This window comes from Dasypus novemcinctus, chromosome 13, assembly GCF_030445035.2.
Source record: "Dasypus novemcinctus isolate mDasNov1 chromosome 13, mDasNov1.1.hap2, whole genome shotgun sequence".
Lineage (NCBI taxonomy): Eukaryota > Metazoa > Chordata > Mammalia > Cingulata > Dasypodidae > Dasypus > Dasypus novemcinctus.
Genome location: NC_080685.1, coordinates 20,933,398 through 21,058,161, shown reverse-complemented (window position 1 = coordinate 21,058,161; position 124,764 = coordinate 20,933,398). Strand labels below are relative to the sequence as shown.

At 41.5% G+C, this 124,764-nt stretch overlaps 3 protein-coding genes and 1 non-coding gene across 5 annotated transcripts; all 4 read left to right on the top strand.

Moving 5' to 3' along the window:
• Nucleotides 1-11,100: 11,100 nt before the first annotated feature.
• On the top strand, nt 11,101-28,654 carry PRKAB2 (protein kinase AMP-activated non-catalytic subunit beta 2). Of its 2 annotated transcripts, XR_001119269.4 has the most exons (9): nt 11,133-11,375; nt 11,628-11,808; nt 15,344-15,510; nt 16,265-16,358; nt 16,605-16,725; nt 20,662-20,795; nt 21,383-21,451; nt 23,923-25,536; nt 26,025-28,654. XR_001119269.4 is itself a non-coding variant. In XM_004468955.4 (8 exons), exons 2-8 carry the CDS (start codon nt 11,653-11,655, stop codon nt 23,998-24,000), a joined length of 819 nt encoding a protein of 272 aa, XP_004469012.1. In that variant the 5' UTR covers nt 11,101-11,375; nt 11,628-11,652; the 3' UTR covers nt 24,001-28,654. The 2 variants fall into 2 exon arrangements, 1 of the variants encoding a protein (XP_004469012.1); XM_004468955.4 differs by having other exon boundaries at nt 11,101-11,375; nt 23,923-28,654.
• Nucleotides 28,655-36,541: 7,887 nt separating this feature from the next.
• Nucleotides 36,542-113,882, top strand: LOC101436652 (NBPF family member NBPF11-like). The gene is made up of 20 exons (XM_071207282.1): nt 36,542-36,559; nt 36,834-37,286; nt 38,041-38,189; nt 42,196-42,342; nt 43,232-43,446; nt 47,217-47,408; nt 50,384-50,432; nt 97,610-97,821; nt 99,755-99,857; nt 100,652-100,866; nt 101,909-101,957; nt 102,740-102,915; nt 104,775-104,895; nt 105,657-105,832; nt 107,596-107,647; nt 108,393-108,571; nt 110,902-110,953; nt 111,707-111,882; nt 112,468-112,519; nt 113,498-113,882. Exons 1-20 carry the CDS (start codon nt 36,542-36,544, stop codon nt 113,880-113,882), a joined length of 3,171 nt encoding a protein of 1,056 aa, XP_071063383.1.
• TRNAQ-CUG (transfer RNA glutamine (anticodon CUG)) lies at nt 37,853-37,924 on the top strand. Its single transcript has one exon. It is a non-coding gene; the product is annotated as a tRNA-Gln (tRNA).
• Nucleotides 113,883-114,755: 873 nt separating the features above from the next.
• Nucleotides 114,756-117,714, top strand: LOC111765803 (NBPF family member NBPF6-like protein). Its single transcript, XM_071207281.1, has 5 exons — nt 114,756-114,864; nt 115,424-115,632; nt 116,668-116,719; nt 117,230-117,411; nt 117,671-117,714. Exons 1-5 carry the CDS (start codon nt 114,779-114,781, stop codon nt 117,712-117,714), a joined length of 573 nt encoding a protein of 190 aa, XP_071063382.1. The 5' UTR covers nt 114,756-114,778.
• The last annotated feature ends 7,050 nt before the right edge of the window (nt 117,715-124,764 follow it).

The following is a 124,764-nucleotide window of genomic DNA, read 5'->3' as shown; positions in this document are numbered from 1 at the left end:
TAGATTTATCATTACTTGTATGCATTTGTATATTAGTATCTGTAAGAAGTGGAGTTACAGACCAAAAAAGACAATGCAATACTATTGGCAGTTATAATTACTCAAATGGTTACTTTTATCAAAGGTCTTTATTTCTTTATCCTACTTTAATCCACTGTTCAGTGTCCTTTCCTTTCAGACTGAACTCTTTTTAGTATTGATTGTAGGGCAGGTCAAGTGGTAATGAACCTCATTTGCTTTTGTCTATTTGGGACTCTCAATTTCACCCTCATTATTGAAGGAAAGTCTCACCAGATATAAAATTCTTGGTTGGAAATTGTTAACTCTCAGCATTCTTCAACCCACTGCCTTCTTGTCTCCATGGTTTCTGATGAGAAATCAGCACTTAATCTAACGGAGACTCCCTTTTACATAATACATTTTCTCTTGCAACTTTCAGAATTCACTTCTTGTCCTTTGCATTCAACAGTTTGACCACCATATGTTGGGTGTATTTCTCTTCAAATTTATCTTGGTAGCTTCTTTTTTTTTTTTTTTTAAGATTTATTTATTTATTTATTTCTCTCCCCCTCCCCCCTCCCCCCTCCCCCCCCCCCCCCACCGCCTCAGTTCTCTGTTCTCTGTGTCTATTTGCTGCATCTTCTTTGTCCGCTTCTGTTGTTGTCAGCAGCACGGGAATTTGTGTTTCTTTTTTTTGTTGTTGTGTCAGCTCTCTGTGTGTGCGGCACCATTCCTGGGCAGGCTGCACTTTCTTTCGTCCTGGGCAGCTCTCCTTACAAGGTGCACTCCTTGCACGTGGGGCTCCCCTATGCTGGGACATCCCTGCGTGGCAGGGCACCCCTTGCACACATCAGCACTGCGCATGCGCCATCTCCACACGGGTCAAGGAGGCCTGGGGTTTGAACCACGGACCTCCCATGTGGTAGACAGACGCCCTAACCACTGGGCCAAGTCCGCCGCCCTTGGTAGCTTCTTGGCTGTGCATATTCACATCTTTTGCCAAGCTGGGAAGTTTTCTCATTATTTCTTTGAACATTCCTTATATTTTATATTCATATAATATCTCATATTATTTACAGAGATCTCCTTTTGGTTTTGTTTCCCTAGAGAACCCTGACATTAGTGTATTAACACTTCCCATGCCAACAGCGAAAACTTGACTCTTATCATATGCCAACCATTTACTTACTTACTCAATTCCAGTATAAATGTACAGTATAGTGATTTTAGAATTGTTAAGATTTAACCCCATGAAAAACAAAATTGTACCAACAACTATGCTTAAATATAGTTCCTTTAGTCTTTAGTCTTACAATCTCTACTCATTTCCAAAGTTAATTTAGGTCAACACCTTTCTTTCCCCACCACCTTCAGTGAGGTTGTTTCATACAATGTAATACAGTTATATTCTTTTGTCACAGTTTGCTTTCCATCCTGAGATTCCCTGATCTTCTAATTTATTTTTTAATTTTACATTTGTAAAGGTTCACTCCTTATGCTGTTGGAACTTTTAAAGAGTACTAGTCGGGAAGCGGACTTGGCCCAGTTGATAGGGCGCCCGCCTACCACATGGGAGGTCCGCGGTTCAAATCCCGGGCCTCCTTGACCCGTGTGCAGCTGGTCCACACGCTGTGCTAATGTGCGCGAGGAGTGCCCTGCCACGCAGGGGTGTCCCCCGCGTAGGGGAGCCCCACGCGCAAGGAGTGCGCCCCATAAGGAGAGCCGCCCAGAGAGACAGACAGTGCAGCCAGCCCAGGAATGGCGCCGCACACACGGAGAGCTGACACAGCAAGCTGAGGCAACAAAGAGAGACACAGATTCCCGTGCCGCTGACAACAACAGAAGCGCACAAAAAGAACAACACGCAGCAAATGGACACAGAGAACAGACAACTGGGCGGGGGGGCGGGGAGGGGAGCAGAGAGAAGGGGAGAGAAATAAAAATAAATCTTTAAAAAAAAAAAGAGTAATAGTTATTTTGTAGAATGTCCCTCTATTTGGGTTTATCTGATGTTTTCTTATAATTAGAATGCAGTTATATATTTTTGGCAGGAATATCACAGAGGAGATACTACGTCCTTCTCAGGGCATCATATCAAGGGGTTTGTGATGTCTATATGCTGTATTACTGTTCATGTTCATGTTGTTTACTTGGATCAGGTGGTGTTTGTGCATTTATTCACCATAGAGTTACTATTTTTTTTCTTTGTAATTAACAAGTATCTTGGGGAAGATATTTTGAGACTATGCAAATGTTTCACTTCAAAATTTTGCCCACTACTTTTAGCACACATTAGTGGATCTTGTCTATAACATTTATAACTAGAATGTTTGCCTAATTATAATTTTCAATTTCCTTCTTTTACTCTGTACATATTATTTGGCATTCCTCTGTTAAATAACTGTCATTTTGTCCCATTCAATTTATTCAATTATTTATTTGAATTAATATGGATTCATGATATTTACTTTTTCTATGGATTATAATCTAGTATTATCATTGTTTATTTTATTGCTCAAATTGTTTCAACTTTGGCTATTAGGAGTTCCTTCAGTGTGGTTCCTGTGTCCTTCTCATAAGCCCACACTATTTTTTTTTCTTGTTCTTTTTTTTGTTTCAGCACTTCCTTACTTTCTGGTACCATAAAATGGTCCAGTTTCATTCTGTGTTTTCCCTTCCCTAGCTATGGAATCACCACTTCTCCAAGAAGCCCTGGTTTCTTTTATTATAAAATGGTGTTTAGAAACTAAGATCTGCATGCTAAGTGTGCTCCTTGCTCCTAGGGTTTCATTGCCTCTAGACCGTCTCAGTAGACAAAACTAGGTAATTTGCACTTTTATCTACCACACATACATTCACATCTATATTTCTGCATTTACCTCTATGTATATAAATTAAAGATGATGAGTTCAAAATAATACCTCTGATTCCAGTCTAATACTACAGGGTCCATTTTAGCATTCCCCCTTTCCTTATTTGTAACTTTTTCCCCCAACAGTGAGAAACCTGATTTTCATTATCTACAACATATTTATTTATTTATTTGATTATAGTATACAGAATTGCTAATCCATACTCCTGTAAGAACCAAATTTACTAACTAAGTCATAGTATTTGTATTTCTTTTGTCTGTAGCCTTACATATTTAGTCAAAATACTATTTTTCCAGAGTTACTTCAATTATTTCTTTTCTTTCCCATCCCCTTCAGGGTAATTCTGTTATTCATTTGTAATAGGTTCATTTGTTACTGTTGGTATTCTACTTTGGATTCCTCTACATCCTGGTTTGTTTAATTGTTAATTTTAATGGGAGACATTATGGTTCTAAGCCTCACAGCTATGCAAAAAGGCATCCTCAAAGAAGTCTCACTCTGTGTGACAGGCTACCCCTTTCCTTTTCCTCTCTGCTTTCTATCCCGTCCTCACACATGTTCTTTTTTATCACTCAGGTTTTCCTTTTAAATTCATCCTAACTTCCCTAAATTCTTTTTATTTGATATTTACAAAAGAACTTTAATATCTGACAGTGGTTTGGTAACCGACTAATGTTTTAAATCCATCTACAGAATACCCGCACAGTAACAAACTGGCCAGTGCTTGAGTGACCAAATAACTAGACATCATATCCTAGTCAATTTGCCACATGAAATTAACCATCACACCCATATTTAAAGTTCTACAGCAAGAACTCAGGAAAAAATTATGCCTACTGCAAGAATTCAGGAAAAAACATCATTTTATTTAAATAAATAATATTTTAAATTATGAAGATAATTTTGCCTGCCATTCCATTCAATAAGCATGAGTCTTGCAAGAGAGTTGTGAATTAACTGTTCCCTTGATTGGTCTCAGTTCCTGTACTGCTCTCCTACATTAAGTACTTTGACATATTTGAATGTGGTTCTGGAGTTTAATGATATGGAGTTTTCACACAACAAGGACCTAAAAACATGGGAGTAGATGTAGCTCAGTGGTTGCATGCCTGCTTCCCATGTATGAGGTCCCGGGTTCAATCCCTGGTGCCTCCTAAAAATAAAAAATAAAAATAAAAGCATTAAAAAAGGACCTAAAAACAAATCAAATATATATATACTAGTGCTCAACCAAAGAAATAGCCATCTTTTGCAATGCTAGAGAAAAACCTGGCTGTTTTAAGTTATTAAGAGATAAACTGTCAATCTTTAATGTACTTTTCTAAGAGATTTTTCAAGACTAATTTTGATGTGCACATAATTTCATCCCCACTATAGCTAAATATCTTTTCTCAATTATACAGATTTTTCCATAACTATTTCCTCAGAATGCTTTCTGATACCATTGTATTAAGTTTGCTGTACTCTAGAAGACTCTTTATCATTGAGAAAAAGAGGGTTATTTTACAATTTTCTGTGAAAGGTTTTCTTTTCTATTGTTTTTTTCCCATTTAGAATTATCATAATTTTTACTACTCTCTTTTACATTTTTTACTTCCTTCCCTTTCATTCCTACTCTGTGTTTATTTTTAATATTGTCTTTTCCATGGTTTTAAAAACGGATAACTTGGTTATTTTCTATTCAAAGGACCAGGGAACTGACTAAGTTTCCTACTGTTGCATAGCAAATTACCAGAAATGCATATTTATTATCTCATGGTTTCTATGGGTATGAAGTCTGGGGCATACCTTATCTGGGTCCTCTAATCAGGGTCTCATAAGGCTGCAATCAAGGTGTCAACTGGACTATTCTCATCTGGAAGCTTGGCTGGGTGTATCAGTCAGGGTTCTCTAGAGAAAAGGAATCAATGGGAAATATTTGTAAATAGTATAAGATTTTATAAAATTCTCTCACACAGGGATGCACAAGTCCAAATTCCACAGACAGGCTGCAAACCAGGGGCTCCGATGAAAGACTTATGACAGTCCTTGATGAGTTCCCAGTAGACACTGGCTGTCCAAAGACGAGCTGGGACATTCTCTCTCAATGCTGAAATCATTTCCCCTTTTAAGGCGTTAAACTGATGGATAAAATGTCACTCATGCTCTTTGGTTGATTGTAAATGTAGCCAGCCATCTATGCAATCAACTCATTGGTGATTAAGTCCATAAATGTCCTTGTATTACAATTAGCCCAGTGCCCACTTGACCAAACAACTGGGCACAATAACTGGCTGAGTTGACACAATAACCTAACTATCACACTGGGGAAGATTCTGCTTTCAGGCACTTGCAGGTTGTTGGTAGGATTCATTTCCTTGTGGCCTTATGTCTGAGGGTCCCTGAGTTTTGCTGGCTATCAGCTGGAGGCCACCCTCAGGTTCTAGAGATTGTCTGTGGTTATTAGAGGCCACCTGCGGTTCCTTGCATGTAGAACATATTATCCAACATGGATGGTTATTTCATCCAAGCCAGGAAGGGAGTTCAACCATAGTCTGCTAAGAAGGAGTCTTATGTAATGGAACATCATAAGTCTTACATCATGGAAGAGATGTCCCATCACATTTGCTATATCCTATTGGTTAGAAGCAAGTCACAGTTCCAGCCTGTATTCAAGAGGAGGGGATTACACAAAAGTGTAAATCCCAGGAGGCTAGATCATTGGGGGTTACCTTAGGATCTGTCCACCACAGGAACCATGAAAAGTACCATGTGGTCAAAGCTTGAGTTTTGTTTGCAGGATCTCAAATAAAAAGCCTGGTTTGACCCTATGCAATACTGACAAGCTCCACATAAACATATTAGTAAATCTTTTCTCTAACTTCCCTCAACACCTCTGGAATGATAGCAATTATCAAGTAGATAAAAAGTCACTTGGATTATTTGTACCCATTTTTTCATCCTAGAATCAACTGGGGAATTTGGTTAAAAAAAAAAGTGCCACTGATTGGCAGCCACATCCACAAAGACTGATGAATTTGGCTGCATCGCTCTATAACCAAATGGATAATGACGGCTCAAGTGGGACATTCAGGGCTCAGCAATGACGCCAGAGGTACTCTGCAGCGTCACCTGAAGGACATAATAGGGTCTAGTAAATGCAGTGGTGCATCTGGTCAATGTGCTGATACCAAGCATCTGCAGTACTTCAAGTAGGCCGCCATAAGTCTTGGTTGCATAGGCAGTGTGAGGGCAGAAGGGATATTCCCAGCAGCAGTGGTAGCTCTACATGGAGGATAGAACAGTTTTGAGAGGGAAATGTCAGGGGTGGGGTTGGGGTACAGCAGAGGGTGTGGTGTAAGTGGCAGCAGTGCTTAGTGGAAGTGGGAAAGATTGGCAGACTTGCTTGTGAGCATGAGATTGCTCTCAGAATAACTCAAGGGGGCTCAAAAGGTGACTAGGATTCTGCAGCTAAAAACAGAGCAGAGAAACTGAGCTTCTGCTGTCATTGTGATCCCACTCTAAACCCAGGGCAGGTATGCCCTAGGGGAATTTGATTTCGTTCAGGGTGTGTCCTTGAGTCATTAAGAAAAGATACAATTACGTTCACTGCGCTGAGTTAAAGAAGACAGAAAGGTAAATTGTATGTTAATGATTTCAAATCTTTTAAAGTTAAAATTTGAAAGTTACAGACCAAAATTTCAACCTCCTGTGTGGTAGATCATGTAGATGGCTGCAACAATATTTCTCCCCCTACATGGTCCTTGGCGGAGTGACCTCGCCATTCTCCAATCAAGAGCTGAAGTCTATTTCCCCTCCCTTTGAATGTGTGCAGATCCTGTCACTACATTGACCGATAGAATGTGGTGGAAGTGATGCTTCTAAGCTTTTTGTACTCTGAGGTAAGCCAGCCACCATGGAAGAAGTCCGACTACCCTGAACCACCATGCTGTGGGAAAAACCAAGCTAGACATGTGGAGAAACCACAGGCAGAGACAGATGCCCAGTCAGCCCCTAGCTGTGCCAGCCATCTCATCCAAGGCACCTGACATGTGAGCAAAGAAATCATCTAGGGCATTCAAGGGTCAATAGATACCACCCCAAGCAGAGATAAACCATCCCTACGGAGCCCTGTACAAATTGCAGAACTGTGAACAAATAAATTAAATGCTTACTGCTATGCAAGTCAGGTTTGTGGGGCTAAGGAACAGATAACTGAAAGACTCTGCTACACGGACAATTATCCATATGCCGAAGGATTCATTCATATAATAAGCATGCATTGATCTGTTAAATTCTTAATATGTTATTTACACAGGATACAAAGAATAAGAACCAGTCTGTAGCTTCAAGGCCCTCACAAATCAGAGGAGAGGGATGGGGAAAGAGGTATGTGAACAAGTGATTCCAACAAAATGTGATAAGAACCAGAATAAAAATATATAGAATGTGTCATGGAAACACAAGAGAAGAAAGTGCCAATGTTGCCAGGCTGGAGTGGGGGTGCGAGGAAGCTATCATAGTGGTGCTATTTTAAATCTCAAAATATTAATAGTGCATGACTATTGTCTTCCAGGAGTCTACTTAATTCAGGTAGGGCTTATGTTTCATATTTATATATTATCTAGGCCTTGTAGGGATACAAACATAGCTACAAATGAGTTTACACTTTGGTGGTACAGAAGGACACAAATATATACAAATACAAGGATAGGAAAGAATGGAGATGAGTCATTGAAATGGATCAATAAAATATGAAATGTTTGAGTCAGGACTTAGTGGTTACTGATATCATTATCTCGTTTTACAGATGAGAACATTTACAATTTGAAAGACAAAGACACTTGTCTAAAGTCCAACAATTTACAGTTGACAGCTATTTGCTTCAAATCAATATTCATGGAGAAATCATTGAATGTGAGTTAATATACTAATTGAGACACAAATGTTAATTAATATTCTAATTGAGATACAAATTTTCCAATAATATTAGTCTATTTTGGAGAAGGACATTCTTTGTGATGCTCAGTCACGAACATCACCAGAGATCATAAGGGTTTGGGTAGCAATGGTTTCCTTAGAGATTTCCAGATGGAGAGTTCCTCCAGCGCAGGGGGTGTTTAACATAGTCCCAACAAGTCTAGGCCCTCAAAGAAGGTTTGTTAAAGTAAATGGATGAAATATTTAACCTGAGCCTCAGGTGTAAAATGGGAACATCATCTGTTCTGACAACTCTCAAGAGGTCTTGAGGATAACGTGATATAATTTATGTATTAGTCCCTAGGAATCTGAAAGACAGAATTAGGGTGGTATGAGGAGAAAATTCTGACCCTGTGAATTGAGTTCCTCTTCCTTTGGCTGGACATTATATATGGCCTTCACTACCACTTGTTAGCTTGTATAAAAACTATAAAAATAAAATTAATGGTATTCATTTTTTTAAAATAGTTTATGCAATGGTTGACCAGTTTCTTTTGTGTATAAACTTCTATTTTTCCTCTTGTTAGAGCTGATTTTGATAACAGTATTAGGTTGAACAGATTTTCTTTATTTTATTGTGGTATAATTTTCATACAGTAATATTCACCTTACAGTTCTGTAAGTTTTGACAAACACATATACCATGACAACCAAGATACAGAACTGTTCAGTAACATGTTTCCACCCTCCCCCCCTCCCCCCGCCCCAATTTTTTTTCCCCCCTCATCCTGCTTTGTAGTCAACCACTTCCCCCACCCACAACTTCAGGCCACCATTGATTTGTTTTCTGACCTATAGTTTTGCCTTTTCCAGAATGTCATATAAATGGACTCTGGCTTCTTTTGGTAGGCATAATGTATTTGAGATTCATCTATGTTCCTGTTTTGGAGTAGTATTCCACTGAATGGCTAGATCACATTTTATTTATTGATTCACCAGGGGAAGGATATTTGTGCTGTTTCCAGTTTGGGGTAATTATGAATAAAACTGTGTTTATGTGAACCTGTTTTTATTTCACATGGGTATAAATACCTAGGAGTGGAATTAGTAGGTTGTACGGTAAGCGTATGTTTAATTTTTAACTTTTTCTAAAAAAGCAAATTGCTTTTTGAAATGAAAACCACCAAGATCAGATGTTATACCCATTTTTTTTAATCAAAAAATGGGGTATGGAGACTAGAGAGGTGATGGGATGTAAAAGTAAAGCCTCTAGATGCCTAGTCTAACTTGCCACTAGTTCTGTAAAATCAGTATACTCTTCCCCCAGCCCTACATCCTCGCCTCTCAGAGGAAGTAAGGTACCTTTAGCAGTACACATAGAAGCTTACTGTGCTATGAGGACCTACCATGCTTTCTGTTATTTTTTTTTATCAGGCTGAATGCCTGATCTGAGGAGACAAGTGGCAATGCCATTTTAGAGATAGCAGTAACAGGAGGACCCCCACCAATTATTTGCCTATTAACTCTTTCTTTTCCCTTCCTTTGGAACAAAAGATGGTGCATTTGGGGTAATAACAATAAAACTAAAAGGAGAGATTATACTGGTATGGTTAAAGAGATCCTGATTCTTTACCTGTTCATCACTGAGTCTAATAAATAATTTGGGGCTAGGGAGAAGCACTTAATCCTCCCTTCAGTGCCACATTTTTTTGTTCTATGTCTAAAATATGCAATATTCAAAGTTGACTTTTATTATTAACTGCTGACTGGCTTATAAATGCTATTATAGAGCAGAAAAGAGCTGTGGATAATCCCCCACGATCGATAATCCAAAAATCATTTCCACTTTGGCTTTGAAATACAGTAGACTCATTTACAAAAACAGTTTACTTTGCTTCTTAATTAAGTTTTCCACAGGCTAATATAATCCTTGATTTGCTTCTCCTAAACTCATGGGACTATTGCAAGGAAATACATACCAGCAACATATTATTTAGCATGGAGAAATCACCAGGACTTAGAAAACTAAATCTTACACAAGTCAAAGTTTAAGGTATTATTCTTTCAAGGGACTTGCTTCAGAGTCCTACTGGAAAGGATGAAAGGAAGTAGGGGGAGGAGTAGCGTTAACCACATAGGAGGTACTCAGGCAAGAATTAGGAGGGATGAGCAAGAAGTTGCAGCAAAATGGTACCTTCCTTCTGCAAACTGTCTTTGGTTAAGAGTCAGAGAAAGGCTGAGTTTAGGAGCATACCAAAGAACAGGAGAGAAGAAAATTTGTTAGAGTAAAGTGGATTTCCAACTTAATATAAAAATGGACTTCTCCACAAATAGAGCTGCTCACACAGAACAGGTGGCTTTAGTGTGACTAGGGGTTTCCCATCATTGGCTTAAATTAGAAACGTAGTGACGATTTGCAGAATGTACATTTCATTCTGCAAATCTTTATTAAAAGTTTCCTCTCTACAAGATACTGTGCAGAATATGAAGAAGAATCTGAACGGAATCTGTTCTGCCAGCTGTTAAATCTTAAATGCACACACACATATCCTGGTGATGTTAATAAAATGCAGATTCCGATTCTGAAGGTCTGGGGATGGGGACTTAGTCTGCAGGTCTACCAAGATCTCAGGTGATTCCAATGATACCGATGTGTGGAACACATGTGAGTGCGAAGGTTCTAGCAGGAAATGAGGCATGCATATAATTATAACACAAAGTAGTAATTAGTAAATACGGCGTAGGTCCCGTTAATTATCATCAAAAAGCTAGGACGGTCCCTCTCCTTTAATGCTGGTGTTTCTTCTGATTTTTGTTGTTGCTGTTCCTTACATTTTATTTCTTCTGAGGTTTCTTAGAAACATGCTGTTTCTTAGCTTAGAACAGCCTTTCCCTTCCTCTCCTTAGATGAACATTTTACTTATTTTTCAAGATCTATTCCCTAATCACTCCTGGGGCCGCTCTTTCCTTGTCGCTCCCTACAGCACTTAGCTTAGCCCTCGAGCAATAGCCAATACTCCCTTCAGCCTAGATTCGGAAGTCCATTTTGTTATTCCCTAGAGGCTTCGACCTCCCCTGGGTCGCCTACCGCAAAGACGCGGCCCAGAAAATGTTTTGGCGAAACTGAGACTGGTTAAGAAGGACGGGAAGAAGGTAGTCCGGCCCCTCCCGGTACTGAGGCCGGCGGGGCGGCCGCCCCCTGTCACTCGGCGACCGACCTCACAGCCGCGCAGGCCCGCGGGTCCAACTCACTAACTCGGGCGCAGAATCTCGCCGCGGGAGGCGGTCCTGCCTCGCGCGCCGCCGACCGCAGAGCCGGTGGCGGGACGCCCCCGCCTGGCGCCGGCGGCTGCGCGCAGAGGCCCACCATCGAGGCGGCGGCGGCGGCTAGAGAGGCGCAGTGGGCCCGGGGCGCCGCCGCATCGCCGCCGCAGGGAACGCGCGCGGGGCGGGCCGAGCGCTGAGGGCCTTGTAGCCTTTTCTGGAGGAAACCCGGATCGCTCGCCTGAGGCGCGGCCTCAATTTCCATAACTTTACGGGGGCCTCATCTGCAGAGCAGCCATCGCACCCGTGGCCGGGGGAGGAGGGAGCGCATCGCGGGAGGTGCTTGGGGGGTCTGGGCGGTGAACACGGGGTTGCGGGGGCGTTCCCCGAAAGCGGGTTTTCCTAAAGAGGAGGCGGTGAGGAGATCTGGGGATTTCGAGGCGCTCCAGGAGCCAGGAAGGGAGAGGGCCTAGGCGCGGCTTCCCCGGGGCGGGGATCCCCTGCCCGGGTCTCGGGGCGCAGGGGCGGGGCCACGGGGGCTCCTGACGCGGCCGCTGGGCGTCTCCCACCCCGTGTGGTTCCCCGCGGCAGGTGGCCCCCGACTCGAGTTGCAAGCATGGGAAACACCACCAGCGACCGGGTGTCCGGGGAGCGCCACGGCACCAAAGCTGCGCGCGGCGAGGGTGCCGGCGGCCATGCCCCGGGCAAGGAGCACAAGATCATGGTGGGGAGCACGGACGACCCCAACGTCTTCAGCCTGCCCGACTCCAAGGTAAGACCCTCACGTCCCCAATTGGTGGTGTTGCTGCAGTGGGCTTGGTTTCCGGGTTCCTCCTTTTCTTGGTTCTTGTCACACCGATCTGGATTACAGTTTTCTGAATTAAAGGAATTTTCCGGTGACGGTGGTGTTGGATGGTAATTCCTTTTGCGGTGCTGCTTCAAAATAGCATAAGGAGACGGAGTTCTTATTTTCCTGGTTTTTTGACATATCTTCCCATTTTTAGGTTGGGGGTTAAGACACCCCCACAGAATCCTTGGTTCTTCTAACTCTTCTAGAGTATTGCTGAATTATAGATTGTAAGCCCTGGTGGAAAACTTTAGAGGGTGGGTTGCCAGAGCTGCTGATCAAAGGTGGCGGTTTCTCATTTATGTCCTGAGGTGGGTAAATGAATTTCTTTATCCTGAAAAGTTCTGTGTATCAATATTTTTGTCTTTCTAGTATCTCTGCCTTTCTCCTTTTTCCCCTTTGACATGGCTCTGAGCAGCATCAACTTGCTTATTTGAATACTTTATCCTAGTCTTAGACACCAATAAAGGACATCTTTGGTGACTGTCCGGTTTTCATCCTTTGTCCTATATGGTGGCTGAGGCCGTGCTTCTTCCACATCCAAACCAGAATTTTAGATTTTCTCAAGCTAAAAATGTTGCCATGACTGAGAAAATAACTCACAGTTTCCTTGAAGACAGTGTGCTCAATTCCAAGGAAAGTAGTGGCAACCTACAGAAAAGATAGAGCTGACAGCAGTGTGGTTACCATCCTAATGTTCTATTCATTTTCGAGTTTTTGACATTAAATATATTTAATTCATCCAGATAGGCCAACTGGGATGTAAGAGTAAAATGAAGGGGTTGAGGAGATTGGGATGTGTTAGATGATTCTTAATCACCTCATGACTTCCCACCAAACTGGGGTTTCAGAGGATAAATTAGAGAGTTACTTGCCACATTGACAGCACCTGAAATTGGGATTCTTTGGTTTGTATATTTTCTTGGATCCCAATTGAGAAAGTAATTAGAGAGAAAGAAGCATTTCTTGGGGTTTCTTTTCCATTCCTTTCTTCTTTCTCCTCAGGATTTCTTCATTTGGGCTGTCTATGTAACCATTTGTTTTACATCTTCAAAGCTTTCTGAAGCTTTCATCTGCCTTATTATGTTTTTAAGCTTTCCTACACAGATGACACAAGATTTAAGTATTTGTCAAACTGTGACTGCAGTAATCTTGTCCTCAAAAGAAACCAGGCTTGCTCTATTTGAATTAGGGTCAGTTTTGGATCTTTCTCTCACCTCAGTCTTGCCCTTTGTGACATAACAGAATTGTTTTAAGTAATTCCAAAGGTCTCTTCAAAATCTAAAATTTTATAGTTCTGAATCTGTCTCTCTTCCCTCAATGTTTTACTTAAACACCTTCAATTCTAGGTCTAATTGTTTTGCTGCTTCTCCTAGTGGATCTACTATTTTAACTTGGATAAATACAGTTTTCTACTAATTGGCTATACTCATGCCTACCACATAAATGTCATTTCATACATGAAAAGGCTTTTTTCCAAAGCTAGGCTTATTAATAGTTTATGCTTTCAAATTTTAAATAATAGGTCATAAAAGTAACTCATAAATAGGGTGTTAGTGGGTCTTACAATGTTTTAAATGTCAGCCTTCCTTAGTATTAACAGACTAGTTCAATGTTGTTTGCTCCCTCCCCCAGACCCCCCCCCCCCAACCCTCATTTTCTGCTCATCTTTAGGAGGCACTCAAAACTGAACCTGGGATCTCCCATGTGGGAGGCAGGCACCCAACTACTTGAGCCACATGCCCTCCCCTTGATGGTTCTTAATCCTATTTGCGTCTTTAAATTTTAAAGCATTTAATGGAAATTTTGAATTGTTTACAAAGCAGGGAGACACTATGATGAACCCCTATAAATCTGTCATCCAATTTAAACAATTACCAAATAACATATACCATCTATACCCTGATCCACTCTCCCTCTACTAATTATTTTAAAGCAAATTTGAGATATAATTTCAAATATTATTTTATCTGTAAATATTTGGGTATATATCTCTAAAGATGAGGTTTTTCCTTTTGCTTATTTTAATATAATTGCCACTGTTGTTTTTTGGGGAACTTTAAAAAAATAGCTCTCCAGACCCTTTATCTAAATCAGAATCTGAGGGTTATAATTAGGCATGTGTAAAAATACCCCTATTTTTGATCCTGCCAGTCAGGCAAGAGTCCATTGCTTTAAGAATATGTAGATCAAGGTTTTCTTGTAAGCTAATTCCTTATATAATCTGAAGGTCTCTTCAATTCTCTTCATTTGCTTTCTTTATGTTGCTGCTGTTGTCTCAGGGTGTTATTTTGAGGACTATCAAGAGACAGTATGGAAGGTAAACTACTGCAACCATTTTGGAAAGAAGGCTCAAATGAATAAGTTAGTCCTTTATATTTGACTCACATTATTATATTTGGTAATCTTTTAACTTAAAATTGTGCAGTCTTATTTACCTATTTACCAAAGTCATTTAAGTCAGTCTAAAGCAGGGATTAGCAAACTTTTTCTGTAAAGATCCAGAGAGTAAATATTTTAGACTTTACAGATCATAAGATCTTTGTCACACCTACTCAGTTGTGTCACTGGAGGGCAAATGCAGCTGTAGACAATATGTAAACGAAGGAGCATTGCTATGCCCCAGTAAAACTTCATTTAAAACATCAGGCACATTGGCTATTGTTTGCCAACTCCTGACCTAAAGGATGGTAGTGAATAGAAGCTAAGGAGTTAATTTTTTTCAGAATCCTGCAAACCTCATTTGATGCTGGAACTGCTCTTGTTAAAAAGCTATATTTTTAATATGTTACTCCTTGAGGCTACAGAAATTTCATCCCTACTTCTGAAATAATTAGAATAACCCTGGCATAGGTGAGCAAATAAAATTTCATAACCACTTCTCAAATTTTAAGAAATCTGTCATCTGGTTTTTAAATTTTTAATGTCCTTTCTTCTTATAACTTAGTAGCTAAAGTGGAATTTATAAATTACTTATGAATTTCAGCATCTCCAGTACAATTGAGAAATGAGAGCCATTCATATTTGTCTGTGAAAATACATGGCTGATTTAATTATTTTTTTATAGAACCATACTTTGTTTTCATATTCCTTCTCTTAAGCATTCGAAGCACATCAGAATTGCCTCCTTATGACTTAAATTGGTAATAAACTTTATTTATTTATGTATTTATTTATAAATAAAAGACATTGTAAGGTACTGAAAGGGTGAGTAATTTATGGAGACTCAGAACCTAGGCTATAATTTGGGCTGTCCTTGGGCATAAGGCATTTGACCACTTTTGTTCCCAGATGAGTTCTTCTTCTGTAGTTTGTTTAAAACCTAATTTAGTTGCTAATTTCAGGGCTTACTGATCCTTAGCCAAAGCCTAGCACCCCTCTCTGACTAGAGAGGACAGTGAACTTTTAAGAATCCTTGGGTCACAAATTTATTCTGGGGATGGCCTAATTCTTCTTACAGCTCCCAGGGGACAAAGAGTTTGTATCATGGCAGCAGGATTTGGAGGACTCTGTAAAGCCCACGCAGCAGGCCCAGCCCACTGTTATCCGCTGGTCTGAAGGAGGCAAGGAGGTCTTCATCTCTGGGTCCTTCAACAATTGGAGCACTAAGATTCCACTGATTAAGAGGTGAGGGGAGGCACCTTGGGAGAGTCTGCCAGGCCCAGGATTATAGACATGATTTACTTTCTCATGAGAGAGACCTCCTCTCCAACTTCTGGGGACCCTCTTTTCTGTGACCTCTTTATATTTGCAGCACTTTTTTTTTCTTTTTAACCTTTTAGTAGGTCAGAAATGTTTTAGCACTTAGAATATCATTGCCTCGGAGGGAATTTTACTTTTTGTGGGTGAATTCTTTAGGATCATGTTTTTGTACCTTGTGGAAAGTCTTCCTGTGCTTGCAAATATCTCTTGTGACTGGCTGGGTTCAGTTGCTCTGATTTCTGCACTAAAGGAAAACACATTGGGACGTTGTAGGTAATAATGCGGGCACTTGTAGAGCAATAATGAATTACTTGTGATCAGAATGGCCCTTTGTGTGTAGGTAAAATGCCAGAAAAGGGTCACCAAAATGTGGAAAGTGTATTTACACATGTGAGGGTTCTGTTTTATTGAAGCAAAATAGTTGTATGATTTTGGGGTATCAACATCTTTATGACTCTTTTTTCCAGATATTAGTTAAGAACTAAAATTGATCAGAGGGGCTGGCAAATACACATTATAGGTTGTAAAGAAAAGAAAAACAATATTATAAGCTATCTTTTACTCCAGGAGGTGCAAGAGCTTAGAAATGTGGGCAATCAGTGGTATAGAGTGATTTTCACATGGTTTTTACATTGTTTTCTAATAGGAACTTTCCTGTTTAACTCTGTTTTCTCTGTAGCCATAATGACTTTGTTGCCATCCTGGACCTCCCTGAGGGAGAGCACCAGTATAAGTTCTTCGTGGATGGACAGTGGGTTCATGATCCATCAGAGGTAAGGCCTGCACTCCAAGGGTAACTATTGACTTAGTCTCATTTTAGCTATTAATCCCTTTGATGCCAAACACCTTTGTTGTCAGGACTGATGGACAGCAGCTCCCCTACGTGGAGGATTTCTCTCTTGATAAGATATGGAGATGCTGAGTATGATCATTTTTTATTTTTAGCAAAAGAGGAGGGTTGGATGGAAGACATGGGTTTTCCAAGGGGGTTCCTTAATTTTTTCTCTTCATTGTTTCAGCCTGTGGTTACCAGTCAGCTTGGCACGATTAACAATTTAATACATGTCAAGAAGTCTGATTTTGAGGTGTTTGATGCTTTAAAGCTAGATTCTATGGAAAGCTCAGAGACATCTTGTCGAGGTAATTTTGTAGTATTTGCTCTTTCTTGTTGTTCCTGTTGTAATGCATGTTCCTTCCCAAGAGTGTTTTCACCCCTATTTTCTCCTCAAGAGTGTTCTGAATCCTGTATTTATGTTTCTCTTGTAACCATTTAGGTCCCCTTTTCTGAGACAAAAAATATCTCAACCTAGTGTATTTTATTTCAAACTTTTTAGCCAGGACCTACAGTGAGGTGCTTATTCTGCATTGCAAACCAATATACACATACACACACACAAACACAATTGTAGTACAGGTCTCACTTTATAATGTTTGCCCTTATTACTTATGATGCACTCTATTTTCTGATTTATTCTTTCTTTTATAATCTACCGATAGGCCATGGCCTATAGTGTAAAAAGTTATTTCTAGTAATAGTTCAAGTTTTTCATTGACCTAGTAGAGGACACGTGTATCTGGTGTGCCTTGCTCAGTTGCCTCAGCTTAGTTCTGCCAGTTTGAGAACTCAGCTGGCAGTTCTACAATTTTTAAGGCCCTAAATACTATGCATTTACAGTAATGGCAGTCTTAGGGAAGAAAAGGGTAAAAAAAAACCCACACACACACACAAAAACACATGCAACCTTTTTTATGCTTGTGAAATTAACTGAACTTTTGTAATTTTGTGCCAGAATGATTTATTAACCACAATTACAGTTACCATATTGTTGCTTTACATTGAAAACTATGTCTAAAGGATTGTGCTCTAAATTCCATGTAGGTACACGTTTCCTTATGGGTTTAAAGCCTGTCTCTGCTACTCACTAGCTTTGCCATCATGGACAAGTCCCTCAACCTTTTTGGTTCTTAGTTCCTTAATTGTAAAATATGGGACTTAGACTCAGTGATTCTCAGCTGAGGAGACATAATACCTTAATGGGTCGTATGAGAATCTCCGAGCAGAAGGATAGCTTATGCAATTCCAAAAAGAATAAGCAAAAGATCATAATTTTCTATTTAGGAAAATTTTTAGAATACTTATTTTTTAATATAAACTCAGAAAGTAAAGCTGGGCAATCTTCCTGACTGGTGGGGCAGTGAATGAAATGGTTTAAAAATACTGAATTAAATGATGAGATGACTTGTGACCTAGGAATTGCTGGGTCATATGGTACTTCTGTGTTTAACTTTGTGAGGAAACACCAAACTATTTTATCGCAGAGGCTGCACCATTTACGTTCTCACCAAGAATGAGCAAGGGTTCCTTTTTCTCTGAATTCTTCCAATGCTTATTATTTTCCATTGTTTTTAGTAATAGCCATCCTGTTGGGTGTAAAGTGATATCTCATTGTGGTTTTGATTTGCATTTCTCTAATGATGTTGAGCATATTTTCATGTACTTTTTGGCCATTTGTATCTGTGTTGGAGAAATGTCTATTCAAGTCTTTTGCTCAATTTTTAATTGGGCTGTTTGTCTTTTTGTTAAGTTTTATATATTTTTAAGGTATTATTTAATATTACAGTGGTATTACTATTTTTTTCATTTGCTTCCTATATACATAACTGAAATCTGGGTTCTTATACTTTATTGGTTATTAAAATCTTATTTCATTAGAGACTTATAAAAACAAAAATTTTTTTTTAATTTTTTTATTCATTTTTAAAAAATATTACATTAAAAAAATAGGAGGTCCCATTCAACCCCACCGCCCCCACCTCACCACTCCCCCCACAGCAACACTCTCTCCCATTATCATGACACATCCATTGCATTTGGTTAGTTTATCTCTGGTCATCACTGCACCTCATGGTCAATGGTCCACATCATGGCCCATACTCTCCCACGTTCCATCCAGTGGGCCCTGGGAGGATCTACAATGTCCGGTAATTGTCCCTGAAGCACCACCCAGGACAACTCCAAGTCCCAAAAATGCCTCCGCATCTCATCTCTTCCTCCCATTCCCTGCACCCAGCAGCCCCATGGCCACTTTTCCCACACCAATGCCACATTTTCTCTGTGGACCTTGGCTTGGTTGTGTCCATTGCACATCTATGTCAAGAGGATGCTTAGATTCTACATGGATACTGGATGCAATCCTGCTTTCAGTTGTAGGCACTCTAGGCTCCATGGTGTGGTGGTTGACATTCTTCAACTCCATGTTAGCTGAGTGGGGTAAGTCCAATAAATCAGAGTGTAGGAGTTGAAGTCTGTTGAGGCTCAGGGCCTGGCTATCATATTGTCAGTCCAGAGATTCAAATCCCCTAAATATATCTTAAACCCCAGCACCAACTACAATTCCAGTAAAGTAGCATGAAAGTCTTGTGAAAAGAGATCCCATCTGTGTCCAGCTCCATCATGCAGAAACACCAGCTCCAAAGAAGGGCCAACTGACATGGCAGTGAACCCCATCTGCCATGACCATAGAACCTGTGGTTCTCTGTAGCCCTCAGAAGAACCAATACCTGGGGTTGTATCTACTTTATCTGTCTCTGAGGCTCTGCTCAGGTGTGCATAAGGGCAATCCTTCTGACAACCTCCAGACTCTTTTTTAAAGACTCATAGCCATATAAACTCATTTCTCCTTTCCATTTCCCCCTTACATTAGGTCAAACAGCATTTTAAACTCCTGTTATTATATAAAAACAAAATTTTTAAAACATAAAGTATATCATCATAATACAGTTGTCTTCATTTTTATTTATTTCCTTCTTGTCTTGTTTGCATACATTTTTCCTTTTCGTATATGTATATGTATAATTCATATACCATAAAATATACCCTTTTAAAGTGTACAATTCAGTGGTTTTTAGAGTATTCACAAGATTGTGCAATCATCACCGCTATCTATAATAATTCCAGATAATTTTCATCACCCCAAAAAGAAATTTTGCACCTATTTTCAGACACTCCTCATTCCTTGCCTATCCCCTTCCTCACCCCTGGAAACTACTAATCCATTTTCTGTCTCTATGGATTTCTGACTCTTCAGATTTGCCTATTCTGGACTTTTCACATAAATGGAATCATACAATATGTAATCTTTTATAACTGGCTTCTTTCATTTAGCATAAAGTTTTCAAGGTTCGTGTGTTACACCATTTATCAGTACTCCATTGCTTTTTATGGCTGAATAATATTTCATTGTATAGATAATAGCACATTTTGTTTATCCATTCATTAGTTGATGAACATTTGGGTTGTTTCCACTTTTTGGCCTTTATGAATAGTGCTGCTGTGAACATTTGTTTACAAGTTTTTTGTGAACATGTGTTTTTAGTTCTTTTCAGCATATCTCTAGAAGTGGAATTGCGGGGTCTCTTTCCTTTTGAGGAACTGCTATACTGTTTTCCACAGCAGCTGCATCATTTTATATTCCCAACAGCAATGGATGAGGATTCCAATTTCTCTACATCCTTGTCAGCACTTGTTATTGTCTCTGATTATGGCCATCCTAATGGGTTGAAGTGGTATCTTTCTGTGGTTTTGATTTGTATTTTGATTTGCATTTGCCTAGTGACTACTACATACTTTTTGTCTTCATTGTCACAGTGAAGTAACCCTGTTGCCTGCTGCTTGAGTGGAAAAAAGAAATTTAACCTTTTCATATTGTCTGACAGTTTACAAGGCATCCATCTTCATATATGAAATAGGGCAGAGATTATTATTTTCTTTGTATGGATGAAGAAGCTGACCATAATAAAGTAATTTGTACAAGGTCATAGAACTGATAAATGAATTACCTCTTTCCTGAGGCATTTACAACCCTCATCTTTTTTCTATCCTCTGCATCTTATTGCTGTGTTTAGGAACCTCTTGGTTTATGTCCAGGATGATTCATACCTTTCCTCTGGCTGCCTTGTAGACCTAGCAGGTCACAGCTTATGACCATTATTCTACTCAGTATTTAATACTAGCCTTTTCTATGCATTTTTACTAATTTTCTTGTGTTCCCTCATATTTGGATAAATATCTTGCAGACCTTTCCAGTTCACCGCCAGGGCCTTATGGCCAAGAAATGTATGTTTTTCGATCAGAGGAGCGATTCAAGTCCCCACCTATCCTTCCTCCTCACCTTCTCCAGGTTATTCTTAATAAGGACACTAATATTTCTGTGAGTATCCTGCTAATATTGCTGTGGCATCTGGGGATACCAAGAACAGTTCAGTAATCCTAGAGGTTGGGAGCAAACGTGCGCTCAGAATATAAACCATATATCCGTAAATACCATTTCAGGTTCCTTTTCCCAATAATGAGATGTGACTTCTTCAGGTACTGATATCAAAACTCAGATTATCAGTAAAATAAGGGCCAGAACTCTGGATTGCTAGAACCAATTTCTGGGGCTTCTGTTCCAACAGAGTATAAGATGTACTTGTCAATTGGGAGTGTATAAAAGTATACATTTTCCTCAGTTGCATGGAATTTACATTTCTATTCAATCTAGTTGATTTTTTGCCTCCTGAAGTCTTCTATTTGTGTTTTGGGCAAGATTTTTGTTCTAACCCTTTTAATAAAGATTAATAGATGCCATCTGCCTTGGACTCAAAATTTTCCTATTTTTCTGTAATGAGAATGTATTATTGATATAAAAGGAAATTTAGAGTTTTTGAGAAATCCCAAAGAGCCCTGAGGAAGAGTAAGTTGTTTGATGTAATTCTGTCACTTAATCCCATCTAGTTATGTTTTTTCCTCCCTTAGTGTGACCCAGCCTTGCTCCCTGAGCCTAACCATGTTATGCTGAACCACCTCTATGCATTGTCCATTAAGGTACGTGGTGGGCCTGGCTCTTCACAGAGCTTCATGAAATGGGGGTAAGGGTAACAGATGTTCTCCAGTGGTTCTTGCTCTTCTACTTTGCTGAAGGTGGCAATAATGGTCAAATGATGGAAAAACTTCCTTTTTTTAACTAGTGAGTGAGTATATCTCTTTCTTTTTCTTCTCTTTTCTTTCCTTTTTTCCCTTTCTTTCTTTCATTTGTCTATCTTAGTATCTACATCTGTATCTGTGTCTGTGTTCTGGCTAGCTAAGTTTCCCTATAATTGAATAATTTTTTGAGTTCATGGCAGTAGGATTTCATTCTTGAAGGTAAGAGGCTGAGGGGCAGATTGATCATGTCATATTTATAGAAAAAGCAAGTTTGGCTTCCAGTTCAAACAATGCTTGTGTGTGATATTAATTAAGGCTTTTTTTTTAAGGTGGACATGAGCTATTTTCAGGTGCCTCAGACAGATTTACCTAGTGCTTGCATCTCTCCTGTCCACTATATAAAGGTGAAATGTGACCACATTTGCCTTGTCCTCATCAACTCTAGAGTCCTCTACTTGTCCACTGCTGCACTAGAGTCTGGGTTAAAAATATCCATGCCGTCCTGTCTTGTCATGTCTTTGTGGTTTGGCTATTGGAATAAAGTTATATAGCTCTTTGATTACTAGACCCAGCTGATCATCATCAGAATCATATGAGGAATTTTGTACTTGGTACATTCAGAGGCTCCTCCAACTCCAAAAATTCTGAATAGATGTTTTGTATGGGGCCCAGTAATCTTTTTTTTTTCAACTGCTTATATTTCTGTGTGGTCAAAAATCACTGATACAGCTGACTTTACAGATTATGTGGTGCTTGTAATATATATTATCGAATTTAGTTTTTGTAATAACCTTGTGAGGTAAATATTATTATAGATATAACCTCTGTTTTATAGATAAAGAACCTAAGGTTTGGGGAATGTCAAATTGCCCGTAAGAACTAGAGGCAGGACCTCCTATCCTAATCCTATTTTCTTTTTTTTTTTTAAGATTTATTTTTTATTTATTTCTGTCAACCCCCGTCTGCTCTCTGTGTCCATTCGCTGTGTGTTCTATGACCGCTTCTATCCTTACAAGCGGCACCAGGAATCTGTGTTTCTTTTTGTTGCATCATCTTGTTGTGTCAGCTCTCTTGTGTATGTGGCCCCATTCTTGGGCAGGCTGCACTTTCTTTCACGCTGGTCGACTCTCCTTATGGGGAGCACTCCTTGTCCGTGGGGCTCCCCTATGCGGGGGACCCCCCTGCATGGCAGGGCACTCCTTGAGCACATCAGCACTGTGCATGGGCCAGCTCCACATGGGTCAAGGAGGCCTGGGGTTTGAACTGTGGACCTCCATGTGGTAGGTGGAGGCCCTATCCATTGGGCCAAGTCCACCTCCCCATTTTCTTTCCTATATATTATTGTGACACATCTTTCCAAGTAGGTCTTTCTCTCACCCGCTCCTTGTTTCTAGCAAAACCTTTCAGGAGTGAATTTCCCACCTGCCTTGGCTTCTGTCATATTTAGGCTGTGATCAACATACTCTGATCACAAGATAATAACCTGAGAATCATTCACTGAGGATAATATTATCTGGGTAGAACTTAGAGGATGGATTGGTGTCTAATAGAGATTTGCTTAAGTTCGTTGGGACCTGATGAATTTTTGCCTCTGATAACTGCTCTTTGGTTGTTGATTGAGGCCCACATTATTATTCTCATATGGTGCACTAATGGCCTTGGGATACAGCCTAGGAAATGGTACCTCTTACTCTCTCCATACTCATTCCGACCTAGGCAAGGGTCTTGATCATTGTGGTTCAGCTTGGAATTGAACCGTTGGATTGGGTGACTTTCTAAGGAAAATTTTGGAGTCTTTTTTTTCGCCCCAGGGAAATATTGGGCTTTCTGAGTCCCTTGAGAACACTTGTTGAGTTCATCCGAGGTATTAAATGGTAATTAGATCTGTTTCGGTGCTTGGAAATGGTTTTTCAAAAGGATAACTTCCCTGTGCTATTTTTCTCATTGCATTTAAGACTTCCTTTTACATTTAAGAGTTCCTTCTAGCAATAAATGCCAGGATATTTCTTTCTTTACTAGTTTTATAATATTAGAGTTTAAGTGGGGAAGAAAATGAGATAAAAGACTAATAGATTCTCAGTGCTTATTAGATGTCAGGTAATGTGCTGGATGTTCTTTTGTAATTGTCACCTATCTCAATGGTGGTATTGTCTTTTGTACTAATGAGAAAAATACTTATTACCCAAGGCCACATATAAAGTAACAATAGGAGTCAGGATTGTAATTCAAGCTGATTCAACTCCAAAACCAACCTTTCTCTTGTATCAAGCTTCTTCTGCTGAAAGTGAGTGATTGTGAAGGAATGATGTCTGGGAAGATGTGGCTAATTCTTGAACTAAGTAATTACCTGCATATATTTCTTTCCCTTGCAGGACAGTGTCATGGTCCTTAGTGCAACTCATCGCTACAAGAAAAAGTATGTCACTACTCTGCTGTACAAGCCCATCTGATGTGATACCTGGCTGCTGCCCACGATTTAGGAGAAGCATCTCCTTTGTCTTTTTGGACTGAACCAGTCTTATCTGAGACTGCAAGGCTGATTTGCTTTGAGGCTAATGTGTGTGTTTCAGAGCCTCTGAATAGGATGCTCTGCTTTTGCAGTTGATTGCAGATGAGAGCTTTATGAGTTCATGGAATTTACTTTATGAATATATGCATATGTGAAAGTAAGGTTATTGGAAAGCTCCAAGTTCCAGATAGATGTATTCTCTGACTATGGGTACTCACCAAGATCTGTTTGAGGGAGCTACAGGAAGAACCATATAGTTTGGAAGCTATTTTCCTAAAAATGAATGAACAGCAAACTCTCAGGATCCTTTTTGGGTGGAGACTATCTTTGCTAGCTTGGGGCTCTAAGGAATGGATTCATGCCAGACAGCTGCCATGCTCATGGCTGCCTCATTTCAGGGGTAGCTTTTCTTGCATGGGTTCTCTGTAGTCCCAGAGTATGTGGCACAATCTGTTTTTTAAATGCTACTGGATGCCCCACAAAAAATGCTTTTTTCTCTCATTTCACATTCTTGCTTTGATAGCCTCCTTCAGACCTCGTACCTCTGACCCTTTCTAACACAAAACTCATTGGATAGGTGACCCCTTTGAAAGCTCCTCAGAGACTAGGGCTACCAGAAGGTTTCTTTTTTTAGCCCAGGACAGGTCCAGGCCAATTTATTACTGCTTGTTTTAATTTCTACTGAAGAAATCCGTCTCTGTATTACAGGAAAGGCAGAATGCAGAGGTTTGGCTTTCGTGTTTTAGTTTAGTGCCACAGCTGACTTGCTTGGCACCTTCCTGTTGGTTTTCCCACCTGGCCCGGCCCCACTTCCATCTTTTCTTTCGCAGAGCAGACAGTTGTGAAGTAAGGTGGAATGGAACCAGGGAAAACTTTCATACCTTTCATCCCTGGAAGATTTTTATGTGCCTACATTTTCTTTGATTAAAAAAAAAAAGGATGCCTTTTCATTGGTCTTAACAGACGATATAGGAAAATTTCAGGCTCTTGATAAACAGTCCTTAACGCTTTCTTCTCGAGTCTAGCCTGCTGCAATCTACTTGAGTATGGCAGACCCTGTGCATATCAGTATACCAGGGACAAGTTCATTCAGTTCATTTGGTATACTTACAGGGTTCCATCAACTTAAAGATTCAGTATGCCAAAAAGCAAGAAAGTAACCCTTGTGTTCCTAACCATGAAAAGTATAGCTCTTTGCACTAAGCTTTAACAGTATCATTTTGTTTTTCTGTCTCCTCTTTTTAAAAGTTTTGATGATGAAGTGGGGTCCATGATTTCCATTTGTGGACTGAGAGGTAGCTATTCAGTCCACTCCTGGGGTTCACATATAAAACATTTTTCCAAGTATATGTGACTCTTCCATTTTACAGATAAATGCAAGTCAAACATTCAACTCTGAACGAGACCACACTGTTTATGATTGAGAGACTCCCTGACTGCTAAGATGAGCCCAGTCACACTGAAAGGGCAGCCACAGGTCAGTTTAGCTACCTCCTTTCTTTCCCATGCAAAGCTGGCAACACACTTGCCTTTGGGTGGTAGATAGACCTCTTATATTCCACAGGTGAGTCAGTAGGGTGTTGAGGTGGTTGTTTCCCTGGGAATGCAAATTTCTAAGTGCTTTGGTAGGTAATTGCTGAGAGTGAATACTGCTTTAGCCTCCCAAGGCTTTCTTCTGCAGCAAAAAGCTTTTGTGGAGAAATGTTTATGGCCCGAACCATGTTTTAAACAGTGTACCATTTTAAAATTCCAGCTCAAATCCTATTATAACCAACACTCAGGATCTACATGGTCTTCACTAATACTAGAATTTTTTTTTTGTCCAATACCCATTAAATAAGTAGGCCATTTATGAGGATTGAAAACCTTAGTTGTTATATAGAGGATTTTGTTGTACTAATTTCTTGACAAATGCATTGAAATGTAATTGACTGTATTCATGTATTAAAATTTTACTCCATACAGGTGTATCAGTAGAGTGGGGCAGGAAAAGAGATCCTTCAATTTCTGTCAGGCCAGAGGCTTCTGTGAACTGGCTCTGGCTACAGTGACAGTAGGTTTTGGTGCTGGTGACCTTCATATCCTTCTAATCTGGAAATGTGCAGAGTGTGTCAGTTTCCCAAGTTCCTGAGGTAATCGCTCAACCAGTTGTGAAATGAGAGCCTACCAGCTGGTACAGAAGGGGATGGGCAAGATGAATGGGTGATAATTCATTCAGCACTGTCCCTTCTCTATACTGTTACTACATCTCACAGTCCTGAGAACCTCTTGCCACACTCCTGGTCTCTGTTCTCAGAAACTTCACTCATTCTTTAATATGGCTTGTTAAAGGGAGAGTTGGGATTTTTCCTTGCAAAAGAGAGTGTAATAGATTTTGAAAATGAGTAAAAAGCAGTAATTTTTAAATTTTAACCTTTTTTTTTAACCTATAGGAGAGTCAGAGTTGGCAAAGTAAGAAAATAGCCCTTCAAGAGGGCTGACCCTGAAAGGACTATAGCTTGGTTTTGGGGTTGTGGGAAAAAGAAAGAAAAGTGACTGAGCTGGGGAGTGATATTAGGAAAATAAAGTAAATCAGAACTGAAAATATCCTTTTATTTTTTATTTTTTAAATTAAATCAGACATAACATGGTGGTGCCCTTCAGGTATAATTGTTCAGAACATCTTCCCTTTGTCTCTTATTCCTACTTGCTACCCTTTCCTCAACATTCTGCTTTAAATTCATTTATCCAGTGGACTTTACTAGGGTCTCAAGTCAAACATTACCTGAAACAAAATGCTCATTGTCTTTCTGGTACAAAGAACTTCCAGATCTTGCTTGGTTTTTAGTTTGCTTTAAGCTTAGAGTTAAACGGAACTTAACTTCTGTAGGTAGAAACCCTCAGGGGCATTCCTACAGGCTCAGTAGTGTTGACATTTTTAAGTATGTGCTTATGTGGAAGAGAAACCCTGTAAAAGATGAATCCAAGAGAAGTTTCCTGGCAGATCCTACAAACCCAGGTCCACTTCCCTCCAATTATTTCTAATCTCTTGTAGCTCTAATAGATCTGAAATAAAACCTTTGGCAAGTGTTAGTACTCCCTGTATATTGCTAAGATGAAATTAAGTTTGGAAAGAATGGTGTCTCCAGATTAGGTTTATTTACTCTTGTGTATAAATGAAGGATATGTACTGATGACAGACTTTCTTACTTTTAATTGGGGAAATAGGGCTTTTAAATTTTTGACCTCAACTAAAAATGATATGCAATAGTGTATTTTTGTGTGTATTTGAAATATATTCTATTCTCAGAGATTTCTAAATCTACACGTTCCAGTAATTTGGGGCATGGGCTTAAACGTTAATATGCAGGGAACATATGTGGCTTGAGCAGTTGAGTGCCCACCTCCTACATTGGGAGGTCACAGGTTCAGTTTCCGGTGCCTCCCGAAAAAAACAGAAACAAACAACAAGCAAAACAAATGATAAAACCAACTCAGGGAAGCTGATGTGGCTCAGTGGTTGAATGCCGGCTTCCCACATAGGAGGTCCTGGGTTCAATCCCCGGCCCCCAGTACTGTAAAAAAACAAAACAAAGCAAAAAAGCTAATTTGCAATTTGTTCCTACATTATTCTGACTTATCCTTAAAGCCACATTCTTGCTGTCTTCTAGCTACTGCTAACTCTAGTTACCCACAGGATGGAGGACCTGGGAAGTTGAGAGGTTAAGGTCTTTGAAAACTCTGGGTCTAGGTATCTGTCTCTCTTTAGGTGCCTATCACAGTTGGAGATGGAAGGGCTTTGATTTCTACAGTAAGTCCAAAGTTTGGGAGTCTATTTTAATTATAAGAAAAAAGAGACAGAAGGAAGGAAGGAAAAAAACTCAAGAAAAACTTATACAACCCAATTCTTAGCAATGGATTCACCTTAGGATTCTTATTGGGCTTTGTCTTGATTTGATTTTCTCAGTTGTAATTTGAAGTAAATAGGCTTCAGTAAAAAAATAAGATTTTACTAGCTCCTGCATTAGTTAGTACTTTGTGTGTAGCACAGTGCTTTGCAGTGATTGGTGTGAAATACCCCCCAGTGGATTATATAATGTCAGAAAAGTTAAGTGGTCAAAGAATACTTACGCTAAGTATTACACTAGGTGTTGATCATCTTCTTTCAGGTCCCATCGACAGGACACTTACTCTGCCCACCTTGTGGTTTTAGGACAGCCAAAGCTCACTGATGTTGATTAGTCCTAATCTCTGCACTGGGCCCTGTGTGTAAGACTTGCTTGAATTTTGGTAAATTGAATGATGTTTGTTCTTGTTACACTTAAACATTTTAATTGAATGCAGCTCTGTATTTGTCATAGAGAGGGTACAAGACTGTTATCTCAAGGGAAGTAAATATGTGAGAGTCCTTTAAATGGTGCTTTTTGTAACCTTAATGCTGAGGTACAGAGCTGCTTTGCAAAATTTCACAGGGGTGGCATATAAGTGTGGATTTTGAAGTCTTTCTCAAAATTTAATTTGTCACTCAACTGATAATATCTGAAAATTGTATGATGTAACACATACAGAAATGTAGTTTTTTTTTCCATAAAACTAATAAAAGTATTAAATAGAAATAATATTTGAGTTGTTCATTTATTACTGATTATCAAAATCTGTCCTGGTACTCTCAGGGCCTAAAGAATGTAGTTTCCAGACACATTTGAATAAAGGGTGAAGTTACAGGTGTAGGGAACACAAGTGATTTCATCCCTCTGTCTGACACTTTTTTCTTTTCTTTTCTTTTCTTATTTTTTTTTTTTTTGGTTCCAGGTTATGTGAATATTAAAGGAATGCAAACCTGTCACTGGTTTGATTTTCAGCATTTTCTGTGAACTGCTTTCACACTTAGCTATCATTCTATGCTGGCTCAGCAGAGATCCTAGACCAGAGGTTCTCTTGCCTGGTTGCACTTTAATATTATCCATGGAGATTCTTTTAAAATACTGATGCTGTCTCTACTACCTAAACCCCAATTAAATAAAAATCTCTAGTATGGGGTCAAGGCATTTGTATCTTTTTTCATATTCCCTAGATGATTCTAATACATCCAGGGTTGAGGAGCACTCTCCTGGACGATTCCTACTTCTAATCATTTTCCTTCTCTGTCAGTCTCTTCCACCATTTTCTAAGGATTAAATACTTCATTCTGACAGCAAATAATCTCTTCCATTGGCCTTATTCAGGGTCATAATTATAACTTTCCATCACTTTATTCCACAGGGTTTTTATATAGCTGACCTCTGGACTTACTTTTCCTAAAACACAGCCAGGGTCCCCTATATTTGCTTCTCTGAAAATTCAGTTAAGTTGAATGTCCTTAAGGGAGAGAAGAGAATGGCAATATGGGAGCAAATAGAAAGTAAGGAGAATAGGGGGAGCTGATGAAGAGAGGGATAGAGAGGTAAAGTGGAAGGATTGATGAAAAAACCTGTGATAGTGAGGGATCAAAACATCCTTACTCTCCAACAAATGGTGATGGGAGACCTGGATAACCATATGCGAAAGAATGAAAGAGAACCCCTGTCTCACACCATATACAAAAATTAACTCAAAATGGATCAAAAACCTAAATATAAGAACCAGGATTTTAAAACTCCTAGAAGAAAATGCAGCAAAGCATCTTCAGGATGTGGTAGGCAATGGTTTTTTAGACTACACCCAAAGCACAGGCAATGAGAGAAAAAATAGATAAATGAGACCTCATCAAAATTAAAAACTGCAACAAAGGATTTTTATCAAAAAAATAAAAGGACAGCCCACTCAATGGGAGAAAATATTTGGAAACCACTTATCCAATATGGGTTTAATTATCCAGAATATATTAAAGAAATCCTAAAACAATAAAAAGACATCCCAATTTAAAAATGGGAAAAAACACTTCAAATAGACATTTCTCCAAAGAGAAGGTACGAATGGCTAAAAAGCACATGAAAAGATGCTCAACATCACTAGCTATTAGGGATATGCAAATTTAAAAGCCGCAATGAGATAATATTTCTTAATGAGAATGGCCACTATCAAAAAACAAAACTACAACTGTTGGAGAGGATGTGGAGAAATTCATTGCTGGTGGGAATGTAATATTGTGCAAGCGCTGTGGAAGACAATTTGACAGTTCCTCAGGAAACTGAGTATAGAATTACCATATGATCTGGCAATCCCACTGTGGCAGTTTGAGATTTATGAATTCCAAAAACAGATTATGTTTGTAAACTGGTGTGTTCCTTGAGGTGTGATATCCTTTGATTGTATTCAACTGAGATAGCTTTGATTAAATGATGTTAAGATTAGGGCTTTGATTCAACTATGTCATTAGGGCGACTTGGTTTGAGCCTCCACATGCTTTGTGGGTTATATAAATAGACAATCAAGGAGACACACAGAAGACGATAAGCAAGAAAAGAGAGGAATCTCTACAGACACAAAGAGGATCCTGTGACCCTGGAGAGAGATGAGCCACTTGTCTAATAGTTTGCAGTTGAAGAGACCAGAGCCCTGAGCAGCTAAAAAGGCCCAGAAAGAAATGAGCCCTCCAGCTTACAGCTGAGATCAGAAGAAGCAGGGCCCATGGAGCCTTAAGAGAGAGAGGAAGGCTGCACCCTTGCAGACATCACCTACCATCCATCTAGCTCCAACATGTGCCAACAGATTTTGGTGAGGAAGTACTTCTTATGGTACCTTGAGTTGTACTCTTTAGGGCCTTGTAACTCTAAGCTTTTACCCCAAATAAATACCTTTTATAAAAGCCAACTGATTTCTGGTACTTTGCATCAGCACCCCTTTGGCTCACTAATACAGAATTTGGTACCGGAGAGTGGGATGGTGCTTTTGCAATTACCAAAATGCTGGAATGTTTTTATAAATGGGTAAGGGGTATTTTTTGGAGGAACTGTGAGATGCTTGATAGAAAAAGCATAGATTGCTTTGAAGAGACTGTTGGTTGGAATATGGATGCTAAAGAGACTTTTATTGAAGCTTAGAAGGAAATGATGAAACTATTATTGGAAACTGGAAGAAAAGTGATCCATGTTTTAAAGTCAAAGAGAACTTAGCAAGATTAACTCAATGTTATATGGAAGGCAGAATTTGAAAATGACAAGATTGGACATTTAGCTAAAGAACTTTCCAAAGTAATCTTGGAGAATGCAGCCTGGCTTCTGCTTGCAGGTAATAGCAAGATGTTAGAGGAAAGAGATAAGCAGATAACTGAATTGTTGGGCCCAAAGAAACCAGAAACTGATTCCAGAAGTTCCAGTCTTCTGGAAGCAAGCCCCCATACAATAGTGCCGCATTTGAGGAATTAGCTAAACTTGGAACTTGTACGTCAGGATTGAAAATGCAGTTACCTAGAAAAGGCTTGTGAAAAGTTTTGCTGTCTGATGGCTTGGACCCCTGCTTCCCGCATGCTAAACCAACAAGCTTTTTGAGAGAGCTGTATAAAGAAAACTGCTGTAAAAGGGACATGGAGGGGAGATATGGAAGGGAAAACAGCATTAAGAAGAAAACCATGGAAGCTGAGGTCTGGAATTAAGACATCTCTTTGGGTCAACCCACCCATGTGTAAAGAGAAGGTGAGTTTTCCCTGGCAATTGAAGAGAGGGGATGTTCCAGCCCACTGTTCAGGGAGAGTTTTGCCACCCCAGGCTATGGAAAGGATGGAGCACATTCCCCAAGGGTTGGGGAGAGTGAGGTTGGCACCCCATAGTTCTGAAAGGAGTGGGCCAGTCCCCATAGATTAGGGAAGGCCAGGTGGCCAACTCATTGCTCTGAGACAGTTGGGCCTGTATGTCAGAGATTACAGAGAATGTTGCCTCCAACATTCTAGCCTCCACCTCACTATACTAAAGGGGTTGAGACTCTACCTCAAAGACTGGGTAAAGTGTGGCCATCACCTCAACATTCTTGGAGGGTAAGTTCTGGAGCTCAGTCACCAGCCAGAAGCTTGAGGATGGTGGAACCAAGAAAATGGCCACTGGGCAAGTCTGTGGAAAGGGTGGGCCCCCATGAGGCCCCAAGGATGAGAAGAACCCATCATCTGGAAAATGTCTCTCAGACTTTAAAACCTGATAGAATTTGCCCTCCAGGTTTTCAGAATTGTAGGGGACCCATGACTTACATTTCCCTCCTGAATTCTCTGTATGGTAGTGCAATTGTTTATCCTTTGTCCCTTTGTATATTGGAAGTAGATAAATTGTTTTGTAAGTTTCAGAGGTCTATAGCCAGATGGGACATTTATTTAAACTGATTGTGATATGATTTTGTGCTTAGCATTGCTAACTGAAAGGATTTAAGGTTTTTTGAATATCGTAATGTCTTTTTGGAATTCAGAGGGTGGAGTGTGGCAGTTTAAGATTATTTATGAATTTCAAAAAGAGAGAGCATGTTTGTACACTGGTCTCTTCCCCTGGGTGTGATACCCTTTGATTGCATTCAACTGAGATGCCTTTGATTAAATTATGTTAAGATTAGGGCTTTGATTCGACCACATCATTAGGGTGACTCAGTTTGATTAATTGAATAATACACTCACTACTAGGTATATACCCAGAAGAACTGAAATAGGGACTAAAACAGATATTGCACGCCAATGTTCACGGTGGCATTATTCACAATAACCAGAAGATGGAAGTAACCCAAGTGACCATCAACTGATGAATGGATAAACAATGTATATACATACAATGGAATATTATTCTGTCTCTGTAAAAGGAATGAAGTCCTGATGCCTTCGACAACATGGATAAACCTTGAGGACATTATATTGAGTGAAATAAGCCAGACACAAAAGGATCAAACAGTGTATGAGTTCACTGTTAGGAACTAATTATAACAAACTCATGGAAAGAGAGTCTAGAATATAGGTTGCCAGAAAATAGATTGGGGTTAGGGAATGGGAAATTGATGCCTAAGCTTGTGCAGATTTTCTGTTTAGGTTGGTGGTAGTGATAGTAGTACATTATTGTAAGTACAGTCAATTGCACTGAACTGTACGAGTGAAAGTGGTTACAGTGGGAAACTATAGTATGCATATGTTACTAGAATAAAAATTGAAGGATAAAATATAGGACTATATAATGTAGTGAACGCTTTTGTACATGAAAAACTATAGTTAATAGTACAAGAGCGTTCTTTCATGAATTTTAACAAATGTATTACACTAATACAAGGTGTTAATAGGGTAGTACATGGGAAAAATACATCTAGTGTAAACTATGAATGATAGTTAATACTATTTTAATAATCTTTCATCAATTGTAACAAATGTAACTACTGTTAAAAATAGTATAATTATAAAAAAGTGCTATCAATTGTAACAAATGTTTCACACCAATGCAAGGTGGTGGTGGGGTGGGGTATGGGAATCCTATATTTTATGCATGTTTCTTCTTTAAACCCACACCTTTAATAGAAAAAGAATTGTTAAAAATGTTCTTAAAAATGACAGTTATCCTCGAACCTCATTAGCAGGTCCAGAGACTGCCTGCAGACTAGAGGTAGGGATGGTAGATGTGAAATGAGCTCAGGTTCTTAAACATCATGTATTCCTGGTCATTAAACCTAAATAGTACCAGAGCTCCATCAAGGCCCAAACTTGCATTTGCATGTGCTTTCTAAAGCACTTTTCCCCAACCCATGTGGGTTGGGGTCTTTTGTTGACCCCTATCAGTGTCACCCACAACCACAATTACTGATGATGCAGGAGATACAGGAACATCCTATGAATCTCCCTTCCTACCCTTCTTGCTGCTATGGTCACTGTTCATTGAGCAACCTGCAGCAGCTCTGGAACCACCTCCCCTTCCCTATCCCACTTCCTGGCTCCAGGGCACTTTTGAAGATGAACTGCTTCATGATCTACCAGTTTGCATTCTTTTTTTTTTTAAAGATTTACTTTTTTATTTATTTCTCTCCCCTTCCCCCCGAAGTTATCTGCTCTGTTTCCATTCGCTGTGTGTTCTTCTGTGACCGCTTCTAATCACACCAGGAATCTGTGTTTCTTTTTGTTGTGTCATCTTGCTGTGTCAGCTCTGCATGTGTGCGGCGCCATTCCTGGGCAGGCTGCACTTTCTTTCACGCTGGGCGGCTCTCCTTACAGGGCGCACTCCTTGCGCGTGGGGCTCCCCTTTGCGGGGGACACCCGTGGCACGGCACTCCTTGCGTGCATCAGCACTGCGCATGGGCCACCTCCACATGGGTCAGAGGCCCGAAGTTTGAACCGCTGACCTCCCATGTGGTAGACGGATACCCTATCCATTGGACCAAGTCCGCTTTCCTACCAGTTTGCATCTTCAAATAGTTGTGCTCTGAAGGAGACACATGTCTGAGAGTTTTCCCTTTTCACTGACTTCCCGTCAGAGGAAGGTTCTCTTGTCAGAGGTTAGAAGGCTTAAGTTCTGTATGTTGTATTTTTTTTTGTTGTTTTCTTTCACTTAGTATAATTTTTAAAATTATTGTAATTTTTAATTAAAGTAGAGTGATAGAAAAATCATGTAAAAAATATAGTATTCCCATATATACCTCTATTACTGACACTTGTGCATTGTGGTACCTTTGTTACAGTTGGTGAAAGAATATGAAAATATTACTGTTAACTGTAGTCTATAGTTTACATTGGGTGTATTTTTCCCATATACCACCTATCAGTAACACCTTGTAATAGTATTGTTCATTTGTTATAATTCATTAAAGAACATTCTTAACATTTTTTCTATTAACCACAGTCTATCATCCACAATATGGTTCACTGTGTTATATAGTTTCTTGTTTTGTGTTCTAACTTTCCTTCTAGTAACATACAAGACCCCAAACCTCCCCTTTCAACCACATTCACAAACATTCAGCACCGTTAATTACACTCACAGGAATGTGCTACCATCATTGCTATCCACTTCCAAACATTCACAATCAACCTAAATAGAAGTTCTGCACAAATTTAGCATCAGCTTCCCATTCTCTAACCCTATTCTTTCCCCTGGATAGCCTGTATTCTAGATTCGAGCTCTGTGGTTTGCTTATTATAATTAGTTCATAATTGCATCCTAGAACAAAACTCAAGAATATCTATAGGAATATAAAAATATCCAGCAGCCAACAAAGTAAATAATCACAATGCTTGATATCCAATTAAAAATTACCAGGAGGCTTCCACTTCTGGCCAAGATGGAGTAACAAGGACTGGATTTACCCTTCCACCAAAAATAACTAAAAATCTAACAAAATATATGAAACAATGCTTTTCAGACTATGAGACAGTGATCCTTGAAACATAGGAAACAAACAAGGTGAGCCCTAACCTTAAAAGAATTTCCAAGTTATAGCTAAAAATCCAAGTTTTCAGCCTGGTGAACCGCCTGAGTGAGGACATGGAGTTGAGAGTTTGGAGAGAAAGACACTGCTAGAATGTACAGGGAAGAGTACCAAAGAGAAGAGAGCTGCACAGAGATAAAGCTGAAGAAATCTGCAAAGGGTCCTGCCTGAGTATTCAGCAGAGTATTTATCAATGGAAAAAGGAAAGCCTCTGAGGTTGAGGGAAGAAGCACTAGAAAGAATTCATAGGAACAGTACCCAGAGCTCACCTAGGGTCAGGAATAGTGGCTGTTCACACCAACCTTCTAACCCTCATAATTCACAAGACATTTTGTAGAGTACTGAGAGATGGGGAATAATTAGCCCAAGACTAAACACTTGTAGGTAGTGGGCATAATAATAACTCCCCCAGGTGGACTTGGCCCAGTGGTTAGGGCGTCCATCTACCACATGGGAGATGCACAGTTCAAACCCTGGGCCTCCTTGACCCGTCTGGAGCTGGCTGATGCGTGCAAGGAGTGCCCTGACACGCAGGGGTGTCCCCGGTGTAGAGGAGCCCCACGCGCAAGGAGTGTGCCCCGTAAGGAGAGCTGCCCAGTGGGAAAGAAAGTGCAGCCTGCCCAAGAATGGTGCCGCCCACACGGAGAGCTGACGCAACAAAAAGAAACACATTTCCCTGCCGCTGACAACAATAGAAGCACACAGCAAATAGACACAGAGAACAGACAACTGGAGTGAGGGTGGGGGTATAAATAAATAAATCTTAAAAAAAAAAAACTCCCCCAAAGATGTCTATGTTTTAATTCCCAGAACCTATGAATATGCTTCCACACTGGCATCAGACATATGAATCACATTTCTTTTGTTTTATTCCTTTTATTTATTTTTTCTTTAAGCACAAGGAACACATGGATATATTCTCTTTTTAAATCGTATGATAAAACTAGAGAGAGAGAAACTTCTCCCTACACTCTTTCCTAAGGGTAACTATTGTTCACAGTATATAAACCACAGCTGTGACTCACTTGTAATTCTCCACTGAATTTAACTAAGCTACCTCAGTCAAGGGACAAAAACCTTATGCCACTTTTCTCTCCTATAGGAGTCTAAGACCCCATCCTCTCTTTGAGAGTTAGGAGGGTCCAGAAGATGAGATGTTGGGCTGTGCACAGGTGAGAGTGGGAATGCTTGGGCTGCGTCTCTGAGACACTGCAAGTTCAAAGGCCTCCAGTCTGGCTGCCACCGGATGGGGGTTCCTTGATCCTTCAGCCTTTCTTCTGCCTTAATGATCCCCAGACCCACATTTGGGGTGCTGTCCACAATCTGAATAATAAACACCAGACAGTTGCTCTCACAGCCCCTGTTTGTAGCTATGATAGAGGAGCACAGGCCCTTTTTCTTCATGTGTCTATTTCAGTCGGGGTTTGGCTGAACTTTCAATTTCAGGGTCCCAAGTATCGCCCAGCTTTCTTTAGGTGGTCCCTCTGCACCAGCAGCTTCGAGGGCGGTGCGGGTCACCGCGCGCGGTACAGTGGTGGGCCACAAGAGGGCGATGGAGGGGGCGCCCGTCGCCTTTCTCCAGTCGTTATTGGGCCCGCAGAGCAGAACTGCGCTGGGTGGTACAACTTTGCCGGCTTCGGCGGGACAGGGGAGAGCCGTGCCCTTGAACTCTTCGGTTGCCCCAGCTCCCGGGCCGACCTGGGCCGGCCGCAGTCCGCGCTGCCTGGCCACGAGGACTGGCTGTGGAAGCTCAGCGACTCCGCGTGCACCTCGCGCTGTCTCTCCAGCAAAGATGCCCAAAGAGCCCCCATGAGAGAGGCAGCAGTGCTTCTTTCGTTGGCGGAAGACGTACCCCCCTCGTCTTCCTCTCAGGCTGTGGCTGCCCTTGCCAGTGTTTCGGTATAGCCTCTTCTGGGCCAGGGAAAGCAGGGGCCGGGAGAAGGGAGGAGGAATGGGAGCGAAGGCGGTGCAGGAAGCGGGAGGGACGGGGAGGCGGGGGGGGGGGGGGGACGCGGAGAAGGGAGGGGATCAGGACTAGGAGGGGAGGAAGCCCAGGAAAGCCAGGAAGGGCCAAGTCCTCTTCTGACGATCTTGGGGGAATGGGAGGAGGAAAATTATAAAGAAAAGCAAAACAACATTTTTTTCTTTTTTTTTTTGGGGGGGGGGAGGGCGGGCAGGGAACTCTTGTAAACTGAGGCAGAGCAGAAAGTTTTGTTGGCACGCTGAAAATTTCTTCCCTGTCCCTGAGCCCCACATGGATTTCATCCCATTCCCTGAGACACAAGCCTGAAAACACCGGCATAGACAAAGTCAGCCAGGAGTGACTCCCCCATCACAGATGAACCCCACGCGGGCTCTGTCTGACCCGGAAAGGAAGTGCCCTGGGTGGCAAGTCCTTGGGAACGGAACCGGTTGGGAAACGCCTCACTCACCTCCAAAGCGTCAGGGAAGCAACTCTCGCGGGAGGTTCCATGGTGTAATGGTGAGCACTCTGGACTCTGAATCCAGCGATCCGAGTTCGAGTCTCGGTGGGACCTTTCCCTTTATCTCAATGAAACAACTTTTACTGTGGCCGCCCGGAGCGTCATTCCCCAAAACCAAACGCGAACCTGAAAGAATTAGTGTGTCCCAGGTGTTTCCCCCTCTGCTTCAGCCTGCTGCTCCAGGTTTCGGGAAGAGGAAAGTTTCCGGCCGGGAAAGTAACCCGATCGCAACCCTAAGCTCCCGGGAGCTCGAGCTGCTGGAGGTCTCAGCGCGGCTCCCGCTCCCCGCGGCGTTTTGCGCCTCTCGCCCTTCTCCCCAGTCGTTTCCATCCTGCTACTCAGAGGCCCAGAAACCGGCTTTCCAGGGCGAATTTCTAGTCTGCAGGAAAAATGGGGACCCTTAGGGGTGATCGAGACTGGGGCGCCCCGTCCGGGCGAGCCCTCCTGAGTGCAGCAGCTCTGCCCTTGCTGCCGAGGAGCCCAGCGACCCTGCAAGTCCCTCGGCGACTCCAACCTCGGAGCTCAGGGGCAAAAGGAAGTGGCTGCGTCCACCTAATCCTAGAGACGAGGTTTATTTCACCCGGACATCTTGGAATAATTGCAACATTGCTCTGTGTTTGTTTTTTTGGACAGAAAATGATAAATGTGAGAAGCTTCTCAACTTCCTGATTTTCCTTTTTAGGGGTGCGGCCCTTAATGTTCTGGTCGTGGGTTCCAGTACTAACTGGGCATATTTCATCTTATTTGCATGAGAGGGATTCTCTCCAAGCAGAGGATTCCTGAGCCTCTGGCTCTCTGGGTCTCTGTTGATGACAACTAGATACTGTTGTCTCAAATTCTGAAATTTGGATCCAAAGTGAAGGATCGGGCCCTGGGAATCCCAGCGTCTCTGGTGGGTGAGGGTAAAGGTTCCTCACCTCCAGTCACCCTGGCGGGTGGGCTCTTCCCGAGTCCCTCCTGCTCTGCTCCAAGGAGAGGTTGCGTGACCATATGGAATCTCTTCTGCTTAGTGGAATTTGGCAGTGTTTGAAAGGCCTTTCAGCTAGTTAAAAGGTTCACCAAATCTCTCCTAGACTTTCAGGTTTGAGAACTTTCTGCGGTTACTAAGGACTGTAAAATACAACTGTTTTTCAGGAATCACTTTGGAGGGAACCTGGAGAAAGTAGCAAAGGGAAGAAGGGGAGAAACAGGAATTACCAAAGAGGAGAGAGGAGAAGGGGGTGGGAGGACCAGGAACCAAGTTACCAGAGGGGCATTTTCAAGCGCGGCTTGGAGATCTCAGTTCCTCACTCTGGAGGGTTCCCCCACCTGGTTTGAAAGCCTTATTGACTCCTTGGGAACTGGACTCTAGCTGCTTGTCTAGTATTTGTTTTGAAAAGTTTCCTTTCCTTGTTGGAGGGTGGGGGTTGTAAATAGTTTGCAAGGGAATGGGAGCCAAGTAGGGATCTTATTCAGTTCTGAGAAAACTGGCAGGTGTCCCCCAAGCATGTGCTCACCATCTCTGCCCTTGCAGACTGACAGCCTGCAAAGCCTGGAGAGATCCAGGGCACCCAAGGCCATGAAGTTCCCCAGGGACTGGTTCTAGCTGGAGATGCTGTCACTGAGCAGACTGAACTTCCATGGCAAAGACCTTGGAGGTCTGGCTAGGAGACTAAGTAAGGCGACCAGTCAGGGATGACCAGCAGTCTTCTCTACAGCACCACAGACATTCCTTTTTCATACCCCATCAGGTCTACCTCCTCTCCTTTTAATGGAACTGCAAGTTTGTAAATAAGTTTCAGTCTCCTTATCAGCCACTCTTCTCTAGCTGCCAATCCCCAGGGAAGCCTCACTCCCTATCAAGACCTGTGCTTGAGACTTCACTCTGTCTCACGAAGATGCTGCTTCCTTTCCTCTCCCACAAGAGCTCAAGCCCAGCACTACTGATGACCAGGACAGTCCCTTATCTGTTGTATGGGTTGGCAGTCCCCCACAGGTGTGTGTGGCCCCAGCTCATGATCCCAAGTGTATGCAAGGTTCGCATCTCTCAAAACCCCTTTTCCCTCACCCCAAATCCCACATCTACTTCATGTACCACAGAACTGTGGTAAATCCGCAGAACTGAACTGGTTTTCTTCCTGGTCTCCTTGCTGGATAGGCACCCCGGCATTTTTCTTCTTCTCCTTCTTCCTCCTTCCTTTCCCCTCCTCCTCTTCTTCTTTTTTAAACTATCCCTTATTAGAGAAGGACTTATGGTCCAGTTCATGGAGGTGCCCCACTCTTGGTCAAGGAGAGGGCACCTGACCCACGCTGGGCCAGTCAGGGCCAGCACTTCCCTGGAATAGGAAAATAAATGGGGAGAGGTGACCAGTGGTTAATAAACCTCAAATTTATTCACTTGGGAGAAAGTCCTTGAAGACATAGGTCTTTTATTCCTTCTTTTTATATCCTATGTGGCTGACTTGTGAATAGAGTTTAGTTATAATAAAATAAGTGAACCCATCAAACTTTGATACACACAGATGGAAGAAAGAAATTCAGCAGCTTTGGAGAATGAGAATAATCCAAAGAAGGACCATGCAATAGTGGCTCAAAGGATATGAGCGTATGGTAGGAAATGCTCAAATGCTCAAAGGGGCTAAGAATAAGGACAGTCTCCAAAAAGGGTTCTCAAACTTGTGGGGAAATTGAAGACTGCCCATGTTTCATCCCACCTGTCAAGAACAGCCCTATCTGCCCCATGAGCACTGGAAGAGTCCCTTTACTCAGCTGAGAACTTGCTTACCTGGTCAAGGAAATGCAGAGGAGGGACTGAGTGCTGGTTTATACTGCTGGGAAACACCAATTTCTAGAGGAGATGGTGATCCTTCTATGGAGGCCCATTGGCAAAGCACTGGTCTTGTTACCCTGGGGAAATGTCACACTAGGACACCATGCCTGCCTTGAAGGAGTATAAAGAGAAGACTGCTCCTCACTGAACTTCCTGTGCATCTCTGCCTGGTGAGAAGGAAGTCCTGCTCCTGAAGGCAGTGTCTCCTTCCACTTAAGTCCAAGGAAGCCATTTTCCACTCTGTGTGGTGTGGTTGAGTGTGAATCTGGGAGAATCAGATTACTTCCTGCCTGCCTCTCCCTGAGCTGGGGAGCCTCCATGCCTCAGAGCAGCCAGGAGCTCTGGGTGGGCCTTCAGCATCTGAGCTAGGACACATGGGCAAGCTGAGAGCTAGGCTAAGTGGAGGAGACACCAAGCCCAGGAAAGCCCAGGTCACGGTGTCGGGGAAAGCCACTTCCCTCCCCAAAGTCATCCTTCACATTTGGAAACCCGTTGGTCTGAAGGGATAATGAGAATAAGGGGACATGCACAACAGAATGAATCGATGGCATCTTGTCAACTCTGAACCTGAATAGGCTTCATTTTCCTACAATTATTTTTGTATAAACCAATAGAGGGGTTTGCTTTATTGAAAATGCCTGAAAATCAGGAAAGTAAAAGTTAAAGTATGTTACTAAGTGGAACGCTTTGAGGAATGGATAAACTGAGTTTTACTGCTGTCCTTTTTTCATAGTCATAATATAAATGTTGGGGGAAAAATGCAGTTGAAGAAGAAACATATCTCCCGTGAACTGTGTGGGAAGGTAACAGTGCAGTGAAGAGTATAGAGCCTGGGGCTAGAGTTCCTGGGTTCAAATCCAAGTTGCTTGTCTTCTGTGTCCCTTAGTTCCCCAGTTGTTAAAATGGTCCTACAGTAGTACCTACCTCACTGAGTTGTTTTAACAAATAGATTAGTTAAATTCTGTAAAGTTCTTACGGCATTGCCGGGCATGGTATATAACATTTTATTATTTCTTTCTTTTACTTTTAATTTAAAGCAAATGTAATAGTGTTTGTTCCCATTTATTTCATGTACTTATGGGCTTTGAGCCTTATAGTTTACACAATTGTTTCTAGATAATCTATATTATCTGTGTAATATTTGAAATTCTTGAAACTCCCAGTAGAAGGAAACTGACAGTCTTTGGGGGCCTTCCCAGTCTGTTGTAATTCTCTGCTTTAGCTCTCTGCTTCTTGCTCTACCTAGTAGAGCAATAAGCAGAGCCTTGGTAAAGGGGCTCAGGATTTGTCGTCAGACTGAGATGTGAATTTGGCTTAATTCATTGCAGTTGAAATATCTTTTTCAAGTTACTTTACCTGTCTAGGGGCTAGGTTTTCTTTTCTCATCTCTAAAACGGAGAGGAATGAAATGCCATGTAGTGGGAGATTGAGGAATAAAGATATGGAAATCTCAGCGTCGAGCTTTGCACTTGCGTTATTTTTGGCCTGGGAATGGACCCTGCCTCCTCCCTTGAAGGCAGCATGTCCAGCTTCCAAGGAGGCAGTCCTATCTTTTCTCAGAGGCTGAAGAATATAAAGACATTCTGGAATCCGTGCTGGGGGAGAAGCTGCAGTTTGAGGAGGGGGAGCTGGCAGAGAAGCCTGGACCTGCTGCGAGGCTCAGGTAAGGAGGGAAGGTGGATAAAGCTCTGCCAAGGGGCAGCCAGCTGGGAGAAATGATAGCAAATTTGGGCTAGAGGAAGAGCAAAAATATACAAGCCATGTACAGGTTGAACAGATATCTATCAAACATTTAAAGAACAACCCTATGGTAAATTATGGACTACATTTGTTATGCAGAGCCTCCTTTCTTCTTACTTCTCACTGACCATGGCTTGTCTTCCTTTCATTGAAAGCAATGTTTTCTTCCAGACCCTTTTGTCTTTTCATTTTTTCAACTCACACCAGCTTTACCTCTCCCACAGGTCTGGCCCTATGCCCCCTCTCTGAGTAGCACACTCTGGGTAACATAAGGAAATGGGCATGCACTGAGGAGAGGGCACCTGAGGGGGCATACTTATGAAGCAGAGTCGGAACCCACCTGGTTTTGTTTTCAGAAGAGTAAAGCAGGGGAGGAATATCATGGAATCTTTCAGGAGTTGTCTCTGATAAGGAGAAGGCCTTTTTTTTTTTTTAATTTTTTAATTCTCTTTGCAACAGGCAGGTCACCAGACTTGAGACAGAATTTTGGGGGAAAGCATTTGGGGATATTCCCAGAGAAGTCTTTGTCAAATCCTTTAAACCAGTCATTCAGGGGAGCAGATTTAGCTCAAATGGTTGAGCACCTGCTTCCCATGTATGAGATCCCAGGTTCAATCCCCACCACCTTCTGAAACAAACAAACAAAAAACCCAACTCTCATTGAGGAGTGCGTGTAGCTCAGTGGTTGTGCACCTGCTTCCCATGTACAAGGTCCTGGGTTTAATCCCCAGTACCTCCTAAAAAACAAAACAAAACAAAAAACAGTCATCGCCTCTTTGCATTCTTAAACTTTCTCTTGTATCCCATTTTAGGAAATACATTTCCCCAATTCATAATCAATTGCAAGAGCTAATCCAGATAAGGCTGAAACTGCAAGTAGGGAGAGATGTCTCTTACATGCTCCATCAGCTCTTCAGAGACCTACTCAGCCACAATGAATCTGACAACTGCCAATGGCCGAGTTTTCAAGAGAAACTGGATCAAGGATGTAAACTGGCAGACTGTCTTTATCACAAGCTCCAGTCAGGTAAGTTGGCCAAAGGCCCCGAGGACACAGAGCTGCTCCAATTCCCAGGGTCAAAAGAGAGCCACATCTCCCCACCTCTGTAAAGGACATCTGTATCTGCTGTCTGCCTTAGCAGTAGACATTTGTGGCCATGAAGTGATCAGGATTGCCTGCGTAGGAGCATAGACAAGAAACCCTCTGGGTTAGAATTCACAGTGTTATATATGTCTCCTTCATCCCTGATAGAACATGGCCTTTGGGAAGAAGGAAGCACCGATTGAGTTTTAATGGACCAAAATAAGGATGTGAAAGGAGGTAGCTTGTGAGATTAAATGAACCCTGGAGTAAATATCGAGGTTTCCCCATCCTCTCTAACTGTGCACCAGGGGTGAATATATCCTCATAGATTTGGGTTTCTGCAACTGTAATATGGATCAGATAGTATGTTACTCACTTATGGTAGCATAAAAAATGTCATATTCATGAATTCACTTCAAAAAAGAATAAAGACTCTCTATTCGGGGTTAATTTAGGTATTTGATGTAGTAGCAACTGATGATTTAACTGGAACACTTTCAATAGAGAATTTCCCATGTTAACACAGTAGAAGCAAATTTGTAAGTTTCCATGAAGGCCCCAATGTGTAGAGGGAAATGGGTCAGGACTGTTTTTCCATATCTTAAAGAAAGGAATGGGTCTATGTTAGAGCCCTGGTGGGTCATAAAGCTACTGTGTTTGGCAACCAGCTTTATGGCAGGATGGAAGATAGAGCTGGAAAAGTTCAAAAGAATGATGGACAAATAATATCCTTAACATTTTGCTAAATTTGAGGCAGAGCATGCCATGACAATGATCTGGATTGGGGATATTTTACCTGATGGATTAGAAAACCAAATCAGTCCATTTTCTAGAAATACAAAATATGGGACCTTTTAGTAAAATGCTTTTAGTGTGTCTTGAACTCACCCACAAAGAAGTCTTTCCATAACCAGTTGAGCCACTGTGTTTGTAACAAGTGAAATTTGAACTACTCAGTGTATGACTGGGCAATTTTTCATTTGTTTGCAGAAAATCATGAGGTTGGGGAGGGTGAAGAAGAACTACTACTGGCTTCCAGGTAACAATGAATGATCAGGGGAGGGTAATTAGCAGGAAAAACACAGACAGTGTCCCAGAAAGAAGAGACAAAGAAGTCGAAAGTAGTCCCAAATTCTGGTGCTGTTTGAACTGATTTCATTCTCTTAACCCATGATGAAGTAATTGTCTTAAGTAAGGTTGTCTCTTCTCTTCATGGTCCTGGAGATGAACTTACAAGCCTCAGGGATTTTCCATATTCACAGAAACCACCTGCTCTCTCCTGTGTAGTTAAAACTAGGATGCAATGTATGTCTGCCTACAGTACTATTTGCCTAATATTTGGGCAGATTTTTTATAGTAAAGAATGTAACTAGAGAAACTATATCACATATGTGAAAAACCTTCGAGAAAGAGACTTAGGAGGCATTGGTTTGAAAAAATCTACAGGGCTTTAGGGACAAATATTCCTTAGGCCTCCTTGTGTGCTGTGCCTCATGAGTCTAGCATACATAGATGGAATACTGGGACGATGAGTTCAGTTGTTCCCTCTCTTCTGCCCCCACAGCAATCAACCCCAGTTTTAGGGGAATTATTTTCTTTTTTCTCTTTGGGGATTTGGCCGTTTTCCTTCTGTGACCATCCCTTAATCTGCCTCAGGGCCAGTGGGGATGCTGTGTTTTGCAGCCCTTCTTGGTTTAATTGACTCTTAGTCATACTCCAGCAGGATTTTTAGGGATCAGCAAGGAGAGGACGGAATGAATGAAACTGAATGGGACACACACAATGAACCCTATTTGAGTCATGTCCATTGCCATGAATTTCATGATGGCCAGCAGGCTCCCAGCAGCACACCTTTGTGTCTGATGAGCAGGAAGTCTGTTCTTCTCTGAGTGCAGCCAGTGAGCATTCCCATTGTAGAGAACAAATTGCCAAATGGTCTCCCAGGTAGCTGCCATATTCCCTGTGCTCACCACTTTTGTCTAGGATGAGTCATATCATCTTTTACAGCAGGTTCTTTATTTCCATCTTTGTTTGAATCAGGCTCTAGAAATGAGTTTTAAGCAGAGGCATCAGGTGAGTCAGGTAGCTTTGCAGCCTTCCTGCTTCTCCAGCCACTACTCTCTCACCCTTGCACTGTCTGGTAAATGCAGGCTGTTGAAATTAATGAATGCCAGAGAGAGGGATTTGAGAGTTTCATGGCAAATTCTCTGCTACCATTACACCATGTAAACAGTAGCATGTATCTAACCATGTTCTTTAAGACAGGACCTTTTGTCTCTTTTTCAGTTTTCTTACAAATTTCTCTGGGCAGCATCTTTGGTCCTCCAAGGAGACTGATAGTCTTATCTTTATGTCTGGAGATGTTTTTGTGTGTACTTGGCTCTGAACTCCAGTCTTTATTTACCCAGTTGGCCAATCCTGGCTAAGCAGCTGTCTGAGTTCTAGAATATAAACACCACTATAATTGTCCATTGGTGGTTTTCCCTGAAGGTGGAGCCAGAGCCCTGGCATCCCACCACCTCCATGAATGGGAAGGACAGAGCATTCCTATATGTGCATTTGTAGACTGCACCCATCATTCTAGTCTCAGTAAATATTCTCCTCTAAACCAAGAAACACCATGTATCTGCTGGTACAGAGGTTGAGCCTGGCAACAACTCCTCTAAAAATCAGGTGGGAAAGTGGTCCATCATCTCTGGGAATAAGACAATTTAACTGCTTCACAGGCCTAAGGCCAACTATGTTGCCAAGATGACCTAACACCTAAGGATAGGACTGTGTGCCTGATGGTTCCAGAAATCATGCCCAACACTTCTCCTGAGACACATCCTGAAGCCTGCCATAGTATACCTTTCTGAATATACCATTTTTTTCCCAGAGGATATTTATATTGCTTTGCTTACATTGACCCCTAGTTTTGTATGTGAGAAGTGGGAACTGAGTAATGTATCTGGCCCTGTCTGAATTTCTTTGCAGAAAATCAAAAGAAGCATCAGGATGTGGAGAGAAGAAAGCCAGTTGATCTTGATATAAGTCTAAAAACATGTGAGTTATTAATGTAACGGTACCATCTTGAGAGCTTCCATGCAGGGAAAAACAAAAACTGCAACTTATACCTAATTTTGCCATTTAGCCAACCACAAAGTAGTCCTCTAAGAATTTTGTTATTTTTCTTAGCAGTTCTTCTACTGGTTTCCACTTCCTACTTTTACAGGTTATTAGGTGAAGTTACATAGAGATGGTCCTACCTAATGTGAACTATACAGTCTCAGGGACTTCTTGTATTCACAGAGATTGTATATTGTCTCCTGTGCAGTTAAAATCAGGATGGGATGCAATATCTCACTTCTGCATTATTGACCTTGGCTCTTGGCAGGCATTTCATAGCAATGGTTATGACTGGACCAAAACAGCTCATATCGTGTGGCAATAATGAGAGGAGAAGCCCTAGAGGCCAAAAGATCTCTGCTAGTTGACAATGTCACTGAGCTTGTATTAACAGGACCAGTATATATATAAAAATTCAAGAAAATTCTTAAACAGGTCACCCAATATTTACAAGACTTCTGCATGGTGGTCTTCTTGGAGAAATACACACGGAAGTATCTACTGCAGCCCTTATGACTTATCATTATCTCATCTTAGGAAATACCATTTCCTAATTTAAATTTCCCTATTATCCCACCTTAGGAAATACCATTTCCTAATTTAAGATCAAGCACGAGAGCTGACCCAATTGCGAAAGAAGTTACGGGAAGGGAGATGGGTCTCTGACCTACTGAATCAGCACCTCAAGGACCTCCTCACTCACAAGGATTCTGACAGCCATCAGATACAGTGTCTTCCAGAGCAACTGGCTGAGGGACACAGGCTGGCAGAGCACCTTCACAGTAAGCTCAGCACAGGTTAAGTTGGCACCAGCCCTGCGTCCAGTGAGCTGCTCCAAGTCCTCAGACTACAGCAGATTCACCCCTCCACCCCTCCACACATGACTTTGACACCTGCTCTCCTATGTTCCGGTGCTCATTTGGGGCCTCAGCAGGATCAGGACTACCTGGGTGTGAGCACAGATGCAAAGCCCTCTGGGATTGAAAGTGTTTCCTTCATCCCCCATGGAATGTGGGCTATAGGGCAGAAGGCAGTATCCATTCAGGGTCAATGAGCAGAAATAAGGATGTGACAAGAGGTAGCTTGTTAGCATGACTAGAGCCCTGTAGCTAATAGCAAAGATTTCCAGCCACTAGCCTGAGCACTGTATTTACTAACTGTGGGTGATTGATTGATTTATCCTTCCTGGATTTGTGCTTCCTCATCATATGTTGCCTGGTTGCTACCAGCTGTCCTGCATAGAAAAAGAGATAAAATTCATGAATGCACACAAAAAAAGGATAAAAACCGAAAAACCCTTTTTCTTCTGGATTGGTTTAGGGATGTAAGGTGGATGAACCTGCTTTGGGGGATATTGGTTTGCTCTGGACATACTCTTAGAGAGCAATTATCCTGATATATGGCAGATGCAACTTGCAGTTTCCTGAGAAATCCCTGGAAATATGGAGGAAAGTGAGACTGGAGCATTACTCTTCTCCTGAGAGACAAGAGTAGATCATTGTGAAGTCATGATGGGACATAGAGACCTTGTGTCTGGATTAGGATAGATTTGGAGAAGTCCAGAGGTGGCTGGGAAAGTGCCCAGTTATGTGGGGAACAAAAGATGTTTATAACTTCTTGCCCAATTTCCAGCACAGTATATCATGCTTTGTGATCAAAAGAGCAGTATCTCTGACTTATGTATCAGAAAACCATGAGGGTCATCTCTTTGAAGTCAAATATATGAGACTGGACTGCACACTTCTCTCCATATGCTCAATTCATACACAGATAATTTGTCTTCATGCCCACTGAGGCTCTATGTTTCTAATGGGTGAAGTGAGAACTATTAAAGTCTGACTAGACATTTCTGTGTTTGTTAGTAGAAAATCATGAGTATAAGAAGTATGAAGACATACAAGGACTACCTGTTCCCAGGTAATAATGACAAGGGCTGGTATCATAGAGGTAAAATATGGGGAAGGTCCCTGAAAGAAAAAAAGCAAGCTTTTCTTTGAGGTCAAAGATTCCAGATGGAAGGATGAACAACTCTACTGGTTGTACTATTCTCATTCACTCATGATGTTGATCTTAGCCTCTGACACTTTTCTCTTTGTGGTACATGTAGGAGCAGTGTGGCCTAAGGTGAACTAACTAGTCTAAGGGATTATTTGCACTCTCAGAAACCACTTGTTCTCTCCTGTGGGGTTAAAAGTCATTGTGTGATGCATTCTCTCTTAATGGTTTGCCTTAGATTATGGAATATATGTCAAAGAAGGAAAAATAACTAGACAAAAAATTCTCATTATGTGACAATATCAAGAGAGAGATCTAGAAGGCAAAAGATAGCTAGGAGTATACAACACTGCAGGAGCATATATTCACAGGATGGGTGCAGAAAAATATGTACAGGTCAGCAAACACAGGCAATAATTCTGCTTGTAGGGCTGGTGGGCATATATTCATAGAAATCTCTGTGAAAGCCCATCAACACTCCTTCATGCTTAAATTTTCTCTCCATTCCACCTCAGGGGATATGATTTTCTAATTCAAGATCAGGCAAGAGAGTTGAGACAGTTATGGCAGAAAGTCCAGGAAGGGAGGCAGGCATTGTTGCTACTCAATGAGCACTTCAAACACCTGCTCACTCACAATGACAAATACCAGACACAGAGCTTCCTGGAGCAACTGGCTAAGGGGTGTATGATGGCAGAGTGCCTTGCCTGTGAACTTGGCAAGGTAATTTGGTCCCAGGCCTTGCTTGCATGGATCTGTTCCAAGTTTCCAGGCACACAAGAAATTCCATACCTTACCATCTCCAAAGGAAACTTTTTTATATATAAATTCTGCTTTTAAGTTCCATTTTGGGCCACAACAGGATCAGGTCTGCCTGGGTGCAAACCAATGAGAAATACACTGGTCACAAGATTAAAAGTGTTTCCTTCTTTCCTGATGGAACTTGGACTTTAGGGCAAAAGGCAGCATCCATCCAGCGTCAACAGACAGAAAGATGTGCGAGCAGGCAGATTGTTAGAGTGACCAGATGACATAAAACTTTTCCTGCCTCTGGCTTAGCCCTGCCTTTATTGGCTGTGGGCAATTGATTTTTCCATCCTGGGTTTGAGTTTCCTCACTTGGAAAATGGGCTCAAATAATGTGTTGCATGGATTCTGTAGCAATCAAATGAGGTAATATTCATGGATTCACTTCAAAAAGGAAGAAACCCTCCCTGTAGGAGTGGATTTAGATACTGAAGGTAGTAGAGCTGGTGGTCCATCAAGATTAAAAGGGAACACATTGCATAAAAAGAATTTCCCCTGATTAAACAGCAGGTGCCAAACTGCAGGTCCATGTGTAGTCCTTGGATGTATTGTGAGATGTAGGACAGAGTTCTTAGACCTCTCCTTAAAGAAAGGAGTTAATTCCATGTGAGAGCCATGTTGGGATAGAGCCCCTGATTTCAATGGGTCAGCACTGTGGCTGGAGAAGTCTAGGGGGAAACTGGACAAGCATTCCATGATATGATGAACAAAAGGCATTTTTCACACCTTGTCCAATTCTATAGAGAAATGCCATTATGGTGAGATTTGGGACTGCTTGCCAACTGGATGAGAAATTCGTGCCAGGCCATTCCCTTAAAGATGAAATATGAGACTTTCAGTACAGTCTTTCCATGGCTTCTGACCTCTGACAAGATAATTCATGTCCCCATGCCCACATAGGACATTGGGTTCAAAATGGTTGGAGTGGGAACTATTCATGGGTCTCTGGACATTTCTGAGTTTGTTTGCAGAAAATCATGAAGATGAAGAGGATAAAGAAGAACAAGAATCAGCTCCCAGGTAAAGTGGATGACCAGGGGCTGGTAATGTGCAGGCTAAATATGGGATATGTTCTAGAAAGAACACACAAAGAGGTACAAGGCGGCCATACATTCTAAATGCAGAGATGAACAAAAACTACTGGCCTTCCAATTTCAGCAGTACAATCAATGATATTATAGCTCTTTTAACAAGATTGTCCATTTTCATCATGGTACTTAGAGTCTCTCTGACTCAAGGTGAACTAACCAGTCTCAGGGATTTCTTGCACACACAGAAACAAGCTCTTCTCTCCTGTATGGTTAAAAATCAGGGTGATCTGCCATCTATTTTCTGCATTGTTAACTTTAGCTTGTTGGCACTGAGCAATGACTACCCTGCCTTTCCTGCCTCCATGCCAGGCACACTACACCATAGTCAAATGAAGAATGTTCTCTTCTCTTTGAAAGGATGGCCCCTTGCCTTCTATGTCTGCTCCCTTAGGTTTCCAATCAGGACCAGAAGGATCACTGAGCTGTCAATCCCTCCTGCATTAATCTTCTGTCCTGCCAGCCCCACCAGCCTCAGCAGGGAGCTGCAGAAGGACAAAATGAAGGAAATCCTGCAGGACTTAAAGGATGAATCTTTTCATCATGGCCTGTCTGATTCCCATCTGCCTTCCTGCAGCACCTGTCCCTTGTTTCATGAACATGGAGCCTGCGATCTTCCAGATGTAGCCAGTGAATACTCTTGTTATAAGGAAACAATATCCGAGGGCTTCCAATGTATCTCCACACACTTTTTTCTCAATACCTCTGTCTAGATGGAGAGGTATTGCCTTGGATATAGCTCCTGCAGACCCATCTTTGTTTGACTCAGACCCTAGAAGAGAATGCTATGCCAATAGCAGGGCTGTCAGATTTACTGTCTTCCGAGGCTCCAGCTGTGATGCTTTAGCCCCCTTTGGCAAGTTTATGCCATTGATCCCCCAAATTAGGTCAGAGTGTGGAAACTGCCAAGGTCACTTTGTAGCCATCATGACCACACATTCAGAGCAAGTTTCTGTCATACCTCCATCTCTAAGAAGGTCTTCTCAACTCTCCTACAATGTTTTTACTCATTGCTTTTCCTGACCTGTGTCTGCCGAGCACAACCACCATGTGACAGCCATCTTTGCCAGCTGTTTGGAGGTCTCCTGTTATGATTCCTGCTTCCAAGTCTTACTCTCTACTTCCTCAGGTGGTTTATGGCCTTCTGAAGGCACCTGGATACCTTGTCATGAATACCACAATCCTGTTTGTTCCCAGTTATTTACTAACATCAAAGCTCCGATCTAGTTGCCCATCTTCTGTGAATGCCATGGTTCCTTTCCTTTGTACAGCATTTTTCTACCATTTGTGGGTCCCCAGTTTCAACCATGTGTCCAGTCTCAGTGCTATAATCTCATCTGATCTGTCAACAACCCATATACCTAAAGGTGCTATAACCTAATATTTTATCAGAGCAGTGGATTTTCCCTTTCCTTAATCTCTAGGAATCCTAGTTGGTCAAGAGATCCTTGAGATTACAGCCTCAGAGATAAGTATAGATTAATATCCCAATTTTCATTCTTTTCATTTGGCCTATATGGCAAATTGTGATTCAGAAGAGCATGTGGATTGTTAGGAGACTTAAGTTGTCAAATCATCTTATAGGAAAAGTAAGAGACTGTTATTTCTATCAGTATGTCTGAATATTTTATTGTGAAATCAGCCATCATAAAACTTGTAGAGACTGCTCCTTTGGTCAGTGATGAAAAATACTTTGAAAAGTTAGTGATTTTTCATGGTGAGGCCATCCTCTTAAATTTCCATCCTCTATCCTGTTGTCAGTTTCTCTCTGAGGTACAAAGTGGCAAAGGCTTTTCTCAGGATTATAGAAAGTAAGAAAGGAAGACTTAAATATGCATTTATTTTGCACCCATTGTAAACGATGCCCCTTACCAAGCAAATATTGTATAAGTTATAACTCATTTCATCCTCAAATGGATATAATATGTAGAAGGTAGCATTTCCATGTTAGATTCTGAGGCTGAGCATTTCTGCTTAGATTCTGAGGGTCTTTTAACTGGCTCAAGATAAGCCAGTTTATGACTGGAGGGAGCACATGCCTCTGTCTGCCTGAATTCATTGCTCAGGCTCTGTCCACTGCTCTCTGCTGAGGTACCTACCAGGGACCAAGAACAGATGGATTTCACCCCTTCATTATTTCCTCTGTTCCAAATTATTTTCAATAATTTTAAATGTAAGGGAAAAGTTATAAGTCTGGTCCCAAAAACTCCTATAGTCCCTCTCACATATTCCCCAACTCCTGATATATCAGAGCACTTGTTTTTTTTTTCCCCCTGGGAGCTAAACCAGCAGCATTTCCTGTCCTTCCATGTAAAACCATGGCTCCCTGAGGCTCTCTGTGGAAATATCAAGAGGGCTGAAAGGCCATCTCTCTTCTTACCACTCCAGCTCCCAAGGGTTTCCTACTTTCCCTCACAGTCCCAGTGAGGTTTCTAACTTGTTTCTGTCTGAGAAACACCCTCAGGCAGGATTGGATCCTGTGAGGAGGATGGGAAAGTCTCAGAGACACATCTCACAAGGGAGCTGTGTGTTATGTGACTTGGCTACACCAGAAGATCATTAAAAAATGAGCCAGGAAAATCCAAATTCATCTGTGCACAGGGGCTGAGATAAATGAATGGAAAGTCTAAATTATAGAACTATCCCTTCTGGAATGGGGATCACTGACAATGAGAAGTGAACAGCATGTAGAGCACACAGCGTGACCCACACAGCCCTTCTGCCGGCGGTCTACCCCCTGCCCATCCTCTCAATATAGGGAAATCCTGAAGAAATGGCACGAATGCACCCTAGAGTATAACATGTTATTTTATTAGGGGCTTTTCCCCCAATATAAAAGAACCAGTATGGTATAGTATAGAAAAAATTTGATGAAAATATTTCCCTAGAGATGGAATCAGTCATTAAAAACCTCCCAACTAAGAGAAACCCTGGGCCAGATGGCATCACAGATGAGTTCTACCAAACAGTTCAGAAAGAACTAACACCAGTTTTGCTTAAACTCTTCCAAAAAACTGGAATAGAAAGAACATTACCTAACTCATTCTATGATGCCAACATTACCCTAATACTAAAGCCAACAAAGACACCAAAAGAAAGGAAAATTACAGACCAGTCTCTCTAATAAACCTAGATGCGAAAATCCTCAACAAAATACTTGCTAATTATATGCAACAGCACATAAAATGAATTATACACCATGACGAAGTGGTTTTCATTCCTGGTATGCAAGGATGGTTCAACATAAGAAAATCAATTAATGTAAAGTATCACATAAACAGACTGAAGGGAAAAACTCACATGATCATATCTATAGATGCAGAGAAAGCATTTGACAAAATACAGCATTCTTTCTGATGAAAACACTGAAAAAGATTGAAATAGAAGGAAACTTTCTGAACATGATCAAGGGTATATATGAAAAACCCAGAGCTAACATCATTTACAATGGTGAAATCCTAAACTCTTTCCCTCTAAGATCAGGAACAAGACAAGGATGCCCACTATCACCCCTCCTATTTAAAATTGTGTTAGAAGTACTTGCTCAACCACTGAGGCAAGAACCAGACATAAAAAGCATCCAAACTGGAAAGGAAGAAGTCAGAATTTCGCTATTTGCAGATGACATGATCCTATACATAGAACACCCTGAGAAGTCTACAACAAAGCTTCTAGAACTTATAAATGAGTTCAGTAAAGTCACAGGTTATAAGATCAATGCATAAAAGTCAGTAGCATTTCTGTACAAAAATTGTGAGCTAACTGAGGAGGAAATCAAGAAACAAATACCATTTACAACAGTAAATTTAAAAAAACTAAATACCTAGAAATAAATGTAACTAAAGTTGTATACACAGAAAACTACACAGCGCTGTTCAAGGAAATCAAAGAAGACCTAAATAAATGGAAGAATATTCCCTGTTTATGGATAGGAAGACTAAATATTATTAAGATTACTACCCTGGGAAGCAGACTTGGCCCAGTGGTTAGAGCGTCCATCTACCACATGGGAGGTCCACGGTTCAAACCCCGGGCCTCCTTGACCCATGTGGAGCAGGCTCATGCACAGAGCTGATGCATGCAAGGAGTGCCCTGCCACACAGGAGTGTTCCCCGCATAGGGGAGCCCCATGCGCAAGGAGTGTGCCCCGTAAGGAGAGCCGCCCAGCATGAAAGAAAGTGCAGCCTGCCTAAGAATGGTGTTGCACACACGGAGACTTGACACAACAAGATGACACACAAAAAAGAAACACAGATTCCTGTGCCGCTGACAACAACAGAAGCGGACAAAGAAGAAGACCCAGCAAATAGATACAGAGAACAGACAACCAGGCGGGGGAGGGGAGAAAAAGAAATAAAATAAAATCTTAAAAAAAAAAAAAAAGATGACTATCCTACCCAAACTGATCTACAGATTCAATCCAATCCCAATAAAAATCAACATAGCATTTTTTAACAAACTAGAAAAACTAACTATTAAATTTATTTGGAAAGGAAAGAGGTCCTGAATAGCCAAAGACATATTGAAAAAGAAAAATGAAATTGGAGGAATCACACTTCCTGACTTCAAAACATACTACAAAGCTACAGTAGTGAAAACGGCACGGTACTGGCACAAGGATAGACACACTGACTAATGGAACTCAACTGAGAGTTCTGATATAGATCCTCATGTACACAGTCATATGATATTCAACAAGGCCACCAAACCCACTCAACTGGGAGAGAATGACCTCTTCAACAAATGGTGCCTGGAGAACTGGATATCCATATGCAAAAGAATGAAAGAGGATTACCATCTTGCACAACAAAAATCATCTCAAGATGGATCAAAGACCTAAATATAAGAGCCTAGACCATAAAGACCTTGGAAGACAATGTAGGGAAGCATCTACAGGACCTTGTAATAGTAAATGTTTTCATGAACTTCACACCCAAAGCATGAGCAGCAAAAGAACAAATAGATAAATGGGACTTCCTCAAAATTAAATGCTTTAATTTTGCACCTCAAAGGAGTTTGTTAAGAAAGTGAAAAGACAGCCTACCCAATGGGAGAAAATATTTGGTAACCATATATCTGATAGAAGACTAATATCCTGCATACACAAAGAACTCCTATATCTCAAAAATAGACAACCCATTTAAAAAAATGGGCAAGAGATTTGAACAGACACTTCTCCAAAGAAGAAACACAAGTGGCTGAAAGGCACATAAAAAAATGCTCAACATCACTAGCTATTAGGGGAATATAAATCAAAACTACAGTGAAATACCATCTTACTCCCATAAGACTGGCGGTTATCAAAAAAACAGAAGACTACAAGTTCTGGAGAGGATATGGAGGAATGGGAATGCAGAAGGATCCAGCCATTCTGGAGGACAGTTTGGCAGTTTCTCAAAAACCTAGCTATAGATTTTCCATATGACCCAGCAATCCTACTGCTGGGTGTATACACAGAAGAACTGAAAACAAGGACACAAACAGATATATGCACACCAATGATCATAGTAGCATTATTAACTATTGCCAAAAGTTGGAATCAACCCAAATGCCCATCAACAGATGAATGGATAAATAAAATATGGTATATGCATACAATAGAATACTACTCAGCTATAAGAAGAAATAAAGTACAAACACATAGGATAACATGTATGAATCTTGAGGACCTTATGTTGAGTGAAGCAAGCCAGACATTGAAGGACAAATACTACATGAACTCTCTGATAGGAATAAGTAAACCAAGTTGTCTCAGAGAGCTAGAGACTGGATGATAGGCTTAAATGAAGTTGGGGGGAGGAGAGGAAGGTTGTGAGCTGATGCCCACATGGGTGAAATCTATGATAAGCTGGAGGTAAGTATTTGTACAGGGAAGGGATAAGATGTGGGCCTACGGATACCTTTGGGTAGGGCTTTGCAGGTTTGAAGGGGACTAGGTTGGGAGGATGGGTCAGATGGCCCAAGGAATTGGTGTGAGGACTAGGGGGAACAGTTGAACATGAGAGATTGTCAGGTACGTGGTTGAAACTATAATGTTGAGAAAACTCTTTAGAAAATATAATAAGGAAGGTTTATCTGTCTAATGTGTGTAAGGGGGGGGGTGTCTGGCACAGGAGCAGGCTTCTAGGGAGTGTGTGAGTACTCATTTTGTCATAGTGTGTTATATCATTGGATGGAGACCCATACAATGAGTGTGAAGGTGTACCCACATCCTGAGGAGGCCCGATGTTCTCAACAGAGCGAGTTGTGTCTCCCGAGAGAATTGGTGGCTCCCAATGTGTTAGGGCAGTCTAGTATGTCAAGCCCTCAGTATAGTTGCAAGTGTCTGTGAATCTTGTCCTTCAAGTAGTGAAGATTGATCGTCACTGTGGACCCTGAGGGGAGGGGGAGAGAGGAATGGAATAGATGGAATCAGGGTAACTGGGGGGCAATTGAAGTGTTCCACAGGATCATGCAATGATGGATATAGAACATAATAAATTACACCAAAAATATATAAAATTCTATAGATGATAATGTAAACCATAAAGTAAACCATAATGTAACTAAAATTTTAGAAAATTGTACGGTCTAAAATATAAACCATAATGTAAACCAAAATGGAACCGTGATTGATAGCTATGTTTCAATATCTGTACATAAGCTGCAGCAAATATAACATGAACATGTAAAAAGATCCTTGCTAGGAAAGGGGGCAAAGGGTTTGATGTTGGCTATATGGGAGTCCCCTATATTTTATATGTGGTTTTACTACGATCTAAAACTTTTTTGAAGACAAAATTAAAATGTAAAAAAAAAAGATGTAGACACTGAGGAAGAAATGAAAGAAATTGCCTTGCCACTGTATATACAAGGCAACAACTATTGCAGTGATGAAAGGCAAAACATCAAAAACAAAGCTTTGTAACCTTATTCATTTTTAATACCCCAATTTATATTTACTTTATTTTAGTTTTCCCAAATTAGTATGTATTCTATTTCTAATCTTTTTTTAAGATTTATTTATTTATTTATTTCTCTCCCCTTCCCAGCCCCCCCAGTTGTCTGCTCTCTATGTCCATTCGCTGTGTTCTTCTGTGGCCACTTCTATCCTTATCAGCAGCACTGGGAATCTGTGTTTCTTTTTGTTGCGTCATCTTGTGTGTCAGCTCTCCGTGTGTGTGGCACCATTCTCGGGCAGGCTGCACTTTCTTTCACGTTGGGTGGCTCTCCTTACGGGATGCACTCCTTGTGCGTGGGGCTTCCCTACACAGGGGACACCCCTGTGTGGCAGGGCACTCCTTGCGCACATCAGCCCTGCGCATGGGCCAAGGAGGCCCGGGGTTTGAATCATGGACCTCCCATGTGGTAGGCGGATGCTCTATCCATTGGGCCAAGTCCACTTCCCTATTTCTAATCTTTAAACCCATCACTATATTTCATTTTCCTATTCATTGAATTTGGCAATATAGTAGGCTTCATTTTTTAGGAAGTTTTGGACCACAGAGGGGTGCAACTATGGCAGGGGAGGAACACTGGTGTGGGTGTTTCTTGTGGGAAACTGGCTTACCTATTAGTTGTTTCTTTTTATTGTACAAGATGTTCCTGTACCTTATTGTAGATGTTGCAAGTTGCTTCTTATGTTGCAAGTTGCTCATTAGCTTTCAAATAAATACGATGAAGAAATTAGGGTTGAGGCTTTCAGTTTCAAAACCTGTGAAGCACCCTGGTCCCATCTTTGTTTCCTCTCTTGTGTCTTTCTTTCTGTCCTTTTATTTCTTCAGTTCTGTGTTGCCTTCCCTTCAAGTAGACCTATTGCTGAGCTGGTTTCAGCAGGTGTTATTGATGGGGGGCACATGGTTGGGAGGGAGTTCTCCTGGGCATGTATATAGGGTACACAAAAATGTTCAGATATATTTTGGGTATTTTCATAGTAGTTACAGTTACAAGCAACAACTGAGGGAGTGCTGCATTCCTACCCAGGGGAGCTCTATTACTTTCCCCAATGGAACAGCAAGCATCCCCCAGTGCAACGGCAAAGACCAATTAAGAAGGATGGTCCAATGATAAGCCCTTGATACTGATGACTATGCTTATAAGCCTGTGTGCCTGAAATATGAATTAGGCCTAGAACTTCAGGGTGCCTAAGAATTACCTCCTGAGAGCTTCCATGTTGCTCAAATATGGCCATTCTCTAAGCCAACCTCAGCATGTAAATGCATTACCTTTCCCCCAGCTTGGGACATGACTCCCAGGGATGAGCCTCCCTGGTGCTGAGGGATTATAACCAATCACCTACTGGTGATGCAACTAGAAAGAGACCTTGAATTAAAGGGTCAACTCAGACCAGCATAATATCTCAGTCTACATGTAGGATCATGTGTTAAAAATTGCTTTTTGACCTTGAATAAAAGGGGGAAATGGCGAAGACAAATGAGTTTATATGGCTAAGAGCCTTCAAAAAAGAGTCAGGAGGTCATTAGAGGGGTTGCACTTATGTACGCCTCAGCAGGGCCCCAGAGACAGCCAAAGTAGTACAACTCCAGGTATTGGTTCTCCTGAGGGCTATGAAGACCCACAGGCTCTAAGGTCGTGGTGGATGGCTCTTGAGTTCAGTGCCATGTCAGTGGGGCCTACTTTGGAATTTGGGTTCCTGAGTGTGATGGAGTTGGACTTAGATGTGATATTTCTACACATGCCTTTTCTGTCACTTTTACTGAACTTATGGTTGGTGTATACTCAGGAAACTTGAGACAGTCTCTGGACTGTCCATGAGCCAGCTGGGCCCCAAGCCTCAGCAGAGTTGCAACTCCTACTCTCTGGTTCATTGGACTTACCCAGGTCAGCTAACAGGAAGGTGAAGATGGTCAACCACCACACCAGGAAATCGAGGGTGCCTACAACTGCAAGCAGGAGAATCATATCCATCATTCATGTGAACTCTAAGCCCCCTTTTGATATAGAGGTAGAGTGGACATCACCACCCCAGGGTCCACAGGATGGAGGAATAAAATATGGATTAGAGTGTACTTATTGATATGCTACTGTGGAACCATTGTGACTAGTAATGGAAGAAATTGTAGCATTGATGTGGAGAAAGTGGCCATTGTAGTTGCTGAGGCAGGGAGAGGGAAGAAGAGATGTGATATGAGGGCATTTTCAGGACTTGGAGTTGTCCTAAATGATATTGCTGGAACAGATGCAGGATATTATATGTGCTGCCATAACCCACTGAATGTACTAGGGGAGAGTGTAAACTACAATGTAAACTATTATCCATGTGGTGCAGCAGTGTTCCAAAATGTATTCACCAAATGCAATGAATGTACCACAATGATGTAAGAGGTTATTGATGTGGGAGGAGTGGGGTGAGGGGGGGCGGTATATGGGAACCTCATAATTTTTGAATGCAACATTTTTGTGATCTATATATCTTCCAAAAAATATAATTTAAAAAATTGATGGGGGTTGGGGGTGGGAGTGGGGTATATGGAACCTCTTATGTTTTTTTTTTAATAATGCAATTTTATTTATTTTTTTAAGATTTAAAATTTATTTCTCTCCCCTTCTCCACCCCCCATTGTCTTCTCTCTGTGTCCATTCACTGTGTGTTCTTCTGTGTCCACTTTTATTCTTGCCAGTGGCACCGGGAATCTGTGTCTCTTTTTGTTGCATCCTCTTTCTGCATCAGCTCTCCATGTATGTGGTGCCACTCCTGGGCAGGCTGTGCTTTGATCGCGTGGGGTGACTCTCCTTGTGGGGTCATACTCCTTGCATGTGGGGCTCCCCTATGCAGGGGACAACCCTGCATGGTATGGCACTCCTTGTGCACATCAGCACTGCACATGGGCCAGCTCACCACATGGGTTGGAGGCCCTGAGTTTGAACCCAGACCTCCTATATGGTAGACGGATGCTCTATCAGTTGAGCTAAATCTGCTTCCCTCTTATTTTTTTAATGTAATGTTTTGTGTGATCTATTAACTTAAAAAAGAGATAATTTTAAAAAATTAAATTAAATTAAACCAAAACCAAAACAAAAGTGAAAACCACTGGAAACCAGAAAGGGCGTGTGTATTATGTAACAGTGGTAATTTAGCAACACTGTTACCTGCGTTTTGTGGAAAACAGAAAATACACATAATGAATTGAATGATCTAAATAAGGGAATTTCATAAAAATATTGACTATGTCACATTAATTTTCTTGATTTTATAATAAAATGCTAGAGGGATGAGATAAGCAAAAAGAAGATCTACTTAATAAAAAGGAGTCTGAACTTGATAAAAAAATACTCAGGCTAAAAGAAATTTCCTAAAAAGTTGGAACTAAAGAACAAGGAAGAAATGGAACAAAAAATAGTAATAGCAAGATGGTGGACTTAAACTGAGCTATATCAATAATTTCTAAAAAGTAAATGGATTAATGTTGCATAAAAAACTAAGGGATAGGGAAGTAGATGTGACTCAAGTGATAAGGCCTCCACTTACCATATGGGAGACCCATGTTAGATTCCTGGGACCTCCTGGTGAAAAAGAAGAAGAGAAAGCATGCCTGTGCAGTGAGCCGGTGCCCACACAAGTGAGCCACACAGGAAGATGATGACGCAACAAAAGAGAGAAGATGAGAAGAATCAAAGCAAAGCGCAGAAACCAGTAACTGAGGTGGTGCAATTGACAGGGAACCTCTCTCCACATCAGAGGCCCCCAGGATGGAATCCCTCTGAATCCTAGAGGAGAAAGATGAGAAGAGAAGACAAAAAAAGAGAAATAGATACAGAAGATCACACAGCAAATGGACACAGACAGCGAAAAAACAGCAGGGCAGGGGCAAGGGTGGGGGTGAGGGTGGGGTTTGGGGTGGGGAAATAAATAAATCAATAAATCTTAAAAAAAAACACGATAGGACACTATAGCTGTGTAAAAGATACTCACTTTAAATACCAGGAGACAGACAAGTTGAAAATAAAAGATAGGAAATATTATTTACTATGAAAACACTAAGCATAAGAAAACATTGTGTGGTTATAAACAAAACTGAAAAATATAATAACCAAGAATTAAAAATACCTTTCTGTATGGGCTCAATAGTAGAGATGACAGAGAACAGAATGGGTAAAGTTGAGGACAGATCTATAGAGTTCATTTGATCTGAATAACAGAAATAGGCTTTTTTTTGGGGGGGGGGGCAAGGAAAAAAACCCCTGGTGCCAGAGACATTGTGTCATGTCATTGCACTACTTTGGGCATTTCCAAAAAGCCCAAGGGAATGCCAGACTGCAAAAGACAAACTCTAGGCCCTCATCTTCTCCACCTGTTTCCCACTGCCTTGAAAGCTGTCCCTATGGGTGACAACCACAGATGCTTGGGCTGAAGTCATCCATACCCCTTTCTTTACTTCACCTGTCACACTTACCCTGAGTCCAAAGATCTAAACCAGCAAATATTCATGAGAAGGACACAAATTATCTATCTCAACAATGCTGTCCCCTCTTGATGCCTCTAGATGTGTGCCCCATGGGGAAGGGACCTTGGGTTTTGCTTAAGATGCAGCTCTTTGCCAACAGCTGGACAAAGAACCTAGTAAGCACCCAGTAAATCCTCAGTGAATGAAGGAATTCTGTCCTAGGATGTTGGGGAAGGGTAGGCCTAGAATTTCACTGTGTACTCTAAGTTTTTAGTCTTAAAGTTACCCCAGAATGGAAAGACATTAACGATTTTCAATAGTGGGAGTTCTTTTGCCTTTCCTTTTAAGTTTTATAATGAGTTTGCCACTATCCACAAATGATTTGCTGGAATTTTGATTGGGATTGCATTGAATCTATAATTTGAGTTGGTAAAAAGTGACATCTTAATAATACTAAATCCTCCTATCTATGAACATAGAATATCCATTTATTTAGATCTTTTTCTTAATTTCTTTCATTAGAGTTAGTAGTATCCCATCTGTAGATCCCGTAGAAATTTTGTTAGATTTATACCTAGATATTTACTTTTTGCATGTGCTATTATAAATGGTACTATGTTTTTTTATCAAATTTCAGTGGTCCATTGCTGGTATTAGGAAAGCAACTGATGTTTGAATGTTATCTTTATAGTCTGTGATCTTGCTACAAACACTTATTGTTGTAGGAATTTGGTTTTCTTTCTGTCCATTCTTTGGAATTTTTCTATATAGACAATCATATCATCTGCAAAGAAAATTTTTATTTCTTCCTTCTCAGTCTGCATACCTTTCTTTCCTTATCTTCCTGCGTTAGCTAGGATTTACAGTACATTGTTGAATATGTATTGTAAGAGGGAATATCCTTTGACCATTCCTGTCATCAGAGGGAAAGCATGCAGTTTCTCGCCTTTAAGTATGATGTTAGTTATAGGATTTTTATAGATGCTTTTAATCAAGCTGAGGAAATTCCTCTCTATTTTTAGATTGCTGAGAATTTTTCCCCATAATAAATCAGTATTTGAATTTTGTCAAATGCTTTCTTTTTAGCCTGTTATTACGATGAATTTTATTGATTTTCTTATGTTGGCTTAGTCTTGCATATCTGGAAGAAATTCCTACTGGGTTATTGTGAATAATTCTTTTTATACACTGTTTTATCCCCCAACTTTCTTTAAAGAATTTATGCCCATATTTGTTTTAGAACCAGGCATAGGTCCTCATCATGGAAACGTCTAGAGGCCACTGCCTGGAACTGCTGTAAACTCCCCACCCAGTATAGGTCAGAGGCCTCAACCCCTCAACCTGGGGGATATAGGCACGTGGGGAGGAGGGTAAACTGGGAAATCTGAAGGGATAGAGAGAGAGATGGAGATGCTGCTCTAGTCATTGAGGAAATAGCCCAGAAGAAAATACTGTCTACTTACATGAAATGATAACTTACACCTGACCACACGGGTTCCAGCTGTGATCATGGTGTGAATAGGCGCCTGTGTCAGGGCCGCGGCAGTTTCTGTTCAGATCCCAATCATAACAGAGCCCCTCTGTCACTGACTGAGGCCAGCAATGCCCTGTAGTTTGACCCCTAGGACCTGGCTCCTCTGCACATCCTGCGCACAGAGGACAAGGCCTTCCCTGATACCTAGAATCTACCTGAGGCTGGAAATTGGGAGCACCTACAAGTGCACACTGTACTGTGTGGGGAAAAGAGTTAAGCCTTATTGTAAATGTTGCACCTGTTCTATTGTAGATGTTGCAGTTGTTCCCTAGTATTATAGATGATGTTGCAGTTCAGATAGCAAACAGCTGCTTGTTAGTGCCTAAATAAATATGATGGGGAACCTAGGGTTGAGGCTCTCAGTTCCAGAAGCTGCAAGTCCTCTGTCCCAGCCCCATCTTTATCTCCTCTCTTGTCTTTCTCTCTGTCCTTTATTTCGTAAAGTTCTGCATCACCTTCCGTTGGAGCCAACCTCTTTTTTTTTTTTTTTAAGATTTATTTATTTATTATTCTCCCCTTGCCCCCCACACCCCGGTTGTTTTTCTCTGTGTCTATTTGCTGCGTCTTCTTTGTCCACTTCTGTTGTGAGCGGCACAGGAATCTGTGTTTCTTTTTGTTGTGTCGTCTTGTTGTGTCAGCTCTCCGTGTGTGTGGCACCATTCCTGGGCAGGCTGCACTTTCTTTCATGCTGGGCAGCTCTCCTTATGGGGCACACTTCTTACACGTGGGGCTCCCCTACGCGGGGGACACCCCTGCGTGGCACAGCACTCCTTGCGCGCATCAGCGCTGCACATGGGCCAGCTGCACACGGGTCAAGGAGGCCCGGGGTTTGAACCTCGGACCACCCATGTGGTAGGCGGACACCCTAACCACTGGGCCATGTCCACTGCCCTGGAGCCAACCTCTTGTGAGTTGATTGCAGCAGTGCTGAAGACTCCTGACATTGCTAGGAGGACAGAAGGAGCTGAGCCACGATGATGAAAGAGGTTGTTGATGTGGGAGGAGTGGGGTGAGGGGGGTGGGGGGTATATGGGGACCTCATTTTTTTTAACGTAACATTTTAAAAAAAAAGAAGGGAAAAAAACTTGAAAAAAAAAGAGGGAAGCTGACAGTAAGGGGCCACTTGAGACTCCCTCCAAGTCTAAATAGTTTACATTGGACACGCCCCTGGCCTGGGCTAGGTGGGTCCCTGCAGGGACCACACAGGGGTGCCATGTTCCTTCCACTTTGAATCAGCTTGCAAAGAACAAGGGTTTTCCCTGGTTTCAATTTTTCCTGGACTTCCCAGGTCAGATAATAGTCATTCTGGACTGGCGTTTACTTAAATGGGTCACCCCAGCCACGGACAATGTCAGTCAGGGGCGTCTCCTCCTGTTGCAGAGGAGCCCACTCCGGTCCAGTCTGACCAGGAAAGGGGATGGCTGGGAAGGAAGTCCTTGAGAAGGAGTCAGGCTGGGAAGGGGCCCACGTACCACCGAGGCAACAGGGAGGTTAGTTTTCCTGGTGGTTCTAGGGTGTAATGGTGAGCACTCTGGACTCTGAATCCAGTGGTCTGGTTTCAAATCTCAGTGGGAACTTCTCAGTTAATTAAACAAGTTTTCCTCTGAATCAAGTTTGGCTGATATCACTTCCCTTGCTTTGCCAGCCAAGACTTCCAGAAGGCCTAGAACAGGGAGAGATACACTCCTTATTCTTCTCTGAGACGTGGCAGTTCATTTCTATGTTGGATTGTGCTGTGTTGGGGAAGGAGGAGCCAAGGATGAAGGAGGTGATGGGGGATAGAAAAGAGGGGGAGTGGGAGATGGCTAGGGGAACATTGTGGTGAAGAAGAGAAAGAAAGGGACAGGATAAGGGAATAGAATGAAATGAGGAGAGAGAAGAAATCACAGTAATTCCCAAGCCATGTTTGGATCATTAGAGCTTCTTGGGTGCTGGGAAGAGAAAAATTACAATGAAAAGGAAAGACTTTTTTTCTCCCAGCAATTTTACCTTGGATTGGGAATGCTGATAACAGAGGAAGAGCAGAAAGTTTTGTTGGAGGGCTAAAAAGCTCTTCCTGACCCTAAGTACCACATGGATATTATCTCCTTCCCTGAGATACAAGCCCGAAGAGCTGGGCAGAGATGATGTCCCTGAGAGGCAAGTCCTTGGGAATGAGAAAGGCTAAGTGTTAGAGGTTTGCAATGATTACCAGGTCATAAGGCTGTGGCTCCATTCTGATCGACTGAGCAAGCTGCCTATGTGTGGAAGACAGCATCTCTCCCCCCAAGAATGAGTCATATCACTGTGGGAATGGAGCAGATAAGGACCCTCATCCCTTCTGGGCCATCAAACCCTCCTGCATTCCAAGAAAACCCTACTTCCTAGCCCACCACCCCCAAGCCATACACAAAGAGAATTCACTTTTACAGCCCTTTATTGACCCAATGTTGTACTCTGGACCCTGACCGCCTCCCCATGAACTAACGTTTCCCCACCTATTGATGTACTGTGTAAATTCACATCTGCACCTTCCACGAGTGGGCTGAAGTCTCTCTTCAGACCCCTACCATGCTGGTGGGGGCGCTGAAGTCTGTTCTTCAGACCCCTTCCATTGGGAGAGCTTCTCAATAAATACATTTTCCACCTGTGGTCAATCAGTCTCCACGTCCCAGTGAATGCCATTTTTCTCAAACACCTCCAAAGCTTCGTGTATGTTTCTTTGCTTAATGGTGAGCACTCTGGACTCTGAATCCAGGATCCAAGTTCAAATGTCGGTAAAATCTCTCCCTTTAATGCAAAGAAACAACTATTTCTCCAGCATCCAGAGAGTCATTCTCTAAACTAAACCAGTGTATGAAGTGCAGTGCCCCTCCCGCTTGCGGTGGCATTTTTGTGCCTCTTCCCCTTGTCCCCAGTGCTTTCCCTGTTCCCAGGCAGGTTTCTAGTCCACAGGGAAACTGCGGAACCTTAGGGGTGATGGAACCTGGGGCACCCCATCCTGGCGAGCCCTCCTGGGTGTAGCTCTGTCCTCCCTGCTGAGGGAGCCCAGCGACCCTGCAAGTCCCTCGGCAACTCCGACCTCACGGCTCAGGAGCAAAAGGAAGTGGCTGTGTCCACTAAGTTCTAGAGATGGGGTTTATTTCACCCGAGACATCTTGAAACTGGACCGACTGAAAAAATAATTTAACTATGAAATCGCGTTTCTTAGCTCAGTCATGGGTGTTTAATTCGGTTTCATGGGATGGGATCTTGTGCAGCTTGCTATGGGGCCACTAGGGCCGCAGCAGTGCTGACCTTGTACCTGCGTCTGGAGACTCGCCTCAGGGATTTGTCCTAAGCTCACCCCTAAAGAGGATCAGGGCAGGGGATGAGCATCTACAGAGACCAGACAGCTGGACCTCCAGGAGCGGGACACCCGCGGGTTCCTCCAGGCAAAGGTGAGACAGGCCTGAGCAGCCCCGAGGGGCGAGTCCAGAACTGCGGGGCCCCCTGTCAGTCCTGCCATGACTCTGCTCCCAGGAGAAGATGTGTTTAGGAGGGAAGGTCATGGCCAGAACAAAAGGTTTCCCTTCTGCTCATAGAAAAATATAGATGATTTTGAAGGACCTTACGTAGTTAACCTGAAACAACTTCTTCTTCAAAAACAAAGACACTGGGGAAACATATGGAAGAAATTGTAAATGTACATAAAAAATAAAAGATCTTACAGTGAAAAAAATTTTTTTTCTGTCAGGTGCTAGAGAGCATCCTTTGGTTTTCAGGTTTTGGAACTTTCAATGGTTACAAAAGACTGTTGAATACAACTATTTTTCCAGGTGTTATTTGGAGAAGCTGAAATGATGTAAGTAGAAAGCAAAAGAGGCAAGGAAGGCCTGGCATTTAGTTTTCTGTTGCTAGGTTTTGGACAGTGGACTCTATTTCCTAACGTTGTTTCTTTCTCTCTCTCTCTGCCTTTCCAAATGCATATCAAATTTAATGCTTTTTGTTTTTTGTGAACTCCTTTTTGTCTTTCTCCGATAAATTCCTTTTTTTCTGGGGTCTCTTTAGAAGAACACTTTACAAGACTTCTTCTGTAAAGCCTAATTCCTCTCCCAGCAAAGGCAACACAGCAGCCTCAAGTGTCCCAGGTTTACTCATGTCTGGAAGCTTCCCTTTCTCTCCCATTAGAATACTGGCATAAATCCAAGGCTTGTCTCTAATGGATTGTGTGGTTTGGGCTGCCCCCTCCTCTGCAGTGGTGGAACCAGATCTGAGGTCCCTGCTGAACTGGCCCCTCACACTCCTCCTTAATGTAAATTGGACACAAACTTCACAGGGATTTCTCTGCAAAATGTCCTCCCCTTCCTACAATAGGCGTCTCCATAGGTGCATGTTCCACGCTAAGCACTTCTACTCCAGGGAGATGACAAAGACCATGGTTTTGCTACAGACAAAGTGAACTGGAGAGTAAACTGGCCCCTGAAGAGGGAGGGGTAGGGATCTGGCCAAACAATCTGCAGGGGCTCTAAGTAGGGCTACTGCCAGGGGGATGGAAGGGGGAACTCTGACCTGATGGCACAAGTTTGCCTCTCCAGACTCAGACCATGTCCTCAGCCTGTCCTCTTCGCAGGCTCTCATCAGGCTGCTGGTCTCTCACCACTTACTTTCACTCCAGCAGCAGTAGCAGACAGCAGGCCTGCCCACAGACTTTCGCTTGGTTTAATCTCTTTTCTGTCTCCAGGTGAAATCCCTCAGGGCTCTGCCATGCACTCCAGTCTCGTGACTCTTACCTTCCAGGAGCCATGCAAGAAGTGAAGCCACCAGAGGCCCTTAAAACAGCAGGCAGGGTGGGACTGCCCCCCTTCTGTGCAGCTGCCTATCTACTGAGTAGGATCTGGGCCCCGCTCCTCCAAACCTACCAGAAGGGCCGGAAGAAGGAGTCAGAGCAATGCCTGGCAAGGCAGGGGAAAAGCAGGGAGCCTTTCTTGCAGTTATGGAACATGATTAGTCAAGGTCCACCTGACCCATCACTGAGGAAACACACTGCTTTCGCATGCAGGACCTTGTGACCCGGCTTCTAAACAGCCCCAGTGGCGCTTGTATAGCTATGGAACAAGCTTCTCACCTCAGCACTTCTCTTCAGTTGGTTACCTCAGGGGTACAAGGTACCTGCTTCCTCTGAATAGGGCTGTGTTCCCAACACTGGAGCCCCTCAGGTAATTATAAAAGCACAGGATGAGCAGAGGTGTCCTGGTGGACAAAGTGTTGCTGGAGGTTCCACGAGCATGACTCAGGTCTACACCTGACTCTGGGCCAGCTGAGATGGGTCAGTTTTCATGGCTTCCATTTCCACCACCGAACCTGAGTCTTATAAGCCCTCAAGGTGAGAGCAGGGACTACCCAGATGTCATCTCATGCCTTCTATCGGACATATTGTTTCTTTTCTTTTATGACTTCAAATTTTACTGACACCACTCTAAGTATGCCGTCCCCTTTTCTTCATCCTAACCTTCATCTGAGTATTTGTTGACTGATGGCCAGAACAAGCCCTTTGAAAATTTTGTGGAAAGCAAACCTGTGCTCCTTTTTTTCCCCCTGTGCTCCTGGTTAAGTGGCATGTGAGAGGCCTCCAGTTGTGCTAAAGCCTAGTCTATGAGTTCACTGTCCATATAGGATATGTATGTGTATACATATGTGCTATGTATTTATATGTGCTGCTTATATGTTGAAGGTCAGCACAAATTATGGACAGGGGCAGTAAGGAAATACTCCTTGTAGTGGCTATTAAGGCAATGTATATAAGGAAATAGTGTTTCTTTGTTTGGCTTTGTTTTCCATTTCTGTCCAGTTCCTGGGTTGAATGATAAGAATAGACAAATGATCCTTCAGAAACTCACAGTGTCATGCTTAAAGTATATATGTAAAGGAATAAATTTTCTCCCTCATTATTTTGTGAGCATTTCCAGTGAAATAATACAAAGGGGTGGTTTTTAACTTTGGTGTGCCTTAGAATCTGCTGTGGAGGGTTTAAAAGTGGGCCCACGGGAAGTGGACTTGGCCCAGTGGTTAGGGCGTCCGTCTACCACATGGGAGGTCCACGGTTCAAACCCTGAGCCTCCTTGACCCGTGTGGAGCTGGCCCACGCGCAGTGCTGATGTGCGCAAGGGGTGCCCTGCCATGCAGGGGTGTCCCCCGGGTAGGGGAGCCCCACGCACAAGGAGTGTGCCTCATAAGGAGAGCTACCAGCATGAAAGAAAGTGCAGCTTGCCCAGGAATGGTGCTGTATACACAGAGAGCTGACACAACAAGATGATGCAACAAAAAAGAGACAGATTCCTGTGCTGCTGACAACAGAAGGGGACAAAAAGAACATGCAGCAAATAGACACAGAGAACAGACAACTGGGGTGGGGGCAGGGGTGGGGGGAAGGGAAGAGAAATAAATAAAAATAAATAAAAATAAAAAATAAAAGTGGGCCCAACATAATCACCAAAAAGCAGAGTCAGTTCACAGTGATGCAAAGTGAGAAAGCCTATCTTGGTTATGATATGGATGGCCTTGAGAAGCTGGAAAAGGCAAGGAAAGAGATTTTTCCAAGAGTTTTCTAAAAGAATGCACCCCTTCTGACATATTGATTTTAGCCAGCAATACACATTTTTGGACTCTGATCTCCAGAATTCTAAGATAATAAATATGAGTTCTTCGAAGCCACTAAATTTGTGGTAATTTGTTACAGCATCAATAGGAAACTTATACAGTAAAGTTTAAGATGCTTTAAAAATGAGCTCTACAGAGTGGGTATAGCTCAGTAGTTGAGTTCCTGCTTCCCCTGTATGAGGTCTAGGGTTCAAACCTGGGTACCTCCTTAAAAAAACAAAGCAAAAAACCAGTTCTGATGGCTCTCTGTTTATCATGGCTTCAGAACAAATAATCTTTTACTGGGAATGTGAACTTTAAAATTTCTCAATTTTCATTGTAAAGAATTTAAATGAATCTACAATATTTATGTAATATATTTCAGTTCATCCTCATTTGCTCCACCTTTCACCCTTAATAGATTGGTAGGCACACTTTTAGGATATTATTGTTCCCTGGTTCATATGTAAATTTTCAACTAGTTTTGCCAATACCACTTTGGTCAGGACGTAAGGTCTTCCTGTACCAGGGTTCCCCAAACAAGGAGTCTAAGCCCTGTACACTGCTCAGGGCATTATAAATGAACAGTAGCATCCAAGGCGGGGTTATGAACAGATGTGTATTTGTGAAAGGGTTTGAGAAGCTTCAGCACTGCATTCATAATATCATCTCCACAGGGCTGGTGGCAGAGTACAAGGTGTAAGAGGGTCTTTTGTCAAATGTAGACACTGAGTGAAATGTGAAATATTAAGCAAAAGATGTGAGAGCCTGTAAACTGAAGACTTCAAGATATTGTTGAGAGTAATTAAAGAATATAAAAATAAATCACTCTGCCCCAACCTCTTTCTTCTCTTTCTCTTCAGGTCCCAGGTTCACTCCCCTGCCTGCCCACCATCATCCCCCAGGCTGAGATGGCAGCACCGTGCTTGGTGAGGAACTTAGCAAGTTTCCACGTGGCACCCTCTAAATATTTCCTTGATGGGTAGCTTTACCATTGGCTTTGCAGCCAATTCTGGCTCCCTTTCTCAGCCCCAAGCAGCCATTAATTTGCTTTCCAATTCTATAAGTGGCCTTTTCTGGACATTGCATTCAGATGGAATCAGACAATATGCAGCCTTTTGTGACTGGCTTCTTTCACTCAGCAAAATGTTTTTGTGGTTAATCTGTGTTGTAGCATGTATTTGATTTCTTTGCTTTTTATTGCTTAATAGAATTCCGTTGTATATACCCCACTTTTTGTTTATCCATTTACAAGTTGATGAGAACTTGAATTGTTTCTGTCTTTTCACTATTATATCTAATGAAGCATGAACATTCCTGCATATATCTTGATTGGACGTTATTTTTCCATTTCACTTGATTTCTAGGAGCAGAATCACCAATTTGTGTAGAACGGTTATATTTAACTTTTTTTTGAAACTGTCAAAGTAACTGCCAAGCTAGTTGAACCATTTTACATTCCCATCAATAGTTCAGGAGGGCTCCAGTTTCTCCAGATCCTCAGTAACACTTTGTATTTATCTATCTTTCTGCACATAGCCACAGAAGTGGGTGTAAAAGTGGCATCTAACTGTGGTTTTACTGCAAAATTACCTAATTACTAATGACACTAGATCCTTTTCATGTGCTTATGAATCCTTTATATGTATTCTATGGTAACTGTCTATTCAAGCCTTTTCTTGGTTTTAAAGATTGGGGTGCTTTTATTATTGAATTGAAAGTCTTCTTTATATACTGTGAATGCAAATCCTTTATCTGAAATATGATGTGCAAATATTATCTCCCAATCTGTAGCTTGTCTTCTCATTTTCTTAATGGTGTCTTTTGAAGCTTAAAAGATTTAATTTTAATGAAATACAATTTATTAGGTATTTTATAGCTCATGCTTTGAGAGTGCTGTCTTAGAACTCTTGCCTAGTCCAAAGACACAGATATTTTATCCTATCTATTCTCCTAGAAATTTTAAACTTTTAACACTTACATTTAGGTCTGTGATCCACTTTGAATTATTTTCTGGGTTTGGTGTGGTTTCAAGCAAAGTCCCTCAGGGGAGGTTTGTCCTGCAGGAGAATGTGTAGTGTAAGTTTTGTCTAAGAGTCATTCTGGAGAGGCAGAGCAAGATGGTGTCTGAGTGAGTGCACCTTATAGTCTCTCCTGCAAAGAAGTGGTTGGGCAGCGTTGGAAATTTTTCTGGACCAGGCTGTCTCAGGGTTTTGCAGGGCAGGAGGTGTCTGGACATCGATTTGGTGGGACAGTGACAGAGAAGATTCATGTAAAAGATAGCATTTAAGGTCTCTTTCACAGAGATCGGGGCTGCGCGCAGGACGCTTCCGCCTGAGGTGGGCAGCACGGTGGCAATTCCAGGAGGCTCTGCTGCACTGGGGAATTCCTAGGCCCTGAGCAGGCTATTCGGAGGCTTGCAGGGCAGGAGGTGTTTGGAAACCGACTTGGTAAGACAGAGACGGAGGCATGGAATTTTGGGTTTCTGACACGGAGAGCATAGCTTCCGGCTAGAGCCCAGCCCCCAAGGCCAGCTGCTGAACTGCAGCAGCCTTGGATCGCTCGCAGTAAGGAGACATTGCCTGGAGGCTGTTTTGGGGGATTGCAGGGTGGGAGGCGTCTGGAAGCCGATTAGGGGAATCTTTTGCAAGGTGTGGGATTTTTGGTTTCGGACACTGATACAGCACTTCCAGCTATAGCCGCGCCCCCTAGGCCTGGCTGCAGATCTGCAGTGTTCTTAAATTGGCTGCAATATAGAGGCGCCCCCAACTGACTGTTTCGGGGGCTTCCAGGGTGGGAGGTGTCCTGAAGTTGAATTGGTGATACAACCACAGAAGAGACCCTAGAGAGGGGGAATTGGGGGTTTCAGACACATAGGTCAGAGTTTGCGGATGTGACCTCTCCCATAGTGCTGGCAACCAGCTGCGGGGATCCCTGTAGGCTGTGTTGCAATTTGGTGTTCCCAGGCTCCCTGTTAACCAGGTTTGAGGTTGCCAGGTCTGTGTCCCCTAAACCCTGATGGCCCACACCCCAGAGACTCACACCTCTTGAGTCTGCAGTATCACAGAATTTCCATCCCTGAAGCCACCATGCCCTGAGGCCCATCTGAGGTCCTTGATTGTCCTAGCCCTCAATGTTTGCATTTTTTTTTAAATTTTAATTTTTAATTTTTAATTATCTATTGTCCTAGTTGCTAATATTGCATTATTTCCTAGTCTTTTCTCCCATTGTATCCCCCTAGGTCTTCTTTTTTTTTTTCATTTATTTAGGGTTATTTTGTTGTTGCTGTTGTTGGTGTTGTATATCTTCGTTTCTTTTCCTTACTTGTTCCCCTCCTTTTTCTTTACCCACCCCCTCTTTTTCTTTCTTTCTTTCTTCTTTCTTTTTTTTTTCTCTCTTTTTCTCTTGTCCCTCATTTTCTTCTTATTTTATTTTATCTTAATTATACAATAGGTGCTGCAGGGAACACCTCACATTTGCTGGGTTTCCTCATCCTCCGTTGCCTCATTTCTGTGTGAACTGATTTTGGCTACCTACACTATCCCCTTTCCCCCACATCTTGATATCCTCCATCATCTACTGTCTCTCCTATATTCCACTTCCCTTTCTTTGATTCTCAAATTGTCTAACTCTTAATTTTTAATACCTTTGTTTTGTTTTCTGTCTTTTATCCACTCTTGAAACTATTGCCTTACTTTTCTCTTTCCCTCTCTCACAAAAACACTAGCTTTTTAATTCATACCATATTCCTCCCATATTCAGTCGACTACCTCATTATAGGTACTCTACTTACTGCTATAACTCTACACAACTTACATGAATCTAATATCCATCCTCCCAGATCTCATATTGTTGCTCTGTTAACATTTATTACCAATACTACATTACACATTTTCCATTTTTACACAATTGCCTTTCCCTGGCCCTAATACTTTCCTTCAAAGTGACCTCAGCCAGCAATAAGAAATTAGAATAAGAAGAACAAAGTGACAAAGAGAAGATATAACACACAAAAACAACAGCTAATTAGTCCCCAAGACTAGACAAAGAAGCTAAGGATCTGATTAAACCCGTCAAGATAAAATGATGACCAGACAGCAACAAAGATCTACAAACCAAACCAGTAATCAGGAAAACATGGCTGAATCCAATGAACAAACTAAAAACCAAGAAGGGGAGCAGAACTTCTCACAAGTAATTAAAGATCTCAGAACATATATCACAGACAAATTTAATGAAGTAAAGGAAGAGGTTAACAATATGAAGACAACACTTGGAGGGGAAATTGAAGACATACACAAAAAGATAACAGATATTATGGGAATGAACACCACAGTTCAAGAAATAAAAAATACACTCGCAGCAAAAAGCAGCAGATTAGAAGAGGAAGAGCAGAGAATTAGCGATGTGGAAGACAGTACATTGTAAATCAAACTGATAGTAGAACTGATCGATAAAAAGATAGAAAAAATCCAGCTAGGACTTAGGGACCTGAATGACAATGCAAAACGCACAAACATATGTATTATAGGCATCCCAGAAGGAGAAGAGAAGGGAAAGGGATCAGAAGGAGTGTTGCAGGAAATAATGGCTGAAAACTTCCCAAATCTACTGAAAGAGACAGATGTACATATCCAAGAAGCACAATGCACCCCAAACATCATAAACCCCAACAGGCCCACCCCAAGACATATACTTGTCTAATTATCCAACACTAAGACAAAGAGAAAATTTGAAAAGCAGCAAGAGAAAAAGAAAACCATCACATACAAGGGAAGCTCCATAAGGTTAAGTGCTGATTTCTCATCTGAAACCATGGACGCAAGAAGGCAGTGGTATGATATAGTCAAGGTACTAAAAGAAAAAATTTCCAATCAAGAATACTCTATCTAGCTAAACTAGCATTCAAAAATGATGGAGAGTTCAAAATATTCACAGATACACAGAAATTGAAAGAGTATGCCAACAAGAAACCTCCCCTTCAAGAAATTCTAAAGGGAGTTCTGCAGGAAGAAAGGAAAAAACAGGACAGGCAGAGATGGAGGAGAGTGTAAGAGCAACAAAAAAGACAAAAAGAGAAGAAAAAAACAAACAAACAAAATATAAAAAACACAAGTCCAATCAAAATATGGCTAACATAAATAATTCCTTGAAAGTAATAACACTGAATGTCAACGGATTAAACTCACCTATCAAAAGATTCAGGCTGGGACATTGGATAAGGAAATATGACCCATCTATATGCTGTCTACAAGAGACACATCTTAGATCCAGAGATTCATGGAAGCTGAAAGTGAATGGTTGGAAAATAATCTTACAAGCAAACAATAACCAAAAAAAGGCAGGAGTAGCTATATTAATATCAGACAAAATAGACTTTAAATGCAAAACAATTGTGAGAGACAAAGAAGGATACTACATATTAGTGAAAGGGACAATCTGTCAAGAAGAACGAACAATCATAAATATTTATGCTCCTAACAAGGGTGCCTCTAAATACGTGAGGCAAACACTGGAAAAACTAAGTGAAAGACAAGATGCATCTACAATTATAGTGGGGAATTTTAATACACCACTATCAACTCTGGACAGAACATCTCAAAAGAGAATCACTAAAGAAACAAAATATTTGAACAGATTATTAGAGGAGCTGGATCTAATAGACATATACAGATCATTACACCCAAACACAGCAGGATATACATTTTTCTCAAGTGCACATGGATCATTCTCCAAGATAGACCATATGCTAGGCCACAAAGAAAGGCTTCATGAGTTCAGAAAGATCAAAATCATACAAAATAATATCTCTGACCACAGCGGAGTGAAGCTGGAAATCTGCAAGGGCCCGAGGCCCAGGTTTCACACCAAGATATGGAAATTAAACAGCACACTCTTAGAAAAACAGTGGGTCAAAAAGGAAATCTTGAAAGAAATCAATGACTACCTTGAAACAAATGATAATGGTAACACAACATACCAAAATTTATGGGATGCAGCAAAAGCAGTACTGAGAGGGAAATTTAAAGCCATAAATTCATACATCAAAAAAGAAGAAAGAGCAAAAATTGAAGAACTAACTGCACATTTGGAGGAATTGGAAAAAAACAACAAAGTAATCCCACAGGAAGAAGAAGGAAGGAAATAACAAAGATAAGAGCAGAACTAAATGAAATAGAAAATAAGAAAGCACTGGTAAAGATAAATAAGACCAAGAGCTGGTTTTTTGAGAAGATCAATAAAATTGACAAACCCTTAGTGAGACTAACAAAGAAAAAAAGAGAGAAGATGCAAATACACAAAATAAGAAATGAGAAAGGAGATATCACCACTGACCCCACAGAAATAAAGACTATCATAAGAGGATACTTTGAAAAACTATATTCCAACAAAAATGACAATTCAGAGGAAATGGACAAATTCCTAGACACACATAAGCAGCCTATATTGACAAAAGAAGAAATTGAAGATCTCAACAAACCAATCACAAGTAAAGAGATAGAATCAGTCATTAAAAACCTCCCAACTAAGAAGAGCCCAGGGCCAGACGGCTTCACAGGTGAATTCTACAAAACATTCCAGAAAGAACTAATACCAATCCTGCTAAAACTCTTCCAAAAAATCAAAACAGAAGGAACATTGCCTAACTCATTCTATGATGCTAACATTACCCTAGTACCAAAGCCAAACAAAGACACCACAAGAAAGGAAAATTACAGACCAATTTCTCTAATGAACCTAGATGCAAAAATACTTAACAAAATACTTGCTAATCGTATTCAATAACACACTAAATGAATTATACACCACGACCAAGTGGGATTCATTCCAGGTATGCAAGGATGGTTCAACATAAGAAAATCAATCAATGTAATACACCATGTAAACAGATTAAAGGAAAAAAATCACATGATTATATCTGAGATGCAGAAAAAGCATTTGACAAAATACAGCACCTTTTCTTGATAAAAACACTCCAAAAGATCGGAATACAAGGACATTTTTTGAACATGATGAAGAGTATATATGAAAAACCCACAGCCAACATCGTTAACAGTGGAGAAATCCTAAAATCCTTCCCCCTTAAGTCAGGAACAAGACAAGGATGCCCACTGTCTCCCCTTCTATTTAACATTGTCTTAGAAGTACTTGCTTGAGCACTGAGGCAAGAACCAGATATAAAAGGCATTCAAATTGGAAAGGAAGAAGTCAAAATTTCATTATTTGCTGATGACATGATCCTATATATAGAAAACCCTGAGAGGTCTACAACAAAGCTTCTAGAACTCATAAATGAGTTTAGTAAAGTCACAGGTTATAAAAAAACTGCATAGCCTAAAGTATAAACCACAGTGTAAACACAAATGTTACCTTGTTTGAAAGCTATTGTCTCAATATCTGTACATCAGTTTCCGTAAATATGATATGAATAAGTTAAAAGATTATTGCTGTGGAAGGGAAAAGGTTTTATAATGGATATGTGGGAGTACTATGTATTGTATATATGAATTACTGTGATCTAAGGCTCTTGTGAAGAGAAGCTCAATAATTAGGGAAAAAAGAAAAGAAAAAGATAGGATGTAGAATTTTTCCAAATCAATATGTATTCTATATCTAACCTTTAAACTCGTCGCTACATTCCATTTTACTATTAAGGGAACCTGACATTATATTGGGCTCCACTTTTCAGGAAGTTTTGGATCACAGAGTGGTTCAACAATGGCAGCGGAGGAATACTGGTATGGGATGTTATTGACAGGGGACATATGGTTGACAGGGAGTTCTACAGGGCATGTATCCAGGGTGCATGGAAATGTTTGGATATACTCATAGTGGAAACAATTAAAAACAACAGCTGGGGGGTTACTGGGTTCCTGGCTGGGTGGGGGCTCTGTTGTGGTCCCTAGGGGAGCAGCAGCAGTCCCCCGGGTGCAACGGCAAGGACCAGGAAGGAATGAGGGTCCAACAGTGACCCTCTGATACCAATGACTATGCTTGTGAGCCTATACACCTGAAATAAGAACAAGGCCTAGAGCAGCACTGTGCCTAAAAGTTCCCTCCTGACAGCCCCCTTGTTACTCAAATGTGGCCAGTCTCAAAGCCAAACTCAGCATGTAAATGCAATGCCTTCCCTCCAGTGTGGGACACAACACCCGGGAATGAGCCTCCCTGGCACCGAGGGATCACTACCAAGTACCAGCTGATGACATAACTAGAAAATGACCTTGAATTAAAGGTTCAATGCGGACCAGCAGAATATCCCTGTCTACATATAATAACAGGAGTTAAAAATGCTGTTTGACCTAAAATTAAGGGGGAAATGGAAAGGACAAATGAGTTGATATGGCTATGAGTCTCTAAAACAGAGTCTGGAGGTTGTCAGAAGGATTGCCCTTATGCACACCTGAGCAGAGTCTTAGAGACAGATAAAGTAGATACAACCCCAGGTATTGGTTCTTTTGAGGGCAAATGAGACCCACAGGTTCTATGGTCATGGCAGATGGAGTTCACTGCCATGTCAGTTGGCCCTTCTTTGGAGCTGGTGTTTCTGGGTGATGGAGCTGGACTCAGATGTGATCTCTTTTCACAAGACTTTCATGCTACTTTACTGGAATTGTAGTTGGTGCTGGGGTTTAAGATATATCTAGGGGGTTTCAATCTCTGGACTGACAATATGATAGCCAGGCCCTGAGCCTCAACAGACTTCAGCTCCTACAGTCTGATTTATTGGACTTACCCTACTCAGCTAACATGGAGTTGAAGAATGCCAACCACCACACCATGGAGTCTAGAGTCCTGCAACTGAAAGCAGGAGGTTCACAGCCAGTATCCATGTGGAATCTAAGCCCCCTCTTGACATAGATGTGGAATGGACACAACCAATCCAAGGTCCACAGGAAGAAGGAATACAGTAAGGATTAGAGTGGACTTAATAATATTCTATTCATGAACTATTGTGGTTAGTAATCGAGAAAATGTGGCATTGGTGTGGAAAAAGTGACCATGGTGGCTGCTGGGTGCAGGGAATGGGAGGAAGAGATGAGATGTGGAGGCATTTTCAGACTTGGAGTTGTCCTGGGTGGTGCTGCAGGGACAATTGCCAGACATTGTATGTCCTCCCATGGCCCACTGGATGGAAATTGGGGGAGTGTGGGCTATGGTGTGGACCACAGGCCATGGGGTGCAACAATACCCAGAGATGTACTCACCAGATGCAATGGATGTGTCATGATGATGGGGGAGAGTGTTACTGTGGGGGGAGTGGTGGAGTGGGGGCGGTGGGGTGAATGGGGACCTCATATTTTTTGAATGTAATATTTTTTTAAAAATGAATAAATAAAATAAAATTAAAAAAAATTTAAAGATACTTAGATTACAGAAATGTTGCATAAAAAATATAGGGATTCCCATATGCTCCACTCCCTGCCCTTCCCACATTTTCCTTCATTAACATCTTCCACTAGTGTGGTATATTTGTTGCATTTGATGTACATTTTTTGGAACATTGCCACTAACTGTGGATTATACTTTACATATTATTTTACACTCTCTCCTGCACAATTTTGTAAGTTATGGCAAGATATATAATGGCCTGTATCTGCCATTGCAATGTCATTCAGGATAATTCCCAACTCCCAAAAATGCCCCTATACTACACCTGTTTTTCCCTCCTTCTCCCCTCAGAACCTTCAGTGGCTACTGCCTCCACATCAATGATATGAGTTCTTCCATTGCTAGAATCACAATAAGTCTATAGTAGAATAACAATAAGTCTATTCTTGTCCATTATCCATTCCCCAATCCTGAGGATTCTGGGATGGTGATGCCCACTCCACCTCTAATTGAGAGAGGGCTTGGATCCCATGGGACAGATGGATGGGACTATCTTGTTTGCAGTTGCTGACTCTCTTTGTTCTTTGAGATGGTCTCTGTCCATCATCATCAACCTGTTAGTTGTCCTAGGTGAGACCAACGAAATGGAGAGTAGGTGTTGGCCACTCTTTTGAGATTCCAGGCCTAGGTGGCACATGGATAGCCCAAACTAGCCATATTTTCTTTAGATATATGTATGCAAAATACTGTTTTTCTTTTTATCTTTTTAGTTATTCTTACATTCTCCTCTAACCCTCTCTCTCATTTTTTTCTTTTCCACCTGCAGAAGTCCCTTTAGAATTTCTTGAAGGACAGGTTTCTTATTGACAGGCTCTCTTAATTTCTGTTTGACTGAATACTTCGACCTCTTCCTCATTTTTGAACTCCAGGTTTGCTGGATAGATAATTCTTGGCAGGAAGTATTTTTCTTTCAGCACCTTAACTATGTCATACCACTGCCTTCTTGCCTCCAGCTGTCTGTGTTCCCTTGAAAAAATATTAGGACTCGAAAAAAGAAAAGACATAAAAAGAGGAACAGAATAATAATTATAATAATACAAAAAAGGTAGAAGTGGAACCGTGCAAGAGCTAAGAACTAAGTAATATGAGAAAAAAAAATCACAAAAAAAGTACAAAGAAATTAGAATAAAACAGGCAGAAGAAAAAAATAGAGAAAAATAGAATGAATTAAAAGTCTGGACAGATGAGTAGGAAAAAAAACAAAAATGAGAGGAAAAAATAGAATGAAACAAAAGGCAGGACAGATGAGAAGAGAATAGAAGGAAAGAAAAAAAAAGAGGAGAGAGGAAAAGAAAAAATGAAGACCAAACAAGAAGTGATGTAATGGAAAAAACAACAGAAGTCAGAAGACAGAAAGATGAAGGAAAGAAGCGAAATAAAGTAGATTGAAAACATAAGTAAAAGAAAAAAGGAAACAAAGAAAGGGAAAACAAGAAAGAAATCAGCAACAAAGAAGCAACCCAGGGAAAACAGCCTTCCCTCCTAGGTCCTTAGGGACCTTCTGAGGCTGCTGGTTCTGATCTATTAGTCACCTGCAGCTTGCCCTCTGCAGGTGATAAATCCAGGTTTGATGAATAAAATAAAGGAAAAAGAAAGAAAAATAAAAATTCCACAAAACAAAACAGTAGTACTTCACTCTATAAGTTCCTTATCATAAATTGCTAGCTACATGAATTATCTCTCCCTGGATCCCTTTTCTTAGGAGGTATCAGGACTCAAACCAGCAATCTTCCACATGCAAGGCAGGCGTGACCCCACTGCACTACAGCAGCTCTGTAGATGAAACAGGCTTTTGAAAGCTTATGGGGCTTTTTCTGCCCCTGTATCCCTTATGCAAAATGGACTTCTAATAGTTTTCAGCAGCTGGGCTAGTTAGTTGCCTGTCTCCACCCACTCCCTGACCAAGTTCCTTTCTCCCAGGGCAGCTGAGTGTGACAGCCTGCCTGAACAGATTTCCCCTTCCCCTCTGCCTGGGGCCACTTCAGTGCTAGCTGGTATGCTCTCTCAGGTCCAAAAGGGGGCTCAGGAGTCCAAAGCCATGGACTGGAAACAACTCTCCACCCTTTCCCAGACCCACTTACTCCGGGGGAATGCTTCCTCCCACTCAACTGGCTGACAAGAGCCAGAGGGTCCATGGAGGCTATTCGCCTTGAGGGTGGAGCCTATCTGCGCATGGTTTCTAGCCACAGCGGTGAGCAAATCATGGTGTTTTTTTGGGCTCGTAATCTCTTTGTCTAACTATCTCCAGAATGATGCCCTGAAGCATCCTCCTTTGAGGATTCCCAAAACAGCTCACTCAAATAGGATCTGACCCCTTCTTTGCCATTTTCTGTGACAGCTCTGAGCAGTACCTACCTAGTTGACACCATTTTCCCTGGAACTCTCCCCCTCATCCCTTCTATGGATGGGCCAATAAAGTTTATACCTCCTTTACTTTCACAATCCATTTCATTTGTTCCATATCATGTCGCGAATGCATATGTATGTATTATTTTTGTCATTCAACCAATTCCTGCTCCTTGAGAGCATTCTAAATTCAAGCCAGATCTTTATAACCTTAGTTGTCCCTGTAACACATAGAGATTAAGTCAAATTATAGTGGACAGGGAAGAAAATATTTGCTCTGTAATCTTCTGATTAAGTAACCCAAGCTTTCTTCTTAATGTTTATGCCATGGGAGCCTTATTGGACTTTGGGGGGAAGGAGGAATCATTTAAAGAGAGAGTTAGGACATATAAGTAGAACCATCCATTTTTCTTAGCCTTCCAATCCTAGAGAGTCTTTTCTGCACAAAGATATATTTTTAGCTTTTCACATGTTAGGAGGAGGATAATTGAACTGTAGAAATGTGACACCTTCAAGCACTAGTCTGTTGAGTCATTACAACATGGTCTAAATTTTACTAATAGCCCAAGGGAGCTTTCTAAGGCTCTGTTAAGAGTCAACTGTGGGTGACTCTTGGGTGTATGGGCTCATAGTGACTACATATTTTGTGTTAATTACCACTCCTGTTTCTATCAACCTCTAATAAGAGTAAGATTATCCCTTATCTTGAATGTTATTAAAGGTTAGAAACATAATATTAATGTTGCTGGATGGGTGATAAACACAATCTGCTATAGAAAAAGTATAAGAATCAGAAAAAAAGTATTTGAATTCTGATCATGATTTGGTCCCTGACAAGACAGACTGACTTTACTATAGTCACTTGCCTTTGATGTTGGTCCTTAGGAATCATGCTAGAAAATTAAGTGAACTTAGTGGCAAAGAATAAGAATTTGAGTTTGATACCATAATTGTGACTAAAATCTGCTACTAACTTTCTAGTCTTAATAGCTGGAATGAGGCTTGATGCAGTGCTAGCTTTAGAGGACTTGCTGGTCTAACTATTGTGTGTGATAACTTGGCATCCGATCAGAGAACACAGTTCTGATGATTTTTTTTTTTTTGTGGCCCACACGTAAATGATGCTGTGATTGGACACATTCATATAATCATATTTATCATGATATGATTCTATTCTCTCTTGAGGAGCAGAGACCCTTTCTCTTACTTGATTATTCTACCTCTGACAGGCATTTTTCTACATTATAATAATTTTAGATAAATTATCATGCTTTATAGAACTTTGTGCTTGAATAAGAAAGCTTGAAAGAAAAGAAAGTGAATGAATTAAATCTTCACTCAGGCCATGCTAAATTGGAAACATAGAAATTAAAATGAGAAAATCCATGTTGATAGATTTGATTTGTTTTTTCTCACATTTACTTTTTGAATGATAGCAAATATGTAGAGTAATGGTTGAAAGAGATCATTAGATAGATAGATAAAGTCTATAGATAAAGTCTACAGAACTATAGAGTTGAAAAGGACCTCCAAAAGCATTTATTTAATGTATGAGATAGAAATCCTTATGATAAATATTTCCCCTAGACTCTTTTTCTATTGCAGGTTCAAACTTTATTATTGAAATCCAGTGATAGTTAGTGCTTCGTATGAATCAACAGTTTTCTGATGTTCTCTTTTTAGCTGTTTAGCCAAGTACTAACTTTTTGAAAAAAAGCATTATTGAGCTCTTCTAAAATATCAGTCTTTTACTTTACCAGAGTATACTCTTATGCTTCCCACACATATCCACTTTTCTTTATTTAGTAGTGGACAACAACAATATTTTTAATCTCTTTTATTTCTTAGGAAAAATAAATTTTTTGTTTTTTTTTTTTTTTTTTAGGAATTACCAAGGATTGAACCCAGGACCTTGTATATGGGAAGCAGGCACTCAACCACTAATCTACACCTGCTCCCCTCATTATATAACAAGATATCTATTAAGTATTATGAAAGTCTTTAACAAGAGTATAGGATATCAGATCCTAGCCAGAAGTAGTTTCCCTTGAAGGTTCTTTAATACCTTCTATTTGCACAGTTTATGCATAAGTCATCTCCATGGCAGATATACATATGTTCCCTCTTATTTTAATATCTAGACCATGAGAAATTTGGCTTACAGATTCAAAACAGTGCAGGAAAATTGATCTTGGTTCCCTTTGCTTCTGCCTTCCAGTTGGATTCGGAGTCCTCAGATTCTGGAAAGGAGGAGAGATCAGATTACCCTTAAAATTGCTCTTTTCTTTGAGGGCTCATCTACTGTGTCACTTTCCTTGTATTGTAGGCCTCAGTAAGAACAATATTTTAATGTTTTTTATGTCCTTGCACTAGTATTAGAAATTCATAGTTCCCATTGTTAGGATAAGACATTGATTTCTGCTTTCAAGGTGTTTTTATTTATGAAATAATCAAAGAGCCTTCACATTTGACATCCCTGAAAAACACAAGTTGCCTCTTCAGCTAAAGCCCCAGGTCTACAGGCAATCTCATACAGGTAAGTGTGACCCACTTCCTATGAAGTTAGGAAGAAACATTAGTAAACCACCTACTTAATGGTCATCTTTCATTTTGCCTTGTACAATCTGTCCTAGAGTTAGGGTGAGTGAAAGTAGCTTTCTTTTTCAGAGACTAACATCTGTGATATGCTAGCACATACAGCATTTCCTCTCATTTCTTTTAGGTTTAAATCTTAGCTTTTCTTCTCCTTTTGGTAGGACTAATTGGTACACAGCCACTTGTGCTGTAAGAACAGCATTTAAGAATATGGAGCTCGTGTAAAGCATCCCAATAACTTAGAAAACAGTAATGAGTCAGGATGATACATTGGAGAGATTTCTGTAGTGTAATAGTTTCAGAGTCTTAACACATTTTAGACTGTTTAAGCTGCCCTCTCACTGGTCATTTGCATCAACAATTTTGTTAAAATATTATGATTAGAAGAAAAGCATGTTGTTTTTAAGTAGTCTGTTGACAGAAGGTAAGTCCTGATATTTCTATGTAATCACATGAATCGGGATGAGTTTTCCAAATAAAAAAAATCAGCATTGTAACTTTTCTCTATCAAATGATTGGAAGTAGGAGGGAAACAAAAGACTGTAGTGCTGGCAGTACTAATTTTACAACATATTTCAAATAAGCTGATAAAGTGATTTAATAACTTGTTTCAATTTTCCTTCTTTGTTTTTTAAAGTAAGTTCCAAAGAGAAAAATCTATATCACACTGTTTTCCTCTTACTAAAGCTGTGAGGCTAAAATAGGAAGTTCAACATCAGAAAATATTTGATGTAAAATAATATGAAGAGTAGGCATATTAAGTAGGTGCATCAAATCGGCTTTCTTGCCTTTAAGAACTCAATTGTCTTGCAAATAGTTGTAGGTTTTCATTGTAGGTATGAGGATGTAATCCTTCCTTCTTCAATTCTCAGAATCATTAAAAGGAATGAACCATTCTTGATTTGTAAATGTAAATGGATGTGTATATATAAATACTTTTATAAATCATGAATTCCTATCTGTTTCAATGAAGTATTATCAGTTTGATAGTAAAAGCACTTTTACCTGCTTTTCTCACTTAAATTTTTGACCCTGGTGTTGTTGAGAAAAATTAAAATTGTTTGGGAAGCAGACTTGGCCCAATGGATAGGGCATCCACCTACCACATGGGAGGTCCTCGGTTCAAACCCCGGGCCTCCTTGACTTGTGTGGAGCTGGCCCATGCGCAGTGTTGATGCGCACAAGGAGTGCCATGCCATGCATGGGTGTCCCCCGTGTAGGGGAGCCCTATGCGCAAGGAGTGCGCCCGTAAGGATAGCTGCCCAGTGCAAAAGAAAAGTGCAGCCTGCCCAAGAATAGCGCCACACACACGGAGAGCTGACACAACAAGATGATGCAACAAAAAGAAACACAGATTACCGGTGCCACTGATAAGGATGGAAAGTGGTCACAGAAAAACACACAATGAATGGACACAGAGAGCAGACAATGGAGGGGTGGGGTGGGGGGGGAGAAATAAATTAAAAAAATAAAAAATCTAAAAAAAATTACAGAAACTTTAAAAAAAATTAAATTGTTCAAATTTTTGTTCTCCCAAGTGAGTGAGAGAGAAAAAGCAGCATTATACTTCCCCCAGAAATGCAAAATAGGCTACTCTGCCTTGAAGACTTTCTTGACCCTGAAGGGGAGTAGTAGAAAGGCTGGAGATTTGAGGAGCCAGCTGGAATGGCAGGTGGTGGTACTTCTGCAGATGGTCCTCAAAAAGCCTGCTTCTTGTGTCCTTTGAGGAAAAAAGAGACCATGAGCAGGAAGAATTCCTTGAGGGAAAACAATGGCCTTATAGAACAGATAGAGTGGTCATAGCTCCTGAGTTGCCTGGGACAGTCAGTCCCAATTTCCATCTGTCCTGTCAGTCTAAGAATAGGTGACTCTAGTAGTACTGAACAATTACTCATTTTAAAAAGTGGCAACTCTTTCCAGAATCCTAGTGAGATTTCATACCCAGAAAAGTTTTTAGGCTATGATTTGGTCTTTTTAAGTCACTTTACCCTGGCCAGCTAACAGGGAGTCAAGAGTGCCTACAACTGCAAGCAGGAGAATTGCATCCATCATCCATGTGGAATCTAAGCCCCCTCTTGATATAGAGGTGGAGTGGACATAACAATCCCAGGGTCCACAGGTTGTATAGAGTATAGATTAGAGTGGACTTACTGATATTCTACTATGGAACTATTGTGATTAGTGATTCCAATGTTTTTTTTTAATTTTTTAAAAAAGATATATTTATTTATTTATTTATTTCCCCTCCCCCCTGTTGTCTGTTCTCTGTGTCTACTTGCTGCATCTTCTTCATTGTCAATGGCACGGGAATCTGTGATTCTTTTTGTTGTGTCCTCTTGTGTCAGATTTCCGTGTGTGCAGCACCATTCTTGGGCAGGCTGCACTTTCTTTCGTGCTGGGTGGCTCTCCTTACGGGGCACACTCCTTGCACGTGGGTCTCCCCTACGTGGGGGACAATGCTGTGTGGCTCAGCACTCCTTGTGTGAATCAGCACTGCACATGGGCCAGTTCCACATGGATCAAGGAGGCCTGGGGTTTCAACTGTGGAGCTCCCATGTGGTAGACAGACACCCTAACCACTTGGCCAAGTCTGCTGCCTCCAATTTTTTTTTTTTTAATTTCATTGATTGCACCTTTCATTCCCATAAGTTCTGCTATTTTTTATGTATGCTTTCAAATTCTTCTTTGTGCTCATCCAATGTCTTCTTAATATCCTTAATCTCTTTAGCCGTGTCATTGAAATTATTATGGAGATTTGTTTGAACATCTATAATTAGTTGTCTTAACTCCTTTTTGTCATCTGGAGGCTTACCTTGTTCTTTGAAGTGGGCCATAGCCTCCTGTTTCTTGGTGTGAATTGTAAATTTTGGTTGGTGTCTTTGCATCTGGCATACTAGATTGTTTTTTCTGGGTGTAGGTTTTCTCTTTAGTTTAGGGCTTCCTATCATTTCTCCCTTGTGGGTTTTGCAGTAGGAGCCAAGCATGTACTTAGTGTTGTAAGCTGTGGAGGCTCAAGTTTCCCTCATTGCACCAGGGACCAATGAACCTTCTTCCAACTTTCTCCTTTGCCAGGGTATGGACAGAGTCATAGCTATGTGGAATAACCCCCATGCAGGCCTACAGTGTAGTTGCCCAGAAAGACTTATGAAGCTTCACATCCCTTTCTCCCCTGCCTGGGACAGGGATGGAGCTGCAGGTATGGGCAGCAATCTGTGCAGTGTGGGCCCAAGATGACGGCAGTTGCTATGGTAGACTTCTGATTTTCAGACTATGCCAGCAAAAGTTCCTTGCAGTTACCTGTATAGGCTGGGGCAGGACTCCTCAGCCTCCTCCCTGCCAGAGGTGGGGCTGAAGACTAGGTGGGCTGCAGGCTGATCTGTGTGAAAGAAACTGATTCCTGCCATCACTGGGAGTTTTAGTCAGCCAGGCCTCCCCTCAGGCTGGGGGCGGAGTCAGAATGGCAGCTACTGTCTTTTTCTGACTTGGGCTGATTCTCACCATAGCTATTCCCAGGATTATCTCTTAATCGGCCAAGTCTCCCAATCGGTAGCCAAAATCGGCAGCCAACCATCTCCTCCTCCCCTGTTTCTAGGAAATGCAACTTCCAATTCCCATCAAAGAACAGCTCCTGGGGTGGCTCATGCTGCCAGAATAGGATGATCACAGGCCTTTGTGGCTTGGCCAGTAATTTCCCAGAGAGGTTGGTGCAGGTCTCCACAGCTTCCTCCCTACTGGAGGTGGCACTGGGCCTAGGCTAGAGCTGCAATATGATCTGAGTGGGAAGAAGCTAGTCCCCACCTGCACTGGGATTTTCAGTCCTCTCCACTTCCCCACATGCCAGGTATGGAGTTAAGATGGCAGCTCCTGGCCTCGCCCTAACCTGGACAGGCTCAAAATTTAGCTGTTCTCAGGAGCATACTGCAGCCCACTGAATTTCCTCATCATAGCTGAAACTGGTGCCCAACCATCTCTTCCTCCCCTGTTTTGGGAAAGTGGAGCTTTCAGTTTCAGCCACCGAACAGCTCCCAAGGTGGTTTGTGCCTCCAGTGGAGGATAGGCACTGGCCTCCATGGTTTGGAGCCTCCACTTTATGAGTCTTCTCTGCAGAGGGGCAGTCTCCTCCTTCCACTCCCCCAAGGACATCGCAGGATACTCTTCTGGTCTCCCAGAGACCCCAACGGGTACTTCGGCTAGCTCTAGAGAGCGCTGGGTGTTTACTAACTGCCTTGCAGCAGGAGCTGACTGTAGGAGTTCCTTACTCTGCTGCCATCTTGCTGATTGTCCAATTGCTGTTTTTTTTATGCTCAACATTTCAATCCTCAGTTTGTCCTTTTCCTCTTTCATTTCACTCTAAGCTGCAGAGAAACCAGGCTGCTTCTTCTACACTTAGCTTAGAATCCTCAGCTAAATACCCAGGTTATCACTTTCAAGTTCTCCCTTTCATCTCACACAAGTTTTCCAAGTTCTTGGCCTCTTTAAAATAAGGATTTCCTTTTCTACAGTTTCCCAGAACACATTCCACATTTTCTTCTAAGGCTTCACCAAAAGTAGCTTTTTTTTTTCCCCAAAGTGCATTCTTTTTTTTTTTTTTTTTGGTCTTTGTTTATTTTTTAATGTTACATTCAAAAAATATGAGGCCCCCATATACCCCCCAGCCCCCTCACCTCACTCCTCCCCCCATAACAACAACCTCCTCAATCACCATGAGACATTCATTGCATTTGGAGAATTCATCTGTGAGCACCCCTGCACCTCATGGTCAATGGTCCACATCATAGCCCACACTCTCCTACAGTCCACCCAGTGGGCCATGGGAGGACATACAATGTCTGGTAACTGTCCCTGTAGCACCACCCAGGACAACTCCAAGTCCTGAAAATGCCCCCACATCACATCTCTTCCTCCCACTCCCTACCCCCAGCAGCCACCTAATGTCCACTTTTCTAACATATTCTTCAAAGCAATCTAGGTTTCTTCTGTGAAGCACCTTATCATTCCTCTAGCTTCTACCCATTATCCATTTCCAAAGTTGTTTCCACATTTTAGGTATTTTGTGTAGCCTCACTCCACATTCTACTACCAAAAGCTCTTCTTGTTTCTAGGATGCTAAATCAAATACCATACCAGGGATTGATTTAAACAATGGGAATTTATTGGCTGACTGGTTCAGAGGTGAGAATTCTTAGCTTCCTTCAGGATCAGTGTCTTCTTCCTGACTGACAATCATTGGGGCCCTTGGCTTTTCCATCACGACTGTGCACATGGTGGCACCTTCTCCTTTCTCATCCAGATTCCATTGATTCAAGCTTCTGGGTGCTTCTTGTACGTTCTCCTTTGTGTCCAATTTCCTCTGCTTGTGAATCCTTCATCCATATGGGCTTAAGGCCCATCCTAGTCACTTTGGGCACAACAATTTATGACATCTTCAAAGACCCTACTTACAAATGGGTTCACAGCCACAGGACCCAGGGATGGGAGCCAAACATGCCTTTTGTGGGGACATGATTCAATCCCCAACAGCCTGGAAATAATGCTCTGTGACATGGGCTCTGCCTGTGACTCATGCCTTCCCATTTGTATTCAGGTAATTATCTCTTTCTTCCCACTCTTCTGAATCTTCATTTCATTTCCCATTCCCATACCCCAATCTTCCTTACTATTTGTCAGTGTGTCTTTCCAGCACCAACAAATCTGCCAATGATGTCTTGGATGTGACTGCTTCCTAATAGGGGCTTGTAATCTCACAGTCTACTGGGATCATCTGTATTGATCTGACTTCTATCATTCATTACTTCTTTCAGCAACACTGGGTGGATTATGAAAAAGTGTAGGACAAAAGTCACCCAGAACCAAACTCTCACCTCTCCTTCTCCATCAAGAGAAGAAAATATCAAGCATTCTGCTGCTGAAGTGTCCCTATGAGCGCCTAGATCCCCAACAATCAGAGCAGAGGCAAGAAGATGAAAGACAATGGAAAGGTAATGGCCTAGACTGGGGTTGCAGGCTTCACCTGATTCCCACTGCATGTTGGCTACCCTCCCCTGGAAAGGGAACATTTCCCATTGGATGGCCACTGTGGTCAAGGGCCTAGCACTGCTCCACCTGAGTAGTGTCTTTGACATTGGGCCTTTTGGAGTCTCTACCCCTGGCTGTTTGCTTCATGGTGGGGCATTTACTTTGAAGGAAACCTCTTTGGGAGTTTGTCTGAATTGTTCTTTCTTGGGCTATATCCCCAGAGATTTTTAAACAAGCACCCCAGTGACAACAATGTCATTGTTCTTTATCTTTGCAGCTATTACTCAGGAATCAGGATACCTCTCTGCTGCCTAGTATTTAACTAATCACCCAGTGCCCTAGTCCTTAATGCTGTCATATCTATTTTATACATGAAAAGAAAAACACTCAAACATGGTAAGGAAAATGTCCACTAAAATATCCTTGTTGCTTTGTGAAAGTGATATTTCTATCTTGCTCTCCTTTCCTAAAGGCTGCTGTTTTATTGCTTCAACTCTGACCAAGATAGGATCTGTTAGAACTATGTTTGGAAATTGAGGGCATTGGTGAAAGTTGGTTAATCCTAGTGACTTATGTTCATTAATTTCAAAATATTTACTGATTGTTTTATGTATCAGTGTATAAATCAAACAGGCTCCCTGCTCTTGGGAAGACTATGTTCTGGCACAAAAGGAAGACATGTTCCATGTAACCAAATAATAAATACCTTTTCAACTTAGTTGTGGTGGGCATTATTGAATACTTCTGTGCTCATTGATTCCCTGCTATCAGCCAGGGTGTGAACACTGAGTATAAATGTAGGAAAACAGAGCTCTGATAAAGATTTGTCCCAGCAAAGGCTCTTCTGACATTTCTGTTTCTACTGTGGAAATACCCATATTTGTTCCAAATTGCCTGATATTCAGGTCCATAGGCCTGGAGTATTTGTTCATGTGCTCTGGACAGAGAAACTTGAAGTCAAGTCTAGGGATGGGGGCTCTGCTGTCATCCACGAATGTGGGCATTGCAAAAATTCCCTTGTTTATTCTTGGCCTCATTTTCCTCATCAGTAAGTTCAGGTTTCTGTTTTCTTTCTCATGATTGATTCCTGTGCACTTTTTTTTCCAAGTCTGTGAGGGATTGAGATATGTGCTTACAGTGTCCCCGAGACCTGACTTGGTGTCTGCTATGTATATTTCTTACAGGAACCTGACCTGAGCTCAAGACCTGCTAACACAGAGCTGAGGAATCAGATGGAAGAAAGAAAGTCAGCAGGTTTGGAGGATGAGAATACTCCATTGAAGGACCAGGTAATAGTGTCCCAAAGACATGAGCAAATGGTAAACATAGGGGATGGGAAAAAGGACAGTCTCCAGACTGGGTTCTCAAAGTTATGGGGAAATTGAAGACTGCCCATGATATCAACACACCTGTCAAGAACAGCCCTATCTGCCCCATGAGCACTGGAAAAGTCCCTTTATTCAGCTGAGAACTTGCTTACCTGGTTACAGAAATGCGGAGGACATGCTGAGGGCTGGTTTATACTGCTGGGAAACACCAATTTCAAGAGGAGGTGGATGTGACCACTAGGCCTGTCCCTGACTCAGAGCCTTTACCTTAGGGCTGCCCTCACAGTGGATACCATCTAAATAGGTGTGACCTTTGCTGGAGTAAATAATGCTTGGGATAGTTTTGGAGATGGCCCCAGGCTTGTTTTCAACAGTCTTGAGTCTGAGTTCTGCAGAGGCCAGGTAAGGGAGTCCTTGCATCTAAAGCAGTGATATAATAATAGTCTATTGTGCTAACAGTTGAAATGGACTTTGTACACCCTATATCAATAATTTCTGATGCTTGGTTTTCCTTTCACTGTGTTAAACTCTGGGAGGCATATGTCATTAAGACTTCCTATATGATCTTAAAGCAGTGAGAGGAAAAAGTTTCAACAAATTATGGTTGACCCCTATATTAGGTATTGTGGCAGCTGAGAAGAGGTGTAGGTGGCCAAAGACACCTGTTCCTATGGAGAGGTGTATTGAGTCGAATACTTGAAACAGTCCCATTTTCACCTGAGCTTTCCTGGGTGACTGGTCATAGAATGCAGATTGTAAAGGGATGTGGACTGCAGGTTTGCTCCCCTTTGGAGAATGTAGAGCATCCCTGAGAGGATGCTTGGAACAGGAGTGTAGGTGAGATCATTTGAGGTTTGCAGTTACTTCCCTTTTCAGTATGTGAAGAACTTTACCATGGGGTTCCTCAGTGCTTGGTTCTGTACCTGGACCCATGGATACAGAGATGGGTGTAATATTATCCCAATTCATGGGCCATATCAGTCAGGGCTCAGCAGATAAACAGAACTGACAGGATGTATACAGATATTAAGAGGTCTGTTATAGAAATTGGTTCATGTGACCGTGGGTACTGGCAAGTCCCAATTCCATGACATAGGGCAGAAGTAGGAATGACAATGTAAGTTTCTTTTTTACTTTTTGTATTTAAATTTTTTAAGAAGCTTTAGATTACATAAATGTAACATCAGAAATATCGGGGATTTCCATATATCCCACCCCACCCCCTCCCACACTTTTACACATTAACATCTTTCATTTAGTGTGTTACATTTGCTACAATTGATGAACACATATTGAATCATTGTAAGTTTCAATGAATTCCCCAGAAGCTGGCTGGCTGGAGTAGAGATAGAAATGGTTCTTTCCTAACTGCTGAAATCATCAGTTCTCCCTTTAAGGCCTTCAATGGGTTGGGAGTGACTCTTCTCCTTGCTGAAGGCAATCTCCTTTGTGGATTGTAGAGGTAATCAACAACAAAGCACAGTTCTAACTAAAGATTAAAATCTGCAAAGTACCCTCCCAGTGACCATCAGGCCAGTGCTTGTTTGGGCAAACCTTTGGACACATAACTAGCCAAGTCACCTATGAACTTAACCAACCCAGGACGCTCTTGTTCTAGGAAACAGTAAGGCAGGAGAAATGTTTGAAGGAGAGTTGATAGGAGGAACTGATCACTGCTGCCTGGGGCCTCACCTCAGTGCTTTTCCTGGTCCTCCTGGTTATTTCCAACAGTTGGATGATATGTCTCCTTCCAGGACTCTGAACATCAGCCAGATTTCAGCCCTCATCAGCCAGATTTCAGCCTCCTGGATGTCAGCTACACCTTGGCACCATGTTGGCTCAGTTTGAGAATGTTGTCTGCTGAGGTCTCCAGAAGGAACTACTGATAAAGGGCTTCTAACTAGAACATATAAAGAGCTCTCAAAATTCAATAAGAAGGACACACACACAAAAAAACAATTTTTAAATAGACAAAAGATTATAGAAATATGACAGCATTTTCTCATGTACTATAAAATGTACAATACTAATACAAGGTTACTATTAGGGAGGTATTTTGAAAAATATACCAAATGTAAGATTTAGCCCATGCTTAGTAGTAATATTTTGATGTTCTTCCATAATAAGTAATAAATGCGCCACAAAAATGCAAGGTGTTGGTGAAAGGTTGATGCATGAGAATCTGCACATTATGCATGAATTTTTTTGTAAGTTCTCACCTCTCTAATTTAAAAAATGCATTAAAAAATAATTGCTTGTACCATTAGAACTATTATTTTTAAGATCTCCATTATTCATTCATGTACATTTAACAACAGAGAAAAACATTCTCTTTGAAAATCAGACCTTTTTATGGTGAAGTAACGTTCAAATGTTAAACCTGGTTTCTTTTTCAGAAAATTAATAAAAGGTAAAAATATATATAGATATACTTTGAAAGGAAGATACTCAACAACAAAAGAAGATACTCAACACCATTCATCATTAAGTAAATGCAAATTTAAACTTCCATGAGGTACTAATACCCACTGTTACAAATATCTCAAACTGGAAAACTGATCACACCAAGTACTGACAAGGATATAAATGAACTTGAACTCCTACCCTGCTAATGGGAAAGTAAAATTGTATAAACACATCAGTAAACAGTTTGACCATCTTTAAAGTTAAATATACATCTATTATGTGATAAAGCTATTCTACCCAGTGAAACAAAAGCATATATCCATGCAAAATGGATTTTAGCTGTTTCTATTTAATTCACAAAATCACCCCCAGATCCACCAACATTTGAATGAAGAAAACAATTTCTTATGTACCTATTCATGGATACCTCTCAATGATAATAAAAGAGGAAACCAACAAAAACATGGATGAATCACATGATTATGACTGAAAGAAATCCCCAACAAAAGACTGTGTATAATGAATGACTGCATTTATAGAAAACTTTTTAAAATGAATATGAATCTATTATCAGAGTGATTTTTTGCAGTATGGAAAAGGTATGAGGAGGTTTCTAAGGAATATGAAGAAACTTTTTGGGGTATAGATGTACCCACACTCTTGATGATGCATGCATATAAATATGTGTCAAAATTTCTTAATTTTTTGACCTCAACTTTGAGTACTTTATTGTATGTCAAGTATACTCCTATATAACCAATAGAATAGTTTTAATGCACAAAAAGTATAAAACCTGAAATACAGCTTATATGCTTTTATATGTTTAAAGTTATCAATGATACAATTTTTCACGTTAGTGGGATAAAGGAGAAAAAACACATGATCATTTCAATAAATGCAAAAAAGCATTTAAGAATATTGAAGTCTTTCCATGGTAAAAGGAATCACTATCAAATATCAGAATTTTCATAAAACTAGAGAAACCAAGATAATGCGTTGTTGTCAAAAACAAAAACTGTAGCATACAGAAAAATGGAACAGAGAGGTCCAGGCATAGACAGACAAACACGGTCAATTGCTTTTCACTGAAAGGACCAATGCTATTCAATGAAAATGTTAACTCTTTACAGGAAATGAGGGTAGGAAAGCTAAATGTTGTATTAAAAATATCAGCCCTTTTCTCACCACATATGCCAAATTCCCTAAACCTGGATTAGAGCAGGTGGAAAAACTACAACTATCACAGTTCTCAAAAGAAAATATAGGAAACTTTTTCATCATTACATTAGGCAATGAATTTTTCCATAAATTATCACACACAGACATGCACACACACAAATGTTTATGTCAAAAAATAACACCATTATGAGAAAATAAGACACCAAATAGAAAAAATATATATATTTATTTCCAAGAAACAATTTGTAGAATATATCATGAAGCCTGACAAGATAATCAATACAATAAAATAATTGGTTAAAAGACTTGAACTGATCCTTGCAAAGAATATATGTAAAGGGCCAAAGGCACTTGAATAAATGCTCAATGCATTAGTCATCATGGAAATAAATGAACTCTAAAGAGAAACACCATCTCATATCCCTTAGTATAACAAACTGAATGACTGAAATTACCATGTAAAGGAGGTTTTAAAGCAACAGAAAGTCTCATCCACTTGTGATCAAGAAAAATGGTATAAGCACTTGAAAAGATAAAATTGTTAAAAATTTAAACATATACCAGTGATAAGACCAGTTGCTCAAGTTTCAGTGTTCACACAATATACCTTACACAACAATTTTTTCCTTGATGTTTCTTGCAGTTTTATTTATCATTGCCAAAAACTGGAAACGACAAAAATTTATATTATTAGGCAGGGGTGGATGCAGGGGAGAGGATATAGCTCAAGTGTTGAGCACTTGCTTCCCATAGAGATTCTGGGTTCAATTCCCAGCACCTCCTAAAAAGCAAACAAACCAACAAACAACTCCTATTGGGGAGCAGATATAACTCAGTTGTTCTGTGCTTTCATCCCATGTATGAGGTTCTGGGATCAATGCCTGGTACCTCCTATTTAAAAAGAAAGTAGGGGAAGTAGTTGATCCAGTCCTCCTATTCCTGACTGCTTTTTTCCTTTTTCATGACTGCTCAAAGGCTCATGGTCACACCCATGTCACCTTCATCTCAGGCAAATCCAGCATCTCAAATGAAGAAAGGATACCCCAGGGGATTGATCTGTGAGCCAGGCTTACAAAACCCAGGTGGAAGGGGATGACTAGAAAGTGTGGAGAGAAAGATCAACTGAAGAGTGATCCAGGGGATCGCTATCCTCTGCCTGCCTACCTCACCTTAACCTTCTCTGACACTGAGCCCCATAGTTCACATTCCCTGGGGATCACCAACCACCCCAGAGCTATGACTTGATCTTACCATGTTCTAGGTTTAGTCCAACTCAGACATCCTACCACGAAATAGTCCTTACACCTATTCTTGAGTCCTGTTCTATTCAATATCTGGATGTACTAAAAACAAACAAATAGCATCAGGCTGACAAGTATTTAAGGAAAGATAGACTATTTTAATCACTTGAACACCTTGGAAACAATTCTTGTGGGGCCTGAATAAAATACAGAATTGAAGAGTAAAAAATGTAATGTTCACTGACGTGAAAAAGCAAAGATCACACTCAGAAAGAATGAGCTTAGGGTTAGGTAGTAGGCTGACAGTATGTAGGTGAGTATAATGAAAAGTCAGCTGAGTTTCCCAGAAAAAGAAGGTAAAGTAAGCATTTTTAGAAGTTTTTATTCATTCACTTTTTATATAATTTATTGCTATTTTTTCTATACTTTTAAGAAGATAGGTAAAATAGAGAAGGCCCAGAGAAGAGCAATGTTAGTCTGAGAGTTTTCCATTTTTGCCAAAGATAAGCCTTACAATCTGTTTGAATTTTAAAAGGAGGTGGCATGACTTCAGGGAAGGCCTAAAGAAAATAAGGATTTGGGGAGTGATTGATATTCTTATGTCTTTAAAAGAATGAATAATGAGAAATGCCTAGATTTTTTGGCAAGTGTTAGCTGGGTCATATCAGCACAAGGCCATACATAAACTGAGAGGGACTGCTGAAGGGGTTACCCACTGGGTGGAGACCTTCAGAGGGGACCAGTTGGCCTCCAGTATCAGGTGCTCTAGGCAACTGGAAGGTAGAGGTTCCCAACATTCCACAACACCCCCACCTTCTTATTCTGTTATTGAGCCTGCAGGCAGTTACCTGGAGTGCTGGACCTTCCCTCCAGCTCTCCTGTTGGAGGCTGAACCCCAGGCAGTGCCTAAGGCTCTGTGCTCTGGCATCTTGAACTTGTTTTGTGTGTTAAGGACCTTCAAGACCTGTAGAGAATTGATCAAAGTTTTCCTAACAGTAAGTTAAGAATTACAGTATCCTCATCTCTCCTTCCTGATTCAACACTTGATTTCACTTGTTTTTAATCCATCATGTGCTTGACTTTCTCCCCAGTCCTGGCCTCCACTCTTGTGTCACCTGCTTCAGCATGGCAGTCTCTCTCTGCACTTCCTGTGCTCCCAGGACAGAAATGAGCATCCAGGAAATCAACCAGGAGTTATGCTCCCAGCTGGCCAAAAGCAAACAGGATTTCAGAGACCTCACAGAGAAATTCCTTATATCGCAAGCGACTGCATACTCCCTGGCCAACCAGCTACAGAAATACAGTAAGTCCTATAGGGTCCGACTCCCAGGGTGATGATGGACTTTCTGTCTTCCCTGTGATAAAGTAAAAACCCTCCAGGTTTTGTTCTTCTCTCCCCTACCTCAAAAAGAACTTCATCCAGGCCACAATCTTTATGTTGAAATAATATGTATTTTTCTCTCCATTTGCAGAGAGTGGAAAGTCTGAGGCACAGAGAAGTAAAACTAATTATCCAAGTTAGCAGTGAGAGTAAAAGAACAAGAATTCAGATCTCACTTTATGAGTTCTCAGAGTAGGCACAAAACTGTTGTTTTTCTTAGTAATAGGCACAATATCTCTAGAAAGCTCTGTTGGATCAGATACTGGTGATAGGACATCACTGTTGGTCTAGATATTCTAGGACTAATGATCTTCTATCAACTGATCCTTCTACGGAGGCCCCATTGGCAAAACACCATTCTTGTTACCCTGTGGAAATGTCACATTAAGACACCATGCTTGCCTTGAAGGAGTTTAAAGAGGAGACTGCTCCTCACTGAACTTCTTGTGCATCTCTGCCTGGTGAGAAGGAAGTTCTGTTCTGAAGGCAGTGTCTCCTTCCACTTAAGTCCAAGGAAGCCAATTTCCATTCTGTGGTGTGGTTGAGTGTGAATCTGGGAGAATCAGAGTATCTGGTACTGCCTGCCTGCCTCTCCCTGAGCTGGTGAGCCTTCATGCCTCAGAGCAGCCAGGAGCTCTGGGTGGGCCTTCAGCATCTGAGCTAGGACACATGGGCAAGCTGAGAGCTAGGCTAAGTGGAGGAGACACCAAGCCCAGGAAAGCCCAGGTCACGGTGTCGGGGAAAGCCACTTCCCTCCCCAAAGTCATCCTTCACATTTGGAAACCCGTTGGTCTGAAGGGATAATGAGAACAAGGGGACATGCACAACAGAATGAATCAATGGCATCTTGTCAACTCTGAACCTGAATTGGCTTCATTTTCCTATAGTTATTTTTGTATAAACCAATAGAGGGGATTTGCTTTATTGAAAATGCCTGAAAATCAGGAAAGTAATAGTTAAAGTATGTTACTAAGTGGAACACTTTGAGGAATGGATAAACTGAGTTTTACTGCTGTCCTTTTTTCATAATCATAATATAAATGTTGGGGGAAAAATGCAGTTGAAGAAGAAACATATCTCCCATGAACTGTGCGTGAAGGTTACAGTGCAGTGAAGAAGAGCATGGAGCCTGGGCCAGAGTTCCTGGGTTCAGATTCAAGTTGTTTATCTTCTGTGACCCTCAGTTCCCCACCTATTAAAATGGTTCTACAATAGTACCTACCTCACTAAATCTTTTAAACAAAGAGATTAGTTAAATGTTTTAAAGATCTCACAGCAGAGCCAGGCATGGTGTATAATACTTCATTATTATTTCTTCTATTTGTAATTTAAAGCAAATGAAGTAGTGTTTGGCCCCATATGTTCTCGGCACCTATGGGTCTTGAGCCTTATAGTCAATATAATAGTTTCTAGATAATATATATTATCTGTGTAATATATGAAATTCTTGAAACTTGCAGTAGAACAAAACCAGTCATCTTTGGGGGCCATCCCAGTCTGCCACAATACTCTCCTTTAGCTCTCTGCTTCTTGCTTTACCTAAGAGGTGATGAGCCTTGATAAAGGGGCTCAGGATTCACCATGAGACCTGAGGAAACTTGAATTTGGCTTGATTCATTGCAGTTGAATCAGCCTTTTCCAGTTACTTTAAGTGTCAATGGGCTAGATTTTCACTTCTCATTTCTAAAATGGAGAGGAATCATGCCATGTCGCTGGAGATTGCATAATAAAGAAATGGAAACCCCAGCTTTGAGCCTTGCCCTTGGGTTATTTTTGACTAAGGGATGGACCCTACCTCCTCCCTTGAAGGCAGCATGTCCAGCTTCCACTGAGGCAGTCATGTCTCTTTTCTCAGAGCCTGGACAATATAAAGACATCCTGGAATCCGTGCTGGGGGAGAAGCTGCAGTTTGAGGAGGAGGAGCTGGCAGAGAAGCCTGGACCTGCTGTGAGGCTCAGGTAAGGAGGGAAGGTGGATAAAGCTCTGCCATGGGGCAGCTCAGCTGAGAGAAAGAGAGCAAGGGCAAGGGCAGAAATGTATAAGCCAAGTACAGACTGGCCAGATATTTATTAAAAAATTAAACAGCCCTAAGGTAAATTATGGACTGCATTTTTTACTCAGAGCTTCCTTTCATCCTACTTCTGACTGATCATGGTTTGTCTTTTCATTGAAAACAATGTTTTCTTGACCCTTCCTTTTGTCTTTTCAACTCTCCAGTTCACACCAGCCATACCTCTCCCACAGGTCTGTCTGGCTCTCTGTCCTCTCTGTACATGATACACTCTTGATCAAGTCATGAAATGGGCTTGCACTGAGGAGAGAGGACATGAAGGGGCATCTTTATGAAGCGGAGTCAGAAACCACCTGGTTTTGTTTTCAGAAGAATAAAGTGGAGGGTGGGGGTGGAGGGTTTTCACAGAATCTTTTAGGAGATGTCTCTCATAAGGAGGAGGCCATTTTTTAGTGTTTTGCTTTTTTAAACTTTTCATTCTCTTTGCAACATGCATTTCAGCAAACAAGAGACAGAATTTTTATGGAAAAGTTTTGGGATATTCTCAAAGGAGTCTTTTAAATCATTAAAACCAGTCATTCAGAGGAATGAATGTAGCTCAAGTGGTTGAGCGTCTGCTTTCCAAGTGTGAGGTGCCTCGCTTGATCCCTGATACTGTCTAAAAAACAACAAACAAATGAACAAACAAAACAATTATTCACCTCTTTGCATTCTTAAACTTTCTCTCATGTCCCATTGTAGGAAACACATTTCCCCAATTCATGATCAACTGCAAGAGCTGATCCAGATGAGGCAGAAACTGCAAGTAGGGAGAGATGTCTCTTACAAGCTCCATCAGCTCTTCAGAGACCTACTCACCAACAACGAACCTGACAGCTCCCAGTGGCTGAGCTTTAGAGAGAAACTGGATCAAGGAGGCAAGCTGGCAGAGTGCCTCTACCATGAGCTCCAGTCAGGTAAGTTGGCCACAGGCCCTGAGGACACAGAACTGCTCTGATTGTCACGGTCAAGAGAGCCACATCTCCCCACCTCTGGAAATGACAACTGTATCTGCTGTCTGCATTCACAGGGGTCATTAATGACCACAAAGCAATCAGGATTGCCTGTGCAGGAACACAGAAAATAAATCACTAGTTTGGAGGTCACAGTATTCCTTATGTCTCCTTCACTATTAGATAGAACATGGCTCTTGGGGAAGTAAGAAGCACTCAAAGAGGTTTAATTGACCAAAGTAAGGTTGTGAAAAGAGGTAGTTTGTGAGATTGAAGGAACTCTGGAGTAGATACCAAACTTCCCCATCCTTTCTGAGTGTGCAACAAGGATTGATTTTCACTCATGAATTTGGATTTCCACACCTGCAATATGGATCTGAATGTGTGTTTCACAGTTGTGGTATCAGCAAAAATGTAATATTTATGAATTCACTTCAAAAAGTATAAAGACCCTGTGTTTTGGGTGAGCGTATGTACTTGACGTGGTAGTATGGGGGGGGGGGGGGTATATGAAATTATTACCATAATAAATTTCCTGTATTAAAAGCATAGAAACAAATTTGTACGTCTCCATGAATGCCTAAATGTGTAGAGGTGAGTCAGGATTGTTTTTTGATACATTAAAGATAGGAGTGGGGTTTTGTTAGAGCCCTGATGGGTCATGGAGCTACTGTGTCTGGCAACCAGCTCTATGGGAGGATGGAAGATAGCTGGTAAAGTTCAAAGCATTGATGAAAAGAAGCAACTTTAACATTTTTCCTATTTGAGGTAGAACATACCATGACAATGATCCAGATTGGGAGTATTTTCCCTGATGGATTACAAAACCAACTGAGTTGATTTTCTTGAAATACAAAATATGGTATCTTTCAGTGAAATGCTCTTAGCGTATCTTGAACTCATCCAAAAATAATTCAGTTTTCATCATCAGTTAGGATACTGTGCTTGTAATAAGGGAAATTCAAACTATTCCCTGTATGACCAGGCTATTGTCATTTGTTTGCAGAAAATCCTGAGGCTGTGGAGGGTGAAGAAGAACTACTGTTGGCTGCCAGGTAACAGTGAATGATCAGGGGAGGGTAATTAGCAGGAAAATCATGGACAGTCTCCCAGAATGAACAGGCAAAGAAGTCTAGAGTAGTCCCAGATTCCAGTGCTTGTTGAACAGATTTCATTCCCTTAACCAATGATGATATTATTCTCTCAAATAAGCCTTCTCTTCTCTTTATGGTACTGTATAGTCATTCAGACCTGAGGTGAACTAGTGTAAATTGCCTCAGAGATTGTCTGTACTCACAGAAACCACCACTTTTCTCCTGGGTGGGTAAAAGCACGATGCGATGTATCTCTACCTGCAGCACAATTTGACTTAGATTTTGGCAGGTTTTTTATAGAAAAGAATGTAACTAAAGAAAATGTACTGTCTATGTGAAAACCCTTGGATAAAGAGACATAGGAGGCATTGATCTGAAAAAAACTACAGTGCCTTAGGGGCAAGTATTGCTTAGGCCTCTGTACATAAAACAAGGAAAATTGAAGTCCCTCTCCAAGTTCTCCCTGTGTTCTCCGTGTCATGACTATGTACCATACAGAGGGAGCTGAGCCCCCTCCATCAGACAGTCTGGCCAGTGTACAGTGTACTCATCACCAATTCTCACACCTTCCTGACCTTAAAGTACCAAAATTTGCGCTCATCATAGGTGGACTTTTTTCTTCCATGTTGAATGGCTCTATCCTCTGCCTTCTGTGACCTCTCTCTTATGCCTACTGTCAGGACCAGCTGGTTCTGTGCTGTGTAATCTTCTGGGTTTCAAGTCTGTCTTGTCAACTCTACCAGGCTCAAGAGTCAAACAGAAGAGGCAGAAAAAAAGAATGAAGTGCTTCAGGACTCAGTGGAGGAATGTTACCTGACTCCCTCGAGTCTTCATGACCTGCCTGATTCCCTTGGGCCTCGCCGCAGCAGTGGCTTCCTGTTTGATGACTATAAATTTGATTTAGCTGTGGATGAAGTCCGTGAGTACTCCATCTTAAAGAGAATTAAGTTCCCCCGGACTCTCAGAAGGCCTCTCATTCTTTGTGCTCACCATTTCTGTCTAGGCTGAGAGATGTCTTTGCACATAAGCTCTGTAGACCCATGTTGATTTGAAAATAGTCTCTAGGAATAAATGTTAAACTCAGGCATCAGTTGAGTCAGGCATCTGCACTGCTCCTGCCTCACCCTGTGGGCGAGTGGTGTGTGCAGCTCACAGGGCAGCCCTGAATGAGGAGTAGGAAGTGCCCAAGACCAACTCTGAGCGACCAGTCCCTCTCATGTACAGCCCTTGTCAGCAGGAGCTCCTCTCTAAGGTGGGGCACCTTGTCTCCCCAGAAATATTGCTGCTCATATTCCTCTAGGAACAATATCCCTGGACAATATATAGCTAGGGAAGGAGGTTGGCCATCTTGACTCTAACTTGGGGGATGTTGTTTACATGAGTCCCAGGCTCTAGGACCCAATCTCTTCTCACCCAGAGGTGTCTGAAGGTTAATCCCACGACTGTGGCCTGTGACATAGACCTTGTCCCCAAGACCATGAATGGCCACAGATCCTATCACCTGTGAAGCACCAACCAAGTTTTTTCCATTTGAAAGTTTGTTGATTCCAACCCTCAGTCTAGTAACAGGATACTCTCATCTAGACCAAGAAAAATCAGGATATCTCAATGGGCAGAGCCTAAGTCTTGCAGCAAAACTTGTAGAAAGCAGAGTCAAGTTCCTTATGAACTCTGGGGAAACAAGAGATGTTTAACTCTGCCCTAAGCTGGAATGAAGACATTGAGGATTTTTCCCCATCCTTTCTTACTGTGCAGAAGGGGTTGAATCATCCTCATGGATTTGGTTTTCCACAAGTATAATATGGCACAGTTAGTGTTCCATGATTATGATAGAATGAAATGTGTAATAATCATGAATTTCCTTCAGAAAAGTAGAAATAGCCTCTATTTGGCATTCATTTAGGTGCTTGATGCAGTAGCACGATGTGGTTAAACCTGGAGCACTTTCCATAGTGAATTTCCCATGTGAACACCATAGAAGTAGATCTGTAAGTCTCTAGGGGGATGCAGACTTGGCCCAGTGGATGGGGCATCTGTCTACCACATGGGAGGTCCATGGTTCAAACCCTGGCCTCCTTGGTCTGTGTGGAGCTGGCCCATGCACATTGCTGATGCACGCAAAGGAGTGCTGTGCCACGCAGGGTGTCCCTGTTTAAGGGAGCCCACACACAGGAGTGTGCCCTGTAAGGAGAGCTGCCCAGCGGGAAGGAGAGTGCAGCCTGCCCAGGAGTGGCACAGCATGCATGGGGCGCTGGTGCAGCAAGATGATGCAACAGGGGGAAGCACAGATTCCCAACTGCTGACAGCAACAGAAGCAGACAAGGAACATGCAGCAAATGGACACAGAGTACAGACAACTTGGGATTGGGGGGAAGAGAAATAGATGGAATAAATCTTAAAACAAAAAGTCTCAAGGAAGGCCCAGTGTGTAGAGAGACATGTGTCAGGATGATTGTTCCATACCTTAGAGAAAGTAATGGGTCTTTGTTAGAGCCCTGATGGCCATGGAGGTACTGTGTTTGCCAAGGAGATTTGTGGCAGGATGGCAGACACAGCTGGAAGACCTTTAAGGAATGATTAAAGAACATTTTTAACATTTGCCCAATTGGATACGCAGCATGCCATGACAAGGATCCAGATCAGGAAGGTATTGCCTGAAGGATTAGAAATCCGAGTCTGTTGACTTTCTTGAAATACAAAATATGGGGGCTTTCAGTCAAATGCTCTTAGTGTGCCTTGAACTCATCCAAAAATAATTCGGTTTCCATGATCACTTAGGCTACTGTGCTTGTAATAAGGGAAATTCAAACTATTCCATCTATGACCGGGCTATTGTTCATTTGTTTTCAGAAAATCCTGAGGCTGGGGTGGGTGAAGAAGGACTACTACCGGCTGCCAGGTAACAGTGAATGATCAGGGGAGGGTAATTAGCAGGAAAATCATGGACAGTCTCCCAAAATGAACAGGCAAAGTAGTCTAGAGTAGTCCCTGATTCCAGTGCTTGTTGAACAGATTTCATTCCCTTGACCAATGATGATATTCTCTCAAATAAATCTTCTCTTCTCTTTATGGTACTGTATAGTCCTTCAGACCTGAGATGAACTAGTGTAAATTGCTTCAGAGATTGTCTGTACTCACAGAAACCACCTGTTTTCTCCTAGGTGGGTCAAAGTATGATGAGATGTATGTTTGCCTGCAGCACGAATTTACTTACCTTTTGGCAGATTTTTAATAGAAAAGATAGTAGCTACAGAACATGTATCATATATGTGAAAACACTTGGATAAAGAAACTTAGGATGCATTGGTCTGAAAACAACTACAGTGCCTTAGGGGCAAGTATTGCTTAGGCCTCTGCACATAAAATAAGGAAAATTGAAGTCCCTCTCCTAGATGTCATGACTATGTACCATACAGAGGGAGCTGAGCCCCCTCCATCAGGCTGTGGCCAGTGTACAGTGTACTCATCACCAATTCTCACTCTCTTCTACCCTTAAAGCTCCATGATTTGCCCTCATCATAGGAGGACTTTTTTTCTTCCATGTTGAATGGCTCTACCCTCTGCCTTCTGTGACCTCTCTCTTATGCCTCCTGTCAGGACCAGCTGGTTCTGTGCTGTGTAATCTTCTGGGTTTCAAGTCTGTCTTGTCAACTCTACCAGGCTCAAGAGTCAAACAGAAGAGGCAGAAAAAGAGAATGAAGTGCTTCAGGACTCAGTGGAGGAATGTTACCTGACTCCCTCGAGTCTTCATGACCTGCCTGATTCCCTTGGGCCTCGCCGCAGCAGTGGCTTCCTGTTTGATGACTATAAATTTGACTTAGCTGTGGATGAAGCCCGTGAGTACTCCATTTTAAAGAGCATAAATTTCCATGGGACTTTCAGAAGGCTTTTTATTATCTTTTCTCTCCATTTCCATCTAGGCTGTAATATATTTTGTATTCACTTACGTGCTAGAGACCAACTTGATTTGAAAGTCTGTCTAGGAATACATCTTAAGTACAGGCCTCAGTTGTTTCAGGCATTTTTGCACTCTTCCTGATTTGAATTCACCTAGCCTTTGCTGGTCAATGGTGGATAGTGCTTCCAAGGCAGCCCTGAGGGAAGCTGTCAGGGATCCAAGACCAACTCTCAGACACCACTGACTTATGTCATATACTGCCTGTATAGGAAGGAGCTCCCATTTAAGATGGGGCATCATGTGTCTCCAGAAATGCTGTTGCTAATATTCATCTAGGAACAATGTCTGGAGTACCTATGGCTATCCAAGGAGGTTCACAGCCTGGACTCTAATTTGGGAGATGTTTACATAATTCCTAGGTATTGAACCCCAGTCTATCCTCACTAAGAAGTGTCAGGAGGTAAACCCCATGCTCATGGCCTATGTCAGGAGCCTACCCTTAAGGCCAGCACTGGACATGGACCTTCACCCCTTCCCCCAAAATGATCACAGATCCTATCCACTATGTAGCAAAGCTCTTTGACTCCTTCTTCTTGCCATGAACTTCTTAGCTCCCAGGAACCTCCCAGGAAATTGGCCCTCATGTATAATGAACTGGAAGTCCTCTCTCTTCTAGATCAGGCCCATGAGGACTCATATGACAGAGAAAAATCTCCTACTGGACCTCTGGGAGTCTGCACACATTCTTTGAGCTCAACACTTCTATCTAGGCTGAGACATGTGGTTTTGTAGGTGCCCCTGTCAAACCATCTCCTTTTGATTCTGCCCCTAGAAATGATTTAACCACAGATATCAGAGTCAGGTATCTTCAAACTTTTCCTCATCTCCCATCTCATGCCACCCTCTCTGGGTATTGGAGGGTAAAGGAAACTGGTAGGGTGTGAAAAATGAAAGGATCAAGTAAATCGCAGGCACCACTGCCACATGCATGCAGGTGTCTTCAAAAGCTCCCTCATTAAAATGGGACATCTCAATTCCCCTGAAATATTCTTGTGAATATTCATCTCTGAAATGGGTACCTTGAGCACATATTGGTGCCCAAGGAGTCAGCACTCTCGACTCTAATTTTGGGACATATCTACCCACTTTGTTCCTCGGACCTGTGCCTCAGTCTGTCTCTTTTCTAAGTTGGTTTATCCTTGCAGAGACATCATCTGAGTGCCAGACCATAAACTCCATGATCATGGGCTGACAGTGGGATTCATTTGTACACACATCACCACGCGTGCCCATGGATCCTGTCCTCTTAGTGGCACAAAATTTTCTCTCCCAGTTGAGGAGGTAGAGACTGCATCAGTCAGTCTAGTCTTCATGCATATTCTCATTTAAACCAAGACCAATCATGGTATCTCATGTGGCAGATGCTGAATCCACCAGCCACACCTCAAGAAAGCAGCAGGGCCATTTCTTCATAACCCCTGAGGAAAAAGATGTTTCTGTGTTTCTCTGGACTCAGTGAAGAGAAAAGTAAATCTGTCCATATCTTACAAGATAATTCCTGAATCCTTCTAGAATATTCTTCCCACCATCTCCTGTTCACACCAGAATACTTATTTTCCAGTATTTGGGTATGGTCCTGGTTTGTAATGTGTAAAGAAGGTGCTACTATTTCTGACTGTAACTATTCAAATTTATTTGCAGAAAATCAGAGCAGTCATAAGGATGAAAGAGGAAAAGAGTCCATGGCCCTCAGGTAATGATGATAATCACAGGTAGTTTATGCAATGATGTCACTTAGAGACCTTAAGTCCAGGGAGAACAGAACCAGATGATTATGTGTATTTCTTCCATTCTGCCAACCATGAAGTATCCATAATAAGAAAATTTTCTGTTTTCTCTACAGATTGTCTATTGGTTTAATCTTTCTATTAATTTCTCAAGTATAGCAGCCCAGAGTCTGTCTTTCTGTCAGGGAACTAAAATATCTCAGGGATTTCCTGAACTCTAGGAATCATCTCTTCTGTCTGCTATTGATAATACTAGCATGAGATTCATTTTGACCTTAGCCTCTTTGCAGTAATTTCTTAGCAAGCATAGGAAGTAGGAAAGAAATTGTATATTGTCACATTATTGAGTGGAAGAGACCTATAATGCACAAGATTGCTGGAAGTTACAAGACATGTGGCAGCTGTATTTACTGGGCTTTTGCACAGAAAATTAAGAGAAATTTATGCCCAAGGTTTGAAGCTTTCCATATGCGCTGTGCTTCATGATTCCAGCATATATGGCTGGATAGTTGAATCCATGAGGTCTGTCATTCTCTCTTTCCTGTCCCCACTGCAATCAGCCCCAGGTTTAAGGTGATTATTTGCCTTTCCCTCTTTGGGGATATGACTGTTTTGCCTTCTGTGACCCTCCCTTAGCCTTCCATTCAGGGCCAGTGTGGCGCTGTGGCTTGGTGCTCCTCTTGGTTTACTTTTCTCTTGGACACACCCCAGCAGGCTTTTTATGGAGCATCAAGATGTGGAGGGAATGAATGAAACTGAAGAGGACAAACTTGATGAAGACAATTTGACTCCTTTCCATTGCCATGATTATCCTGATGCTCACCAGCCTCCCAGCAGCACCACCTTCATGTCTGATGAGCAGGGAGTCTGCTCTCCTCTGAGTGCAGCCAGTGAGTATTCCCTTGTAGAGAACAAATTGAAAATAGGCCTCCCAGGCAGCTTCTATTCCACATGCTTACCGCCTTTGTTGCGAAGATTAAATCATCTTTGGCCACAGGCTGCTTATTCCCATGTTGGTTTGAATCAGGTTCTAGGACTGTGTTTTAAGTACAGGCATAAGGTGAGTCAGGTATCTTTGTACTCTTCTTACTTCTCCAGCAACTTCTATGTCATGCTGGTGCTGTCTTGTAAATACAGGCTGTTGGAACCAATGAAGGTCTGAGGGAGGGACATGAGAGTTTCATGGCATATTCTTTGCTACAGTTACACCACATAAACTGTAGCATCTTTCTGACCATCTTCTTAACCCTGGAACGCACATCTCTTTTCAATTTTCTTACAAATTTTTCTGTACAGTATCTTTGATCCCCCAAGGAGACTGACAGTCTTATGTATATGGCTGGAGATGTTTCCAAGTGTACTTGGTCCTGAATCCCTGTCTTTAGTACTCATTTTTCCAGTCCTGGCTAAATAGCTGAGTCCCTAAAAATAATCACCACTACATGGTTCATGTTGACAGTTTTCCCTGAAGGCAGAGCCAAGGCTTTTGGCCTCCATCAATGGGCAAGATCTTGTCTTCTGTGGACTCCGATGGATTCATTCCTATATGTGGGATTGTAGATTGCACCCATCATTCTAGTCTCAGTGTATATTCTCATCTAAACCTGGAAACACTATGATATCTGCTTAGGGCAGAGGTTGAACCCAGCATCAGCTCCCCTAGAAATCAGGTGGGAATGGGATTCCTGCTCTACTGATCAACTCAGTCCTTCCAGTTTTAAGATCATCCCTTAAAACTTCAGCAAATAGGTTTGTTTTTTCAAGGTGTGATGCTATTCAGCTCAATATGAGTTATCTTTAAAACTTACCGAGGATACTAAATTGTTCAGGAAAAAAGACTTAATTAACAGTGGAAATATGGAGAGCATGGCAGGCCAAGAGAAGACCTTATACACAAAGAAAGGAAAGGTAGAAGGCCCATAGTCAGTGATTATAGTGGAGGATTTGTATTCAGGAGTCATGGGAAGCAATTTTTTAAAAAGATTTTTTAAAAATTCATTTCTCTCCACTTCCCACCCCCCTGCCATTGTCTGCTTTCTGTGTCCATTTGCTGTGTGTTCTTCTTTGTCCACTTGGATTTTTGTCAGTAGCACCGGGAATCTGTGTCTCTTGGTTTCAACAACTTGCTGCATCAACTCTCTGCATGACACCATTCCTGGGCAGGCTGTGCTTTTTTTGTGTGGGGCAGCTCTTCTTGAGAGGCCCACTCCTTGTGCATGGAGCTCTCCTATGTGGGGGACACCCCTGCAAGGCACAGTACTACTTGCATGCATCAGAACTGTACATGGGCCAGCTCACCACAAGGGCCAGGAGGCCCTGGGTCTGACCCTTGGACTCCCATATGGTAGGTGGATGCTATATCAGTTGAGCCAAGTCCACTTCCCAAGAAGCTATTTTGATGAAGACAAGTGGGGACAGAATTTGGAAGAACTATAAAGGAAGCATGGAGAGTTTTTGTGTAGCGGGCAGTTGAGATGAGCTTTCACAAGTAGCATGGCAACCTGGTGCGAATCAGACCTTAGGGTAATAAGGCTGATGAGACATTTGATGTGTGGAGAAGGTAGGTTCTGAGAAAGCAGAAGATTGTATGAATCCAGGCATCAATGATGAGAATCTGATATAATGTGCTACCAGGAAGATGAAATCATAACAGACAATTCTAAGAAAGCATTCAGCAAATCTTCATGAGAATGGGAGGGATGGAAGGGAGGAGAGAAGCATCCTATTATGCCAATGGCATACACTCCCTTGGGACCTTTCTCCCTTTGAATCTGACCAGAAGTTATATGAGGCTATTTGTTCCATGTTCTGAGACTGTGCAGTCATTTTTGTGTGGAAGTTTAAATATAGTTGATTAGGGGGTACTGCTCAAGGAATCACTGGAGATTTGTGTACATAAGAATTGAGCCTTGTGTTAACCCATGTAATGAACCACAGATTCTGCCTCAGAATCACATCTGGCCCCTAAGGACCCCAATAAGTAACTCAGAGCCATATGGAATATTTACAGGGCTAGTAACCACCACGTAGCAAAAAAGTATGTGGATGTGGATAGTTGGAGGGATGGTCACAAGATCCACATAAGGGGAAGTTCCAAAGGTTCCAGAGCCCTGAAAACTTCATATAAAATGACCTAGAGGATCAGGATGTTGTCCTGGCATTGTAATGTGTGGAGAAGGAACTGTTTAATGTGACTATACATATCCATATTTATTTTCAGAACATCAGAGCTATCAGAAGGATGAAAAAGGACAAGAGTCCATGGGCCCCAGGTAATGCTGATAATTACAGGCTGTTTATGTAATGATGCCATTTAGAGACTTTAGGTCCAGGGAGAACAAAATCAAATGCATATACCTATTGCATCCATTCTGTTGACCACGAAGTATCCGTAATAGGAATCTTTCCTTATTTTCTCAGCAGATTGTCTATTGGTTTATGCTTCTTATTAATTTCTCAAGTATAGTAGCCCAGAGTCAGTCAAAATATAGGGGAACTAAATTATCTTAGGGATTTCTTGAACTCTAAGAATCATAATTCTTTCTGGTGTCGTAATACTAGGATAAGATGCTTTTGTACCTTAGCAGTTAGCAGTTATGTCACAGCAACAAAAGTAACTAGCAAAAACATCACAGTGTCACAATACTGAATAGAAGTGGCCTATAATGCAAATAATACTGGGAGTTTACAAGGCCTCTGGAAAGTGTATAACCTGGGCCTAAAATTTATAAAATTAAGTGAAATTTATGCACAAGGTTTGAAACCCCTCTTCTGGCTTTCCATGTGTGCTGTGCATCATGAGTCTAGCATACATGGATGGATAGTTGAGATGATGTGGTCAGTTGTTCCCGCTCTCCTGCCCCAACATCAGTCAGCCCCAGTTTTAGGGGGATTATTTTCTTTTTCCTGTTTGGATATGGCATTTTGCCTCCTGTGACCCTTTCTTAGTCTTCCTCAGGGCCAGTGTGGATGCTGTGGCTTGCAGCCCCTCTTGGTTTAATTATGTCTTGGCCACTTCCCATCAGGCTTTTCAGGAAGCAGCAAGAAGCAGAGGGAATGAATGAAACTGAACAGGACACACGTGATGAACAACATTCGAGTGATTTCCTTTGCCATGAACTTCCTGATGCCCACCAGCCTCCCTGCAGCACCACCTTGATGTCTGATGAGCAGGAAGTCTGTTCTTCTCTGAGTGCTGCCAGTGAGTATTCCCACTGTAGAAAACAAATTGACACCTGGTCTCCCAGGTAGCTGCCATAAGCCCTGTGCTCACCACTTTTACCTAGGATGAGTCATATCACCTTTGGATCCATGAATGGGCAAGGATCTTGTCCTCTGTGGACTGTGAAGGATGCACTCCTGTTTGTGGGTTTGTAGAACGCACCCATCATTCCAGTCTCAGTGTATATTCTCATTTAAATGAAACACACCATGATATCTGCTGAGGCAGAGGTTGAGCCTGGGAGCAATTCCTCTAGAAATCCGGTGGCAAAGTTACCCAATGTCACTGGGAAATAAGACAATTTAACTATTTTAGACTCTCAGTGCCGATGACATTGCAATAATGATCTAACACCTAGGGATAGGACAGTGTGCCTGATAGTTCTGGAAATCATGCCCAACACATCTCCTGAGACACATCCTGAGGCCTGCTGTAGTACACTCTTTGGAATATTCCTTTGTTTTAGAGGATATTTATATCCCTTTGCTTATATAGGCCCCTTAGTTTGTATGTGTGAAGTTGGAACTGAGTAATATATCTGGTCCTGTCTGAATTTATTTGCAGAAAATCAAAAGAAGTATCAGGATATAAAAAGAAACAAGCCAGTGGTCCTGATGTAAGTCTACACTTGGGTTATTAACGTAATGATTCCATCTAGAGAGCTTCCATGCAGGGAAAAACAAAATCTGTTGCTTATACTTGATTTTGCCATTTAGTCAACCACAAAGTAGCCTTTTAAGAATTTTGTCTGTTTTCCTAGCAGTTCTTCTACTGTTTTCCACTTCCTATTACTTATTTTAGTGTGCTTCTCCTTCTATCTTTAAAAAAAACAATGTGTCTTTTTTTTAAAGATACACAGATCACAAAGAATGTTGCCCTCAGCAACTACCATGGCCACTTTGTCCACATCAGTGATACAATTTCTTCCATTGCTGGTCACAATAGTTATACAGTAGAATACCAGTAAATCCACTTTAATCCATATTTTATTCCTCCATCCTGTAGACTGTGATGGTGATGTCCACTCCACCTCTAAATCGAGAGGAGGCTTAGATCTCCCATGGCTGATGGATGCTATTCTCCTGCTTGCAGTTGTAGGCACTCTCAGGTCCCTCGTGGTGGTTCTATTACTTTTAATATGTTGTTGTTTGACTGTTATATGGTGACAGTCTGACCCAATGGGAACTTTTCTGTCTCAGGAATTTCTTATATTTACAGAGATTGCTTCTTATTTCCTGTGTGGTTGAAATCAGGTTGAGGTGCTTATCTCATGTCTGCATTGTTGGCCTTGGTTCTTTGCAGGCATTTCATAGCAATAAATATAACCATAACAAAGTAGGTCATATCATGTGGCAATAATAAGAGAAAAACCCTTCAGGTCAAAAGATCTCTGCCAGTTGACATTGTCAGAGGAGCCTGTGATAACTGGTCTGGTGTATGTAAAAATTCAAAAAAAATTCTTAACCAGGTCACACAACATTTAAAAGAATTCTGCTTGGAGTTCTTCTTGGAGAAATACTCAGAAGTACCAACTCAGGCCCTTATGACTTATTAGCCTCTTCCACTCTTAAATTTTCCTTTTGTCACACCTTAGGAAATACCATTTCTTGATTCAATATCAAGCACGGGAGCTGAGCCAGTTGCGAAAAAATTTACGGGAAGGGAGATGGGTCTCTGACTTTCTTGATGAGCATCTCAAGGGCCTCCTTACCCATAAGGACTCTGACAACCTCCATATGCATCACCTTCCAGAGAAACTGACTGAGTTACACAGGCTGACAGAGCGCCTTTATAGTAAGATTAGTGCAGGTAAGTTGGCCACCGACCCTACTTCCATTGAGCTGCTCCAAATCCTCAGACTCACAACAGATCCACAACTCCACCGCTCCACATGTGACTTTGATACCTACTCTCCCATGTTCCAGTTCTCATTTGGGGCCTTGGCAGGATCAGGAGTACCTGGCTATGAGCACAGATGAGGAGCCCACTGTGGTGGGAATCATGGGATTGAAAGAGTCTCCTTCATCCCCCATGGAATGTGGACTTCAGAACAGAAGGCAGCATCCATCCAGTGTCAATGGGAAGAAATAAGGATGTGACAGGAGGCAGCTTGTTAGCATGAATAGAGCCCTCTAGCAAATAGTAGTTTCCCAGCCACTAGCCTGAGCACTGTCTTTACTAACTGTGGGTGAGTGATTAGTTTATCCTTCCTGGATTTCCATTTCCTCCTCTGTAAAATGGCTCAAACTGTAAGTTGCCTGATTGCTACCAACTGTCCTGCATAGCAAAAGAGTTAATATTCATGAATGCACACAAATTAGAGGGAAAAAAGCCATACAAACCTCTGTCTTCTTGATTGGTTTAGAGATGTAATGAGGTAAAACATGCTTTGGAGAATATTGGTGTATGCCGGGGCACTTCTTAGAGAGCCATTACCCTGATATATGGCAGCTGAGGGCTTGCAGTTCCTGAGAAGTCCCTAGAAATAAGGAGGAAAGTGGGACTGGGGCTTTACTCTCTCCTGATAGAAAAGAGTAGGTCTATGTGAAGGTGGGATGGGACATGGGGACCCTGTGTCTGGATGGAGGGTAGATCTGGAAAAGTCCAGAGATGGCTGGAAAAGAACCCAGAGATGTAAGGAACAAAAGAGAGTTTTAACTTTTTCCCAATTTCAGGCACAGTATATCATGATTTGTGATGAACAGAGCAGGAACCTTTGACTCATGCTCAGAAAGCCATTAGGTTCATTTCTTTGAAGCCAAATGTGAGACTGATCTGCACACTTCTCTCAGTGTATGCTCAACTCATACAGAGATCATTTGTCTTCATGGCCACTGAGGCTCTATGTTTCTAATGAGTCAAGTGAGAATTATTAATGTCTGACTGTACATTTCTGCATTTGTTAGGAGAAAATCATGAATATAAGAAATATGAAGATATACAAGGACAACCTGTTCCCAGGTAATAATGATCAGTGGCAGGTATTATAGAGGTACAGTATGGGAAAGATCCCTGAAAAAAGGATAGACAAATCTTTGAGTTCAGTGATTCCAGATGCAAGGATGAACAACTCTACTTATTGTACTATTTCCATTCACTCTTTGATGATGACACTTTTCTCTTTGTGGTTCATATAGGAGTAGTGTGCCTTAGGGTGAACTAACTAGTCTGAGGGATTACTTGCACTCTCAGAAACCATTTGTTCTCTCCTGTCAGGTTAAAAATCATGATCTGGTGAAGTTCTCTCTTTATGGTTGCCCTTAGGCTATGGCATGTATTTCATAGCAGGAAAATTAAGCAAAGACTTCTCACTATGTGACAATATAGAGAGAGGTTTTGAAAGCTAAGATAGCCAGGAGTGTACAATGCCGCAGGGCAGAAAAGATGCACAGGTCAGCAAACATGGGTGAGAATTCTGCTTGGAGGGCTAGTGGGCATATACTTATAGAAATCTCTGTGAAAGCCCTTATAACATGTCACTTGTTCCTTCACTTTTCAATTTTCTCTCCACCTACCTCAGAGGATTTGATTTCCTAATTGAACAACAGGCAAGGGAGTTAACAGAGTTACGGCAGAAAGTCCAGGAAGGGAGGCAGGCATCGTTCCTGCTCAAAGAGCACTTCAAGCACCTGCTCAGTCACAAGGATGACTACCAGACACAGAGCTTCCTGGAGCAACTGGCTGAGGGATGTATGATGGCAAAGCACCTTGCCTGTAAACTCAGCACAGGTAAGTTTGCCCCACGCCCTGCTTAAGGATCTGCTCCAAGTTCCCAGACCCACAAGAAACTCTCTACCTTAGCACCTCCACAGGAGACATTTGTATCTAATATATATTAGGCACATTTGGTGCCACAACAGGCTCAGGTCTGCCTGGGTGCAAGCAAATGAGAAACATACTGGTCACAGGATTAAAAGTGTTTCTTTCCTGCCTGATGGAATGTGGACTTTAGGGCAAAAGGCAGCCTCCATCCAGTGTCAATAGACAGAAAGAAGGATGTGAGAACAGGCGGCGTGTTAGATGAACAGCTAACATCAAAGCTTTCCTGCCTCTAGCTGAGCACTGCCTTTATTAACTGTGGGCGACTGATTCTTCCCTCCTGGATTCGTGTTTCCTCATCTGTAAGGTGGTTTCAAATAATGTGTTGCATGGTTTCTGTAGCAGTGACCAACGTAATCTCCATGAATTCACTTCAAAAAGGAAGAAACCCTCATTACAAGTGGGTTAGCTACTGAAGATAGTAGTGCTGTGGTTGTTCATGGTTGATAAGGGAACAAATAGCATAGAAAGAATTTTTGCTGATTAAAGAGGAGGTGCCAACCTGCAGGTCCCTGTGATGTCCTCAGATGTATTGCAGGAAGTAGGACAGAATTCTCAGACATCTCCTTAAAAAACAGGAGTAGTTCTAGGCTAGATCCAGCTTGGGATAGAGCCACTGATTTCAATGTGTCAGCCTTGTGGCTGGAGAAGTCCAGATGGAAGCTGGACAGGCATTCTGTGAGCTGATGAACAAAAGACATTTCTCACACCTTACCCAATTTCACACAGAGATGTCATGGTGGTGAGATTTGGGACTGCTTGCTGATTGGATGAAAAGGTCATGCCAGGACATTGCTTTAAAGATGAAATCTGAGACTTTCAGTACACTCTCTGACTTTCCAACATGATAATTCACGTCTCCCTGCCCATATAGGACATCATGTTTATAATGGTTGAAGTGGGATCTATTCATGGGTCTCTGGAAATTTCTGAATTTGTTTGCAGAAAATCATGAAGATGAAGAAGATGAAGAGGAACAAGAATCACCAGCTCTCAGGTGAAAATGGATGATCAGGTGCTGGTAGTATATGTAAATATGCAGGATAAATATGGGGACACACAAAGAGGTACAAGGTGGCCACACATTCTAAATGCAGAGATGAACAAAAACTCCTATCTCCTAAGACAATCAATGATGATATCAGTCTTTTAACAAGGGTGTCCATTTTATTCATGGTACTTAGAGTCATTCTCACCCAAAGTCAACTAGTCTCAGGGAATTCTTGCACTCACGAAAACAAGTTGTTCTCTCCTGTTTGGTTAAAAATCAGGGTGGCCTGCCATCTGTTTTCAGTATTTTCAGCTTTAGTTTATTGGCACTGAGCAATGGCTAACCTGACTTTCCTGCTTTGGTGCCAGGCACACTGTGCCATAGGCACATGAAGATTGTTCTCTTCTCTTTGAAGGGATGGCCCTTTTTTTCTCATACTTCCTTAGGTTTCCAATCAGGACCATCTGTATCATTGTGCTGCCCTCTCCCTCCTTCATTAATCTTCTGTCCTCCCAGCCCCATCAAGCTCAGCAGGGAGCCACAGAAGGACAAAATGATGGACAACCTGCAGGACTCAAAGGATGGAGATTATTTGAGTCCTTCCAGTCATCCTGGCCTGTTGGATTCCCACCTGCCTTCCTGCAGCACCCGCCCCTTGTTTCATGAACATGGAGCCTGTTGTGTTCTGGATGTAGGCAGTAAGTACTCTTAGTATAAAGAAAGTATATTGGGGCCCACAAGGAATCTCTAAATACTTTTTTCTCAATACCTCTGTCTAGACTGAGAGGTGTTGCTTGGAGGTAGGTGTTGTAGACCCATCTTGGCTTGACTCAAACACTAGGATAGAATTTTATGCCCAGAATACAGGTGTGTCAGGTAGCTTTGCTGTCTTTCCAGCCTCCAAATCTGAGCTCTAGCCCCTGTTGGCAAATGCAGGCCATTGATCCCCCAATTTAGGCCACAGTGGGGAAACTGCCATGGCCATCTTGCAGGCATCATGACCACACATTCAGAGCACATTTCTGGCACACTCCTCCACCTTTAGGAAGGTCTTCTCTACTCTCCTTCAGTGCTCTTATTCATTGCATTCCTGACCTGTGACTGCCGTCTTTGCCAGCTCTTTGGAGGACTCCTGTTATGATTCCTGCTTCCAGGCCTTACCCTCTACTTCCTCTGGTGGTTTACATCCTCCTGAAGATATCTGGATACCTTGTTATGAACACCACAATCCTGTTTGTTCCCAGTTGTTTACTAAAGTCAGAGCTCCAATCTAGCTCCCCGTCTTCTATGTATGCCATGGTTTCCTCCAGTTGTACAGCGCTTTCCTACCATTTCTGGGTCCCCAGTTTCAACCATGTGTCCAGTCTCAGTGCTATAATCTCATCTGATCTATCAACAACCCACATACAAGATGAAGCTATAACCTGATATTTTAGTAGAGCAGGGGATTTTCCTTTCCTTATTCTCTAGGAATCCTTCTAGTTGACTGAGAGCTCCCTGAGATCACAACCTCAGAGATGTGGAGATTAGAACCCTAATTTTCCTTCTTTTCATTTGGCTTATATTTCAAATTTTGATTTTGGAGAGCATGTGGATTGTTAGAGACTTATTTTGTCAAATCATCTTACAGGAAAAGTAAGAGACTCTTATTTCCCTCAGGATATCTATATATTTTGTTGTGAAGTCAGCCATAAAATGTGTAGAGAGTCCTCCTTTCATCAGTAATGAAAAAGTTGGAAAGTTAGTCACTTTTCATGGTGGAACCATCCTCTTAAATTTCCATCCTCTAGCCTGTACCTCTTCCTGAGGTACAAAGCAGCAAAGGCTTTTCTCAGTATTACAGCAAGTAAGAAATAAGACTTAACTACACATTTATTTGCACCTATTGTAAATGATGCCCCCTATCAAGTGAATGCTGTATAAGCTATAGCTCATTTCATTCTCAAATGGATTCCAATATGGAGATGGTGGCATCTCTGTGTTAGATTCTGAGGCCCAGCAGGGTCATTTAACTTGATCAAACTAACTCAGATTAGAAGTGGAGGGAACACGTGCCTCTGTGTGCCTGAATCCATAGCTCAGGCTCTGTCCACTGTTCTCTGCTGAGGCACCTGCCAAGCAAAAGCAGGATGGGTTCCAACCCTTCATTTTTTCCTGTTTTGAGTTATTTTGCAGTAATTTTCTATGTAAAGAAAAAGTTGGAAGTCTAGTACAAAAGAACTCCAATAGCCCCTCACACAAATTCCCCAACTCCTGATATATTCATATTCAGAGCATTTTCTCCCTGGGAGCTAAACCTGCAGCATTTCCTGTCCTTCCAGGCTGAACCATGGCTCCCTGAGGCTCTCCATGGAAGTATCAAGAGGGCTGACAGGCCCATGTCTCTTCTCACCACTCCAGCCCCCAGGGGTTTCCTACTTTCCCTCACAGTCCCAGTGAGGTCTCTAACTTGGTTCTTAGAAACACCCTCAGGCAGGATTGGATCCCATGAGGTGGATGGGAAAGTCTCAGAAGCACATCTCAGAAGGGAGCTGTGTGTGATGTGGCTTGGCCACACCAGAAGATCGTTAAAAAATGAGCCAGGGAAATCCAAATTCAGCTGTGCACGGGGGCTGAGATGAATGAATGGAAAGTCTAAATTATAGAAGTTTCCCTCCTGGAATGGGGATCACTGACAATGACAAGTGAACAGCGTGTCGAGCACACAGCGTGACCCACACAGCCCTGCTGCCGGCAGTCTACCCCCACCCATCCTCTCAGTACAGGGACATCCTGCAGAGACAGCACGAGTGCAGCCTACAGTATCACATGTTATTTTATTAGGGGCTTTTTCCCAATATAAAAAAACAGTATGGTAGAGTATATATTTGATGAAAATATTTCCCTTTTCTCCTGCAAATGCAGAGTCTCTTCAATACATAACTGTAGTATCATTCTCAGAAGACCCCAAGTAGGCATACTGGTTCCACCTGCGTTTTTGAGATGGCATGCATGGGGGCGGTTAGTCAGCAAACCTTTAATTGTAGGAAGGAGTGACAGAAAGCTGCTAGGAAAGTCACTGTGATCAGAGGCTGATCAGTTTTAATGGAGTGCCTCACAGAAGACAAGATCCATCTCCCTGGAGAACTGTTAGACTATAGGAAATATCTTTTAGTAGGAAATACCTTGAAGATTGCCCCAGAATCAGTGAGGGTCTGAAATGTAGAAGAACATGAGAATAGGATTGGACAATGAAAAACCAGAGTGGGATAGGAACCAGTTTCAAATATTTGAAGGACTTAAAGAGGTAGGGACAAAGATTTGTTTGGTGACACTCCTGGGCTGATTAAAGAGCAATGCAGGAAGAGAACAGGATGTCAGGTGCCAGCATGTGTACAGATCCATTCCAACACCAGAGTTGTCTAATGGTACAAAGGCTGCTCATGGGAAGAGTGAGCTCCCCTCACAAGAGCTTTCAGCAGGAACTGCAGAATGTGCCTTGGGTGTCTAGGAAACGATTATTGCACTAGTGTCCCTCTCAAAGCTTCCAATTTTAAGGCCAATTATTCTGTGTTTAGCAAATCCTTTATGAAACAGGTTTGTTCTTTTAATATGTTATACTGTTCAGTTCAGTAAGAATTATCATAAAAGCTTACCAAGGACACTAAATTTCTGTGGAAAAATAATGAATAAATAGTGCCCAGAGAAAATACTGAGGACATACCAGGCCGAGAGAAGCATTTATGTACAAAGAGAGGGAAGCTAGACGTCAAACAGGGCAGTGATTATAGGGGAGGATTTGTATACAGGTGTCACAGGAAGTGATTGTGATTAAGACAAGTGGGGGCAGAATTAGGAAGAACTGTGAAGGAAGCCTGGAGAGTTCAGGTTTGTGTAGCAGGCAGTGGAGGTGAGCTTTCAGAAGTAGTGTAACAACATGGGAAGAATCAGGCCTTATGGTAATAAGAATGGTGAGACATTTGAGAGCTTGTTTAGAGGTTCCAGCAGGGGAGCACAGCCACACATACACCCTTGACCAAAGAATAGTTCCCCTCCAGCGGGGACGGTTGTCCTCCTTGACCAAGGGCACAGCTTAGGGAGGGACACTTATGAGGAAGTGAGGGAGGAAGGGGACACCTGCCCAGTGAGCCAGATCAGCCAGATCAACACTGGTATCAATGGGGTGACAGATGCCGCAGCCAGATCACCCTCACATCCTGGTGAGACATTTGATAATGTGGAGATAGTATATTCTGAGAAAGTAAAAAAAGATGACATGAATCCAGGCATCAGTGAAGAGCGTCTGATAAAAGGTACTACCAGGAAGATGAAATCATAACAGACAATTCTAAGAAAACATTCAGCACATCTTAATGAGAATGGGAATCATGGAGAGGAGGAGAGAAGCATCCTATTATGCCAATGAGGTACAATCCCTTGGGACCTGGCTTTCTCTGAACCTGACCTGAAGTGATGTGAGGCTGTGTATTCCCCTTGCTGACGCTGTGCATTCATTTCTCTGTGGAAGTGTAAATATGCTTGAGAGGGGCTACTGCTCCAAACCTCATGGAGGTCTGTGATAAGGGAAATACTGAAGTGTTATTACTAGCTTTGCCTCACCCCAGGAATTTCCAGATGGCCTTATTGGTTCCCAGACATGTTTTTGATGCCTCCTCTTTGGTACAAAAAATACATCACAGAGATATGAATAAAACATGTTTGGTCATGTTTTATTTTTCATAACTGGCTTTGTTGCTTCCACAGGCCTGAAAACCTCTTCCAAGTTGGAGTGTGATTCTCTTGAGAATTCAGCAGCCAACAATCATGGCTGCAAAGTCATTGGCCACAATGATGCCACCAGTGCCTTGAAACAGAAGATTTTGAAAAGAAAACTGCTGCTCAGCAAGAGGAGATTAGCATGCCGATTCCCTGGCCTTCACACTCAGGCAGAGGTAATCACACATCTGTGGTTCTTTGGGGTACTTTTTCCTTCTTGCTCTTTATATGCCATCATAGTTCATGCTCCCACTATTCTATCAGTTTTTTATTCACTCCAAAGTCCTACTTCTATTTTGCATGAAGTTGTCCCATGCCACATCCTACCAACTCCATCTCCTGTTTGCTTTCTGAAGTCTGCTTTGTTTCCCTCCATAGCAGTGATGAGAAGTGCCATCTCTAGCTCCTGGTATGGTGTGGGTGGCTCCCATCCTGCTCCACAGTCTGGACTGTAAATTAAGGGGCACATGTTTCCTTTAATCTGTGGCTGTCACTAAACCCTGAACCATCCTGCAGTGTAACCCCTATATACTCATAGGTTCAATAGCAGTTTTGTACACATCTGGTTTCTATCACAATTTATCTATCAGTTCAGCTCAGCTATCAGTGGTAACTAGCAAGGACTCTTGTTTATTTCTTAATTTTGTTTCTGTTTTAGATACAAAGTACTGCTGGAAGATACCACTAATTTGAATGAATGTTGATTTTTTAAAAAAGTACCTTCATTGCCTGATGAAAAAGTATGAAACAACAGTTCGTGTTAAAGTCCAGACAGACAGGTGGAGCCATTCATCACCAAGAATCAATTTCACAAGTACCAGCCACTCCTTACTTTTAGTCCAAAAAGTTACATGGATTGGAAAAATCATCCTCCTCGTCCCATCTTCAAATGTGATAACTATTTAGGGTGACCAATGTTGATTTTGACAGACATGTATGAGAGGCCTTAATCCTTGATACTTTCCACACCAATCTATTTATAATTGGAGTAAGGATCTGGTGGAAGAAATAGCTTGTCAAATTGGACATCCTTTGACAGCAGATGGGATTGCTAGGAAGCACACCGCATTAACAACATTGTGGTCTTGCTCAAAATTTTTAACCTAAATTTAATCAAGAGATTATCAGATAACTACAGAATATATTCCATTTGGTAAGACAACCTACCTGTCCTCTTCAAACAGCCAATATCACAAACAACTACAACAACAAAAAGGTGTGGATTCATTTTTGCTTCAAAACCACAGGACTTACTCTCTAGTACTTTTGAACCAAAAGTGTGTCCTCACTGTTTTGTTGTTGTAGTTCATGGTGATGCTGACTTTTTGAAGAGGCCAGGTCAGGTTTCTCAAGCAATGTTCTATATTCTGAAGTTTTCTGATTATTTTGCTCATGACTAAATTCAGATTAACATTTTGGGTAAGAATACTCAAAAGATTATGTGCTTCCAAGTCATCCTATCTGATGGAGGAAGTCCATTGTGTCCACCAGCATTACTGTGGTCCTAGGTCTGGTCGCCTTGGTAAGGAGGGCTCTAGCAGAACTCTGCACTGTATGGGTACATTATTTTCTTTATAATCAAGTAATCTGGAGAGAGGTACTTTGAGAAGAGTTAATGTCCTGTTCTGTAATAATATTCTCTTAAATCTTTTGGCATCTACTGATCATCAATGCTCCGTGACAATTAATCTTTGTTTTTGTTTGTTGGTAAGTTTCTAATTTAATCATTCTTCTATACTTCTATTTGCTGTTATTCTGCTGTGAAAAATAGCTTTCCCTCCCCTTTCCCTACAATTAAATTTGTTTTGACCATCACTATGGATTCATGTGTTTTTAATTCAATATGATCATGGGTTTTGGTGCATATAGATATATATTAACACAAACATTATTTTCCCATTTATATTACAACTCATGTGCTGTAGGCTATCTTTAGCCTACATATGTATTGGATTATATTTACTGTTTTTCTCCATTTTATGTTTTTCTTTGTCTGTGTGATTGTTATATCTGTGTGTATTATTTTTTACTGAGGAAGAATAGTATAACTAGTTTTATTGTTGGAATAAAAACATATTAACTTGTTGAACATCTTGTATTTAGTTTATAAATTTTAAAAGATATCTTTCCATTTCAAACTTCTGTGCCTTGATGATCAACAACCTTATTCTATTGTCATATTTATTTTCTTTGTACCTGCCACTTGTTATGATGTTAATTCTACCTTCCTAAACAAACACCACTTACAGACTATTTTCTCATCTTCTCCCCACTTTGGTTTTGGAGTTAGTTTTACAAGTGAACTATATTGCTCATATCCAGAGACAAAACCACCTAGCTACCCTGTTGCCAGATTACTGACCCACAGAATTGTGTGAAATGTTAAATGTTTATTATTTTAAGCTGCTTCCTTTGTAGTAATTTATCATAAAGCAATAGAAAATGAATTATAGATTTTGGAAATGTGCTGCTATAAAATGTGGGAGTAACTTTGAAACTAGACAGTGGATGAAAGATGTAAGAATTTGGAAGAGGCTTCCACTTTTGAAACATTAAACAAAAGTGAAAACATTGGAAACTGGAAACAGGGGATGTGCATTATGTAGCAGCAGTAATTTAGCAACATTTTTGCCTGCTATTTTGTGGAAAATAGAAATGCACAGGATGAATTGTGTGATCTAATTAAGGGAATTTCATAAAAATATTGAAGACCTCACCTCAGTTTTTATTTTAATTTCTATAATAAAATGCTAGAGGGAAGGGATAAGGTAAAGAAGATCTACTAAATAAAAAGGAATGCAAAATGCTAAAAAATACTCAAACTAAAAGAAATTTCCTAAAATGTATGAAGTAAAGAACTAAGAATAAATGGAACAGAAAATAATAATAGCAAGATGGTGGACTTAAAGCAAGCCATATCAATAGTTTCATAAAATGGGAATGAATTAATGTTGCCTAAAAAATTAAGGTGACTTTATAGCTTTTTAAAAGATACTTTATTATTTTTTTGAAAATGAAATTTTTTATTGTCTTTTTTAAAAAGATACATAGATCACACAAAATGTTACATTTAAAAATATAAGAGGTTCCTCTATACCACACTCCCTAACCCCCACCCTTCCCACATCAACACCCTCTTTCGTCAGTGTGGCACAGTCATTGCATTTGGTGAATACATGTTGGAGCACTGCTGCACTGCGTGGATGATAGTTTACATTAGTAGTTCACACTCTCAGTCCATTCAGTGGGTTACGGCAGGATTATTATTAAGGTTATGATACTCACTTTAAATACAA

Excerpts from the sequence above, each read along its gene's own strand:
- PRKAB2 (XM_004468955.4), top strand. The coding sequence starts at position 11,653 with ATGGGAAACACCACCAGCGACCGGGTGTCCGGGGAGCGCCACGGCACC. Across the intron at positions 16,359-16,604 it reads GGGTTCATGATCCATCAGAG|CCTGTGGTTACCAGTCAGCT; the intron begins GTAAGGCCTGCA and ends TCATTGTTTCAG. Across the intron at positions 16,726-20,661 it reads CTCAGAGACATCTTGTCGAG|ACCTTTCCAGTTCACCGCCA; the intron begins GTAATTTTGTAG and ends AATATCTTGCAG.
- LOC101436652 (XM_071207282.1), top strand. Across the intron at positions 47,409-50,383 it reads TCACAGTAAGCTCAGCACAG|AAAATCATGAAGATGAAGAG; the intron begins GTTAAGTTGGCA and ends GTTTGTTTGCAG. Across the intron at positions 112,520-113,497 it reads AACAAGCCAGTGGTCCTGAT|GAAATACCATTTCTTGATTC; the intron begins GTAAGTCTACAC and ends GTCACACCTTAG.
- LOC111765803 (XM_071207281.1), top strand. The coding sequence starts at position 114,779 with ATGTCTGACTGTACATTTCTGCATTTGTTAGGAGAAAATCATGAATAT. Across the intron at positions 114,865-115,423 it reads CAAGGACAACCTGTTCCCAG|AGGATTTGATTTCCTAATTG; the intron begins GTAATAATGATC and ends CACCTACCTCAG. Across the intron at positions 116,720-117,229 it reads CAAGAATCACCAGCTCTCAG|CCCCATCAAGCTCAGCAGGG; the intron begins GTGAAAATGGAT and ends CTGTCCTCCCAG.